At 38.8% G+C, this 112,507-nt stretch overlaps 6 protein-coding genes and 2 long non-coding RNA genes across 10 annotated transcripts; 5 read left to right on the forward strand and 3 right to left on the reverse strand.

The window, feature by feature from the left end:
* The first annotated feature begins 15,573 nt into the window (after positions 1-15,573).
* On the forward strand, positions 15,574-16,791 carry LOC119694659. The gene is made up of 2 exons (XR_007266844.1): positions 15,574-16,111; positions 16,502-16,791. It is a non-coding gene; the product is annotated as an uncharacterized LOC119694659 (long non-coding RNA).
* A 2,238-nt stretch (positions 16,792-19,029) lies between these two features.
* Positions 19,030-20,064, forward strand: LOC125489276. Its single transcript, XR_007266853.1, has 2 exons — positions 19,030-19,384; positions 19,775-20,064. It is a non-coding gene; the product is annotated as an uncharacterized LOC125489276 (long non-coding RNA).
* A 20,891-nt stretch (positions 20,065-40,955) lies between these two features.
* Positions 40,956-64,548, forward strand: LOC105380038 (carboxypeptidase B). Of its 2 annotated transcripts, none has more exons than XM_011549521.3 (8): positions 40,956-41,228; positions 51,477-51,548; positions 51,620-51,753; positions 52,939-53,099; positions 54,141-54,263; positions 54,430-54,535; positions 63,678-63,824; positions 64,147-64,548. In XM_011549521.3, the coding sequence occupies exons 1-8, from the start codon at positions 41,078-41,080 to the stop codon at positions 64,387-64,389; spliced, it is 1,137 nt and encodes a 378-aa protein (XP_011547823.3). In that variant the 5' UTR covers positions 40,956-41,077; the 3' UTR covers positions 64,390-64,548. The 2 variants fall into 2 exon arrangements, with proteins under 2 accessions (XP_011547823.3, XP_048479168.1); XM_048623211.1 differs by having other exon boundaries at positions 40,957-41,238.
* On the reverse strand, positions 41,284-46,861 carry LOC125489001. Its single transcript, XM_048623225.1, has 2 exons — positions 45,970-46,861; positions 41,284-41,915 (listed from the first exon to the last, which is right to left on the reverse strand). Exons 1-2 carry the CDS (start codon positions 46,814-46,816, stop codon positions 41,902-41,904), a joined length of 861 nt encoding a protein of 286 aa, XP_048479182.1. The 5' UTR covers positions 46,817-46,861; the 3' UTR covers positions 41,284-41,901.
* On the reverse strand, positions 64,517-70,244 carry LOC105380039 (carboxypeptidase B). Of its 2 annotated transcripts, XM_011549523.3 has the most exons (8): positions 70,023-70,244; positions 69,681-69,872; positions 69,240-69,373; positions 66,909-67,069; positions 66,347-66,472; positions 65,940-66,042; positions 65,408-65,554; positions 64,517-64,856 (listed from the first exon to the last, which is right to left on the reverse strand). In XM_011549523.3, exons 2-8 carry the CDS (start codon positions 69,808-69,810, stop codon positions 64,599-64,601), a joined length of 1,059 nt encoding a protein of 352 aa, XP_011547825.3. In that variant the 5' UTR covers positions 69,811-69,872; positions 70,023-70,244; the 3' UTR covers positions 64,517-64,598. The 2 variants fall into 2 exon arrangements, with proteins under 2 accessions (XP_011547825.3, XP_037973239.2); XM_038117311.2 differs by lacking the exon at positions 70,023-70,244 and having other exon boundaries at positions 69,240-69,288; positions 69,681-69,815.
* A 304-nt stretch (positions 70,245-70,548) lies between these two features.
* On the forward strand, positions 70,549-74,149 carry LOC105380040 (zinc carboxypeptidase). The gene is made up of 7 exons (XM_038117359.2): positions 70,549-71,459; positions 71,683-71,822; positions 72,102-72,262; positions 72,612-72,737; positions 72,838-72,940; positions 73,095-73,241; positions 73,822-74,149. The coding sequence occupies exons 1-7, from the start codon at positions 70,691-70,693 to the stop codon at positions 74,086-74,088; spliced, it is 1,713 nt and encodes a 570-aa protein (XP_037973287.2). The 5' UTR covers positions 70,549-70,690; the 3' UTR covers positions 74,089-74,149.
* Positions 74,150-76,770: 2,621 nt separating this feature from the next.
* Positions 76,771-86,094, forward strand: LOC105380091. Its single transcript, XM_048625607.1, has 16 exons — positions 76,771-77,386; positions 77,625-77,764; positions 78,084-78,244; positions 78,713-78,841; positions 79,198-79,288; positions 79,425-79,568; positions 79,966-80,136; positions 80,593-80,672; positions 81,189-81,331; positions 81,514-81,711; positions 82,518-82,666; positions 83,043-83,203; positions 83,704-83,826; positions 84,347-84,452; positions 84,838-84,984; positions 85,694-86,094. Exons 1-16 carry the CDS (start codon positions 77,008-77,010, stop codon positions 86,063-86,065), a joined length of 2,694 nt encoding a protein of 897 aa, XP_048481564.1. The 5' UTR covers positions 76,771-77,007; the 3' UTR covers positions 86,066-86,094.
* A 602-nt stretch (positions 86,095-86,696) lies between these two features.
* LOC105380092 (runt-related transcription factor 1) lies at positions 86,697-106,114 on the reverse strand. The gene is made up of 5 exons (XM_038117161.2): positions 105,927-106,114; positions 105,518-105,734; positions 97,182-97,379; positions 87,528-87,686; positions 86,697-87,446 (listed from the first exon to the last, which is right to left on the reverse strand). Exons 1-5 carry the CDS (start codon positions 106,104-106,106, stop codon positions 86,953-86,955), a joined length of 1,248 nt encoding a protein of 415 aa, XP_037973089.2. The 5' UTR covers positions 106,107-106,114; the 3' UTR covers positions 86,697-86,952.
* Positions 106,115-112,507: the final 6,393 nt, after the last annotated feature.

Below are 112,507 nucleotides of genomic sequence, written 5' to 3' on the forward strand. Positions count from 1 at the left end.
GGTACATACTGAAATTATAATTAGCCGAAGCCGCGCCAGGTTTTATCTGGGCGCGTGCAGTTTCGCATTTTGGATTGTAGTTTTCACTCGGCGGAGCGCAAAATTATTGATTGTTGTAATTAATTGCAAACACGCCTCCCGATAAAATGAATATTTATTAAAAATATTAATTAATAAATCTATGTAGTACGTGCTTTTGGCTAAAATATTTATAATAGCTTATTTATAAGTAGGTACCTACCTAGTTTTCTATAAGTAGATGTTTGTAAAAACAACTACTGAACGATTTTAGATAATCACAGCTACTTTTTAACTTTTTTAAAAGCTGGGTGTGTGTCGTGGACTGGATGGTCAACTTAGCTGGATACGAAGGTACCAAGTAGCACAATTTGATGGCCACATCGTGTTTGTATAAAAAAAAACAATACACAAACTAATACTCACATCTTATACTAATGTGTGTTCAACTTTGCAGTGAAAGATGCTAAGATGAATTCTTGACTCTTCGCCTGAGTACACAAAGAACACTTCACAAACAAAAGGAATTTTCCAAAATTTTATTATAAGCTAGGTAGGTACCTACGTTTATCCCAAAAACAAAATGGATTTCCCACCGTAGCGCCCCGAATAATGGATCAACAGATTATTATGAATACCCATTAGCTCATTTCATAAAAACTTTATAGCAAAGTTTTATACTGTGTTGAGGCTTATCACAGCGTCATTTTCGTAATGCAGGGGGGCGAGGGGGGGCACTCTTCCCACCATAATGCATATGCTGAAATGGGCTAATAAGGGAGCTTGCCACTTTATCGATTGGGCGACTATGTGCAGTAGAAAGTTATTGAAGAGTATGAAAGAAGAATTCATTTTGTTTCAGTAATTTTTATGTTTAAGGCGGTTTTTTAAAGAGCGGGCTGATGATAACGATGTAAGAAGTTAAAAAGGATTATGGAGAAGGTTGGTCGCAGTGATTAGCAATGGTGACTCAAGCTCCTATATTCGATTCCCGGCTGAGACAGATAGGTAATTAATATAATTATACAGGGTGTTGCAAAAAGGGTATACTAAGCCGAAACCTACATGTGCAGCATGGTATATCTAAGCCTGAAACTGAAATCAGAATTTGAAAATTCGCGAAAAATTTTTTTTATTTTCCATAGAAACTTTGTTGGTCACGTGACTTTTACTATGGAAAATTAATATTTTTTTTCGCGAATTTCCAAATTCTGATTTCAGTTTCGGGCTTAGATATACCATGCTGCACATGTAGGTTTCGGCTTAGTATACCAATTTTGCAACACCCTGTATTATTATGATCTTCCATCTTAGATTTTATCATAAGGAAATGATACTGATACTCATTGATACTGATAAAACTGGCGAAAAGTGACTGACAGTATTGCAATTTCCCCTAACCCAGGGTAGGTCAATAATTGACTCATGAGAATAAAGCATGACTTTACTGTATGTTGTGTTATTCGCATCAGTGACATGCGCCCTGAAAACAGCCGTTCGCGCGGACACCCGGTATTAATTACATACAGCTCTTAATTATTGATTTTTAGCATTAAAATACACACCCTGTATGTACCTGCGCGTACATAAACTAGTGCAGCAGGCTTATCCCGAGCTTTGCAGCGAAATGTGTTATTACGTAAAATTGCTTGTATGTAAATGAAAAGTAAATGGGTATTCCTGCTATGTATGTACTGAGGGAGATTTACTAGTTTTATGTGCACATAGGTACTTTGCATAAGGAAATATTTTTTTCTTCTTGTAAACTGCACTTTCAATTATAATTTTTACAGTAAGTAAAAAACTCATCTATATTTCATTGAAGTAGGTACAGTAAGGGGCAGATAAACCTGACCCCCGTCAGAAGCATTGTTACTATGAGAGAGGGGTCAGGTTTCTCTGCACCTGACCGTACTATGGCTCTACATAAGTACCTAGACCTACCATGTATTTAGCTGCCACTTCACTTATCAGTCTCTATGAGTGGATGGCACTTTGGTCCTGAAATCAGACCAAAAATTAACTTACACCCAGAGCTTTGACATTTTGCCGACTAATTCGCCCGCAGGGGTAGTTCTGATAAATATTTAGGCAGACCAATGAGCCCCCACTATTTTGCATTAAGCTTAACCAATCGTAGTTATAGCTAAAACAGATGTGTGGTAGCTAATAACTATGATGTGGTATGTAAGATCTTTCAAACTTTTGTACCTATCATGTCAAACGAACGAATGTATGAATCGGATGTTTGTTAGTTTGACAAGGTACAAAATTGTCAAACATAAACTCTCATGCCTTTCACTAAGGTCCCGTTTAGCAGGATAGGCCGAGGAGCATTTCTGCACCCCGTTTTTGCTTGTTTTTTTTGACAATGGAAGTGTGTAAATAAGTTATAAACATTACATAACTTGAATATAGTAATAACCCAATATTGGAACTAAATTAAGGGGATCACATAATTTATAACTGTTCATGCATTTAATTTTTCATATGTTTTTATTCGACCGTATGGCGTAGTGGTTAGTGACCCTGACTACTGAGCCGATGGTCCCGGGTTCGATTCCCGGCTGGGGCAGATATTTGTTTAAACACAGATATTTGTTCTCGGGTCTTGGATGTGCCCGTAAAATGGCAATAGGCCCGCCCCCTATTACATTGGGACTAACATAACACTCTGGCGAAAAGTGGGTGCAGCAATGCACCTCTGCCTACCCCGCAAGGGAGTACATTAGTACAAGGCGTGAGTGCGTGTTTTTTTTTTTTTTTTATTCAATAACTTTTTTTAAAGATACTTACTCATGCGTACAATCTTCTAAACATGAAGTTAATTTAAACTGCAGATCTGCCTTCCTCATATACACCGGTCGATCCAGATAAGCTCTAGACTTTACCCTTTGTACTTCGAACGTATCCTATCTCGTTCATCGCAAGAGTTAAATTTGACTACAAGCAGGGCTATTTTGTGCACCACTAGTCTACCTCCAGTCGCTAGTCGCTATCGAGGGCGTAATTTAAAACCGCACGCTCGCTCGTAGAAATTAAGTGCGAGTCCGATGCGACGTGACAACGGCAAATGCTCTTCCAGGCCGGAGCAGATTCATTTGTACGGTATAGTGGGGTTTGTGGAACCTGACCGAAAATATTCATCTTCATGATGACGGTGGAAGGATGAAGTCGCCAAAGACGTGAAAGAGCTGGAAGTGTCCGACTGGTCAGAATACGCACAGAATACTTAGAGAAGATTGGCGCATTTTAATGTTGGGGGCCGAGATACACTTCCGGTCGCATAGCCAGCAGAGTAAGTAAGTAAGTCGTATGCATGCCGATGGGATATCAGGCTTCGTTGGTATGCTCTTTTGTGGCTAACCATCACCATAGCCATTATATATTCAATCTTTGCGGTAAACGTAGCGAGGTGGTGAAAGAAAGGGATAGAATTGTCATCGTAGTGAAAATGTCAGACTAGTAGGCACTTGGGCTGTCACTGACTGCCCAGCATGCGCTGGACGTATTGAAGCTAGACTTCGTACCTACTCTAGGACACTCGGCAAGGCTACTTTTATGCGTCCCACAAATTGCTACAAAATAATAATACCAGCTCGTGAGATGAAAATTGTACATTTTTTGGTCCAAATTTGCGTTGCACTTTGCATTTATAAATGTGTTTGCTAGTTGTTGAAAGAAACAGCACAACTTCAGCTCTGTTACGCAATACCATGGAAACAGTCATACAGGTAAATTGGTCAAGTTACGTAGTTCGAACTCTACAAAAAAGACTATCTGTTATGTTCACCGGTACCTGATAGTAGCTATACTAATTAGGGTGTACCAGTAAACATTTCCATGTATTTTTTTTTATCTGGTCATTCGGTGTGTCGAGAAAACTGTGAACACTCGATAGGTTTACTATTCAACTCAAAATTACTCCGCAGGAATGGATCAGTAAAGTAAATTCCTTAGTTAAATGCCTAGTTAACTTTGAATTGCGTTGAAGTCAATCTTATATTTTGTATTCTTTTACAACGATTTGAGTCTTTTGTGACCATGTGTATTACCATTCCATCTCGTAAATAATTATTGTGAACATCTTCACCCGTGTGCGTAATTACACCTTTTACTGAATCCCTTTTAATTGCGTTCTCCTTTGTACTTTTGTTTTGAGACAAATGTTCAAAATGCCAATTATTGTGAACAAATGAATCAGTCCCTCAGAACATTCACTCTCTGTGTCTCGTCTTTTATTATTGACGTGTAGGGGAGTCGTGTTTTGTTACAGAAATTTACCTAAATAATTGTTTTAATTATCATACATGGCTGTCTGTTATAATTAACTAAAAGCTCTGATGAGCTTTTTGTCTTTAAGTTGGCATGTGTTTTCAAAGGCAAAATTTTAATGACCTAAAATGCAAGGCTAATAATATTATATTAATTATAATTAGTAGTAAAAGTAACTCGTAACATAACGCACGTAAGTATTAATATTATAAATAATGGAAAAGTAAGAAATACTTAACCCGAAAATTAAAGCAAAAGACGGATTGCATCATAAAAAGACGCCAATGAATACTGATTAGGGTTGTCGTATTTAATTAAGCATCCTCAAGGAGGCCCTAAATGAGAATATTTTAATTATCGCGCAGATTCGCGGCTCTGGAGCGTAAATTCCCACGACTGCTATAAAGAATAAACATCGTTGTCTTAACCCTCGCTAAGACTTACTGCTCGCTAGGGTTGTAACGCAAAACAATGAACAATATAGAAATTGCAAAATACCAAAAATAAAGGATAACATTTTTATAATTATTTTGGTACATTATACCTAATTACTTCATTATTTATTTGGAAGCGCTATCTATACCATCCATTCAACTAAGATATCAGCTAGTAATATGTGCTTTAGTAGCTGTACCTACCGACTTTCATCAAAGCAAACAGACACTCTGTACTCTGTGCGCATTCTTAACAGTCCAGCCGTTCTTAGCTACCTTAACATAGATAGGTACAAACATAGGAGTACATGCACCGAGATTGTTCCTCATAATAAAATATACCTTATCAGTCTTATCAGACCAAGCTTTATCCGATCTGCTGTAAAAAAAAAAACAAATTGTCCGTCTAAAAAGTAAGTACTCGTAGTAAGCTCTTACAGCCTGGTGAAAGTTCAAGAAAAGTGTCGCAGCCCTACTGGGCAACGTCTTGAGTGTAGGGCGGGCGGTATCCTCAGGGCTATTACGCGGTCACCGGCTGATTACCCCTGCCCCCGCCCGGGGCTGATTACCCCACCCCCTTACCCCGCGTTGATTGTCCAAGTTACCCTTTCTTTGTTTATTCGGCGATTCGCCTCGGCTTTACGGGCTTACGTTTACTTTGGCTGTGGGAACTTTTGATTTGATGGTGTCGATGGCTAGTTTGGGAATAAAAATAAAGGGTGATAGAGAATGATGTACGTTACAACATAATATTCAGGTAATCTTTTCATTGTAATTAAGCTCATATATACCTTGGGGTTAGGTCTAATTAGATAATAAGAAAAAAGTTATGATTAAGTATGCTTTAGAAAAACCTTATGTTTCCGCGAAGTTTTAATTTAAACTCTTCATACCTATATACCAACATGTAATTTCATACTGACGTGATGAATGATATTGAAGAACAAAGTCAGGTATGTCAAAAATAAACGTAGCATAAAATAATAACCATTCTCATTACAAAAGCCATATAATTAAAATGGCCGACCAGATCCCCGTTAAGGCTGGCGGCACACTGAGGCAACTAACCTCTTAAATGAGGGTAGAGATAGTAAAACATGAGCATCGCGATTTAATGTGACCAGCGCGAAATAAATAGTCCAGAAAATTACCAGTTTGCGTTGCGTCCCCCGCGCACCCTGCCCGCCCCCGTGTCGCCCTGTGATAGTGAACACAATGTGATAGTGCTATACTTAGTATAGTTGGTTCATTATGTTGAATGTGTTTTATGTTGGTTCGTGGCGTTTTTGTATAGAAATGCGGACTGAGGTTAAAATAAGCTGAATTTGTTTGCAAATTTTGATTATATGGTAAACTGATACTAGATACCATGTAGAGTCTACTTGAGTCTAGACATGATTAGTTTAATATGACGATAATATTACATGGGATTCTAGCGAAGCGTACACCTCCAGCACTGAATGAATAGAATATAGATAGAATATTCTTTATTTGTACACACACACATAAAAGAAACTTACATAACTTAATTACTATAAACTATGTACAAAAATGGCGGTCTTATCGCATAAAGCGATTTTTTCAAGACAACCTTAGGGTGGAAGGATATTTTGATTAAAGAGGGGTCAAGTGTACTAAAGAATAATAAAGGAAAAATTAAAATAATGATTTAGTTATTATATAAGTCCCTACAAACTTACCCCCTTATTCATAGAAAAGTTACAATACGTTTTAACTAATAAACTGTTTTGTCCCTCTCTGTCAAAGAACAAATTGTAAACAGTCTATAAACGTACATGTATTTATACTTATATACCTAAAATAATGATATTATATTTTATAATAGACTACATAGACCTACATAAATATAATAATCAGATTTAATAGGATATCTATATGTAAGTCTGAAATAATATAGGTAATAAGAATAATAATGTTTAATATTTAAGGTAAAAATCGCATAAGATTTTCTATACTTTAATCCATTACAAAAGGTTTTCAAATTGACCCCCTTAGTCACCGCCTATTGGCTTAGTACGCCACTTTTCCCACAACCTGTATATAATGACTCGTGCTTATTATTTGATTATTAGAATGCTACCCTTACCAAAACTGCACAAATATCCAATCCAATATAAAAACATCGCACTGTACATAGTCTTCGCAAAAAATCCGATTCCAGTCTACTTTGAAAAGCTGTTTCAGCTCGTTTTTCAAGCGACACGCTTCAGAATACCGAGAAACATTTACTCTGCGACCGCAAGACCGCTACCGCCATCTGTTGGGCGGATCGCGCACCGCCGGCTCACTAGCGCCCCCGCTTTTTATCCCCTATCAGTACGACAACCCACACAAAGTCACTGAAAAGTCGGCAAAAATGCTTTACCCTACAAGTGACGTAACTTTCCAGAAAATGCTACGCGAGATTCTTCAGTACAACCAATGGCATAGAAGCTGTATTTGATTGGATGAACAATCGTGTTAGAACCTTCTGGAATTAAAGGCTCACCCTACAAGCAAAGTCTACTTGGAAACAAGTCGTGAAATTTGCTCTTTTTGCCACCATCCATTTAGGTTCATATTGGATTGAAATGGAAGCGCTCGACTGTCCAGAACTGAAAAGGCTTAAAAACAACATCATCTGGGGGTTGTTGCGACATTTTGTAGCCGGAACTATGTCCCCCTCGGGCAGAGAGTTCAAGTGTGAGTGCTCTTTTTATGTGTTAGTCGAACTTTCTTAGAGCTCCGTTCGTTTCTTAAGAAGGCGAAGAAAACGAAAAGGTTTCACTTGAGGAGTTTTTGCTAAAAATAAACGACAGAGTTCGTCGCGCCGGCGGTAGAGGGCGCATAGCGCTGTTTTCAAAGGTTTATTTTTTGACTAACTATTACTTCTAGATGTTGTGATACGAACTAAAGAATGAAATAAAAGAAATAAGGTAGATATAATGTAGGTGATAGCATAAAATAAATAATCTCTAACATATAGGACAAAGGCCGTGGAAAAATACAGTAGTAGTTGGAGTGGGTACAATAATTTATTGGCCCGTGAAGATAGAAGGCTGTGGTTGGTCGCGGCCACCGCAGCCCCAGTAGACAGTAAGTTATGAGTCGATTAGTCGAGCCGCCGAATCAAACCCGACGTCCCCAACCGCAGCGTAGTGTGGCGAATAAAACCGAGCCGCAACACCCCGCCAAACCAATACAAAACCTACCAATTGCGTCCACAATCGCGATTATCATCTTAACGAATAGCGATTCGCGGTTAACCGCAAAATTACCACCACCGACCAATCGCAGCCCTCGACGCGCCATATATTTTCCTATCTATTTTTCCGAGGGTGAAAATCTTAGAAACCACACGACTAACCGCAAAGGTCAGGTGATCGGCCAATGGCAGTGCGTAAATAAAACCACAAGCCACGCCCAACTAACCGCAAACCAACCACAACGCGAGACGTTTACCTCGCGCTAACGATCGATGACATAACGCGTTATTTTTTCGAATTACAACTTGCGCGGTTGGCTGTTTACTGCCGGCCTTATTTATTCGCCGACTGGGATTAGATTTATCGTTTCTAGAATGTGCCAAATTAAAATAAATCAGTTTTATTACTATTTATAGAAAATTAAAACTAAAAGTAAAAAAAATAAAAGAGTAACAACAGTAGTAAGAAGTGCCCTCCTCATATTCGCTCTACATTCGTAGTCGGCAAGACAAGGCTGTCCAGCAGCTGAGCTAGTCATCGTCCTTCATAACAAAGATGAAATATTGATTCACCGCCATTTTACTGAGAAAAGCTAACCCACACACGCAAGCCACGCGGCGACGGACACAGCTGCGGCTGCATTATATTCATAATGAATACAGCTATCCCACTCGACGAGCGTCTTTGACTTTGTATAAATATATTTTGTCTCGTTCTTGCGGCTGCGGCGAGGGCGGAGGGAGAGGGACGGGGCGCGGGTTAGGCGTTCGTCTTCGAGGCAATTTCTATTTCATTAAGTGGCGCGCCAGAAACCGCACCGGATCGATGCGACCGGGCCGCCGGGAAAAAACCGGAGCTGAGATACAAACACTACGTGAGCAGATTAGCAATGGGTCGCGGAGTATTTAAATGAGGTCCAAATTATGAGCCACTAATTATGGGTACGAATTGATCAACAGCCAAACGTATCAAAGTAATATGTAGACAAGAAAGGAAAGAGAACAGAGGGACATAAGCACAGACATATTTTTCCTAGCAAAAATTTCAATAGACAAATCATTATGCCAGTAAGTATAAACTAAATTAATATTAACTCCCAGATCTAGTCATCTAGTCTATATTACCTAAGTATACTGTAGGTACCTAAGCAGGTCGTGACCAGACAGTACATATGAGTCCTTGATATAAAAGATTCAGCAACATCGTCTGCAAAAAGCTATGCCGACTTGGTTACCCGCCCTAGCATTCGTATCTCCATTTATTTTTCCATTTTTCCTTTCATCCTATTCCAGATATCGGCGTATGAAATACAATTGCTAGTTGAAAGCGGGTACTTTATTCTGTACATGTTAAATCATGCATTCAGCCAGGGTGCCAAGTCTACTATACAAGTTAGAGTTAGAAAACTTTAAAAACAAACGAAAATAGTTAAGTCGTAGGCAGTTTAGACATTGGGGATATGCACAAAGGTTCAGGTACTTACACCGCTACAGAGAATAGAATAGAGTAGAATAGTTAATTCGTTCGGAAGGTAGGTACGCTACCACAGACAGATACAAAGCCTATACAGACGCTCAGATACGTTTTTTAAACGTATAACACTCCTCTTTTTCGTAATGAATGATATCCTAATGGGGGAGTCTCTGGAATGTCTTAAAGATTCCGGGCAGGTCAGCCCGTGAGCCCCGTGACCTAAATAAGGGATTCTGTATAAACAACAGTACCCCTACTCTTGAAAGGCAATATATTGCGTCTGTCTTGCGTTCCCAAAATTAAAAGTTCTTTATAACTGGTAAAAAAAAACGTTTTTCTAAAAAGTAGAAATTAATGTGTTCTTCAGGAAGGTGATGCCTATTTTGAGAACCTAGAAACAAGAACATAATGCCTACAATTATTTAGAAGTACCTACCTACTTTTGAAAAAAGGGCCAATAATTCATGTTTCTTGCGGAAACTAAAGTAAATTCTACAGGGTGTTGCAAAATTGGTATACTAAGCCGAAACCTACATGTGCAGCATGTTATATCTAAGCCCGACACTGAAATCTGAATTTGGAAATTCGCGAAAAAAAAAAGTTTTTTCCATAGTAAAAAGTCACGTGATCAACAAAGTTTCTATGGAAAATAAATATTATGATTCGGCTAGGTTCTAAAACTGGCGTTGGCTTGACCATTTCTGTATTATAAATTTTTGCACAAACGCTTTTGATGAAAAGTTATTGAATGTTTTAAAGTTGAAAAGGCAAGACAGACCCACTACATTGCCTTTCAAGAGTAGTAATTATAGTATCATACTTAGGTACCTCTAGCTCAACTATGAGCTATACATATAGATCCAATAGTCGCTATGTAACTAGTTTACCTTCTGCGTAAATTCTCTGAAATTCTTTTTCATGCCGTTGCAGTGTCGTGGCATTAACATTAATCAGCAGACTGGGCCCCTGGTCTCGCTCGTCCCATTGAGCCGATAGGTTTGCATACACTCTTATTGTATTTTGAGGAAACATTAACTATTCATAGGAAGAGGAAATGTTTGGACGAGGGGCCTGAAGCTATGGGGCATGTCTGCTATTAATTTTTAAACAGGTACTATTTAGAATTCTAATGATGAAGCTTTTATTTTTTTTACTTTGGTAGGTATTGATGAATAAATCGTAAGCTACTAATATACTAATAAGTAAATAACAACAGACATAAATACTCCTAAATATGGCTCTTTTTGCTATTAGTACTTATGTACATATTTCTACAGGGTGTTGCAAAAAGCGTATAGTAAGCCGAAACCTACATGTGCAGTTATTATCTAAGCCCGAAAAAAATATCCGAATTTCAAAATTCAATCACATACAAAATTACTCACTAACAAATTATATATATTCTTGAAATAACACCCGCCTTTCTAACATGTGTAGGTTTATGCCCTAAACACGTGTAGAAATCCCACTCAAAGGTCGCTGAGAAAAGGCACATTACAATTCATTTCGGGCGGATATCCCGATGTTTCCAGAAGATTCTAAAGTGTTCTCATCCAGTATTCACGAGGGTACACTACTCGTGTTCCACCTGTAATCATACAACAACATTTAGGTGTAGGCAGCTTTATGTAAAACTCAGAGTGCGAAGGGAAAAGGTACGGTTTTGTGTCCAGTACATGGGATTTTAAAGGTTCAAAGAAAAGTTTTAGGTGTGGAAATTGATTAATGTAACACTTTGTACAGTGTTACCGGTTACTGTAACTTACTCATATCATGATCTTGGGGTGAAATCTATCACTTAATAGCGCCAATTAATGTCCACGTTCCACTGTTACCGCCGTTTGGAATCCCATGTAAGTATAGGGTTTTCCACTTTAGCTTTACAAAAACGACGGTTTACAGAGCTGTCATGTAAAGCTACGTACAGACCGAGCAAACGAACGCCCAACGAACGCCAACGGTTATCCCAACGATGGATATTTAACATACATAATACAGGGTAGATTGCAGCAACGAAGGTCAACGAAAACCGTTCGTTGGCGTTCGTTGGGCCGGTCTGTACGCAGCTTAATAATCGGCACGTTTAGTCGGCATGCGTGCGACTGGTAAGTAGACTTAGCAGATACTTAATTATATGTATTTCCTGTAGTATAGTCTTTTCAACTCTTGTCAGCTAAACTGGCATAAGTTTTAGATTATAGTTGTCCAGTTTTAAGCTCACTGAATATCAGCTATTGACCCCATACTCTATCATGACCAATAAGATAAGTCAATTTTCCATGAAAATCTAACCAGATCAAATACCCAATTAAAATGACAATACTCCTAGTACTAAGACCCCAACATCGGCAGACAGAACTAAAGCCATTTAGCACCTTCACCGCTCCTCACTTAGCAAATATTCTGCCAACTTCCAACAAGCCCTTATTAATTAGAGCAAATATTTCAGGGGTTATTATTTACGTAATAAAGCCTAATTTACTGCCCCCCAAATGAAATATGCGTCATTGAGGAGAATAAGTACTTAGCACGGGCATAAATACTACTTAGATTAATGTCGTAAAGGGTTGTGTTGACGGTTTTAAGGTTAAATAAATTTATTCTATTGTATCAGGTGGGAATTTGTGCGGTGCTAATTATTTGACGGCGGTTTAATTATTTTTCCAATTGCGAGTTAAATATAAAAAGTCCTATAGTAACCTAACACAACATCTATACACGAAAGGGCATCCAGACATCACAGGGGCCCAAATCGAGAAACAAAACAAACCTAAATTAAATTCCGCCCAAAAAGTGCACGATTTCGTCAACCTATGCCTTTCTAAACCGGCCAAGTAAAAATCGACACAAGCATTATTTAAATACAATAGTCGTTCGTTAGGCGCTCCGGCGGCAAGCCTCAGGAGTTCGATGAAAGATTTAATTAAATCGGTTCGTATCTTCCCCCGCTGCGTGGCAACCCCCTCCCCGCCCCTCGTCTCAGGCCCCCCTGACCCCCTCTTGATTTATCGTGGCCCGCCGCTACGCGACCTCTGATAGCAGTGAAGGTGTTAACTCATTTTTCCCCAGATCCACAACAGGGGTGTGTTAAGTTTGAACCATGTATGTGTAGATATTATGTGTCTGTCTGTTCCAACGTGAGCTACGTTCACAGTACAGTTTGGTGAGTTTGGATGTTTCAAATGCATGAATGCAATGAATCTTTAGGAGTTTGAAATTCACTACCACCAAACACACGTCATACGTGAAGCTGAACAACTTATTCAGTCAGTGTTTAAAAACAAATGGAAACTAGGTATACAAACCTTTAAATTCCTATAGTATTGGTAGTGTATGTAGGTACCAGGATAGCAACGAGGCCGAGCGGTGATATTAGCGCAATAGCAACGGGTAATGTCGCCGTGGATTACGCCGGCTTATCTAAACAGTTATCGGTGTGCGCAGCGGTAATAGCAATAAGCTCTATGAATTTGCCGTAAGATTTGCTTTGTTTTATACTTATACGATGGAAAAGTTATAATACCGCTAATATATATAGTAGAGCTTTTCCATCTGAAATACAGGAAAAACTCTGTTATTTCCTAGTTCAGATCAGCATTTTAAACTACCTTTAGCATTAAGAGTTGACCTATTATTGTAAATCACATTTAGCATTAAGTATTTTCTGAATAAATATTCTATTCTATTCTATAAAAGTTTGTAGTGCATAAGTTACGAAATAAAAACCAGTAGTAGCTTTTTAGATCTTGCGTCTTTGATCCGATTTGGAGCTGCACAACACTATATTTTTGACAGAAATTTAAAAAACCCAAGCAAAGGGCAACACCCACAGCGCATTATTTTTAGCGCATGTCGAAAACTCTTTTTTAAGTGGACCCTTCTCGCCTTCCTCGTATAAAGTGTGTTTCCTTGTCGGCTCGTCTTGCCGGGACCGTATTAGCCGCGCGGCCCCGGGGCAGGGCGGCTATGATTTATACTGCCCTGTGCACAGATAAGGTCTTTCCGAAATGAGATTGTGAACTGGACACTAGAGTACGGAAATATTGTTGACGTGGAAATTACTACTATAACTAATCAAAGTCAGTCCGGGTAGTTAGAAATAGTTATAATAGTTCTTCTTAGCGTTCGGTATTATTTTCCAAGATAATACAATAATGAAAGCTGATTTGATAGCGAGGAAATGACAAACAATCCATATAATAAGTAATACAGTAATTATTGTTGTTGTACGGTTGATTTATTCTGTAATTCGCGCAACCAGTTCAAAACAAATGTCCTTAATATTCTGTCGTCATCTGAGTAATTTTTTTTATTGATTGTAATTTTTTTTTTATGAATTGTACATTTTTATTATTATTTTTTTTAAACCTATAAGTATTAATATTGCCTTGGTGGTATAATAAGATTGTTATCTATATATTATTATTAATGGTATATGCAATTTGTATTATATAGATTTATTTTGTTTTTGTATACAGTGTTTGCGAGGCTTATAATTTTTGTTATGTATCATAGCCTAAGTCCTTGTAAATAACTAGGGATATTTTATGCATGTTAGTTTAAAATCGCTTTTCTTTCTTTAAAAAGTTTTTGTATTATTTTTAAAATGTTATAGAGTTCATGTTTGTAATAGATTTCTTAGTGAGAATGTCCCAGGAGGTAAATTCGCCTAGATAATTTAATTTAATTTATAGAAATCTTACTATGTGTTTGCCTCTGTTTGTTCTCCAATAAACAAAATAAAATAAATTAATCTGTTTAAAAATCTAAATTACCGATAAATTGTCCGGTCAAACCGTCCCTGACCTGACGTTGAACCAGCGAATTTAATAAAAAGCGTATATAGCAGTAGCCAAACTTTGGTATTTTAGACATGGTGATTTGGGAACTGGCCGTGCCGCCCTAAGCCCTTGGTCAATGCGTCTATGTCCTAATTTCGCTGACGTCACATCTGACACCCAGCCCGTATCTGATCGAAGGTGCGTGAACTATCCACCTTATCTATCCAATTTATCCGCTCTGAAAAAGAAACATATTTTATTTACTATACCTATCAGAACAAGTTTACTTTAAGACTGGAACTCATATCGAAGAAGTGACACCAACTAATAATAAAATCATAGTGAAAGAACTAAATACTCTCCACAAAACCGTTGCTTAAAAATCTACAAGAGAGCGGAATGTTACACAAGAAATATAAAGTAAAATTCAAGTTTCCCTGTTTATTCAAGTTGTTCGGAGTTTGGCCTCTCCTAATCACATCTAAGGGCCGTGGCTCATCAAAGAGGGCCTGCTTACCCAAAAAGACGTTTTGTACAACTTTGCCTATTAAAGCCAACAAACTTTTAAGGTCTTCCTCCAATATAAACATCTGTTAATTAATCAGGGAATCGAACAAGTACCTACTTACAGACATCGAAGGTCAATCGCAATTGCAATCTGATGAAAGAATTAGTTTTGGAAAGTATTTTTTTAGCCAACCGATAGCATTCCCATTTGCTTTGCCATTGTGATTTCTTGTTAGAAAATTAAGTATATAATTACTCACGTTTTTTAAATCATTCATTGAGAATACATGTAACTTTAAAGCTAAGTATGCATAAGCTGCTATGCTAAATCGTTTAGAACGTAAAACTTTCATATCACTTATATTCTACACAATGGTGCATATGCATATACGTACCTATATTAGTAAGTATATATATTTTTTACTTGCAATATAATTCGCGGCTCCCACATTATCTCTTTGGTAATACACTGGTGGGGTGTCGCCAAGTCAATAAATCTGTCAGGAGCCAAAGAAATGATAAATAAGCCGTGTACGAAAATGATTTATGTGTAAGAAAGATTTACAGGTCATTGGGGAAGCTCGGACTCTCAGTTAGCCATTCCGTGGGACACCCCTAGCGAACACGGTATCTCAGGGAAAAAATAAACATGGTCAAGTAATTAAGTTTTATCTCTTATATGATAAAACGGGATCATAGGAAAATCTTGTAAAAATATATGAAGATAGATAATACAACAGAACATTAGAGTGTGCGCTACGACTGAAGTCTTAGGGCAAAATCGGGAACTAATCTAACCTAGGTATATGATACTATGACATAGTCCAATGAGTGCAGCCAAAGAGTACCTAAATAAGACTCCGTTAAAAATAGTGTAACGTTGTAGACGTACATGTCTTTAATTAAACATATTTTTAAACTTAAATTAGCCTATTTTCTTATTTTAACAATTAACTATGTAATAAATAAAATAAAACATTAATTAAATCTAATAACTAAAAAAACATTTTAAAACATAACTTCTTTTAAAGTACATTCGCACTCAAAATACTGAAACGTAATCTGTAGTCATAAACAGTTTATGGTAGAAATTTAGTTTCATAAACCTGCCCACATTTTTATATTGGTAGAAATTTATTGTTCATAACCTGGTATTATTTTTAACATTCCGTGACATCGTGACACTTTCAACGGCTGTCGCCGCTCGCTAGTCATTCATTAGCTTTGCCATCACTGGACTCGAACGTACGCTTGCGCATCTGATTAATAATTGCTTTCGCACATATAACTGCGACTTTAAAGTAAATTTTAAATAGATAGTGCACCTTAAGTGTCCTAACCGTTCCGGGTCCGCTATACAAGGCGCTGCTGGCTCTGTGTACCTGTGTTTTACATAAATCCTCAAACCCCATATTGGGTAAGTTGTGAACAAGATGTTATTTATTTTAATTTGTGTGCTAACATTTCTTCTTAGCTTTTGAATTGCTGTTTGTTGGCGGTTACGGTGTTCAACCGACCGTTGGAATATTCCAGTGGTCGCATTTTGAATACCGTATCCTACCTTCACCTTTTTAATATTTTCATTTTTAAACTTGTAACTTAAATATTTCTTTTTAATTGCCTTCTGCATTCATTATCTTTTGTTAAATTTAAAGCCTACTTAATTCTTCTCATTTGTAAACTCCGTTCTGATTGTTTTCACCACGGCACCGCTTGCTACATAAGTACTTACCTACAATGCGTTGCCGTCGGTGGTAACACGGAACGTTATGGAATCATTCCTAACGTATTTCGTTGGCCATTCCAGGGTTTCAGTACGGGGTTTAAGAAGATTTCAGTACGGGACTTAGAAGACCTAGGCTTCGCTTCGCTACCTACTGCTGCATCACCCTCTGCTTCGCTTCCGCTTCGGACCTACAGCTGAGCACGGCGACCTACAACCCTGCCCGTGGCTGACGACCTGTTCCACCGGCATCTGACCATCCAGGGGAGTGCTTGAACTACGCAGTGAAATCAGATACTAGGCCGACACACCACGACCCGTTCTACCGACTTAGGTGGCCTGCGGCCATCAATAAACTATTTTCGTTGGACCTACCTACCTCTTTCATTTACCTCCCAGTAGGGACGATAGGTAAACAGGTAGGGAACGTCACACTGGCGCCCAACTTCCGTGAGACGGGGGGTCACACTGGCGCCCAAAAACGTGGTTGTGTCTGATTTTGCTGCGCAGTAAGTAGTTAAGTGTTTGTTTGTGTGTGCGTTGTAAAACGTTTTTTTTTTGTTGCTCTGCCGTAACTGAGGTGTATTTTGCATTTTTTAAAGTATAATTTGTACCTATTTGTTTTAATTTAAAACGGATTTTTTAACGTTATTAAATTTTGTTAACGGTTTTTTAACTGGCAACATTTTTTTTAAAGTACCCTAATTAGTTAATTACTCACTAATTACTTCGTGACACATTTTTTTTTCTGTGATACCAGCGTAATACACACCAGTTACATTTATTTTTATTCTTCAACGTTTTTTTTTATTTTTGGTTCTGTGCGTGTTTTTTTTGTGTAATTATTTTAAAAGAGTACAACGTTACCTAATTTTTTTGTAACAGAACGGAGTAATTTTTTCTTCTAACTCTTGTTCACATTTTACCCAAATTGTTGTTCTCCCGTTGTATTTTTTTTTCCACCATGTTCCCCTTAAAATGTTTGTCCCTACAAAAATCGGAACTGGAATACGAGGTGTCCATCAGAGGTTCAGTTCCAGCTACCAGTATTGTGGAGCTGGCTATAAACTTTCCCTCTGACCTTATCCTCGGGTCCGGTTTGGATGCTTACAGGGTGTGTTCGAGGATTTGTCGAAAACACAGGCTAATTTTGAGTGTATTACACCCAATAAAGCACTTTTCCAGCGGACACGGAACTAGAACTAGTCGAAAATAGGTTTTTTTTTTTTGGCAAACTTGACATAATTGACTTTTTTTAAACATCATCGATATGCTTACGTAGGTACGTTTTTACCAGGTGACATAATAATAATAATAAATTGTCAAGATACTAGTCATTTTTTTATATATTTTTTTATTAAAAAAAAAAGAATGACTTATTTTATAAAAGGTTTTGCGTTAATAATCTAATATGATTTTTATTGCTTAGTTTGAATGTGGAAGTATGAAGTTGAAGATTGAATGTTTTTTTTCTGACAGGTATGCATGAAAGTGTAGTATTTTACATTTTATTTTTATTATTTAACCGGATTTTATTTAGGATAAAATCCTTTCCGTGAGACGGGGGGTAATGTAACGTTGTAGACGTACATGTCTTTAATTAAACACCTCGAGGACACATTACTCCTTTTCTAAATAAAGCATCCATGCTAAACATGGAGGCCCGAAGGTACCTGCATACTTGTAGCCTAGTTTTCGACGTGTTAAAGTTTCAAAAACCTGAATACTTGTTTTCTAAACTTTGTTTCTCCCCTTTTCATGACAGGTATGGTACTAGATCTTTCCGCCCAATTTTGTCTGTCCCTAAACATGTTAGCGCCGCGTTTGAAGGAAGTTTCCGTTATCAAGCAACATAATGCTGGAATAATATTCCACCACCTATAAGGCTCTTAAAAAATAAAATTAATTTTAAAAATAAAATAAAATTGTTTCTTCTTATTAAGCAGAAGACTTGATAACAAATTTAGTTATCTACAATAACTATTTATTCATTACATATTTTCTATATTTTTGTTACTTCCGGCGCAGATCGTCTAACAATAAATACATTCATGCAATATTAATACTATGGTGGGTGCTCTGTCATCCACTGAGTACGACCCTGTGTCTCTTGCTGGTTAGCTGCACACCTTTACAACATTATCAAACTAAAATAGGTAATTTTTCTTCAAAACAATATATTTTAAGTAGTTTTTTTTTTTTGCTCACAATTTATGTAATTCGGCACCCTTGGAACAATTAAATGGGAGGTAACTGAAAATCAGCGGTTTGCTCCTGGAGTAAACATCCACGCTGAGTTACTTCACCCTTTTGGTCCGCTTCAACACACAACCTGCTAAGTACAAACCTGTCTTTATCATAGCTACTATTTACCTAGATATAAGTACAAATGTGTATATCTGTAATTGTGATTTGTTGTGTATGTAAGAAAGTGGATCAAATAAACGCTTTATCTATCTATCTATCTATCTATCTAAACATATTTTTAAACTTAAATTAGCCTATTTTCTTATTTTAACAATTAACTATGTAATAAATAAAATAAAACATTAATTAAATCTACAATCTACTTCTTTTAAAGTACATTCGCACTCAAAATACTGAAACGTAATCTGTAGTCATAAACAGTTTATGGTAGAAATTTAGTTTCATAAACCTGCCCACATTTTTATATTGGTAGAAATTTATTGTTCATAACCTGGTATTATTTTTAACATTCCGTGACATCGTGACACTTTCAACGGCTGTCGCCGCTCGCTAGTCATTCATTAGCTTTGCCATCACTGGACTCGAACGTACGCTTGCGCATCTGATTAATAATTGCTTTCGCACATATAACTGCGACTTTAAAGTAAATTTTAAATAGATAGTGCACCTTAAGTGTCCTAACCGTTCCGGGTCCGCTATACAAGGCGCTGCTGGCTCTGTGTACCTGTGTTTTACATAAATCCTCAAACCCCATATTGGGTAAGTTGTGAACAAGATATTATTTATTTTAATTTGTGTGCTAACATTTCTTCTTAGCTTTTGAATTGCTGTTTGTTGGCGGTTACGGTGTTCAACCGACCGTTGGAATATTCCAGTGGTCGCATTTTGAATACCGTATCCTACCTTCACCTTTTTAATATTTTCATTTTTAAACTTGTAACTTAAATATTTCTTTTTAATTGCCTTCTGCATTCATTATCTTTTGTTAAATTTAAAGCCTACTTAATTCTTCTCATTTGTAAACTCCGTTCTGATTGTTTTCACCACGGCACCGCTTGCTACATAAGTACTTACCTACAATGCGTTGCCGTCGGTGGTAACACGGAACGTTATGGAATCATTCCTAACGTATTTCGTTGGCCATTCCAGGGTTTCAGTACGGGGTTTAAGAAGATTTCAGTACGGGACTTAGAAGACCTAGGCTTCGCTTCGCTACCTACTGCTGCATCACCCTCTGCTTCGCTTCCGCTTCGGACCTACAGCTGAGCACGGCGACCTACAACCCTGCCCGTGGCTGACGACCTGTTCCACCGGCATCTGACCATCCAGGGGAGTGCTTGAACTACGCAGTGAAATCAGATACTAGGCCGACACACCACGACCCGTTCTACCGACTTAGGTGGCCTGCGGCCATCAATAAACTATTTTCGTTGGACCTACCTACCTCTTTCATTTACCTCCCAGTAGGGACGATAGGTAAACAGGTAGGGAACGTCACACTGGCGCCCAACGTCCGTAAGACGGGGGGTCACAATAGCGCCGCGGCTATCGGACTTCAGTGGTGGCCGGTGGTGCGGACTCTTCTTCTCTAAGGCAAAATTATTTCAGTTCGATAATGTTATATGTTATACAATCATGTTAAACGTTTCACGTTTAAATAAAATAAATGTAAGGTTTGATAACTCGTTTCTTTATCACTTGACGTGTAACGTATATAATATTATAACACAAATCATTTATTAAATAAAATACAAAATTTATCAAACATTTAACATAAAATTTAATATATTATATATCATAACTAGATCATAACAAAGTTTTCTGCCATTTGGATAAAATTAAATAAATAATATAATAATATTTGCAAGAACCTTTTATACTAATAAGTTATCTCAATCCAGCCGCAAATCATCTCTTAGCAGATTTGCAATAAAAGTAACAAGAGTTTATTTAGATTAACTTGCAATATGTTATTAAAATTTAAGGTGAAGTTAACTTAAAACTCCGTAAAAAAAGTTTACTATCGTAGTTAATAATTTTACCTTAATTTGCGAAGTTTTATTAGCGCTTACTTATGCCTGCATCTAATGAAAGTTTAAGCAAACTATACAGTTTTTTTTAACCTTCATTTCATAAGGTACTTGGATTTTATATTACAGAATGTTTAAAAACTTGCCCTTAAGCCTTTATGATACAATTTTCTTGAGTGTTCCTTTATTACGTTGAAGCTGGTCAGACCACAGCCAGCCTGACCACATCCTCCTTACAATATCCTGCAGGTAAGAATAAAATATTCTACTTTGTTATAATAAGACTTGGTTTGTCTAATAAAGTGCTGTATATTTATTTTATTTTTACAGATTTGTAAATGTGTATTTGTATACTTACTTAGAATTCAGTCTATCCTAAGTAGGTATCCTGATTGTCATGACTGTGTGAAGATTATTATTGATGGATGTAATATTTTGAATGATTGTCAGGGTTACGTTCATGCTTAACGATAATAAGTAATTCAGTAGTTTCAATAAGGCATGGGTACTCCAAATTTTTCATTGTTTTTAAATGGGTTGAAGTTCACAAAAAAATACAATACGTACAAACTCTCAATTTAAACACATGTATATGTTAGAAGGAAACCCGTGTCCCAGCAGTGGGGACGTGATGGGTCGTGATAATGATGATGATATGTATATTATCAATGACCACCGTCATATCTATCGCCTAACACATCACCTAATCTATGCCAATATACACTCATCTCAGTAGCTGTTAAAGGATTAGCCGGGCCGCGCCGGCAAAAAGCATCGTCCGGTCTCCCCCTTAAGACTGTCGGCCATTTGCATAGCGTCACAATGGAGGTTGTAAGCCTTTGTTGTGCCCAGGGGGTCACTCTATATAACGAAAAACGAGCCACGACTCTATCTCGTTGTATCAAACGTGCCCATTGCACGAAAGCTCTCGTTGGTTCGTTTTTTAGTGAGTATAGAGTAACTCACCTAGCTCGCCTCGCCTTGATGAGGTGATGTGTCGCCTCCTTTTCTTTGAACTCGTTGCATTCTTATTAAAAGCGATGTTTTTTTGCTATTTATTTATTTATTTAATCCTTTATTGCACAAATATAAAAATAAGTGTACAAAGGGTGGACTTAATGCTACAAGCATTTTCTACCAGTCAACCCACAGGAGGTGCAAGAAATTTTTATTATTACTATTCTATTCTCGCCACCTAATGCAGGTTTTAATAGCTAGTTCCTATCAATCTATCACAGGCAGTTACTATCATACTTATACATTTAAGGTTTCATTTTGTGAATATTGTATGGAAGTAACAGTCATCCTTAGGCAGTTTAGAGAGGTGCCTGTTCAAGGTAAGTTTTGCCTCGATAACATAACAAAACTACAACGTCATCTAAGCGACTTGATTAGCCTTATTGTCAAGCACTAGACCGCACACTCAATACTATGGTCTCAACTAATGTTGAGAACTATTTATAATACCAACAACGTATAGATAGGTATACGTACCTATAACTAGGCAATTATTTGTCCTCTAACCAATGGCATAGCAGTCGGCGTGTTAATCGCACGGCAAACAAGTCAATCATAGCAAGACAACTGCACACAAGCCAATCTGAAGTCCAGGCGCATTCCAATACAGTCAGCCACAACTCTACATAGAATACAATAGTCGGAACAAATAATCGAGAGAAGACCGCTATACTCGTAGCGTAGTAGAATATAGTTAGAATAGAATTGATATGTAATTTATGTATCTGTCTATGTATTTGTGTAGATATATCAGCTGTCCGATACCCATAACACAGGCTCCGCCTAGCTTGGGGTCGGATGGCCGTGTGTGAGATGTCCCCATATATTTATTTATAGTAGCATATAAAAACTAAAAAAATAATAGATACCAGTAAAATGCAAAACCTAAAACTAATTGTAACTAAACTAAACCATCTGCTAAAAGTAGCTAGTAAAATTGTGACATCCGTTATGTAGCTATTTGCCTTATACCGCTCCCTCATGCCTCGCATATGTTTTTCAGTAATTCATAGCAAAATGTACCAAGGTATATTTTGTCAGTTTTCAGTAATTCATAGCAAAATGTACATATACTTCGTCAGTTTTTAGTAATTCGTAGGAAAATGTACCTATATTTCGTCAGATTTCAGTAATTCATAGCAAAACGTACCTACATTTCTGTACTTTTCAGTATTCCCTTAGCGTGAGTAGTTTGGCACGCGGTACAGTCGGCCCCGCGATGCTATGCGCCGGTCGCCGGTCACTTGCGGCGACGCGATATGTCGGAATTGCCCCGCGACGACTGCGGAGCGGTTTCTGATCATATTCGGTATTACCAGTAGTACGGTTAAATATATTATTTTCCGTTACACAGTTAGTTGGGCTGCATTAGGTAAGTAAAAATACATAAATAACGAAGGTAATCTTAAGTACTAAAAAGTAATTCTATCCCTAATCTGACACTAGTATATATAATTCATTTACCACTTTATCAAAGCTACAAATATCATACAGCATGTCAAAATTATAATAATAAAAAAACGTGAAGTTAAACTGAATATTTCTATATTGAATAAATAAAACACATTTCCCTTTCATCCCCGCGCACTGGGCCATAAATTACCAGCCTATCCAGACGTATGATAAAATCAAACAATGTCCAACGGTAATTAACGGTGCTAAATCAAGCAATTATTTGTATTAATTAATGCCCTGTTTGCTTAGCATTAACGATGTATTACGCTGTCAGTACAGATTACTTCGTGTAAATAGCTACCTACCTGTACTTCGGTATGTATGTGCGTGTGTTTACATGTTTAGCCGCCAATAAAGATATCCGATCTAAATAAAAGTATATAAGTACTTACATAGCATAAAATTTTAAGTCTTCTTCTAACGACAACCTAACGAAGTAGTTCAATAATACTTTCCCTAAAATGGGCTACAAGTTAAAGTTGGCGCAGCTTAGCTTTTATGGTTAAGTATATCAGAAAATCTGTTACACATCTAAAAGCAACTAAATGTAAAAATGCACGCAAAACCCAATAGGCAATATTTTCCCCTTTTCGTATACACAACATGACAGGTGATGAGCAAATATGTCGATGTGTATGCGAACATATCACATGATTCGCATGCCGCGCGCCTCACGCCTCGTGCTAGCACCCCCGTGGCATACCGCGCCTGTCTATGTAGCTAGAGCTAGAAATCTATAGATTTTTAGGACATTTTGTATTTTCAGGTGAAATAAATGATAGTTTTTATATAGAAAGTTTTTCTGGGGGAATTCTGAGATGAAAATCCAATGAGATTTTTAATCCTTATAATATTTATTTATTTATATATACATTAAAAATACTTATTATATTAGTTAGACAAATTTCTAAGGTTACAAATTAAAATGTCTTTATTTTGATAATTATTCTCTTAAGTACATAATAATATCTATTATGTCTGCAGCCAATGTATTACAATTTTATACTTTAGTCTAATTATAGCTGTTTATAATAGCAGAACAGTGAGCAATCGTGCAAAATCTATACCTATACTGTCACAAATACTACCTACATAGGTACACAATATACATTTGTATCAATATTGTAGGAATTCCCGTAATTAATTAACACGTCTTCAGCAAGTATGCGAGGCGCCGGCCCGCTGGCTTTATATGCCTCGCATAGCATTAGCGAGGTACTGACAGCGATTATTATTATATTATAGAGGTCTGTAGAGTGGAGTTTTGTCAGTGGGCCAACCAAATGTATTCGACATATTGAACTAAAACTATGATTACTCAAGTTTTTTATTATTAACAGAGCCTTTTTTATCTCACTTCACATTACAATGTTATACCATTTAAGTTTGTAATAATGAAAAAGCTGCTTAAAAGTCATTTTTTAAAACAGTTGTGAACCGTTATTATTACTAAACTATAATGTTTATTTTAACATATATTGTATTCGCACAGTTTACTAAGTTTTAAATTAGATGTTAGATGTTATTTGTAGGCTTTGGTATAATGGCTAGTTATGTATAAATATTTTTTGTTCTAGAGTGTATCTTCCCCGAGAAACAGTACTGCTGTTTGGGGTATAATGTATGTTTTTATTGTATTATTTGATGAATAAACGTATTTCAAACAAACAAACAAACAATAAATTCGATATGTATTTTTTTACGTTAGCAACGCGCTTTTTCCCACGGTGGGAATCCCACCTAAACATGTTATTTTTTTCAAAACAATCGGACATCATTGAAATCTTATTTAAATAAAACATTTGTTAGATACCTATCTGAACTTGAAACTGCAAATGAAGTGTGAATTTTGTACATCACATGTCTTCTGAAAGTGCAACGACCGGACCAGGGACGTGCACCTTCGACCAGTAACGTGACTCCCAGTGATCATGCCAATATACACATGTTAGCTAAAGTCATATTTGTTACTCCACGCATAAGGTTGGTTTTCGGCAGTGTCTCGTGTGTAACTTAAGATCGGTCTGTTGTTTTTGCCCTGTGATCGAAGTGTTCGAGACTGGTGTCTGTCTTGGGTGGTTATTATGGTATATACCTATGTTTTCTCTGTGTTTCTGTATGTGAAATGATAAATATTGCAGGGGATGCATTTTTTCAGTAAAGTAAATGAAAATCTGCTGACATACATAATTTAAGATTACCGAAGTTAAATAATTGACTTTTTAAGAAACTTTTTTTATGAGTCACCCACTTTTCAGCTTTTTTAAATAATCTTATTTATTTCATAACACCTTTTCAGCTTACTATACTTATTATTTAAAACCCTGTATTACCTATCAGCTCGTTTTATATCAGTCTACATAATATCCAGCTAGATGTTTCTAAGAATCCCTGTCCAACAAATCAAGTGAAATCAATGAGGAATGTAAGTGCTCCCCAGATTCGTCTCGACCGAAGCGGCCGTCCACTCATAACGCTAATTTGACACAAGCAATGGCGGCTCGGGTCATCGGGTCCTCCCCTCCGCGGATTTGGAGGAAAAACTTGTACAATCAGCGTAAGTAGCGATCTGCGACGACAGGGATGTGAGAAGAAATATGTATAAGTATATAAAAAATACACCCGCCAGCAATAAACCAGTTCCAGCAACGGTACGTAAAACAAAATTACTCCTAAACGGATAAGGCTAGCTTAGTTAGTTTTTCTTACGTTTTAAAGTAGGTAATTTGGTGCTTTTCTCACTTGAACTTTTTCATTGTCCGTGTGAAGTATCGCTCTATACTAGGTATAGTTGTAGTCTAATTTGTTCTCGCTTCTCCTAAATCTGGTAAAAAACACGATTTCATAGTTGGAAGCTTCGCATGCAATGCATATCTACGTCAAAGCGAGGTTCCAGCCTTCGTAGCTCCTGGCTACTTATTGAATTAAACGCTTGCACGGACATAAATAGGAAACAGAAAAGAAAAGAAATTAATATCCATCACTTCTGCGCGCAGTCACGCAAGTCGCAACTCGTAATGTAGCAGTGTGTGACAAATTGTGTGATGTAACATACAAATATTTTGTCACAGACTGACAGACAAGATAAAAAAGTGCTACCACAGTTTTTCGTAGCAGTTACTACGAAACCTGCTACGCCGCGCCGCTACGATTATTGTAGCATGTTCAGTAGAAAACTATAAGCAGTTATTTATTTTCTATAAGAACTACTTACATAGAAACTCAACTAAAGCAACCATTTATAATACTAAAATAAAAGTTTGTGTAAATTGATACGTACACGCACACTGTGAATCCATATCTACATACATTACAAACAGTAAAAGTACAAAAGTCGAGGGTCGCTAAGACCAAGGGCCAGGCGCCTGGGAGCCGGCACGTGTTGGGACGAACTCGGAAAAAGGCCAGTTTGCAACATTTACATTACACATTTTACATTTTATCCAAGACTGTCCCCGAGTAGATAGATGTATGGGATAGGTGTTGCGATATTTAAATACTTTAGAGAAATCCTTTGAAGTGTGTTTGTGAACTTTTTTTGTTTATCGTGTCGTTTCCTTTTGTAGCTTTCCTGAAATTATGCACAATCAAGAAATATTCTTACGCACGAAAAAGTTATGATTAACATCATTAAGTATATTGATACATACTCAACTAGGTACTAACAACAGGTACTTAAACCTTAATTGCTACAAGATAGAAACATTAAAATGTGAAGATCTCAACCTTTCAGACGTGTCGTTATCACATCTTACGTGACAAAAAATCTAGTCAAAAGACGCAACGGACCCCCAATACTGTGAATAACGTGCCCTTAACTGAAGATGCATGTTCGTGCCCATTACAGGCACTTACGGGGTACAAAACGGACACAGATCCATGTAGGATATCTTAAGTGGCTGAGAAAGGGCTAGGGCCGGAAATTTATATTCCCAATGTATCCGAGAGACCTTCCGAGTTGGGGCAAGACGGGAAAGTTCCTGTAGGGTTACTCTATACTGACGAAAAACGAACCAACGAGAGCTATCGTACTATCGGCATGTATAATACAACGAGATAGAGTCTCCGAAACTTTGTTTCTTAGAGAGTGACCCCCGTGCGTTGCGTTATTATGACGCGGGGTAAGTTTCTGTTTGAAGGCGAGGGTTTTAGAAGTTTTGAGTTGGCGCGGGCAACGGTGACGTGAATAGTGAGAAGCGGAATTACAGTTTACGTTATTTTTGTAAATTAACCGTAGGTAGGAAGTATAAGAACCAAATAACGGACTCGCGTGGTCATACATATCATAGTCATGATAATATCATGGTACCTATGAATATCTAGTTAACTTACAACTTTCTAGAACTGGTAAATATCTTATAGATAACCTTTAAATATATTACAGGTAGTTACAGGCACATACCACGCCGTTACATTTTATTTTATAAGCATTTAAGTAAAAACGCCACCTCATCCATTCTCATCAGTCTTTCTCCCGCCTTCAGCTAGTTACCGAGTCTCAACAATGAAATTTAATTTCGTCGACAAAGCTGTCGATCGACGCCGATCGACGCAAATCATCTATCTATAACAAAACAAACCCACCAAACAACGCATTTTCAACTCTGAAACCTGCCAACAAAGATCAAAGCCTAAGTATAATCTCGTGACGCGATTCTTGAGCCACCAACTTTTTTCTACAAGCTGAAAATTTGAAAATCGACTGTATGCCTCGGTGTTAGGGTTTGTGTGAATGGTAGTTGTATGCTTGTGCATTATAGAGCGAAGTAAGGGACTTGACTTCGGTGATGGAGCGTCTAATCTCTCGGGTATACACCGCCAATATTGTCAGCCGATTTGAGAAATCGCCCCGAATCTAAAACCTTTTCAAATCTTATCCATGAGTAAGCTGAAAAACACTTTCTTAGCGTATCGTCTATGGATGGATTTTGTACTTAGTAATTATATCATGAGAAGTTATATTTTTTTACTTAGTTAAATATAAATGATCTAAGTGCATATTAAGTGTGCCACACGTGCGTGCCTAATGTAATGAATGGTAGCACGCTACACGTGTAACATAAACTAATACATATTATGAACGCGAAAGTTTTCTGTTTGCAGAAACGGCTGATTACTTATATACCTACCTATAGCTTTAAAACCGAATTTACCATTTACATCTTGCATTCTTACTGCTGTAAAAAAAAACAAAAATTACATGTGGTGTCTTCTTGAAGAATCTCTCTTTGTATCCTCAAAGCAGCTGAAACAAAAGGCTTAATATTGACTACGGCCCCGCAGAGCGTGTATGTACAGGGTGCTCGCACCGGGCGTGTGTATACAGGGTGGTACCGGATCCGGCGGCGTGTTTGCGACCGGTCTTCATATTATTTACTTAGTACTCATCTCATTTACTATGTAGACGTCCGGGCCGGCCGTGGTAAGAAGGAACAGTGTAATTCTGTAATGCCAGCGAAACCTATGTAATCTATGTATAATAAGAAGAATGATTATGTACTTAGGTGGGTTTATTCTCTATTCTATTATGAGGGGGGGCAAAATTCCTGTACGTGGCTCTCTCGAGTGGAACCTTTGTACATATTCCCTTAATTTCAGCTCAGCCAGCCTAGCTCCCGAGTAAACTGGAGTAGCAAGTCTGGGTGTTGCAATGGCTGGAATATAATATGATGATGGGTATGTTTTTAATAGTATTTTTTAACAATTTATCCAGAAATATATATTTTCAAAATTATATACTTATTAATGATGATTACAGTAGGTATTTTATTTTGCAACAATGCCATAAATACAATTTTTTCAGGGTCTCAAAATTCTCAAAATAATTACACGAAACCACAAACAGAAAAGTTTAAACTTCGTTACTGTTCGCTGAGTCCGAAGGCTCTGTCTCATTTAGATAACGCTATTCAAACAATTTGCCGGCGCCCACGTCTCCATATTTGAACATTGTTAGGGACTCTCCGTACAGTCGGACGATTGTTTTAATTCTTAATGAGGTCGGAATTCCACCTTCTACATGTGTTACGAAGCGAATTGAATCAAATATTTTGTCTAAGGGAACATTATTCAAAAGATTATTTTCAATTACTTAAGTAGGTACGTAATAAGTTAGGCATAAATGTATTAAAAATTACAGAATGAAAACCAATGGTTTTTTTTTCAGATAGGTGACCAAAAGAAAGCCTATTTGCTCAATGAATATTTTCTTAAAGATTACACAACCAAATTACAAAGTCACGATCAGGACTTCCCAACATGGTCGGCTGTCGTGGCGCCGCTGGCGGCTTCCGCGACAATAAAATTTCACGCGGCATAAAGCAAAAACACACCCCAACGCATAACCACCGCTGCTCCTTACAACCAGCTTACTTGGACCCGTCAAAAACCACCCTGAGACCCCCCATTCCTTGAAATACGAGCTGAAGCGCGGAGGGGAGGGAGGCTAATATTAGCTGGTGAAAAATATAAGTATCTTGTTATGTTTGTACAAATATCAGCGGACTTTGCCCGGATGTTGTGATAACAACTATGAAAAGTAATGCTGTAACAGCAGTAAAAATTTTACGGGTACTTGGCTAATATGTAGGAGGTAGGTATGTTTGTATTGTATAAGAAGTAATTGACTGGGAGACCTTTTTCCGCCTCACACATCATAATATCTTCTATGAGTATATTTATGTAATTACTATTTTTTTATCCGTAGGATACTAGCGGTTATATTTTAAAGCTAAAAGTTCTATATTTGAAATGTAACATCTTTGGCTGTTAATGAAGGTAAATAAAAATTCGACGAGAATACATTCAATCCTACAATCGATCTTAATACTTTTCTTTTACGAATATTGTTATATTTTTATTATAACATTTCTATGTAACTATATAGGGTGTAGCCGCTAAATTTTGTAAAGTTTGTAAAAGGATTGTAAGTTTTGCTGTGAATTATAAACCCATTGCAAGGTTTGGGAATACGGGGGACCAAAGCCTAAAAAAATACTTTGAACGACTGGACTGAATTTTAAACCTAACGAATATTTATAATCCTAACATCTGCACTCAACTTTTTAGTTTAGGAGTTATTTATTTATCAAATTACTAACTTAATGAAATTATAAAACACGTCATGATCAAGACTGTTCCCTCCCAGTATTTCCAAAGTGGTCGCCGTCGCACCCGGCCGGGGTTGATTGAATCCTCATTATATTCTCGAAAATTTTCCAAAGAAAAAACATCAAACATTTTTGTCTTATTAGCACTGGTGACGACGACGATTTGTATTTATTTTATTCTAATTCTGACGAGCACTTGACTGTATTTTGAATTGGCATCCTGGTAGGTATTGATCTCACTTACTCGACACCATGCTTTTAAGTACTACTTATATTTATCAAAGGATAGTTAAGTAACGTTATATTCTGTACCTTACAAACTAAAAATATAGCTAAAAACTAAATGAGAACCTCCTCTTTTTTTCGAAGTCTGTTAAAAATAAACAGCTGTTAAGAATATTATAGGTACGTAGGTACGTTCTATATTCATCTAAACAAATTGTGATGAAATAGCATAAAAGTATAGTTATTCAATAAATAAACCTATAGGGTTTATCAAAACTATGCATTGTGTCTCTATCAACGACAAAAGTCAACAACCTTGACATTCTACACATTCTAGTCACCCGCTTGCCACCACTAGGTAGACTTGGCGTACATTGCCTAGCATTCTCGGCTATAATTTATAACCAAATTAACACCCATCCATCTTGACAAATCCTTGCTAACAAGCGCACACACAAATCTAACTGAATATAGATATTCAGCCTTAGCCTTACTGTTGAAAAAAAATGGGAAATAGGTTTTAAATCATAATAACAATTAATAAGTACCTACATACGTGCTAACACGTAGTTTAATATTAAGAATTTTTTGAAAAGCTTAATCCTTTGTTTGGAAATTTTCAGGTTCAGCTTGGTCAGTACATTTTATTTACACCGCATTTCTTTTTCATCAATATCACAACTTCGCCACCCGTATTGCAATAAGATAATAATATAGATATTTTGCCTCTTTTATTTCACTAGTAGTCCTGGAGGGTAACTCTAGATACTAACAAAAAACGAATGAACGAGAGCTGCTGTGCAATCGGCACGTTTAATACAATTAATACAAAAAGTAATATACAGAATATTGCAAAAAGGGTATAATAAGCCGAAACCTACATGTGCATCATGTTACGAGTATATGTAAACTCGGAAATGAAATCAGAATGTCAAGCTGTGGCATGTGCTGCACAAGTAGGTATCGCCTTATAAATAGTATACCCTTTTTGCAACACCCTGTAGAGTGACCCCCTGGTGCCATCACCACCCCCGGTTCACGGTTCACGCGCGGCCGCGGCGTCGCCCGGCAACCCGCGCCGCTGATTGCTGGTTACTAGGACGCAGAGGATCCCTTGAACGTCACCTGTCGGTGGCGCGATATAACCATAATAACAGCGACCATTTCGCAATAAGACGAGCGGTTGAGTTTTTAAGTGTCTGACCATACGTCTCTTGAGTAGAGTGTTACAATTTATAGTGGGAAGGATTTATTATGATGTAAATAGATTTTTACTCTATTAGGTACTTAGTTAAAGTCTGTTATAAATACCTAGGGTAACGTAACGTACCTTGGGACGCTTGTACCTCGGGATATTGATTTTATTTTAAAAACCGGCTAAATAAACACATTATAATTCTACCCTATGCGTAGTGTTTTACTCGCTTGGCAAAACTAGTGAGTCTTGTGATCATACCGGCATCGAGTGTGTGGTGAAGACAATATGAAGTTTTTTGGAGTCAAAAGTTGCTTTTGTATAGTTTTTTGAGTTAAGGCATTGAGGCATGCTTAAAATAGAGACATTGATGTCACATATATATTTTCACTAATTTTTATTTTATGACACGGCAATTATTTGAAAGATTCCAAACATAAAAATAAAGATATTGAAATTTTTGTGAAATAATGCTTTTTTATACCTTGGGACACGATAATTTTTGTACCTTGGGACACTGTATCCTATGGTTTTGTACTATGGAGACTATTCACTTCTAAATAACGCCATAGATCTCTGTTCTTATTAGTGACAGAGTAAAACTGGAAAGAAGAGAGTAGCAGTAAGTCTGTATCGTTTGAAACAAGCAGTAGATAAAGTAAAAAAAGGAGAAAATATTCCTACAAAGTGAACTAATATGTCTCCTAACTGAACAAAACAAGTTAAGAAACAAATACAAAAAGTTTAAAAACCCTAGAGACAAATTTGAATATGAATTACTGCGTAGCCGATGTCATAAACTCTTAGATAAATGCTACTCTGACTATAAGTGTAGACTGGAGAATGAAATGCATTCTAATCCCAAAGCTTTTTGGCGTTATGTGAAGGACAAACGTAAAGGAGCTTCGACTATACCTACAGTGATGCATCTCAATAACCTAATTGGTAACAACACAACAGACATATCTAATCTTTTTGCTACTCATTTTTCTAATATCTATAACAAAAAAACTTCCTCTTCAGCCAGAACTAATAACAGTAACTCCACTACCCCTATAACTACCAATATTAACTACGGAATAACTGAAAGAGTAATAATTAAATGTATTAATAAACTAAATGCATCTCAATCAGCAGGTCCGGACGGCATTCATCCGTTACTTGTAAAACGGTGTGTCACAGCCTTAGCCCTCCCATTGTGCATTATATTTAATAAATCTTTACAAGATGGTCATTTTCCTACAGAGTGGAAAAGAGCTAGAATTACCCCGATACATAAAAAAGGTGACATCACCTTAGTAAAAAACTACAGACCTATTTCTATCCTGTCCTGTTTTGCTAAACTATTTGAAGCTATCGTTTGTCCAATTCTTACAAAAAATTTAGATCATGCGTTAAGTAAATCACAACATGGATTTAGGAAGGGTCGCTCAGTCGAAACAAATCTGGTTAGTTATATTAGTGAATTGTCCCATACAGTCGACGCAGGTCTGCAAGTCGACGCAATTTATATCGACTTTACCAGTGCATTTGACAAAGTTTGTCACACCCTTCTCCTCAAAAAACTTGAAATAATCGGCATAAATGTTTCATTAATAAAGTGGCTAACTTCATACTTAGAAAAAAGGGAACAAGTTGTCTCAATCAATGGTTTTCAATCTAAATTCTTCTATGCTGAGTCCGGTGTGCCTCAAGGTTCTCATTTAGGTCCAATTCTTTTCCTTGCTTTTATAAATGATCTGACCCATCACATCCAATATAGTAAATACTCAATGTTTGCCGATGATTTAAAAATTTACCGTACCATAACTTCTACCGACGACAACTGTCTTCTTCAAGACGATCTTAATAATATTTTGAAATGGTGTGATATTAATTGCATGTTGATCAACGCTCAAAAATGTTTTCATATTAAGTTTACACGTAAAAAAGTTCCACATTCCTTTGATTACCTTCTCGACAGTAATGCAGTGACGGAGGTCAGTGAGATTCGTGACCTGGGAATAATAATTGACTCGAAATTACAATTTTCCTCTCATATAGATTCTATTATTAAAAAAGCAGCGCAAATGTTAGGATTTATAAAACGCCAAAGTAAAGGCTTTAGAGCTGACACTAAGATTATCCTGTACAATTCCCTAGTTCGTAGTCATCTCGAATTTGCTTCCTCTGCCTGGAGTCCTTCTTATGCAGCTAACTCACATCGTATCGAATCTATACAGAGAGCCTTTACCCGTCATCTTGCTTTTATTTCCTCTAATGTGTCTCATAAATCTCCGTATGATCACCGCTTAACTTTTTTTAATATGAAATCATTACGCAATAGACGAGAGACCCATGACCTTTTATTTCTTTATAAAATTATTAATAATCTCATAGACTGTCCTGATCTACTTGAGAGTATTTCCTTCCCGATTCCTTTCAAATATCCGAGGTACCCAATTAAAAAACTAATGTGTGGACCTAAACCCCGTACAAATTTAGGCTCACATTCACCAGTAAATAGGCTGTGTGATCTCCATAACATTTATAGCAACAAATTGGATAATGTTAACCTTGACATTTTTCACGATTCGTATAATTGTTTTAAGAAAAAAATCCAATGTATGAAATAATATTCTTATTACTTACCTGTCTAATTGTTTGTTTTAGTTTGAAAGTATAAATATTTGTGTTCATACTGTGATCTCTGTACTTAGTACTTAGAAAAACCTTTTATATATTTTAGTTAAGTTAAAAAATTGTTAATTTTATATAAATTTTTATTTTAAGTTGTCTTAGATAATTTACGAATGTTGTGTACACCTTTAATTGGCTTCTATAACGAAATTTTAATTTTAATATGTGTTTTAAAAATGTTAGTTGTATAAGCTGCTGGTGTTCCAGTTTAAATAAATAAATAAATAAATAAATAAATGTTCCAATTTGTAACATAACATTCATACATAATCGCAAACTAAAATTTCGTTAAAAATTAATGATAATTTGATGTCAACGTACTTATCAAATAACGATGGTTACAAGACTTTTTGTACCAAAAATATAATAGATTAATTTGTCCCAAAGTACACTTAAAAGTGTCCCAAGGTACAAACGTGTAACGTACCTTGGTCAAAACAAGCATTTTTACTTATATCTTAATTTAAAAAAATCTGGCCACACCAAAGCTCCAGCACAAATACTAGTTATAGATTATATATCCTTACCGAATAAAGTAAATTTCACATTAACATCTTAGTTTTTCGCTGCGATATCTTTATTCAAAGTTGGGGTAGTCGAAAGTGTCCCTAGATACGTTTCGTTACCCTATATATGTAAATAGCTATCTACAACTACGAGTGCGTAACTTAAGAATATCCAACGACCTAAGGTACACCTCTAAGTAGAAACTAAAGCCTGAAACCTAACTCAAACCTTTCTTTTACGCTAAGCTCTAGGTTAAAAAGGCTTCAATTAAACGAAGGGTCACCCCTGTAGGACGGTCACATCTGTGCATCAAATACACTCAGTGGAAATCCCAAATATCGTATTTAACAAAAAAGGGGATCGCCCTGACCTAAGGGACGAATAGTTACAGTTTTGGGACTACAAAAGCTCAGCATTATATGTATTAAGGTATAGTATTCTCAGTATTCTGTAGTGTAAATTTGCGTTGCTGGAAAGTTCCTCCCCACTACTGGAGCTTGGAAAGTTATTTAGCATTTATTGTATAGAATTAGTACTCAAGAAAATTGCAGGATAGCTTCCAAACCAGGATTTCTTTTAACAATAAATAATTACGCGATAAAATTAATCTGCGTGATAAAATCTTTCTGAAGTTTTAAACATTATTTATAACTTCTGAGACTGGAAGCAGGATGTTTATCTCACAGCACACATAACCTTTATCCACACGTCAACAGGCTCTACTATTATCTACCCAGTCAATCTATGCACAATAGTTAGGTTAGAAATAATCGAACTAGGTACTACAAAGAACTTCGATAAAATATATTCAATAGCAGAAATTGCAGCCTCGATCTCAATGTACTGGTAGGTAGTTATTTACCGAGCGGCGTCTTGGGCGGCGCGAGGGGCGGGCGGGGGGTAATTTGAACAAATGAGCGACGGCTACGGAACCAAATTAGATTCTAGCCGGTCACCCGCCGGTCGCCGCCGCCGCCGCCGCTATGTCGGATTACCAATATGCGACGACCAATGTTTACTTATAGGGAATGTGGTGGCGCCACTGTGTTTTTACTCTGTACGTCTAGTACAGGTTTAGAGGTAGATCGTCGAAAACTAAAAAAGTTTCGCTTTCTCGCATAAAAAGACAAGAAACTTTCTCGTAGAAAAATAATAAAACTTTTGAAAGAAAATGTATTCAAATTGCAAAACCCGTACTAGAGGATTGGAGCCTGTTGCATTACATGCAGTATTTTACCGTATTTAAAGCAGTTAATTATTACTAATGAGACATACTTCGTAAATTCACCCTGAGTAAAAGATATAAAAAAATACATTTATAAAATACCTGTAAGCAACAAGTATTTTAATCTAGAATGAATCATGCAGGAAATGGTTCCTCTTGCATCCGTGATCCCAGTTAATGTTATCAAAGTACAAGTTGTGTTCGTAACTTGGTAGGACGTATCTAGGCGTCCAAGACGAGATAAGTCGCCGGCCAGTGGCGTAGCGATCTCTCTTGGAACCTGTTATTTAGGGAGGAATTTTATCAGTGCACAACAAGAAGGTATAGACTTGTGTGAATTTTACCATTTATTTTAGAAGATAATGTTCAATTTGTCTGGTGAAAGTGTGTGGCCTACATAATATAAACCTGCGGCACTGTCAAAAATCCTGGAGGCTCAATTGCTCAGGGTTCCTGTATACATGTTTATCCCGAAATTGATTCTTGAATTTAGGCTGTGCAGGAAAGGCCATAGAAGTGCACCTTACCTACTTCTTCTTCCTCTTCACCCGCAAATAATAGGAGTACAAATTTTATAATGAGTATCTATTTCATTTCCATAAGATGAAAAAAAATACTTGTATGGAACAATATTATGTAGGTTTTCTTCCAAATAGGTCTAAAATCTTATGCAGTAAAGCAAACTCACACTCTTATTCAAAATTCCACTTTCTACACCGTGCTCCATTAGGGCACCCGCGGATATCTCAGACCAGCACACAAGATTCTTACCCTAAGGCGAATTAATGATGTTCTTTATTGAAAGTTCAATTTTTTGATTAGCAGCGACCCCGAGGGCCCGGGTTCGATGTTTAAACACCGGATGAGAGGGCATTTATTTCCGTTCTTTGTTGTCTATTGGTTTTATTCATGTTCGAAGGGAATGTTTCGTTAAATTATACATTTGAGAAATTTCTTTTAGTATTTTACTTTATAAAAAAAATATAAAAAAAAAGATCCCGACGAATTGAGAACCTCCTCCTTTTTTTGAAGTCGGTTAAAAAGAAATCCGTATGTAAGGCCAACTAGCAAACCAACCAGTTTTGAGCGAGCCGCGGCTATCTGACTTCAGTGGTACGGACTCTACCTCAAGTGGCAAAAACGGTGTTATTCGAGCCATGAGCACGAATTAAAATCCCGAAAGAATATAATGTAGGTAAGTATAACTAGTGTCGGATTCTTGGCTTCATTAAAACCTTGCTTTTCCCTCCCCCTCATTGCCCGCAGCGGTGCTTCTAACGCGAAAACAAACGAACGACGTAAAAATCCGGATACAAGGAATTATGTGATTAGACTAAGAAGTTTTACTGCGGGTTATCTTTGCACCCCTTTTTCACCTGAGGCGGCTGGAGGGTTACTCTACCTATCTACTATCAAGTATATTCTAGCTTTATAAATATGTATTTAGATTTGAGACCCTGTTTCTCACTGAATTAAATGTATTTATGTAGTTTTTTAGTTAAAAATACCTACTAATATCACAGCAATGATTTCAAAATATATCACAGTCTAAACAATAATTTTAGCTGAGAATTTTACTATTAAAAAAATTTAAAAATTAAAAAGTCTTTATTGACACCATTTAAGTATCAAAAATGTAAGCTGAGAAACTTGAAAACATAAAATTTAATTCAAATTTTCAGCATGTCTTTTAAACCACAGATAAGTTTCATACAGACCCTGTAATACCTGGAGAGGTAGCATACATATCTAGTAAAGCGAGCTAAGTTTTTTCTGTATATTTTTAATACCTGTAACGCCGCGTTACAGTAAAATTATTAGATTAAGCAATATTTTTTAACAAAATATAACCGCTAGCCACTAATCTACAGCCGTCCCGCTCACACTTACCTGCTTTCACGCCATCACACCATGTCTATTTCAGTCTAATCAATCAGTGGCGTAACCTGACAACGGTGGCCCGACAGTTGTTAGCCTTTGATCAAGTGCGTAGATAAATAATTGCTTATTTCAACTATGTTTCAGCTGGACTAAACCACGACTAAACTCTCAGTGTACCTGCGATATTAATTTGTTTTAGTCGGGATTTTGGTTGTTGTAGTAATTACGTACAGTATATCTAGATCATTATAAGTGCCTGCTAGTACTTCATTAGGCCATTACCATAACTATAAAAACGGCTGGTCTAGAGTATCTGCTGGCCAGAGTGCTGACATACTACTACATTTAAGTTTAAATGAGAGTAGTTAGGTATAATATTATTTATATTTTTGTACCAAAATTTATGTTCATTTTATTTTTGCTACAACACAACGTAGCGTAGCGTAGTGCTACGAAATAATTGCTACGAAACGCCTACGCCTCTCGTAGCAATATTTAAAAAACCAAAGCATTAAGATTCGTTTAATTTATTCAACAAAAATATGAGTTTATATTTAGGTTTTGCATATTCCCACAATTGCTATCCCGGTTATCCCCGAAGGGGTAGTCAGAGGTGACTCGCTCGTGACACCCGCTTTTTCCAGTACATTTTTATACTCACGTGATAAGTCGCGTGCCATATAGCCGTTTTCAAAATACCAATTTGTGGTTATTAATCGATCAGAATACTTCATCGCAAGATTTTATGCCAAAAATCGCAACCATCCATCAACAAAGCCCATGGGTCCATTAATAAGCATAGCAAATAACCACCTACATCTTAACTCTGCGAAGTTGGAACAATCCTGTAGATTAGTTTAAGGTGCTCTACATTTCAATTAAGGGGGTGGCAGCATTTCACGCCACTATCCTCACGTAATCACATTAATTAGCGTCGGGAATCGAACCGGGGTCCCCCCACGCCTTTTAGCGCAGATTAGTCTCGCTGCAAAATCTTTATGGGAGAAAGTAAACAAGGTATTGTTGTACACAGTCGTTGTCTTAATTAAATTAGTTGTATTATATTTATTTTTAAGTATTTATAAGATAGGGTTGGACAACAATGAAGGGTTTATCACCTGTCTAATCTAGTTAGTCCAATCGGCTAACCATCAGTCCATATCTATTTTAGAACAAATCGTACTTTTAGGGATAAAAACGGCGTTGAATACTGGACCCGTATTTCACAGTTCACGAATTTGTTAAAGAATATTGTAGAATAAAACTACTTACATTCAGAATGACGACCTCAGTAACCTCTATGATGAGCGTATTGTTTTGAAACCACCTGTATCTGCTTAAAATATTATGTTCATTGACGTGTTAAGCCGATTACACAGTGTAAGTGGAAACCAGCGTTATGGCCTACCATAGCATCAAGCTGACCTAGAACCCGTCTCAGCACCGGGAAGCAACTTTCACGTATTTTTTAAAATCCTTTTGATTTTTTTTCTTTATTCTCATAGGTACGTTTGTGTTACTTCTGTGTGTGTTTGAAATAAAATAAAGTTCTTTCGTTCTTTCTATTGTGTTGCTATTACAAGTATTATATAAAATCAACATCGATTTAAAATACCTGATGCAAAAAAAAAGTGAAATTAAATTTGATTGTTAATTTTATAAGAATGCAGAATTGTTTACATTTTGAAAGTAGAATACGGATAAAAACGGTCCACGCTGCAATCATTGTCATTTATCCACAATTAGTGGAGTCGCGGCCTTTACACAGGCCGAATGAAAGTTATTAAAAGTTTAGTTTGGTATTCTGGTGTACTTTCCCAACATTGCAGCGCTGTTTGATAGAGATAATATTCTTTGTCGTCTACTAAACCTTTTTACGATACCACTTTCACCGTTTATTTAACTAGTAGAAAAGTTAAAATGATTCAAAATGTAATAGAGGACAAAGTTCAAACCACGCTCGTCATATTTCGACCATTACTGGTTTAAGATTCAAATGCCTCCGTACACTGTATCTCTGTAAAAAGACATTAGCTAATACAGTTTTTGATCAGTTGGCTGTTTTCTGGTGGATTTAGGGCAATTCTACCAAGTGAGTGTTATAACAATCATGTTTCTCCCCACCCCCACCATTACCAGCTGTCTAAGGTCACTGGTCCAGCGAGCTACAGGGCCTCCCACGCTCCGTTGTCCAGAATACCGCCGCTTCTGAACTAACAAGCGCCGGCGGCGGACGCCAGCATTTCAACATGTCAGACTTTTTGCCACACGCCGCGGATTTCTAATCCGAATTCAAGTTTCCACTTTCATTAATTATATATATATCTCTATTGTAAGTATCGCGTTACGGGAGTTCTTATCTCGTATATAAAAGTATATTAAAAGCTCAGAATTAGCTTCTTTCAACAATATCGCAATGAGGCGTTTGTTAAAAAAAAAAAAAAGTTCCTTTTTGGAGAAATAGATGGCGTTGTCTGGGGTTGTACCAACTTTCAAACCCTCAGAACACACTCAGATCACAATATGTTATTCTGTGAGGCTAACGAAATGTGAAAGTGACGTAGGTAGGTAGAATTGTAGTATTATTTTCTCTATGATGTCGATGTCACTGTTGCTTCAGCGTTCAGTGCGATTGTACGTACAGCCGTTCTTTTCAAGTTTTCTCAGTTTCCTTGTGTTTCTCCTGTATTAATTGAGTTGTAGTTGAGCTATCTGCTCCTCCTCCCTCCCGCCACATGCAGTCTGAGCCTCGGAAGGATGGCTCGCGCTACCACCCGACATTTAATCACAACTAGTGAGTTCTTATTCTGAGTTTAGTACTCTTTGCTCTCTATGTAATTTTTGACAGTTGGTACACTGCGTTTTCACGCCATCTATCGGCTTACCCAAAAGCTCAACTGACAGCTGTAATATGCAAATAATAATAGTCACCCAAGACTACAATAATATAACATCGTTTAGTAGTTCTATGAATAACGTCACTTTTTGTCATGTCATAATAATAAACAATGAATATTATATTCATTAAAAATTATATTTTTTTGATATTCAAAGTATAAATTACAAGTAGCTTTAAAATAAATTCACGTGAATGTAAATTACACTCCATATTATTTACAAACCAAACGCATGCAAATTATAAAAGAAAAGAGTCATATTAAAATGCAATTTAATTCATCAAAATTCAATGAAGATTTTTTTAATACATCCTACGATGATTTATCAACAATGTCCTTCAGAACCGAGAATAGCACACAGGCCAATATATCACCCAACAAAGGTAAATTAAGGTAACTATGTTATAACTGATGTGAGGTGATAAGAGAAACAACCGATAACGTTTAGCTCGTGTATTCGACTGAGGTTTCGCCGCCAGAGGGACGCAGCCGCTCTGTCTTACTTATCACACTACCTACTTATAGATATAACATCCCTCCCACAATAATTAAAAGAACTGCTTATAATTAATCAAATTACGAGTGCGCTTAGGTCGCTGTTGAGGAGCCACATCGGCAGGTTCATCCTCACAGTCAGCCCAGGGCTCGGCGCCCTCGGCGCGCGTTGGCGCGGCGCTAGGCTCACACGCCGCAGCTGGTACAGCTGATGATGATGATGACTCAGGGTCAGCGCTTGCCGGGCGAATAGGCATAGAACTACTACTAACAACAGAAGATGGCATAACAAATGCCGGAATAGGAACTTCCTCACTATTAATAACATCTTTAGAAGTACAATTATTCTTATCATCTAATTCCTCCCCCTTATATTTTAATAATTGGTTTACATGTTTTTTCTCGGTACACTGAAGATCATTGATATAAACTATGTATAATGACGAACCAATTTTACTTTTAATAACACCTTTGGTCCATTGAGACTTTTTGTTTTTATACACTTTTACAAGCACTGTCTCATTCACATTGAAATTGACGTCACGCATTCCGTTATAGTTCTCACATTGTAAGGACTGGTTTAATTTAACATTTTTGTTAAGTGCTGAGTCAGTTGCTGAAGACGATGTACCCTGTGTAATGAGATCTAATCTACATCTCAAGTTATGTCCGAATAATATTTCAGAAGGAGACAGGTTGGTTGTGGAATGTTTGGAATTTCGGTATATTAGTAAAAACTCTTGTAATTTTAAGTTTAAATCCCGTAAGTTGGATCCAGATAAAATAATTGATTTAATTGCTTTTTTTATAATTTTAACGTAGCTTTCAGCTTGGTCGTTGCTTTGAGGATTGTAAGCTGGAGATGTTAAATGTGTAATTCCATTTCGATAACAAAATTCCCTGAATTCCGAGGAGACAAAGGATGTACCGTTATCCGAACAAATTGTATTTATCAGACCAAACCTAGCCATTACCTCGCAAAGCTTTTCAATAACAACTCGCGATCCGAATCCCGTAGAAACGTCAAAACACTCCACCCACTTCGAATAGGCATCTACTATTACTAAAAATGTTTTGTTATTGATCGGCCCAAGAAAATCAAGATGAACGCGGTGCCACGGATGAGGCGGGAACGGCCAGGGGGTGAGCGGGGCGCGCGGGGGCGCGGGGCGCAGCGACGCGCACACGCCGCATGACGACACACATCGCTCAATATCAGCTGACAGCCCGGGCCACCAAAAACGATCTCGTGCTTCGGCTTTCATCTTAGACATACCTAAGTGACCACGATGTAATTCGCATAAAATATCATTTCGCACGGACTGTGGAATTACAAGTTTATGTCCTCTCATAAGACACCCGTCCTCAACAGCAAGTTCATTACGACACTCATAATAGGGCCTCAGAGTTTTATCTAACACTTTAGTAGGCCAGGAACTTGAGACGTATTGCAATACTCGTGAAAGATCAGAATCCAACAACGTAGCACTATGTATTTGTTGAATAGTTAGAAACTGATTACCCTTACATATAAACTGAATGTAGGTTGCATTGTCGCGAACATCTGTGTGAGTGTTGGCATGTTTACCTGCGTATTGAACCTGTTTGCTACTTTCATGGTCAAGGGCTAATGACACCGAGCGACTTAAATAATCAGCTGAATTACGGGCGCTCGGTACATATTCAATTATGTAATTATAGGCAGACAAAAATATAGCATAGCGCTGAAGCCTGTTAGCCGATACTTCGGGAATGCCTCTGTCGGGATTAAAAATCGACAATAATGGCTTATGATCCGTTCTCAGAGTGAAAGGATCCGCACGACCGAATAAGTATTGGTGAAACTTCCTAACGCCAAAGATTATGGCCGTTGCCTCTTTCTGTATCTGACTGTACGTACGCTCAGCTGTAGTTAGTGAACGAGACATGTACGATATAGGTTTCTCCTCACCATGTTCCACCTGCGACAATATAGCGCCTAGACCTGTCGGAGAAGCATCTACAGTGAGGATTAGTTGTGCGTTAGGATTAAAATGAGCTAGCGTAGACTCTGAGGACAACTCACGCTTGATGGTGGCCACAGCTGACTCATGCTCATTGTACCACTGCCACGGTACATTTTTTTCGAGTAATTTAAACAATGGGCTTAAAATCGATGATGCGTTTTTGACAAAATTACGATAATAATTTATCATGCCTAAAAACGACTTGAGCTCGCTTACATTTTCGGGAGTCTTCGCATCTAATATTGCTTTAACCTTCTCAGGTGACTTATGTATACCATGACGGTCTATTATAAATCCCAAATACGAAATAGATTCCTGTAAAAGAGAACACTTCTCTTTTTGTAAGACCAGTCCCGCCGTTTCAAGTCTGTTCATAACTAAGTGCAACCTATCAAGGTGTTGTTTATTATTGATTCCCGTTATCAAAATGTCGTCTTGGAATAATAATACCCCATCTATGTCTGATAATAGGCTTTCCATGGTTCTCTGAAATATGGCTGGTGCGCTAGACAAGCCAAACACTAACCTTGTGTAATTATATAGTCCCTTGTGCGTATTGATGCACGTTAAGGGTTGAGAAGCCTCTGAGAGAATCAGCTGATTATAGGCTGCAGATAAGTCCAGCTTAGAGAACCGCTGTCCACCATGTAGCTTGGAGAACAGCTCTTCAATTCTAGGCAAAGGGAATTTATCAACTAGTAATTGTTTGTTTATCGTGCTGGAATAGTCAGCACATATTCGGATCTTTTTATCCTCTCTTAACACGGGTACTATAGGGCTAGCGTATTCAGAAAACTGTACCGGGACCAGCACTCCTAGATCCACTAACCGCCTCAGTTCACTCTCGACCAGCTCCCGCAGAGCAAAGGGAACAGGTCGGGACTTACGAAATATTGGTTTCGCGTCGGGCTTTAGATTTAAATTTATAACAATGTCCTTACAACACCCTAGCTTACCTGAAAACAATTGCGGATATTGCGTCGCGAGTTGATCTAACAAATCGGTATTATAATTTACAGTAGAAATTTGTAAGCTAAATTTTGCCAAAAAATCTCTTCCTAGCAAGGGTGGGCCACCATCACGCACGATAAAAACATCAATGTCACGGGTTTTACTCTAATACCCCATCCACACGCTCGGCGAACAATGGCAAACAGCAAACAGCAAACAGCAAACACTGACGTGTGGATGGGTGTTTGTCGTTGTTTGCCTGTTTGTGTTTGTGTTCGCCAGTGTTCGGCATCGGTGTCGGTTTTTCTTGCCAGATCAAAGGATGTTCGGCAAACAGTTCGCTACGTATCTACACGTCTGGCAGCGGTCAGTATGCGCGCTAGCATTGCGGGAGGCGGACGTATCAACTTGCTACACTTGTAGGGATATATTTTTTTTTTAATGTATGTTCACCGATTACTCCGCCGTTTATAAACCGATTTTGAAGATTCTTTTTTTGTTGTATTGGGTTGAGCTCCCAGGTGGTCCCATTTTTTTTCAGAATTTTATCTCACCCCTAAGGGTGGGTAAAGGGGTAAAAACAGGGTATGAATTTACATTTTGGACAGATATTAACCGATTCTAATGAAATTAAGAACATAAATACAGGGTGTTGCAAAATTGGTATACTAAGCCGAAACCTACATGTGCAGCATGGTACCTATATCTAAGCCCGAAACTAAAATCAGAATTTGGAAATTCGCGAAAAAAAAAATTTCTTTTCCATAGTAAAAAGTCACGTGACCAACAAAGTTTCTATGGAAAATGAAAAAAATTTTTCGCGAATTTTTAAATTCTGATTTCAGTTTCAGGCTTAGATATACCATGCTGCACATGTAGGTTTCGGCTTAGTATACCCTTTTTGCAACACCCTGTATAGTTCTTATAACAAAAAAATATGATGGTGACCTTGAGCTGATCTGATGATGGAAACGGAAGGCAGTCAAGGGAACTCCTCAACGGTATATAGCAACTACCTCGTGTTTAGGCTTGAATGATTCGTATTGATTAGTAGGACTTTTTGGTATCATTTGCATCTTACTTTTGATTAAAAATTATTGCAAATAAACTAAAAACTATAAAATAAAATAATAATTAAAAAGAAGAAGTCAGTTTTTAATTTTTTTTTAAATTATTATTATTATCCCACCATCGTCATTGCTTTCTTCTTATTTTTCTTTTTTCTTTCTCTTGCTTTACTTTATATAATAAAAATATGTCAACCCGAAAGTAATAGCTCGTCGTCCGCCGTGTTTGCCGGTTCGGAATGTTATGAGCGTTCGCCGAGCATGTGGATGGCTGTTTGTGTTCGGTGATTGTGGTTGGTGTTTGCGACTTTGTTTGCTGTTTGCCGTGTTTGTGACAAACAGCAAGCGTATGGATGGGGCTTTATATGTAAATGGCAATGTTATTAATCCTAGTGTAACAATATTACTACCATTGTAACTTTGTAAATAAATATTGCTCGGTTTAAGTTGTAAGTGGCCGAAATGTGAATTATATACCTGTTCAGATAAAACCGTTACAGCCGAGCCTGTATCAATCTCGAAACTTAAATTGATTCCATTAACCAACACTGACTCCTTCATAGGTTCTCCTTTACAAGTACGTATGTTATAAATAATTCTCTTACCATCGTCCTCGTTACAACTGGCCGAGCACTCAACAAAATGTTGCCGCACTAGGTTTTTCCCTGTGCACACCCTACGAAGGTGACCCTTAACACCGCACTTTTTACACTTATAACGCGTAAACTTGCATGTAGGAAGCTGATGGCCCTCATAGCCACATGCTGAACAGGTGACAGGGCCTGCCGAGCCGCCACCGCCGTCGCGCGCGGCCTGGGTGCTACCCGGCGCGCGCGCGGCCGCCGTCCTCGGCGCCGCCGCCATCTTGAACACGTGCAGAGGATCTGGAGGCGCCGCCCCTGGAGCCGTCTGCCGCGAGCCCTCGCGCGCACACCTCACGCCTTCAGCCATCGCCAACGCCTTGCTCAGCGTCAGCTCCTCCATCTCCAGCGTGAACAGTTTATCGCGCTCTGGACCAGGTGCCAAGCCCAGTACGAAGCGGTCTCGTATGGCGTCCTCGAACACAGCCTCTCCAAAGGCACAATGAGTCGCTAAGCCACGTACACGCGCCGCCCATTCTGCTAAGGATTCACCCGATGACTGCGTTGCCCCGTGGAATTTTGATCGCTCTGCGAAGCCACACTTCTTCGGTTGAAAGTGGCTATCAAGCAAAGCAATAACACTTGTATATGTAAGTGTTCCAACTTCCTTAGGCAAAGCTAAATCACGGAGAAGTCTGTAGGTTTGCTCCGCCAAACTACTTAGCAAGATGGCGCGTCGCTTATTGCCGGTCTTTTCCTCCAACTCAACATCGTTAGCTAAAAACCACTGTTCTAGCCTATCTTTATAAATTATCCAATCGTGCACTTCATGGTTAAACACAGTTAATGTTCCAACTGATATTTTAGCCATTTTTAACGTTTATTTTGGACCTCGCCGCCACTTGTTATAACTGATGTGAGGGGTTCTACCTTTTTTGGCATAAGATTTTTTTGCCTAATCTCGTATTGCATAGTAACGTTTGGTCAAAGTCTCGTTACGCCGAAAATCGTATGGCATAAATCTCGTTTAGTAAAAAGTTATTTCGCATAACATTGTTTAGCCTAATAATGGTATGGCCAAATCTTGAATAGCCTAATAATGCTATGGCATAGGTTTATACAAAGTAATAATATTCGTTTGGCGTTAACTTTGACGGAGCGTCTCCCTACATAGCGCAAACTGGTGCCTTGTTTGTTTCCGCTGTTTGGAAAACGCTCCGCTCCGCTTCGCTGCGCTCCGCTTTGGTTTTGATGAACATGTGCACCTAACACGCTCCTCCTCGCTTTGCTCGTCGTCGCACCTATTTTTAGGTTTCGATCTCATGGGGTTTGTAATAATTATATTGGTCGTTAACTTTCGATTTTTTGATCATACAATAGGGTGGATTTCAACAAGTCCTAAAAAATCTTCATTTCCGTGGACTTTTTTATCTTTAGGTTTTTTATATTGAAAAAGCGCTTTTATTAAAGTTTTTGTTAATGTTAGTGTTCTTACTTAATGGCTAGCAGATAAGTTAAAAACTTAACGAGATACAGATGATCAAAAATTTCGTGCCACGGCGATGACACATGCGTTCACGGCAATGAAATAAGCGTCCACGGCAATGAAAAAAACATCCACGGCAATGAAACTAACGTCCACGGCAATGAAAGAACTGTGCTATGGATATGAAGGAATCAATCCACTGCAATAAAAAAAATCTGTGAGGGAAATGCAAACTTAGACAGATTATGTATGGTAGAAATATTTGGATAGATATTGGAACGAAAGAAAGAACGACATTATGTATAAAATAATAAAGAATGTAGTATGGACTTCTTTAAGTAGTATTATGGGGTTCGTATTGCGGCTTATAAAAAGATTTTTTTAATTTCACATTAATATCGTTCACAACATATAATTAACCTTACCTATTATAACATCTATATTTTCATAAAGTATAGAATAGAATAGAATAGAATAGAATATTGCTTTATTGAACACCACATAAATCAGACATACAAAAAAAAACATACTTATAGACTAGAACTAATGTACAATAGGCGGCCTTATCGCTGAGGTATAATATTATACATGTTGCCAGTGATGACCTACGGTGCCGAGACGTGGTCTTTAGGCCTCTTAAATAGGCTCGGAGTCACCCAGCGAGCTATGGAAAGGGCTATGCTCAGCGTATCCAAAGAAGAACCAAAGTAACCGATATGGCCTATCGAGTCAGTAATCTGAAATGGCAGTGGGCCGGACACATTGCTCGAAGGACTGATGGTCGGTGGAGCAGAAGAATCCTCGAGTGGAGACCACGTACCGGCAAGCGCAGCGTTGGGCGGCCCCCCGCGAGATGGACGGACGATATAGTCAAGTCCGCGGGGAAGCACTGGATGCGGGCTGCCTCCAATCGGACAAGGTGGAAATCATTGGGGGTGGCCTATGTTCAGTAGTGGACGTCCTATGGCTGAGATGATGATGATGATGATTATAATATTATACAGTATACGAACAGTAAATTTTATGTAAAGTTCATAAAATATTATTATGATATGACATGATCTGTGCTGAATTACATATCACCGAACAAACCACCAAAAGCAAAAAAACCTAAAGAAAGGTGCAGTTAGGTGCACATGTTCGTCAACAGCGAAGTGGGGCGCAGCATGTGCACTTAACCGCTCCTCCTCACTTTCCTCGTCATCGCACCTATCTTAAGGTTTTGGTGCTAGGGGTTTTGATGGTGTTGTGTAATTTTACACAGATTACGTGATATGATAGAATATTTTATGAGCTCTTTGCTAAATAAAAGTATATTTTAATTGATATAATAATATGAAATGTATTTTATCATCATCAGCCTATAATCATCCACTGCTGGACATAGGTCTCTCCCAAGGAGCGCCACAACACTCGGTCTTCGGCCTTCCTAATCCAGCTACTACCGGCTACCTACTTAAGCTTGCACATTTTGACAGTAGCCTTAGTCCTGTGACGGATAACCTCTTGTCTGATACGATCCATTAGAGAAACCCCAATCGTAGCTCTCTCCATATCACGCTGAGTGACTTTAAATTGGTGGACCAGTCCCACTGTCAGTGTCTACGTCTCTGCACCATACGTCATTACTGGCAGGGTGCACTGGTTGTCTTCAGGCTCTGACGAATGGCCGAGGAGCATATAAATGTGACAATAATTCCCGAATGCAGCCCAACCCAGTTGAATGCGCTTTTCAGCCTCCTTGTCGAAATTGCTTCTGCCTAGCCGAATAGTCTGCTTGAGGTAGACATAATTATATACTAACGATCACCGGCTCCCATTTTATGTGCACATTCTACATGACTTTCGTCTTGCCCAAGTTCATACCGAGGCCTACACGTTGGCAAGCAGCATTTAGGCCACTTAGCATCCAGCTGAGTTCCTGCGGAGATGTATATTCTATGCTATTCTATTATCTGCTGGGGCTGTAAATACCTGGCTCTCTCGAATGGAACCTTTGTGCATATACCCAAGGTCTAAACTGCCTTTTTAATCTTGGACCATTTCCGACCGCGCTAATCCACTGCGGATTCACATATGTAGATGTGCTTAATCTAGATATGCAGATTTCCTCACGATGTTTTCCTTCACCGTAAGAGCGATCGTATACATTGTACTTAAATTCAAAGAACTCATTGGTACATGTCAGCGCCGGGATTTGCACCCGCATCACTGGCATGAGAAGCGGGCGCTTGAGCTAAAACAGATCTTATTTAAACAAAACGTAAATTATAATACTTATTTTGTGATTGTTATTAATAATAAATTATGCATTTAGTTTTTATACATCGCGATACGCGCCCGTTTTATCGAACTGCAAAAAGAGGTAATTTGACAAGTCCTGTAGGTAATTTCAGTGATCGGTATTACTTGTATTACAAAAGATGGTAAATATATTTTTATTTGCCTAATCATACATACCATGGCGATGAAAACATATGTCACGGAAATGAATAACGTGGCCACGGAAATTAATAACCAAGCCACGGCAATGAATACACATTATTTTACAAGACATGGCGATGAAATTTTTTTCATTGCCGTGACTTTTTTTTCATTGCCATAGCAAATTTTGGCCACGGAAACCATGGAAATGAAAGCATGGCGATGAAAATCAAGCCATTAAATATAAATAACAAAAAAAGTACTAACTATTCGAAGAAACAAACACTTTATAAGATGAATATTTTTAAAATGCTTGCTTTTGAATGCTTACTCAAGAAGACAAACATAATTTTATAGAAGTTATATCTATCCACGGCGATGAAAGAAAAAATGTCCAGTGACCAAAAACAAATATAACTTTCACTATAGCGCGAAAACGTGGGCACCTGTGTTCCTCTTTCCACGTCGAGTAGTTAGGCAAAACTTGTAAAAAACGATTAGTGCACCAAGGGGGGGACCCAAGTTCATAGATAAAAGAATATCCTTGATCATGTTTAGGTCACGGCGATGAGATGTAGTTCTGGGACACATGTATTTTCACTTACCGTTCGTTATATTCTATATTTATTTTAATAAATGTATTTCGTGACAATACTTTAACTATTAATGTATCAAATGAAACTAAGTTTAAATCTAAACACTCAATATTTTTTCATCAATGAAGAATAATACAAAACGAGATGACCTGGGGACAATCACGGCAATGAAAGATTTGGAGGTTTAATATTTTTTTGTAAAGTATCCATTAATCCTATTGATAAAATATTCAGTGCTTCATATAGATTACTATTCCACATAACCGGAAAAAAATATTAGAAGATTAGAACTTTGTTTTTTAGTACCGATTTCATTGATGCCACGCAAATTTTGGCCGCGGGAAATTCACCCAATATCGTGATTTTTGGGATGTAGGAGAAAAATACCACAACTTGTACATTTACTACATACTTAATATATTATTTATTAAGATAACATTAGGAAAAACAAGATTATACATAGGTATTGACGAACATAAATTTGAGCAAACGAAACTTAGGTGTTAAAAGATTGTGCCTAAAGAGTTTTAGACGAAACGAGCCTTATGCCACATAAGTCTTGGCAAAGTGATGGTTCGGCCAAAAAAGTTTAGACCATACGAGTTATGCGAAATGAGTTTTGGTCAATAAAGATTATGCCAGATGAGCGGAACCCGATGTGAGGTGATAAGAGAAACAACCGATAACGTTTAGCTCGTGTATTCGACTGAGGTTTCGCCGCCAGAGGGACGCAGCCGCTCTGTCTTACTTATCACACTACCTACTTATAGATATAACACTATTACATAAGCGTTTAATTTTAAATGAATAACTTATTAGTCAATGTAATAAGTTGTACTTAGCACCTAGTTGTATGTAGCACTCAATGATGGGACTAAATAGGTATATTTGTTCTCTTCGAGTGGGCAATAAAGAGTTGATCATCTTATCTTTATACTTACTATAAAACACCTACATACAGTTATAGTTAATAGATAAGAATATTAACCATTCAAAATAGATCTAAATTTTATTCTCATTTACAGGAAGGTGCATTCCCAATTACATGAAAGGATTAAGACACATAGAGCCGAGACCTAAACAAAAATCAATACATGGTAAGTACAAATTCATAGTACATCCTATTATTTATTTTACTTTAATAATGTAAATTTAATTGCTTTCACAGTACAGTATATGACCTGGAAAAAGTACCATAGGCTAGCAGTCGTGTATGCATTTTTGGATCAACTCGAAAAAGAATATCCCGCTATCTGCACCGTTGTTGTTATAGGAAAGTCGGTCCACGGGAGAGATATTAAGGTGAGCAAAGCCTAAGTAAATACAGTAGGTCTCCTACAGATAGCATGGACATGATGTTACAAAGTTTATTATGTTTCCCGGTAGTCATATAGAATAGAATACTCTTTATTTTGCACCATTAAAGTAAACATTACAATTTCACAACTTATAATTATATAAAATAGTATAAAAGGCGGTCTTATTGCTTAAAGTTTAAAGCAATCTCTACCAGACAACCTTTGGATGGAAGATGGATATTTAAGTTTCAATATACATGGATTACCGAGTCAGAATAGCGTCATTCGCTGACTGCTAGAGTACATAAAGTATAATAATGTGCAGTTACGTTTCTCGAGAGGCTCATTTTTAACCGACTTCGAAAAAGGAGGAGGTTCTCAATTCGTCTGTATGTATGTTTTTTTTTTTTTTTTATGTATGTTCATCGATTACTCAGCCATTTATGGACCGATTTTGAAAATTCTTTTTTTGATGTATTGGGTTGAGCTCAGGGGTGGTCCCATTTTTTTTTCAGAATTTTATTCCACCCCCAAGGGTGGGTAAAGGGGTAAAAACAGGGGTATAAATTTCCATTTTGGGCACTTATCAACCGATTCTTATGAAATTTATAACGTAAATATTGTTATTATAACAAAAAGATATGATGGTGACCTTGAGCTGATCTGATGATGGAAACGGAAGGCAGTCAAGGGAACTCCTCAACGGTATATAGCAACTACCTCGTGTTTGGGCTCGAATGATTCGTATTAACGAGTAGGACATATTGGTATCATTTGCATCTTACTTTTGATTGATAATTATTGCAAATAAACTAAAAATAACAAAATAAAATAATAATTTAAAAAAAATTAAAAACCGACTTCAAAAAACCACTAAAACGTAAGAAATAATTTAAGGTTTAGACCAATCCTAGGTCACAGTATAAATATACCTAAGCAGGTACTGTTCTTTTTTGAAGTTGGTGCCATATTTCTTCAGATTAACTGCTTTGTCACTGCACCAACATCAAAAAAGAACAGTACCTGCTTAGGTATATTTATACTGTGACCTAGGATTGGTCTAAACCTTAAATTATTTCTTACGTTTTAGTGGTTTTTTGAAGTCGGTTTTTAATTTTTTTTAAATTATGTGCATACCAAGTTGAAGTACAGAACTTTAATACGAGTAATATTTATGTGAAAATTTCAGATGCTGAAGATATCTAACACTGATGCTACGAACAGCGGAGTATGGCTGGACGGGTGCATACACGCGCGGGAGTGGATCACGACATCGGTGGTCACGTACATAGCCAACTGCCTGGTGACACAGTTCCACTGCTTACCGAAATATATCACCAATAAAGACTGGTGAGATTCGTGCTGTCGACAAAGCGACATAGATGCTCCATTGCTGAGCTGCGTGTTCCCGAATTGCGTTGTTTTCCATATACTATAATTATTTTTTATGACACAACCCTGAAAAATATGTGGAAAACACGCACTGCAGCAATGGGGCCTAGCCCTAAGTCAGAGCAACGCTATTGTTTGTACTGTTTGCAAAATAAATTCGATCGAACTTCAACCCCTTTGCTGATTATTTAACTTATGTCTCAAACTGATAAGTAGGTAATAGAGTATTGTAGCGCTTCGAAAGAGACGTATAGTCGTTTGCAATAGAATCCAACAATCATGTAAACAAATATGGCGGACTGACATTGACAGCGTATTGTTTATGCCCATAGTGATGTCATAGTGTTCTAATTAGATTAAATATATAAGCCATAGACTATAAAATAAAACTGATTATATATAAAAAAAGTGTTTATTAAAACAAATTTAAATCTTCGTCTTCGTCATCATCACTATCAGAAGTGTCGCCGGTGACCGTAATTATAAATGGAACCACTGTGTCATCGCTTGCCGTGTCTAAAATGCCGTCGAGCTTTTTCATTTCTTCCTCTTCCTTTTTTCGTTTTGGTTAATTATATTAAGCTCTTGAAAAAAATATATTATTGTATTCAAATAATATTAAATTAAAATAATTTATTAAATTAAAAATAAAAGATAACTTCAGATTACGAACAACACTAACTTTTCAATGACTTATAGAGTTCGATGAGTAAAAAACTAAGATGACAGCTTGTCAAATATTTCGAAATTTTTACGTTGCAAATGTTTTAACAAATTTAACTTATAAATACAAGTTATATCGTGTTGAAGATAATGTGAAAACAATGGTGCGTTCGTTGAAATCAGACTATGTTCATGATTGATCGTCAAATGTATGTGATTACGGAGTAATCGTGACAATTTGGTTTGTTTACATGATTGTTGGATTCTATTGCAAACCACTATAGAGATTATTATTGATTACCTACAGATTTTTTTTCAAATCATTTTTTGTTCTAGGCACATAGTACCAGTTCTCAACCCAGATGGTTACGTATACACCCATACGAAAGACAGACTCTGGAGGAAAAACAGATCAAAGTTTAAAGGCGGCATTGGTGTTGACCTAAACAGAAATTTCAGGTAAGGAGAAATACATTTTAGATATTAATTTTTATACAATTTAGTGCTCTCTTTCCTTAATATGTTCCTGTGAATCTTTTAATTGTCGTATTATTGGAGCACGCATTATGCTGTGTTATTTACCAAAACATATTATTATGATCAATTTATCATCACCACCTTTCAGCTATGGTTGGGGTAACAACGGAGATGAGGGCTCTTCAGATGATCCTTCTAGTAATTTCTACAGAGGACCTGAACCATTTTCAGAACCAGAAAGCGCTTCAGTCAGGGTAAGTTTGTACCATAACTATCTACATAACATCGAAGACATAATTATGAAATTCAGTCAGATTAGGACATGGCCGAGGTTGTAGATAGAATCTTACGGTCTTATTCATAAAAAGTTACGGGAGACCTATAGGCCTGCTATAAGCAAATGTCAAAAAAACTTTATTCATAAACGATCAATAGCGCTAAAGAACTCTCCAACTGATTCGTAAAACCTTGATATGCTAAAGTTGGCTGGACCCTACTATACACCTTCCGTAAGCCTCCTCTTGTACAAAAACATGGCGGCCGGTCAACAGCTGTTCTGCTTTATTGACGATTTGACATTTGTTGTGAGTTAATATTTGCTGAAAATAAGTTGCCATGGTAACGTAAAAATTTAATTATTTTTTTTGTGGGTTTTGGCTTGGCCAACTGCGCCTTTAAGCCAACGTAAACTTTTTTAAGTGCCGCGCCGTGGCTAACATAGATAATAGACGCATTTTTCCTGAAATAAAAATGACATATTATGTATCTAGCCTATCTGAAACCTAGTTAAACATTGTGAGATATGGCGTTTCGACTTTCTCCGTGTTCGGCATCATAAGGGTCACAGTGACAGTTAAATAAAGTCCATTTTTCTCTCCACCTTTAATTTGCAAGGTGCGGGTGCCTATATAAATAGAGTGAGTCGCCCGCGCGCCTCAGTTGTAATATCACCATGCAGAAATGACTAGGTTTCAGATAAGCTAGATACATAATATGTCATTTTTATTTCAGGAAAAATGCGTCTATTATGTAGTCTGAGCCTATCTGAAACCTAGTTAAACATTGTGAGATGTGTTTATTATCGCATGGTGGAGAGAAAACCAACTGTGACCCATAAGCTACTGATGAGTATATCAGTAGATAAATATTTGAATCTATAAATTTATAATGCATAGATTTCTAGGTAATAGGTATACTAAAAAGAAAGGTATAAGTATACATAAGACTTAAGTACTTCCTTATTATTCCTGACTTGTCAGAAAGTTATGGAAGGTATGTACTATGTACCTATACATATAGGTAGGTATTTATACATATGGATACACACAGTGCCTCTTCGAAAGCAATACTTATAAGTAATTATTGATCAAAATCTTGTTATTGTCAAGGCAATATTTTTAACATACACTAGCCGAATGGATGGCAGGCGCGGATCCACCCATATGGGCAAGATGGGCATGCCCATCACCTAAATGACCTGCCATATCACACCACCGGATTTCAATATAATAATTTCGTTATGTTATCACTTTTGTATGGCTGATTTTTATAATTATATTGGTGGTGATGATTTCGGGTTACCTATGGTGAATCATTTTTTTCCAGCCCTCCGGATAGTTGTTAAAGAATTCAAAAACCATAAAATTTTCGGTCAGTCTGAGTTTTGGCTTACAGCAAAGTCTCTATTTACTTACGTATACAACGAAACTAGTTTAATCTTTATAAGCCAAATACACTCACGGGCAATGAAAAGTTCCACTCAATTTTCATTTCATTCACTCAGAAAATGTCGCAAAAATTTTTAAAAAAAATATCAGCGCTCAGTAAAAAATATTTTGCTGAGGCATGTAAAGTTGAGCTGAATACCTTTTTCTGTACCAGTTTGTTGTTTATTTACTTGGAAGTTATGTAATTAGTGTTAAGTTTTTGGTATGGAAATAATTACTTTACTTTAATTTAAAATTTGAACAAAATATTACCGTTTTTAGTTGGTAATATCGGATGATCTGTTAATTGTACTTTAATATTGCAGAAGTCGTCATTACGCTAGCATTTTCCGTTCAGGCGTAATTTGGTGCTTTTCTCAGTGGATTCGTTCATTGCCCGTGAGCTATGATGTAAATATTATGAAAAACGTGAATATTTTTATCAAATTCTAAAATGTAAATGGTGTCGACATTTTATAAGTGTACATTTTTCATTGCTCGTGAGTGTGAATATCTAACAAAATGATACGACTTATGTGTAATATATGAGTACCTAACTTTTGATAGTGTTTTTGGGATTTAGCTGTTTAAGTACGTATGGGTATATATATGATTCTTCACACAGTATAATTCAAATTTTCTGCCTTTTAAATAATCGTGCGCTGAGTTATGGCTAAAAAACAAGCATTTCAAAAATATTTTTTGGTTTTATCTAAAATAGCCATAGTAGGTACTCGTAGAAAGGCATAAGAAAGCTATCCTTCGGGGTTCCCCTCACCTGGCCTAATCTTTATTGTCCTAAACTCATTTCGCATAACTCGTAAGGTCTAAACTTTTTTGGTAGAATCATCACTTTGCCAAGTCTTATGTGGCATAAGACTCGTTTGGTCTAAAACTCTTTTGGCACAAACTTGAAACACCTAAGTCTCGTTTGCTCTAATTGTTCGTATTGGGATAATCTTGTTTCTCCTAATATTATCTTTACAAATACTATATTAAGTATGTATTAAATGTACAAATTGTGGTATTTTTCTCCTACATCCCGAAAATCACGATATTAAATGATCAAAATATCGAAAGTGAATGACCATTTTAATTATTACAAACGCCATTAAACCCCATGGGATCGAAACCTAAAGATAGGTGCGACGACGAGCAAAGCGAGGAGGAGCGTGTTAGGTGCACATTTTCGCCAAAAGCAAAGCGGAGCGCAGCGAAGCGGAGCGGAGCGTTTCCCACTTAGCGGTCACAATACAAGGCACCAGTTTGCGCTATGTAGGGAGACGCTCCATCAAAGTTAAAGCCAATCGAATATTATTACTTTATATAACCTATGCCATAGCATTATTAGGCTATTCAAGATTTGGCTATTCCATTATTAGGCTAAACAAGATTATGCGAAATAACTTTTTACTAAAAGAGATTTATGCCATACGATTTTCGGCGAAACGAGATTTTGACCAAACGTTACTATGCAATACGAGATTGGGCAAATAAATCTTAGGCCAAAAAAGGTAGAACCTATCCTTCGTTATATGGCTATTAAAAAAAAGTAAATAAAGGACAGTGTATCAGTTAACTAGGTACATTCTCTAGGTTTTCTCGTGAAAGATTAACAAACATCCTTCGAAACTTATAAACTTCTACCTTTATAATACATATTTTGGTCCAAATTGAGGAAATCTGAAACATTGTTTTGTCAAAAAAGGCTTAATTTTAAACTAGCTTTCAACCACGGTTATATGCTCGCGTCAAATTCAGGGTCAAGGGAAGGTATTTTAAGGATATCTTAAGATCATTAACGGCATTATGCCAATCCATTGAGTTACAGGATTCCGTTAGCGACTTCGTCCTCGTAGACTCTGGCTTCCCAGTAAGAATAAAATAATCAAATTTAGATAATATCATCCTCTATTTTATCCCTTTAGAGGTGGAATTTCCAAAAATCCTTTCTTAGTGAATGCCTACACAGTATAGGGTATAAGGTATCTAAATTTTAAGTCATGAAAGTTAAGAATTTTATATTCCTTATTTTTAACCCATAAGGGGTATAATTTAAAAAAATGAATTCTTATTGGATACCGACACTGTGTCAGGTATCTATAATTTCTTATCTTCTAATTTCAAGTCTCTAGGTTCAACGGTTCACCCAGTTAGTGGAATTTTTTCCCACGTCTTCAGCCCCATTTTCATCCTTATGGGCCTAAACCCAAAATTTGAAGATTCTAATTTTAAAACTAAGGGACTTTCATATAAACTTTCATCCACGTTTTTACCCCTTAAGACAATTTGGCCTATTAAGATAAAATTAGTCTCAATTAAATGAGAATGTAGTCCTTCAGTTGTATTTATTAACTTTTGCCGTTTGGTAAAAAAAACATAAAGTTTTATTTTCTGTTTTGAATTAAGTATTAAACCATGGTTGAACAAGAGGGCTTTTGAGGAGCAAAGAAATCATTTAGCATATAACCAATCACTACCAACATACAAAAAAATCTGCTAACAGTACCTCAAGGCGAGGCAAAACCACCTCTTTTTGACTTGCCCATCACCTATTTTAAGGTCTGGATCCGCGCCTGTTAAAAGCTGTAAAGTGTAGAATATCGATCCAGGCCGCTGGGGCTCAGGTCAGCACATGCTGACTAGGGTATGTAATTCTGGACTCACCTCAGAAATGCAGCAGCCGACCCTGGAGCCTCGAGGACCTGCTCAGTCAGCCCCGTACGACGACACGGCCTGCAACACCTGGCGTGGCATCTAGTCCTTGGAACGAGGAGTGGTGCTTGAAGGGAAGATAATTTTACTAAATATCTCAGCCTCATCAGCGACTGGAAAAGATTAGATGAAGGCTGTGACACTGGCGGATAACTTAGTATTCAGTTTTTCAAAACATGATGCAGGTAACTATATTCATATTCTAGATTGAAAAGTAACACACAGTCTAATTTTGTATTCTAACTAACTCGGCGGTTAACGAGTTCCTGTGCAGTCCTACTAGGAAGGAAAGTTATTTTATAAGCCTCTGCACCGATTTTGTGGGCTACTATCATTCTGTATCATCATGTGTGAATATTATGAGCTCTGGCAGCATTCCTTGGTAGATGACATTAATTAATAAAGATTGATTAACACAACAATAACAATCATAATAGTTGATAAATGAAACCCGGCTAACATGTCTTAACTGGGTAAGTAAATGATCAGTCATGCCACCAGGATAAGTAAAATGTTCAGTACTTCATATGAAAAACATTAACAAGGTCACCTTTAGGTATGTTCGTCAACACTAAGGGCAGGTCTCGGCCAAAACCTTAAGGCTTCGCCTTGTTGCAACTTCAAAGGTACGTAGGTAGGTACCTACTTACATTGTTGTAGGTTCGATTTTGAAACCATTAAGTCAACCTAGATAAAACAAAATAAAATAGCTCGATTAAATAAAGATGGTACGTAAAGATGTTAGTTGTACGATCAGACTTGATGCAAGCCAACATAGTCTATGTCTCTAATCTGTGGAAGCAACAATCATGGTGGCGGGAACATGGACAGTTGGACGAGCCACCTCGAGCCTGACTTATCAATCAGAACTGACAGTTCACCAACAGCAGATAGCCTGCGGCTATCTATAGGTAAACTTAGGTAGTTAGCTATACCCAAGAAAAAGTCCTTGGACATCGATATGACAGTGGAACGGCGAATAACTGTGACACTCTTTAAAACAAAAAGGCTTGTTGTTGTTGTCCAGCTAAGGAAGGTTACCTACTTCAGCGACCTGGTATTGCATTCTGAAAGAACTGCGAAGAGTTAATATTATGACTAATAATTATTACTTATTTAGAAAGTTTTCCGCAAACTCTAATAAATCAAGCAGCTACCACACGTCACCGCTGCCCGGTTATAACTCTGTACTAGCTTAGAAGATATATATAAGTACCAGTTCTAGCCTTCAGCTAGAGGCCAGAGAGCTCCTAAATGAGATGCGAGTATGAGCATGACACAAGTATTTTTTTACTTGGTAAGTAACTAGTTAGGTACGTAACTAACTGAAAGATCCATAAAACAGATTACTCAAAATGGAATTGTGAAAACGGCACGTCTGCATCTTAACCAGTCAGTCTAAGTAGTTTCAGCAGATACAGTGTTGAAAAATAGTTATGAAACGTTTGCGCCAGAATCGAATTAAAAATACATTTTCATTAGAGAAGTCGTTTAGGCATGAATAGGTACTTTCACCCTTTGAATTGTGCTCCAAATGATGACCTTCGAAATTCATAGAAATTTAATGACGACTGCCATTGTTTATTATCTAGCCCAGTAAATTGTGTTGGGCTACGGCTACACGTGATGTGATACACAGTACACAGTAGGTATATGCATGTTCCCAGAATAGTGAGTTATAATTTTACCAAAAGGTAGTCGTCTCGTGCAAGAGCACCGTTACTCGATTTATTCGATACACAACTAGTAAACAGCTGCTGCGTAGGAGGTTCACGCATTTTTCAACAAAGAGCTCGGACACACACTCACAATCCACTGAGACATAAGGAAGACAGCTTATATGGTCACTCAGAAACCGCGATGACACTCTGATCATGATCACCCGACAGTAGGATCATAATAAATTCGGATAAACTGCCTCTGTGGTCTAGTGGTAGAAGCTTCGCTTCATGACCCAGAGGTCCTGGGTTCGATTCCCGGGTGGGACCATCAATTTGTGTTTCTAAATTGTGGTTCTAAGTTTGGTTAGGACATAGAAGGCTGATCACCTGATGTCCGAAACAGTGTAACGATCCATGCTGTCGGATGGGCATGTAAAGCAGTCGGTCCTGCGCCTAGCTCTCTCCAGTCGTGTCGGTCAATCCGTCCCATTGGGTTATGAGAGTGATGGAACAGAGAGTGCTCCTGTGTACTGCGCACACACTTGGGCACTATAATCTACTCCTGCGTAGTTGGCTGATCTCAATTGAGATTGGCCGCCGTGGTCGAAATTCGGCTAGGAGGACATTAATAAATTCGGTAACTTGTGAAGCGGTATGGTATAGCAACAGCGACTTTCACGAAATCAGGAATTAGCTCAGTGCTTTCAGGTTGAACACTCGCCGGTGGGATTCACTTTGCTCACAGCCGAGAAAAGAAAAGACTCAAAGCTGGAATCTGCCGATGTGTCATGACACTTAAGATAGTGTCTGGGGGGTCACTTTATATGACGAAAAACGAACTTTCAGTCCACTGCGGCGCGAGCCGCTCTATCTGTTTGTATGTATTAAACGTGCCGATTGCACGACAGCTCTCGTTCGTTCGTTTCTCATCAGTATAGAGTAACGCTCCTGTACTTACCGTGCGTCACCATTCCCATGAGCAGTCCAATGATCTTTAGGCAGTTTAGAACAAAAGCTGCATTAGACAGTTTCTTCAGCAGAGACATCGAAATAAAAAATTTATTGCACAACTATCCCCAGGAGCAGTCTACGGGTCACTTTGGGCAGTTCAGAAGAAAGCTGCTTTAATAGAATACCCTACCTCAGCGGAGGCATCAAATTGAAGTGCTATAACACTTTTAGAAGCGGTGCACGTTACCCGATTTGTCGTCATCCATGCCGATGCGGCTACGGCGACTGCAGGTGTTTACTCAGGCTTCGTTGGTCTGCCCTTGTATGGCTATCATGACCAACCTTGACAGTAAACGTTCGTCTGCATATGCCAAAATCACTGATGAATAGCGCACGTTACTCGATACCTTCTAAATAAGTCACTCATAATGATGGCTGATGATGATGATGACCGTGCTAGCAATAGTGCAGGCGGTTCCGCTGAGCATAAAATCTCTTCCCAGACAGGGGGCGTTTGGATCTAGCAACCAGAACAGGAGTGCCAGGTGTGCGCAGCGATGCAGGTGGGACAACACAGCCGCCAGGGCAGGAGTACATGGCTGGGTCTATGCAGCGATGCAGGTAGCACAAACCGGTGGTCAGGGCCAGGACCGGGTGTACGCTGCGATGCAGGTGGCACAAAACGGTGGCCAGGGCCAGGACCGGGTGTACAGCCGTCAGGGCAGGAGTGCATGGCTGGGTCTATTCAGCGATGCAGGTACCACAAACCGGTGGCCAGGGCCAGGACCGGGTGTACGCTGCGATGCAGGTGGCACGAGACGGCGGCCAGCGCAGGAGCACAGGGCCGGGTGTATGCTGCGATGTAGGTGGCACGAACCGGTGGCCAGGGCAGGAGCGCAGGGCCGGGTGTACGCTGCGATGCAGGTGCCACGAGACGGCGGCCAGCGCGTGAGCACAGGGCCGGTTGCAGGTTACACGAAACTTCAATTTCACCGAATCGGCCTGCCTACCCTCAGCGGGTAGGTACCGGCGGATCACATTACTCGCCGCACATGCCACAATGTCCCAACATACTGAAACTCGGAGCCACGTGCTTCCTGTAAAAAATCCTATGACGGTCCTGGAAAGCTCCTGTTTGTAAAGCCTTACATAAGCTATAATCAAGTGCATTATTGTAATAGCAAAGTTTTTATCAACTGTTTTCTAAAAATATTAGAAATTGAGGGTAGAAAAATATATTTTTATTATTTTTTCCTGTATAAAATTAACATATGCTTTACTTAAAGCGGTCATTAATGTAAGTATCTAGCTCAAGCGCCACTAGTAGGACCGGAATATGTGATGAATCATCACCACGACTATTGAATCGGACCCTACTGCGTGGGATAAAAACCCCAAGCGCCGGAGCATTATGACCAGTGGCTGAGCTTTTAAAAGCAGTAAATAATAGCATTTTACTCACGGCTTATCAACTCAAACCTTCGTTGCGAAATCCTCAGCAATGGCTGCGTGAGCAGCAGCCGGCAGGCCCCGCGCCGCCTGGTCCGCATCACGCTACAGCTCCCGGCAGCGAGGACTCCGCAAATTCAATATTATATTTTTCCCCGTCGGAGCGAAGCCGACGAGAACCGTGGCTATATTGAGCCATTTTGCCGAAGTGTTCACTTCAAAAATCAAAAACCAACTGAGGCGCGCGGGCGACTCACTCTATTTATATAGGCACCCGCACCTTGCAAATTAAAGGTGGAGAGAAAAATGGACTTTATTTAACTGTCACTGTGACCCTTATGATGCCGAACATGGAGAAAGTCGAAACGCCATATCTCACAATGTTTAACTAGGTTTCAGATAGGCTCAGACTACATACAGTTCCACAAACTTATCTGTTCCGGTGAGAGCGATCTAAATTGATCCATATCTCATTACTTACTAATGAATTATATATTGTTAAGGATTAGATGGGTTTATTAATACCGCAAGGACGAATTACTACTATGGGCAATCTTAAAATCTTATAGAATGAAGAAATATTACACATTTACGTGAGCTGTCACCGGAACAGATAAGTTTGTGGCACTATAATAGAGATTGATAAATGAATGAAAGTTTTCGCTATTTTTGTTTATGGTTTCGTCGGACCGGCAACTTAATAGGGTAAATGTCAAAATGTTTGGTCTGTGAAATCTATTAGATTAGCATCACTATAATTACTGAAGGTTTACGGAACTATTATGAATAGAGATTTTTACGAAACCTCAAATAGGCTTAATGTGTTCCGTAACTATTGAGCTCAGTAAACCTACTTTAAGGTTTTTTTATGAATAAGACCGCTAATCTATAGTCAAAACTATTGAAATTTTCAGGACGCAATATTGGGTTCACACTCTACTTTCAAAGTGTTTTTATCTTTCCATAGCTACTTTGAATGTATAATATTTCCGTGGGGATACAAAGTTGAGCCTTGTCCGGATTATATCAAACTTTTAGAGGGTGGCATCGCGATGTCCAGGGTAAGATAAAAGAGTTCTATGTTATAAAACAGACAAAAACTACACCCACTTCCGGCTTACTGTAACACTTTTGCCTGTAAATACAATGTATCAAGGCAAATACATAATAAGCAAATATGTTTTGGTAAATGAATTTAAATCTATCAGGAAATAATTTCTTTTAGATTGCATTTCATATCTTTTAAATTCTTTATTTCTTAGGAATTAATTGGTACATGGCAGGTTTCGATACCACGGCCTCGCGAATGAGATCCTATCCGTTACGCCAACACGCTCTACTATTACTTAATATACATAACCTAAATGAAAAGCATTTCAACAGGCAATCCACCAGTCCACTGGCAAAACCTACAAGGTCGGGAGCACAAAAGACCTCACCTACTTCGCGTGCGGCACCAGTACTGACTGGAGCTACGGGGTCGCCAACATTCCCTACTGCTACATGGTCGAGCTACGGGGGAGGAAACACAAGTTCAAACTGCCCAGGGAGGAGATACTGGACACCTGCGTGGAGAACTGGCAAGGTGTTTGCAAATTGATGGAGTATGTGGATAAGACAAGCTGATATTTAGTTTGCGGCCTGTAATTTTCTTGTGGAGAGTATTGTTGTGTTACATAGACCAGCAAAGATGCAGTTTTGGCCGCATATTTTAGACTTGTGAGCGTCATTGTGGGGTAATAAAATAGCCTTATTTCAAAAATAAAGTTTATTCACAAAATAATATCACATGATTTTTATTCACCAGCAGTACCACACGGTATCACATAACTGACTTACTTTAAATTAACACAGGTTTGTTTATCAACATGTTCGGCTAAAGCTAGGACTCCACTCAAAATTTCTTTGCAAGTTTCTTCTATCTCGTCGTTTGGCAATAAGAACTTATGTTGCTTGCTTCTCAGCTCGATGAGGTAGGAGAATGGTATGAACGCCGTGCCATAGCTCCAGTCGATACTCGTCCCTTCTGCACGATACATTATATCCTTGAAGGCCCCTACTTTGTACAGTCGCCCTGATGTTTGTTCTATAGCCTGAAATAATAATAATTACCTATAAGAAATTTAATTATGTATTTATACTAAATTTGGGAGGTGCAAAAGAAACGTGGGAATCCCATCAGCCTACTTACTTGACTGATGATGAACAATAACTGGTTGTGGGTAGATAAGAAAGATTGAGGGGAGAGATTTCTGGCGGAACCAACGTGGCCTTATTCGCACTTGTCTGATGATGAAGTCATCACGACCCATCACGTCCCCACTGCTGGGGCACGAGTCTCCATTTCCAATGAAGGATTTTTTAGGCCTAGTCCACCACGTTGTCCTAGTGCGGGTTCATAGACTAGAATATTATGTGCGGGTTGATGGACCCCAACACAAGCAAGCTTGTGCTGAGATAATGTAGTAAATATTCTCAATCTTGCCTATTTCCTATATAGCTGCTGTTGGAGACCTTCGTCCTTAGGCGCTCCGCACGCTGCTAGAGTCAAGGCAGCGGCGTTGAGATAAGCGCTATTTCAGTAAGCGTCTTCCGGCGGGCTCGCATACAGAAAATATAATATAAAACAATAGAGTATAGTGACCTTAGCCATGACGGTGGCCCCCTCCAGCAGAGGCACGTAGTCGGGGCAGGGCTCGTGCGTGGCGCCCCACGGGAACGCGATCGCCTCGCTGAACGCGTGGAACGTCAGGAACAGCTTGAACGGAACTACCGAGTTCAGGATCGTGTCCTAAAGGAGGAAACAGTGATAGATTCGAAAGCGAACGTTACATTAGTTTATATTTTTTCATATAAGGGTTTTTGGAAAATGAAAGGGCTACTGCTGCGTTACAGTAGAAAACAGCTCTTCAACGGACATTCGCTACGGGGGTGAAGTCTGCTCATCGCAGCGGAGGCCCTCTAGGCCTGGGGTGTCACTCTATATGACGAAAAACTAAGTTTCAGAGTGCTGCTGCGTAAGCCACGGCTCTATCTTGTTGTATTAAACGTGCCAATGTCACGAAATCTCTCGTTCGCTTGTTTTTCGTCAGTATAGAGTAGCCCTCCTGAAACGTGGCGGTAACAAACACTAGAGTGGCACTAGGGTTTGTCACCTGGTGGAAATGGTATGTTACCCTCAAAGCTGCTGTTTCTGGCTCGGAGAACGGCGCGGGCCCGCGGTAGTTCAGGTGGTTGGGGTCCACCGACGCCCCTTCACCGCGGCTGTTGATTGATGGCCTGTTGACGCAATTATCATAGCTTACAATTTACAATATAATCACATGCATACTATAATACTTTCCTTTACTTGGACTGGCTGGTTATGGTATAAGCTGGATTAGGAACTCTGAGAACAGCCGTAGCGTCTTACCACCGCCGACGAACATCTGGCAGATCCACGCTGCTAATTGCTAATGACCAGTGGTGGTAGCCCCATATATTGCATTTGTCATCAGCGCTAGCTTTACTGATTTCGACGACCCAGTAGTCGCTGATTCTAGTAATAACCGTAATGTAGTAATGCTGAGCATAAACGTCTTACCCGAAATTTCTATTAAGATCCACTCCAACTATTTTATTATCGTGTCGAGCTCGGTTCTTCCGCCACATCCGATCATTCACGTGCGTGTGGACGTAGCCATCCGGATTCAGGACAGGGACTAAGTACCTAAAAACCCAGCACAAATTAGTAAAAAGATAAAGTTAAACATGACTAGATACGGTCATGTGCAGAGAAACCTGACCCCCCTCTCATGGTAACAATGTTTTTGAGAGGGGTCAGGTTTCTCTGCCATATGTACTCGCTGTACATAGGTGTGTAACGAGTGATTACTATTTTTCGACATAGATTTAAATACCTCCCCTTTTTTACAATACAGACGAATCGACAATTTTACGTGGTTATTAGGCGCTCCGCGAGTGATGTTCGACTTCTTCAGTAAGCATCAACATGGGGTCGGGTCGCATATAGAAATAGAAAATAAAGAGATGGCGCGCCCCTTTGTCACCGCCGCAGATACGCCGCGTCACCGCCTCGACTCTCTCGCAGTAAGCGGAGCGGAGTGCCTTCCATTCCACCTTAAACCAAACTGCAACATCCTTACCAATCCTTATTAGTCACCGACTCCGGCAGTCCATCGAAGTGGGTGGCGAGGTGATGAGCGATGTACGTGACGACCGCGGCACTGATCCACTCGCGCGCGTGTATGGCACCGTCCAGCCACGCGCCCGAGTTGCCGGCGTGGCTGGAGGATATCTTCAGCATCTGGTTTGTAAACACGTAAAGGGATGAAGCGCCACATGTTGGTAAGTGCACAGGAAGAGAAACGGCAAACATATATAAGTATTATATCAGTGCAAGATATTTTAAAACGAGGTGCGACTGTTCTATTAATACGCTACCTACGCGTATAAGTAATTAGGCTACTCCGGAAATTCAACGGAAAACCCTCAAGCAAGTTATCCTGCGTTTCAGTAATAACTTTACACTATCGATAAATAATAAATAAAATAAATAAATAAAAAAGCCTTTATTTCTACTACTTATAACTTTAAAGGTGTACATGCATAGAATATTATAATGTACTTAAAATTAATTAAGTCAAACATTTTCACAATAATCACATGAAATATTTAAAATAATGTACATTCTAATTAATTCACGTAAAATTTGCATGCATATTACATAATATAAATAAAATTCTAAATAAAAACATTACTAATTAGTGTATTGAATTCATTTAAAGTAATTTCATTTTTAATTTATTATTAAGTATTATAATTATAAATACAACATTTGTAATTAAATGAAATCAAATTTAAATATAAGCGTTCATAATATTAATAAAATTCTAAATAAAAACATAACTAAATAATTGATTGATTTCATATAAATAGATTAATTTTGAATTGATTATAATTATGTTTGATTTTATTTAAAAACATTCTTGTGTAGTAGTCGCCTCCACGGCGTAGGCCTCCCCCAATGATCTCCACAAGCTTCTGTCTCTAGCTTTGGTCATCCAGTTCGGTCCACATGTTTGTAGGAAAATGTCTGCCCACCTCTTTCTTTGGCGTCCTTTACTTCTTTTTCCTTCTCGTGGTATCCATTCGGTGACACGCTTTGTCCATCTGGAGTTTTCCATTCGGCAGATATGTCCCGCCCATTGCCATTTCAATTTCTTAATTCTACTTAGTATGTCGCAGATCTTTGTTTTTCTTCTTATATCAATGTTCTTTATTCTGTCTTGTAGTTTGATGTTCAGCATACTTCTTTCCATTTTTCTTTGACATATTGCCAGTCTATCCTCGTCTTCTTTCCTTAAGGACCAGCTCTGACATCCATACATTAAACTTGGCATAATAGCAGTTTCGTATAATTTCTTTTTTGTTTTAATGTTTATCTGTTTGTTTTTCATGATTTCTTTGAAACTCCAGTACTTACTCCATGCAATGGCTATGCGTCTCTTAATTTCATTTTCAGTTCGGTTTTTGAAAGATACCCGCTGCCCCAGGTAGATGTATTCATCCACGAACTCTATATTTCTGCCTTCCACTATAACATCTTCTCTACTGCCATTAGTCATTATTTTGGTTTTAGTCGGGTTTAGAGACAGACCTACCTTTTTACTATTTCTTGCCAAATCGTTCAGCATCTGTTGGATGTCTTGTGGATTTTCCGAGAAAACGACAATGTCGTCTGCAAAGCGTAGGTGACTCAAGTATTCGCCATCAATTTTTATTCCTCTTTTATCCCATTTCAAGTTACGAAAAATAGACTCCAATACCGCTGAGAATATTTTTGGTGATATCGGGTCGCCTTGACGGACTCCTTTCCTAATTGGGAACTCTCTACCTTCTCTTTCTAGTTTAACCTTTGCTGAATTATTGCTGTATATGTTATAAAGTAGAGCTATGTATCTTTCTTCAACACCTTGTTGCCTTAGAGATTGCCAGATTTCCCTATAGTTCAGTGAGTCAAAGGCTTTAGTGAAATCGATGAAACACATGTATAGAGTTCTATTGTATTCGTTTGTTTTCTCTATTATTTGTGATACAACATGAATGTGATCCATTGTGGAGAAACTTTTGCGGAAACCGGCTTGCTCGCGCGGCTGGTTTTCGTCCAAAATTTTTGTCACTCTATTCAGTAGTATTTTTGAAAATATTTTATATATGTTTGACATGATGCTTATAGGCCGATACTTGTCCAAGTCACTTCGATCGCCTGTTTTGTGGATCAGTATAATTGTAGATTTTGACCACTGCTTAGGTGTTTTTCCCGATTGAAGGATGTTATTAAACAATAATTGAAGTGGACCTTGCAATGTTTCTGACAATGATTTCAGCAGTTCGTTAGTAACGTGGTCTTCCCCCGGTGCTTTGTCGTTTTTTACACTATCGATAACCTAGTACTTAATAAATTAGTTGCTCACCTTGATTTCTCTACCTTCCACTGTATAACCGATACAGTGTACTGTGCACCTGGAAGGATACTGCTGTTCTAGACTCGACAAGAAACTGTATATCACATGGAGGGGATAAAAGTTGTGCCAGTCCATAACTTGATCTGAAAGATACGGTATATCAATATCATTTGACGACCGAAAAGTGTACTGGTTTGTGACCCTGGCTGCTATGATGAAGATCCCGGGGTCGATCAGGTATTTGTTTTAAGTGTGCGTAGATATATCAGCTGTCTGATACGCATATTACAGACTCTGCTTAGCTTTAGGTCCGATGAACGTTCAATTCTCAAATTTTGGATGATAATTATGCACAAATGTTCAATCTGAATTCACACATGAAACAGTCGAGGTCACCTTTCGGCATCGAATAGTCAGTAAAGTATTCAAAGTATTTTTGTATCACCCAACCTTTATTCATCTGCTTAATACTCCGAGTGACCAAGTTCTTGCCCAGCCTGGGTGCGCCCATAGATCCCGTGTCAGCGGTCGTCACCACGAAGGCTATGTCTCGATCTCTCAACAGTTTTTCCAGCTGCATCCTTCTCGTTCCCTCCACGAGGATGCTTATCACGCTGTCATTTTCATTGCATATGTTTATTGCTATATGAAAAGGATATTAGTTTAAGTAAATTTTGCTACTCTATACCATACAAAATAGGGAATAGTTTAGTTTTTAACCCGGAATTCCCCTGGGAAACCCAACAAAGGCGAAGCAAATCGTGAGGGAAGCTATTATTTATAGGTACGTACAGCCTTTATTATCCAAATTCTTTATAAAAGTTTTTTGTCCATCTTTTGAACACTTCACGTCCCATACTTGATATCGTACGTCCCTGCGACTCACTTTGAATTTATTAATATTTAATATGATCAAAAGTCTACTTTTTAGTATGCATTTAGTTTATTAATGGTTTAAATTTTGTTGCTTTCGTATAAATAAATTGGCATTGAAAAAATTGCATATTCTGTCAGACTTTTGACATTGAGATATTTTTAATCTTATAGGTAATCAGTGTGGCAATGGAATTGCAATGTAAAAAGTACTTTCATCATCATCATAATAATATTATATGTGCCAGAGTTGGAGTAGAGGCCTAGAGTAACGGCAAAATTTTAGACCATTACACACTTGAATAAACATTAATTTCTGCCTATTTCTGCCCAATACACGTTTCGGTTGTCGTCATACTTTCCCGATGTGCGACTTCCTGGTTTTCTAATGTAAAAAGAGTTTTATGAAGCAAAGACCAGTCTGTGAAAATGACGTTTTTTATGATGTACCTAATGTCACATAGTTATCCAAAATAAACACAAAATTTTCAAGGAAAAAAATACCGAACCATGATTTTTAGCACTTCCACATGACCTAACAAACAGACCCTTCACATTTTATCTCCACAACCCATCTAAACATCAATATGGACTTCATCCAGCCAAACGAGAAGACCATCCGTGACCTGCTGCAGCAGTTCGGGTACTCCTCCGCCACGCTGCCGGACCCCGACGCGACGGACTCGCAGGCCAGCGGCAGCTCCTCGGCGGATGAGGACCAGCTGTCGGGCACCGGCTCCGCGTCCAGCAGCTCCAGATCCTCAGGATCCTGGTCAGAAAGCGACGGGGGCGTCAGCGAGCGGAGTAGCCAGGACTCGTTTGGAGCAGCCTTTGCGTCGGACCATGAGGCAGAGATATTGGCTTACGCTGCCGATGCGGCTCCGGCCCCCGCACCCGCCGCCGCAGCCCCTGCCGCTGCAGCTCCCGCCGCCGCAGCCCCCGCCGCCGCCGCCCCCGCCGCCCCCGCACCCGCTGCTGCCGCGCCCCCGCCCGCAGCACCAGCCCCTGAAGCCGCACCTCCACCTCCGCTCCCAGCCCCGGCCACCCCTGGCGCACTCAAGTCCAAAGTCCGTGGAGCCCCCAAATCAAAATCCCAAACCAGAAGCAGAACTAGAAGCAGAGCTCAAAGCCGGCAGAAATCCAGAAAATCTAAATCCAGAATGAAGTCCGTCGCTGGAAGAAAGAAAAAACCTCAGTTGCCGAAAAAGAAGGTTAAAGAGTCTGATGCTGATCGGCTGGCGAGAGAACGCTGGGAGAAGTTCAGGAAGATGGAGCTGAAAGCCGGAGCTCACGAGGCGAGGAAGATGGCGGGGATGAAGAAGCTGATGGTCAATGGGTCGTGGGTACCGGTTAAAGGTATGTTGAAGTCATAATATATATATAAAAAATACATAATAAAAAATAAATAAAATAAATCGTCTTGCACTAGATACATACATACCGACATACATAGATACTAGTGTGTACTCACGCGGTATGGGGTAGGCGTACTGATTGGGGTGTCTCGCTATGAGCGTGTTCTTGATGTGGTAAAGAAATAATTTTAGTGAAGTACTTACCCAATTATTTAATTTTACAGATCCAACTGCTGTCTTCGACTTCAAGGATTACTACAGACTGGCTCCCATTTACACATATTTGGGCAGTTTAGAGTTAAAAGTGCCAGAAGTACTGCAAGTTTTTACTATTGCTGACTCTGCAGATGGCCGACCAATCCAGGTATTACTTCCCTTCCAGATCTTCTGTTAGGATCTAGCTCTTTCCCTACACACCGCAAAAATGTTTGGAAGCAATATCACTGGTTCAGGGAGTCACTCTACCATCTACGAAATTCGTTTTTCGTTATGTTATGACGAAAAACGAAGTTTTGTAACGTTAACGTGTTACGTGCCGATTGCACAACAACTCTCGTTTTTTTAGTTTTTCGTCATTAAAGAGTAACCCTCCAGACATAGGTAATCTTATATTTTAGGCTTAACCCTATTTTAATTTGTCCAGTGCTGCAAGATATCCAATGGTGACCCGTCGAACGGAGCCGTGTGGATCGACGCCGGCATGAGCCCGTGCGAGTGGGTGGGGCCCCCCACGGCCATATACATGATCAACGAGCTGGCCAACGACTTCACTAATCAGCCGTATTACATCACGAATAAGGACTGGTATGAGTTTCGAAGTGTTTCTCTGGGTGTCTTTCAATTTTCGTCTGTATTGGTAAAGTCAATCTTGTTGCTTACTGTCCTACCAGATATCCGTAAAGTATGAAAAACATTCTACACTAGTAGTTTCTATCCCATAAAGATTGTAACTCAATTTAAAAAAAGATAGCAGATACCCTGTACACTGTACTGTTCTAATTAGCTGGATATAATATACGTTTACCAACGTCCACCAACCCACACTAGGCCAGCGTGGTGGACTAGGCCTAAACCCTCCCTTCCCTGGAAGGAGACCCGTGCCCCAGCAGTGGGGATGTGATGGGTGGTGAAGATAATGAATATACGTTTGCAGGTACATAGTCCCAATGATAAACCCTGACGGCTACGAGTACTCGCACACCATCGACCGCATGTACACTAAAAATAGATCCCTGCAAAAGGGGAAAAAAGTTGGAGTTGATCTCAACAGAAACTTTCAGTAAGTTAATGGAATACGACAATAACAATATAGATAGGGATATATGTATATCGTAACTTTATATTAATAACTTTATCATTATTATCGGTATTTATTTTAGACCAGGATTCAACAGCAAGGACTCCGGAACATCACAGAACCCCGTCGAATGGAATTTCCCTGGCTACGAACCCGTCTCGGAGTATGAAACAATTGTTATAAAGGTAAGTATAAAGAAACATTATGTAACTGAGAGTCATTGCATCTTTGTACTAACCCTGCAGCTTTTATATTGTTTCAGCCGTCACTCGCCATATTTTATTCGTATTTGCTACAAATCAGTTAGGTATTTTCCATAAATTAAGTATTTTTTTCCAGAACATACTGACATCGGCAATACCATTCAACGTTTACATCACACTTCGCGCCTACCACCAGTCGATTGTGTTTCCGTACTCGGGACACCAGGATGAGGCGTGCCAGAAGTTCCATATGCTCATGGAAGGCGCTAATGTGATGGCTCAGGTAACTAAATCTAGAACAACATAAATATTATACCATTTACAAGCCGAAGAGGTTCGATCAACCAGGTAACCTGGGTAATCCGAATTATTTAATGTTAGCTATCTATAGACTCTATGCAACCAGTTCTCCCTAGAATCCTATTCTTTAGAAAAGTCCAGTCCAACCTGACCGTTACTTGTTCAAAATTTCTCTAGCTCTGTTGCTCAAACCAAACTCAATCATAAGAAATCTAAATTCAGAAACAGAAATTCACTAAGTTTGAACTTAAGTAGGCTTTGAGAACGACTCAACCTCAAAAACTTAGTTGCGAAACCGGGGGCATTACATTAGCATACTATAAGAACTCTCAACTTAGGCCAACACTGGAAATGTCCATGTCCAGCCTGTCCAAAGGGGCAAACGGGACCTAGAAACTAGAAATATCCGTTTATAAAATTTAATTACATTGAAATACCTTCTCAAAAATGATTGAAATAATTAATATTACATACCTACATCAAAATACATTTGTGTTTTTGATAGACGGCCTCCCCGTACCATAATAATGCAGGGATTTATTCTTCAATAATTCATTCCCCAGGCCATCTACGACTGTACCGGGCAGAACTTCCAGACCGGAGAAGCTCGTGATCTCCTCAAGAACCCTGTAGGAGCCAGCATAGACTACGCGCACGGATACGCCTGCATCCCTCACTGCTACCAGCTGAACCTCAGGAGCAAGCAACACAAGTACCTGCTGCCTGCAGACGAGATCAAGGAGTCGGGGATGGAGGCGCTGGCCGCCTGCTCAGAGCTCATGAAGTATCTGGATAACTGGGGCTGTAGCTTGATACGGCGTGCGGTTTGAGATGATGAGGGGTTTTGGAAAGAATTTTTGATACCAATATAGTAGTTTTTTTTACCGCTTTTGGGATGGTTTTATTTGTTAGTTTTTTCTACCAGTTTCGTACATCTACTTATGTGAACAATAACGGCTACCTGACTCTATTAGACCAGATTAGCCCTACGAAGGCTCCACGCGTTGAGCAACGGCCTAACCCGCCCAGCCTAACCAGTTATAATATTCTAGTCTATGGGCCTAAGAAGCAGGAAACTATGGCCCTGGGATATACTCAAAATAATAATTTCGCGCTACGACTAGAAATCTGTGTAAAATATGTCATGGATGTCGTCACAGAGGAAAAAAAACACTAGTCGTCATAGAGAAAAAATTAATAATTGTGAAAAGAGTGCCATCTCGAGGAGTTTTTTGTCATACTCTATACGTCATACTGAACAGCACCATCTCTTTTTATTTCTCAGCCTCATTGTACATACATACAGGGTGACCTTGGGACACCCTGTATATATATAGATATAGACGACCGAATGGCGTAGTGGTTAGTGACCCTGACTACTGAGCCGAAGGTCCCGGGTTCGATTCCCGGCTGGGACAGATATTTGTTTAAAGACAGATATTTGTACTCGGGTCTTGGGTGTTGATATTTATATTTAGTATCTATCTATCTATGTATTTGTGTAGATATATCAGCTGTCCGACACCCATAACACAGGTTCTGCCTAGCTTGGGGTCGGATGGCCGTGTGTGAGATGTCCCCACATATTTATTTTATTTATTTATTTATATAGCTGTTCCCGCGCGCTTCGCTTCGCCCTAAATAGTTTTCCCGTGGGAATTCCGGGATAAAAAGTAATCTATGTTTTTTCCCAGGGTCTAGAAGTCTAGACCGTATGTATACCAAATTTCATTCAAATCCGTTCAGTAGTTTTGGCGTGAAAGAGTAACAGACAGACGGACACAGTTACTTTCGCATTTATAATATTAGTAAGGAGTAAAGCCTCGTATTCACTAGGCGACAAATTGTCGCAGAACCTGTCTAGGCACATGTCGTCTACGTGTCGCCGCGACGTCGCGCTCTGTTCTGCGACGTCGCACGCGACTATACAGCGACATCTACGTGTCGCAGAACAGGTTCCGTGTTCTGGCTCGCGAGACCGAACTTCCTGCGACATCAGTCTAGCGCATAGAGTATATTTTTTTTCACTAAGTCTAGCGACCGCTGTTGCAGAGTGTGGACGCGTGCGCGACTTCTAGCACGCAGCACTAACTGCCACGACTTCCTCGGGCGACATCTCGGCGGAGACTGCTGGTGTGTCACGTCCACACTCTGCAACAGCGGTCGCTAGACAGATGTCGCAGGAAGTTCTGTCTCGCGAGCCAAAACACGGAACCTGTTCTGCGACACGTAGATGTCGCTGTATAGTCGCGTGCGACGTCGCAGAACAGAGAGCGACGTCGCGGCGACACGTAGACGACATGTGCCTAGACAGGTTCTGCGACAATTTGTCGCCTAGTGAATACGAGGCTTTAGGATTGTTATCACAAGTTATTAACTTCAATCTATAATGATATCCTAATCCTAACTATCCTTACTAATATTATAAATGCGAAAGTAACTGTGTCTATCTGTCTGTTACTCTTTCACGCCAAAACTACTGAACGGATTTGAATGAAATTTGGTATACATACGGTCTAGACCCTGAGAAAGAACATAGGCTACATTTTTTCCTGGAATTCCCACCGGAAAACTTTTTAAGGCGGAGCGAAGCGCGCGGGAACAGCTAGTAAGACATATTTGCTTTAACGTAGTTACACCACACAACAGTTATTACATTTATTAGATAAATGTAAGTTCAATCAATTTATGTACCTACCTACATGCAACAATAAATAAAAAACAAATTATTGTATAATTATTTATTACCTCGCATATAACAATGTTTCAGTTCAGTTTTGTTCATGTCACTTGTAAAATAATATTCGAGTGGGTGTGTGTATTCCTTTTTTATTCCTTTCACCATGAAAACCAATTCATGTTTTGCTAGTTTAATGTTTCCCAAGAGAAGCAAATCCTTTCAATTGATCCCTAGCGGCATCATAATGCACTTGTAGTGATAAAGTCATTTCGTCCAAGATAATAGTGCATCATTTATCCTCGCGAGGCAAATCTTTGACGACATTTATCAGTTTGGTACACATAGTATTTTAATCTTCAGCGGATATGAAGATGTCGAATGCTTTTTGCCAGTGCCGCCATTTCAGCTCGGTTCCCGTGGAACCACGTGGAACCTGGATCCATATGGAATCTGTTAGGTCGCAAGAATTTCATAAAAACACTTTTAGCGGATAGAGATGCTTTTTCTTGACACATCATTTTTATTTGTATATAAAATTTATAAATAACGATATACCGATAATATAGGCTTTTATGTACAAAAATTAAACATGTTATTTGCGAGACATTGTAAGACAACTGAACTGACACTGACACGCAATTTCTTCATAATAGCCATAGATCATGACAATGTTGACATTCAAATACTACTTATCTATGTGTCTTGTTATTGTTCTATGGTCTTGTTCATAACGCCATCTTACATCTTTTTTGGTAATAAGAGTAATATAAATAGATGGCGCTACCTTCTACTAAAAGTTCAGCCATTAAGGCACTGACCCCCCCTGCTAGTCGTGTAAAATCCTAAATTATTGCAAGAACTGCTTCATAAAAAACATGGTAAAATTATAGTTAAAAATATAAAAACATGGTAAAGTTTCAAAATTAAATTACTACATTTCGAAATTAAATTAATTATTTTGATTCCCGTAACATCAATTAAAATTATCTTTGCAAAACAAAATTCTAACCTACAACCTAAACAAATTAATTAATTCAAATTCTAAAAAACCCAAACAATTCAATCCAAAATGATTCGCAAGAAACCCAAAAAGCGCCCAGTCAAATTAAGATCAGACATCAACCAACTAGGCTTCACGACTGACTGCTCAGCTAAGAGCTCGACCAGCATAGAACATGTCCAGTTTATGGAGACCCCCACCACCAGCAGCGACTGGTGCAGAGGGGGGTCAGACGAGGACCGGTACCTCTTCAAGTCCAGACTGACTCCCAACCGCAAGTTCGACTCATACGTGTCGTTTAAACTTCATGACGAGAAGAGAGCCAGAAAGAGAACGTCAGTGAGAAGACATTCTAGTGTGAAAGTAAAACCACCCCCTTCGCCCCCGCCACAGCAGTTGCCCAATTTCCCGTTGCTGAATATTTATGGACGATGGGAACCGGTGAAAGGTTCGTATTGTTCCCTGCAGTGGACACTCAGACTGAGCACGCTCCAGACTCTCGATAAAATACGAGATCGTAGAGACTCTATTCGGCAGAGCTCACCAGTAGTTTTAATAGTGAATAGTTTTGTCGAGACTCAAGACAAAACATCTCGTAGAGAGCATGGAACGGGCTAAAGTAATACAATATTGAGTCAATACGTTTACCTACTGGTGGTAGATATATTAAGAGTGTAATTTTTCAGACCCCAACGCGACCATGAACTGGAAAACCTTCCATCGTTTGGATGTGATAAACAAATTCCTTAATACTTTGGAATACGAGTATCCGTCTACTTGTAGTGTGTACAATATCGCCACCACGGCTGAAGGCAGACAGGTCAAAGTAAGGCAACATTGATAAGTATTGTAGACATTGTGACTTGTCTTGACGATCGAATGGAGCAGTGGTTAGTTCTGACTGACTACTTTACCGAGGATCACGGGCTCAATCCTCGGCCAGGGCAAATATAAACAGAATTCGTATATAATTATTATTTTGGTGTGGTGTGACTGTGTGATAGATATCTCTTACCCAAACGGGTTAGAGATATCTATCGGTTAGTTTACCAAGCGTGGTCGTTATTGCTATAATCTCAAAGCTCCAACTGCTGTCAACAAATGAATAAATTAGTACGTAGATAAATGGCTTATTTATTTTCCAGCTGATAAAAATATCTAACGGCATAGTAGGTAACTACGGTGTGTGGCTGGACGCCGGGATACATGCGCGGGAGTGGATCGGGCCCGCTGTGTGCACCTACGTCATCGACCAAATTGTACGGAACTACCAGACCTTGCCGTCCTATTTTAAGAACAAAGATTGGTTAGTCATACATACCTACTTGACTTTACATTTGTTTTTAGGTAGGTAACTATTTGATATGCTTACTTACTGTATGAGAGGTGGTAGCCCGTTTGGATAAACACCGACACCGCTTCAAACGACACAGATCGAACTCAAATCCCTCCCGAAAAACATCTTTCTTAATCGGGAACGGTTGTCAGTTTATAAGGAGGCCAAACAGGCTAGCCCTATTATGGTGAGGTAAATACCCCGTCAGGAACATGCATATCTGGATATATGAACTCACCTACAGCGGCAGCGTTCTACTTAAGCTGAGAAAGGCACTTCAGAACTTGTATAAGCAACATACACCATGAACATGCACAGGTAGGTTCCGTTCTAGTGAGCCAGGTGCTGTGAAATGCCGTAAATACATTTCCGCAGCTAATAGAACCTTATCCCTACTATGTAATGTAGGTATGTTTCGTCAATTTTATTATGTGCCAGGTACATAGTCCCGGTGCTGAACCCGGACGGGTACGAGTACTCGCACACGACGGACCGCATGTGGAGGAAGAACCGCTCCACGCACTTCGGCGTGCCCGGCTGCGGCGTCGACCTCAACAGGAACTTCAGGTACACGATTAACAAACACGCCTTTAGGGCCTCTGCTCAACTCTGCTGTGTTAAGTGAACCCCCGAAGCGGATGCCCATAATAAAACTGTTGTCTTTTGTTTTTTTTTATTATACGTACTATTCATACTAAGTACTCTGAACAACCGTGTATAATTATACTACTAAACAACCGTGCGTCTGCACCGAAACCGTTCCGTCCCGAAAACAGGGCTCCGATTCTCATCCAATACAACGCCTAGATTTGGTGGTGAGCGGCGTTGTTATCATCAGGTAGTCATTGGCCATAGCTAGTGACCGATGTCAGTTACTTTGGTTCTCTGCTATAACGGGCTGATGATATGAATGTTGTTTCCAGTCTCGGGTGGGCCCCAGACAAGAACCAGCCAACTCACGCCAACTACCGCGGCCCGCATCCCTTCTCAGAAGCAGAGTCTATCGCTGTTCGAGTCAGTATGCCAATACATAATTATTAATAAACTATACTATAACTTGAGTTGCTTGCATATTTGCGATGGCTACCCGAAATGCTACTTTTTCAGATGTAAAAACACATATTTTTTCTAATCTTGTACCCATTTTCAGGATATGCTATCGTCTGGTATACCATTTTCCGTGTACATATCGATGCATAGTTTTGGGCAGTTGATTATGTTCCCGTACTCCCACACTCGGCAGATTTGTAAAAACTATGTCTATCTGCTCGAAGGATCCACGTATATGTCTAAGGTAATGTGACTCATAGCAATCTATCAGTAACTAATACTTACCAATCATTAGAACCTATCAATATGTTTGAATTCTACAGTGGCTAATTATAATGTACAACTTACTACTATTCTGCATAATTAAGGTTTTATCACTGTAATAATCAGAAGCTCATCATCATAATCATTAACGTCCCGAACCTCATTAAAAACTCTAACACCGGCAAAACCACCCATGGAAGTGTACTTAATATTATCTTTGCGACTGACATAGGCTACTTTTCATCCTGTAATTCCCACGCCAAAAAAGTTGCCGTAAAGACTATCATTAAACCTTTGCGTGCCATGGTACCTCGTATCACTGGTACATACCTACGCAATAGTGCGTAGTTGGCATTTAATAATGTTTGAATCTTCAGGCAATTTACGAGGCAACCGGCATGCAGTACAAGGTGGGCATCTCCAAGGACGTGCTGTACGGCGCGGCCGGCACCAGCGCCGACTGGGCGCACGGCCGCGGCCGCGTCCCCTACTGCTACACCATCGAGCTCAGGAGCTACGAGCACAAGTTCGATCTGCCTGAAGACCAGGTCAAGATTTGATTGATATAGGATTGAACTGTATATTTTGGTATCAGCCAACTTTGATTAGTTCGATCTAGCAGAAGAACGCTGAACGCTGAAAATTTAAAATTGTAAAGTGCCTTTCTGCAATTCGGCATAATCTATCAGTCAAATGCACATTAGGTACTGATTCCAAAAAAAATATTAATACGGCAAAAGTTTTGTGCGAATAGTGCATTTCTCATTTGCAAATGAGATAAGTTATTCGTCAGAACACCAAGGTACTTTTACTAAGCTCTAGATGAAATACTTAATATAACATGCGGGTACATCTCGCACACGGCCATCCGACCAAAAGCTATACAGAGCCTTCTCTCGCAGCGTTAGTGCAGTGATTACCCGACTTCGAATAAAGGAGGAGGTTTAAATTCGTCTGTTGTTATGTATGTTTGTTTTTTTTTAATAACAAAATTTTGGCTGCAGATCGAGGAGTGCGCGCACGAGGTGTTCATGTGCCTGCACGCGTTCATGTCGTACTTCGACGCTATTGGCTGGCAGACGAAGTACATGGAGGAGGAAGCCGAGGAAGATGAATCTTGATCAATTGACAATAATATACTTACATGGGTGATGGGTAATTCGATATATTCCTTTAAGTTTACTGGAAATACCTTCCTCTAACACCAATTTAAAGGAATACATCGACTTAGCATTAGCAATCCCCTGTAAAAGTCTTATGAACTCTGGCAGCCATTTTCATGTTATTTAAAAAAGGTTTTTTGTTACATATTTACTCATTTTATTCGTATTATGCAGTTATAACATAAACAATATTGTATGGTAAATCATTTTATTTAAATGTGTAAATAAATCCTTTGAGTATTGAATTTATTTAGCTTTACTTCCTTTCGTGACCTCAGAACAAAATCTTGCAAAAGCTATAAAATCTATCCCATTATCTCTTATCTATGAACCATATAATATGAACTTCTGACTTCTAGAGAATTTTCCTTGTCTATGAGCATGTACCACAAAATGCCATCCATCATCCGCATCATGCCGCAAAATACAAAATAAACATTAATTCCATTAAAATTAACAAGTAAATGTTTAATTGAAAATAAAAAAGTGGCCCCACGACGGCGAAAAACTCAAGTATGGGAGGCGAAGCTTACCAAGCTAGGCCAGCGCCGCTTCCTGAGAGTACTCGACACCGAAGGAGGTTAGATTACTCTTCTATTATCTATACTCTTGAAGTAATCTTCAATTTATTGAAAGATTTTTAAAAATTCCAACAAAATTCCCAGTGATTTTTTCCCAAAATGAATTTCTTGCAAATTCTCCTAACTACGAGGTACAGAAGTCCAGGAATATTCCTAAGTCATAAAGCGGCGATATTTCCAGCTATCAACATATGGAAGGAAGAGAGCAGCAGTGTGGACATCATGGTGGATGGCAAGAGGGCTGCCTCCGTGGCCGGTCTGCTGCATGAGAGGGAGATCGCCTACTCGGTCGCCATCACTGATGTCGGCAACCGTCTCGACAGAGAAAAGAACAAGGAGTTAGCAACGCAAACTGAGAATAATAGCACTGCTTCTATGGGTACTAAATTTTACATGCATTAATCTATGTAATTGTTAAACCCTGAGTACACCTACTGAGTAGAGTGGCCGAGACAGTATCCTCCGCCGAGCACTCGGTGAATTGTAATCCGTTCATTGGTCGTGGATCGGCCGAGGACACTGTCTCGCCACTCTACCGGGTAGTTAGATGTAAACATGGGTATAGCCACGTTATCACTAGGTCTTCCTGACTACAACACATTAGATGTGCCGTAGTCTGGAGACTTCCGCAATCGCCGTGAGCCTTTAAATTAACCTACTTACTGAAACATCTAGTTGACTCGCCACATCCAAATTCGTGTAAATAATTAATTTCATTACAAAACAAAAATAAGTACCTATTGATTTTTTATTTTACTAAAATTCATTTATGTGATGATAAATCATCACTACAACAATGATTACCAAATTATCCTTAATAATTTAAGTAACACAACCCAAACATTACCTAATTTATGTCTCCAATCTTTCACGTAATTAGTTAATTACTCAACGTTAGGTTTATAAAAGCAATCATTATTACTATCACTTTCTTCCTCGTGTGACGAAGAGACCATCATATCATAGTTAGTATTTTAATATTTCTTATCGAAAACACAAATATTCTAAAGTCCCCTTATCACCTCCTAACTAATTTTAAACTCTCTTTTCCATCCTAAGGTTACCTAATAGAGATCGCTATAAGCAATATGCTCCCTTTTTGGTCTGTTTTTCTTATTAAGTGTACTTTCTTGTATCTCAATGTTTTTGGTACATATAAACAGTATTGTATTGTATTCCCGACAGTGCAACAAGTGCCTACACAGAAGATGGACTGGACCAACTACCACAGGTTGGATGTGATCTACGACTTCATGCACGGTCTGGCACAGGAGTACCCGGACCTGTGCAGTGTCTGTGACATCGGCATGACCAGCGAGGGACGACCGATCAAGGTATGGGACCATTTCTGGATAGGCCGAGTAGGCCCTGACTCCTGACATACAGGTGCTCCTATAGTTTAAGAGTCAAGGCGTCACCTTTTAAGTTAGGTTTTTTATTGCACAATAAATGTTATGATGTTGATAGAAAAAATGTGCCAAGTATCCTGCATTTTGTTATTGATCTTTGTTTCCTTCTTCTTTTTGTATTTTTGTTTTCATACCTTACCCATTTTCGTAACTTTATTTTTCTTATCTGTGTTGTCTGGGAAAAAATACTTTAAGTAATTATGGCCGCCGATCGTGCTATTTATTTCTGTTCTACGAGTATGTATGTGAATCCAGTTTGAAAGAGATAAATATATATCTTTTATTATGGTTCTCACATCAGCTGCTGAAGATCTCCAACGGCGAGCCGACCAACACCGGCGTCTGGCTCGACGGCTGCATCCACGCGCGCGAGTGGATCAGCCCCGCCGTCGTCACCTACATAGCCAATGAAATAGCTCGAGGGTTTGATGAACATCCCTGCCACTTGGCCACCAAGGATTGGTAAGTTTTTTAAGCACCGATATAGTCATGGTTTTTTTATGTTTGTGGCTTCGAAACAGAAATCTGTTAGTTACAAAAGATGTTGAAGTGACTTGTGTTTCTGTTTCTGTTCCTTCTTTCCTAATATTATGTTCTTAGTAATTCTTACATAACTAGTAGCTCTACCGGTTTGTAGTATTTTCTTCTATCACAACCCTTTACCCTGTTTATTTCTTGTGGCTTCTTCTGTCTTTAGTAGTTTTCCCTGCCTCTAGTAGTTCTCTCAGCCTTGCAACCTCTAGCAACCCCCTCTACCTCTGCCCCCCTCCCTCTTCCTCCACCCCTCTCCCCCGTCTCACCACCCCCCTACCCGCAGGTACTTTTTACCAGTGGTGAACCCGGACGGGTACGAGTACTCGCACACTGACTGAACCTTAGAACAACAACAATCCCCTCTATTTGATCTGGCAGTTTCCTCCTTCCCACCACTCTCCTTATCTCCACCACCCCCCTCTCCTCAGGTACTTCCTGCCGGTGGTGAACCCGGACGGGTACGAGTACTCGCACACGACGGACCGCATGTGGAGGAAGAATCGCGCGCGCTTCGGCGAGTGCGTCGGCGTTGACCTTAACAGGAACTTCAGGTATTATTATTATTTAACTCTTTATTGTACAAATATTACAAATAAAAGCACAAAGGGTGGACTTAATGCTAAAAGCATTTTCTGCCGGTTATCATTCATATTACATTCTATTCTCTTTCGGGGTGTAAGGACCTTCACCTGGCTCGCTCGAGTAGAACCATTGTGCATATTCCCAAGGTCTAAACTGCCTTCCTAAGCTTGGACCACATTATGGTTCACATATCTAGATATGATTATTATTATTATTATAAATCTAGATATATGCAATAAGTTTCCTAAGGATGTTTTTCTTCACCGTATATATATTTTGATATAAATAACTCATTTCAACTCACAAAGAACTGATTGGTACATGTCAGCGCCGGGATTCGAACCCTCATCTCAGGCGTGAGAAGCGTGGTGGTGGTGCTTGACTGAGCTACTGCCGCTCTATCAAGTAATCATTCATATTCTTTACATATTTATAGTAAAACTCTAGGTCACTGTAGAATTTGTTCCTTATCTGTTTGTGTTTTTACAGTAAAGGGTGGGGAGAGAAAGACGAAGAAGGCTCATCTACTGATCCGGGAAACATTTTCTTTAGAGGTCCTGCACCATTTTCTGAAAGTGAAAGTGCTGCTATTAGAGTAAGTAATACTGTCGTGGTAAATAATATCTTATACAAACAAATACAGGGTAAAGATTTATCAGTCTTTTTTCGGTGTGCAGTTCAATGTACTGAAAAACAGAGCTGGTGCAGGATGATGAAAGTATTTCGTTAACAATGACCAGCCATCGAGAAGTAAACTGTTAAAATTATACTTTCGGACTAGAATTTTTAACCCAAAAACCCCTCTATGCTGACGAAAAACGAACCAACGAGAGCTGTCGTGCAATCGGCCCGTTTAATTCAACGGGACAGAATCATTGCTTGAGCAGCAGGGCACCGACTCTTCGTTTTTCGCCATATAGAGTGACCCCTAGCCAGTCGGCAGTCATACCATGTCTGAACCGAATCCTAATCCTTTCCAGGACACAATACTGAGTGCAGAAAAGCCGTTCTGCATCTACCTGTCGTTCCACAGCTACGGGGAGGTGATCATCTTCCCGTGGGGCTACACGGCGGAGCCCTGCCCCGACTACGTGGAGCTGCTGCAGGGCGGCAGCATCATGGCTAAGGTGAGGCATATGTCCTTATTTATTGATGTAACATTGTGCTTCATTAAAAACTTAGTCAAAATACCAATATCCTATGAATTTATGCAAAATCGAGGTACAAGACGTGTACAGTCAACTGCAAAAGTAGCTATAAACTTTTGTACCTAGTCAAACTCATAAGCTTCCTATTCATTCATTCAAACATTGACGTTATATTTAGTAGGTAGTTTGACAAGGTGCAAAAGTGTATAGCTACTTATGCAGCTGATTGTACTCGTAATCGCAGAACACTATCTTTTATAAACGAACGTTCTGCTCTATAACAAACTTAGTCAAAGCCCCTTTAATACTGTGTGTCGAATATCACATCTTATCTATTTATGCAATATGTATGTAAGTACAAGTTTAAGACGCGTATGTTTTAATTTTTATTGTAATTTTGTATTTGGTATGATACCTATGCCGTGTTCCGTATCAAAATCAAATTTAACTAGCTCTACTCTCTCTAGTATCTACTTCAATATCAGTACAAACACACAAACTTTATCTTACACAATGACATGTTAAAATTGCCTGAGAAGTAGAAAGTAAATATGCGACGGTAAATTTCTTTTGGTTCGGAACACTCACAGTTTACATCAAAACGTTGTAGAACCAACAAACATCGCCGCAGCGCCGCCGCCGCTAGCCGCTTCAAATATTAACAGCATTTTAAATTTCTTCTCCTCAGGCGATTTTAGGCGCACACGGTAACACATACAAAGTGGGGAGCACAAAAGACCTTATGTACTTCGCCTCAGGGACCAGTGTTGATTGGAGCTACGCCGTCGCCGGCATTCCCTATTCCTACATGATAGAGCTACGGGACAAGCATAACAGGTTTCTTCTGCCGAAGAACGAAATACTTTTGACGTGCTCAGAGATATGGCATGGCATAGACAAACTGCTGGAATACGTGGATAATAGAATAGAGAATGGTGAGCTACACATTTGTAGCTGCAAGGCTCCTCCGGACCCCAATAAGCCAAAAGAGCCAGTGACGCCCAGTAATGGACGCATCACCTTGGGTGAACTCCACTGCTCCAAATGTAGAAAAAGATAAACAATAAACCAAATGATTAATTCACAGTAAAGTTATTTTTTTCATTTTACGTTTTAAGTAATAGTACTCAATACTCAATCATACTTAATCATTTATTGCATCCATAAGTTTTACAGGTGTTCAATAGGTACATTAAATAAGGAACTTTATGGACCCTGTCGGGAACAGCAAATAAAAAATAAGTCGAGCTGTTGTAAGTAGAGCATTATTTCATTTTGATACGGAACACTTTTAGAAACAGCATAAATGGACAGCAAACGATGAATACCTACTATTCACTATTCTCAGGCTATACATGACATAATGGGTCGAACATACAAAGTGGGAAGCATCAAAGACCTGATGTACTACTCTTCGGGCACCAGCGTGGACTGGGGCTACGCCGTGGGGAAGATCCCCTTCTGCTACTTGGTGGAACTCCAGGGTAAGAAGTACATGTTCCTACTCCCGAGGGAAAAGATCCAGATAACTTGCAAGTCAGTGTACCAGGGCGTCAGCAAACTACTGGAGTATACCGACGCTAGAGTCATGCACACCGGCCAAGACTGCAAGTGTGACGGAGGTCACGCAAACTGTGATAAGTATGACTTCAAAATCGTCAGTCAAGATGCCAGTCGCACTTCGCTCCGATAAGCTCTCTTCAGCAAATAAAAATACATGTGAAAATTTGATAACTTTATTTACACCTGCATTATCTTATAATACATTTAACAACGTTAAAACCTTAAACTATTTGAGATCCACATTCATTCGACTAATTGCGTCACAGCTATTTACATCATCATTAATCAGAGTTCCAAGATTTGCTGCCACAGTCTCGCGGACGGTCACCACAGTTGTCTTTACAAGTTAACACTAATAGAACTATACACATCATATTACGACAGCTAATAGGGGCGCCACACATCTACCGGTCGCTTCTCCGCAGAGATGAGAGATTTGCTCCTGGTCCGGACCTGGTCAGTCCACTCGGGCGACGCGGGCCTTTTCTTGCCTACTTCGGACACTGTGGACCCTGCTTCCTCTTCTCTGTCGGGGCTAGAATGGTTGGAGTCTTCCTGGGGTGGCGGCGGCCGGAGCCACCAGTCGTAGCCTCCGTAGAGTTGTGAGTAGAGCCAGGCGGGTGGCGTGGGCAGTAGCGGTGAGTTGAGGAACAGTTGGGCGGCGAGTGCGCTGTGGAAGAGGCTGGAGGGGGCGGGGAGGGGCGCGGGGGGCTTGCGCGCGCGCGTCACGGAGGTGAAGGCGCCGGGCCGCTCGTCCGGCGGCGGGCTCATGGACGCCGTCACGGAGATGTCGTCGTCCTGCGGCGAGCTGGGACGTGACGTCACGGGACTCGTGGTGCTGTGCGGGTGCACGGCTAGCGGGTTGTCTGACTTCACGTCTGTGGACAAACAAATCTATAAGATGACGTCCTAGTAGATTTGGAGTGCATCTCAACAAAGAAGAAGGTTGAAGGTCTTACCAGCATCAGTGAGCGGCGGCGGCGGCGCGTGCGGCGGGCCGGGGGAGGGCAGCACGTGCGGGGAGAAGTGCGCGTGCGCCGGCATGAGGGGCGGGGGGTAGTGCCGCGCCAGCGCGCCCCACTCGCCGCCCGGGAGCCCCGCCAGCTGGTGGGCTATGCCTGCGGAAAGAAGGCTAGGAGTTAGGGAAGGTCACTTTGAGAGTAGTCTGGGGGTAGGTTTGAGATATCCGTACTTATCCCCTTATTCATAAAAAAGTTACTGGACGGATTAGCTATTGAACTGTTTTGTCACTCTCTGTCAAAGAACAAATTGTTCTCTGTCAGAGAGGGACAGAACAGTTCAATAGTTAATTCGTTCAGTAACTTTTTTATGAATAAGGGGGTTAGTCTATTGCCATAAATAAAAATAATAAATAAATAATAAAAAGAAATTTTATTGCACAAAAAACAGTTTAGGTACATACATATTCCGTTAGGTACACTAATATTACACTATAATTTGCACATGTCTTATTTAAGTTATAATCTTAGTTAACAAAGTGGTCCCCAAACTAGGCTTTGCCCGTATCTTGGGGTACCGTAATGTAATCAAAAACAGTTTAAAATAAGAAATTTCAAATAAAAATGAACAGTTTAAACTAAAAAAAAAAAAAAAAAATTTTTTTTTTTAACAAAAATTAAAAATAAATTATGTCTCTTTTGCTCAAACAACAACATAACAATATCTTAATCTAAAATACTTTCTGTGGTGAAGTAATCTAACTGTAGAAGACAATCTTTTAATTTAATTTTAGCCTCACGAACAGACATATCTTTCATATTGCAGTAGTGTAACATACCATTATATATATGTGATCTTATATAAGCTCCAAACCTTTGACCAAAGGAAGTGTTAACGTAAAGAGATGGCATTTTGAACACACGTTTTTTGCATAATTGATCGTAGAGATCAGAAGTTAGTACTTTTTTGTGGGTGGAGAGACAGAGCCTAAGAATGAATAGTTGACGGATGGTTAGGACTTTAGCTTCTTTGTAAAGAGTTTGGGTAGGGAATCTGAAATTTTTCTTGTGCATAACTTTTAAAACACATCTTTGAGCTCTTTCTGGAATAATTAGGGTAGTTTTTGCTGCACTGCCCCAAACTGGAATACAGTACGAGGCAATGGATTGGCATATGGCAAGGTAGACCCTTGTAAGAAGAAATGGTTCGGCTGAATTACGGATTTTTTTTAGTATAGCTGCAGTTTTTCTTATTCGATTTGCCAGACTGAGCGTATGCTCTTTGAAATTAAGATTTTGATCTAATATCACGCCGAGGTACTTAATAGAATTAGTTCTATCAATAGACTGACAGTTACAATCTAGGATTTGTGTGAGTTTGCACGTATGAATTTTTATATGATTAGGAATATTAGGTTGTGATGCGGCAGTTTTATGGAAGCATAAGTATTTGGTTTTTTTGTGGTTTATAGTTAGTAAGTTGTTTGCTAGCCAATCGTTAATAGCCACCATTCCCATTTCGGTACTGTTATATGTATCTTCCCAATTTCGGCCCTTGAAAATGATAGCGGTATCGTCGGCATAACATATTATCTCTGCATTAATCATATTATTATTAAGGTCATGGATGTCATTCATATACAAGAGAAAGAGAGTGGGGCCAAGTATACTTCCCTGAGGGACGCCGTAATTGACAGGCAGGGTTGCACTTTTTACTGATTCAATTTTTATAAGTTGTTCTCTATTAGTGAGGTAACTTTTGAACCAATCATGTGAAAGGCCTCTGATACCAAAGTACTGGAGCTTCTTAAGTAGTATTTTTGTTGACACGGTATCAAAGGCCTTTGCCAGATCGAGGAACACACCAATACAAGAGTTTCCACTGTCCAGATACGTTGCAACAAGTTCAGAAAGAAGTATGACTGCGTCTTCGGTGGATTTATTATGTCGAAATCCGAACTGCCGTGGGGATAAAAGCCCATGGGATTCCACGAACTTCACCAGGCGTTTATTAACCACTTTTTCCAGTAATTTAGAGATTACGCTAAGTAAAGAGATTGGTCGATAATTTTCGGGTGCATTTCTCGTGCCATCTTTAAATATTGGGGTAATCGCCGATATTTTCCATGCTGTAGGGAAAACACCGTTCATGGCTTATGACTGATTCATCACGACTCATCACACTGCTGGGACACGGGTCTCCTTCCAATGAAGGAAGGAAGGGATTTGTTGGTTGGATGACTGATTGTTAAGGGTAATTAAATTAAGAGTGGTAGAGGTCTAGAGAATATTCTACTAGGCTATCGACTTGAAAAAAGAATCCAATCAACCCTTAATATATTTATTTTAGCCAATATAATTTTTCGCATAGGTATAAGAAAAAACATGTGATCTCTGTCTCTAACACATTATTTCCCGCGTCATAATTTCCAGTTGACGTTTTTCAACGCATAAATTAACGAACTTTGTCGTCGTCTGGCCATCGTATATTCTACTTAACCGCTTACAGCCCGAGTCGGTCACTATGGCCCGTGTACTTTCTAACAAAATATCACTAAGTGTAGAAACGAGTCTAAAGGATTAAAGGAAGTTACAAATCCATATCTGCCACCAGCGCACAGATATTTCGGATCAGAAAGGGGTGGTCCTGATGAAATGCAAAGACTAACCAGCTTAACCCTTTAGCACCCACCTTGGGTAATTCCCACCCGCCAAGCCCAACCCTTTCAGCAATAGAATAAATTACAGGCCATTTTATGTCGCAAATACCGACGCGGCGCTACTAAAATGCTAAAATGCATTATTTCGAATTTGGTCTTAACGTTTATAGGTGTAGTGCTTTGTTTAGCAATTGAATTAAGAGTAAGATAAGCCGTTTTAATGGATATTAAAAGCTTTTTATGGTGATAATTTGGATTATTGAATCTGTGCAGAGTAATAATGTTTGGATTAAATAAATTAATGTCTTAAATACTTTAAATCTTATACCTAGGTACTTATGTTAACTTAACCGAATAACAACATAATTAAGTGGCAGCACTATACACTTGATTTTAGCTCCAGCAGACTGTAAACAATATCCACATAGCTTTTTCGCAAGAAGTTAAAACAATAGCACTTGAGAATGCTGGCTGAAGGCTTTGTTTTTTGAGAAACCTTCACAACTAAGCTTCACAACGACGTCATAGACAACTCTTGGGAAACAAATGAGGAATAAAAACGCGTTGTAATGTTTATTTCAGTTTTTGGCATCGGAGTGTGAATAACAATATATTTTTTGCTCGCAAAATCACATTTTCAAAACATACGAGTAGTTTGTACATAATAATATTCTTCTAGCAGGCTTTGCCCTGGGCTTCTGGAGTAGCGGCAATCCCAGAAATACCATCACGAAGATCTATGAATGAATGAAATCAATTTAAAATTGAATCTTCAACGTATTAGTAACTAAGTAACTTTTATAAATTTAGGTTTACATCGTAATAGTATACTCAGTTATTTATTTCCACCCACGTACACTTTTTTCATTGCTATGGCTACAACATGCTGTGTAAAAAATACCGCAAAAGAAAACAAACCATTTGGATATTGTGTGCATCGACTCAAAGAACACACAAATCGATTTGTTTATCGTTGTTTTCTCGGAGCATAAAGAAAGGGTCTTGGCCTCGCCAAACGATTTGCATTCGTTAAAAAATACGGATTTCTGAGCGCATCGCGTAAACTCTACCAACTGAAAACAGAGCGTATGATCTTGATACTTATAATTATGTGCAACGCGAAAAAAGCCATCAGCGCTAAGTCAGTTTTATCCGCATTAACCTGAAACAACTGTCCAAATCTTTCACCAATAAAGTAGTTGATACTACTACCGCCTGGTTTTTAATTCCCTGATACAGGATAACTATTATTAATACATACAAGTATGTATATTTTATGCGCTATATGGAATTTTTAAGACGCATTAATTTGTGTTAATTAACATGCACAACATAAGGGCGCAGGTATACAACTATACACGTATAACGCTACCAGACCTAATGTGAGAGCGCTATTAAGTTGGTTCCACATAAAATTATTGTCACCCTGGCTGGGTTTCGTGACAATGTATATAGTGTAAAGTATCAAGATGGCTCGGTCGCGCTGCGCCGCGTTCTTACAGCCGCGTCACGCCGCCGTCCGCGCCACTGCGCCCGACAACTCCGCCGTCTTCGGAAAAAAAACGAAAGGGGTGAAGCCGAAACATTTTAATGCCATTTGCTAGATTACACCCTGCATTTTTCCCAACACTGCTAATCCGCCAAGACGATTCGGGATTACCGGGATAAAAATTTACGTTTTTTCCAATGACTCGGGATTAGACGGGGATTTTTAAGACCCTCCGGTGATTAGGAAAGGGTTGGCAAGAGCACTTTGCAGTAATTATTTTACATTTCTTCACAATTCGCAGGAAAAGGTATTTTGAGAACTTGTTCTTTTTGGGTCTACCCACTTCATTCTAATGGGAATGTAAATACTGTAAATAGGAAGATCTTATAATAATTTTTATAGTAAAATGTTACGTTACGAATAAAATTTTACTATCACGTAAAATCACGTCATCCATTAGTGCTGACATAAACCAAGCAATACTTTAAAAACATCCGAAGAGCTCATGAAGTTTTATTAAAAACGTGACTGCATGTAGTGCTGTATTTGGCTATAGATCAGTGTTTTATCGTGATTCAATCGTGTGTCAATAAATGCAATAGCCATATTATGCACTTTATCAAAGTAAGTAGGTACCTAATTCATCTGTAACGGTATGATATGATGTGCGCCATGTATTTCTGTGCATTATTTTTATGGCAATTAATACCTTTTTATTAGTTACTTTAGGTTTACTGCGATAAACTTTGGAACACTACTCTGACTTCTTATAATGCCATACAGATAAGTACATGCTTCAAACTGATCCACGTTTAGTCCTGCAACCCTTCAAGATGTGATTTTCGCAGCTCATGTCCTGTACCGTTGCTAAACCAAGGAGTTACCAAGATGGATGTGCCCCGTACATCATAAGGTTAATAAGAGGGCTTGAACTAACGACGCCGCTTTGTCACTAGCCGACCCGCCTGCGCCATCTTGGTTCAATCTGCTTAGCGCTTAATGAATTTGCCTCTATCGATTTTGCTTAACCCCTTTTTGTTTTCCTTAATTAACCTTTCGATGTCGAAAAGTAGCGCAACTTGAGACGTTGCTTGTCAATAAACAAAAGACTAATGGAATTGACGGCGAAATGCGGAGGCGGGCTCTATTATGAAGAGCATTTAGCTGTGAACCAGCGCGTCATCATTATAGAAGCACATTTGAAAACGTTTAAGGGTTGTCGTAAAAGCGCGAATCACGCGATACAATGGCCCGTACGAGGTGGGTGGGACATTTAAAATTTACAAATGCGTAATTATGCACCCGTATTGTCGCGCGGCGTCGGAAGGGTTAACCCCCCCCCTCCCTGCCCCCGCGCGGCTCCCCCCTGAATCCCCGGCTTCCGGGCCTAATGCAATATTTAATTTTCTCTAAGGCTCTCTCATTAATAATGCGAAGGCAGCGACTTAAAGTGGCGCTCACATGGGCACGGAAATGTAAAGACTTTGGATGTGCCGCTCAACCCGTATTTTATTAATGGCTTAGATGTTTGTCATTTGTCTATATAAAGGTAAGCTAGTAAATAGATTATCTATCTTGATTACTTTAATCAATTAACGCCACATTATATTTGATGTACTTTACAAAATACTTTATCTGCTACAAATATTTTTAGGTATTTACTTATGTCATTACCGTACCTAGTTTTTTTTCGTAACTATATAAAAATTATTGAGCAATGAAGAGATTACCTTATCCATTGTTTAGATAGTCTAGGCGCCAAGTCATTTCTATCTGAGAGGACGTGAGTGTGGATAATTTATCATGACTGCGCGGGGGTCTTGCGTAATCCCATGTTAAAGGCATAATATTTAACTTTTATCTCATATTTGTCTTTAAGGTAATCGACGAAAAGGTTCATTCGTTATGTAATACAGTAAGATAGACCAGAATAATATAAAGTAAAACTTGTATAAAAAAATACTCTTCATGTTTGTAAGCGCTTGTGATATAACTTTCAACTCGGTGTGGTAGAATATTCAACTTTTTGGATAACTCGAAACGCGAGTCAACTGAATACCATTGTACCTACACATCAAACAGACAAACTTTAAACAGTTGAAGTGTTATAAAGCCGACAATCGTCCACACAACCGACACGATCGCAAAACACCGCACGTCTCGACTCAAACACAACACGGCACGTTGCCGTAACGTAACGTAACCTCGTTAAAGTTAAGAGTTAGTGGAATTCCGCCACTCAAAAGGTGAGGAATTTATATATTGAGGAGAGCGAATTGTTTCAAATGCTAAACGAACAAAGCGGAAAGCTCGAGAACCCTTCTTGTTGAGAATTCAGCTCCGAGTAGGCCGGGTATATAGTTACGTACCCTTTAAGTAATTAATTTGAATTTCAGTATACTGTTTCACGCTTTTTCGCATGGGCTGATGCATCGTTAGAGGATCGTATTTAAATTTGGATGGGTAAAATATGTGTTAAGTAAAGTCAAGGTATATTCTGAAAGCGGCTCTCTGGTGCTTGATAGTGTAAAAAACGATACTTGTGCCTGTTTTCTTCCTTGTAATTCAACGCATGAAAATTTGCGAATGTGTGAAATTCTAGTTAGTAAAGTAAGTAGTCTACACTAATATTTTTATGATAAAATATTTACTATTTGTTTGAATTGAATGGGCTCCGTTTCGGATATAATACTGGTCAGATTTAAAAAGTTACTGATGCTGAATCGATTGTGATATAACAAATCTAAGAACAGTCTCAATCAAGTTAACTTTTACTCATGATAATAAAAATCATTAGCTCTTATTTTAAATTTTCTCGTACTTTCTCATTAACTGTACAAGTTCGCCATAATGTCATGAACTCATGACACCCGAAGTGTCTCCAGTGCGAAGTAATTGTAAGTAAAACTCAATAAGACCCCCCAGGTCTCAACTAGACGAAGTGTGTAATCCAGTTACAGCCCTTTGAGTCGGCCGCCCGCCCGCGCCGCCCGCCCACCGCCACATGCCACGCCGGAGCACTGCCTACAGAGCAGAGAGTAAGGGTTGTCTGGTAGAGATTGCTATAGGCAATGAGGCCGCCTTTTCGTACTTATTTCTTTTTAAGTATGCTTTTTGTATTAATATGTTTGTTGTGCAAATAAAGAGAGTGCAAGTAAAGAGTGCAATAATCCATTGCATTGTAAAGCTGTTCATGGTTTTAAAGTCCTATTCACATACCACAACACTGGTGTTTAAGTAAGGTGTTATTTCAGTTATTTGTCTATACCAGCATCAGTTGTTATTTTTGTATTTAAATTAAAATGATTAATTATTATAGTACTAACACAAGAGCTCCATTCCCACTACTCTCATAGCAGTCATAACTTCATGACTCACTGAAACGACTGGAGTCCTTTTCCAGTTAATTTTTCCCTTGTAAGCATCGGACAACATCATTATATTTATAGGTACCTATATCTCTATGGCAGCGTTCCCACTACGCCGGACCGGCAGATCTGCCGCGCCGGTAAATCTGCCGGAAGAGCTAGTGGCTGTACAATTTATATGAAGCTATTCACATTATCCCGGGTCCGGCATTTTTGCCGAGCCCGGCATTTCTACCGAACGTTTTGTCACTAGGAATTGCCGGTAGAACGACCGGGCCCGGAGTAATGTGAACGAGTTTGTGCCGGTATCTGTCCCCCGCTCGCCCCGCTCGTGCTCCCCTCGCCCCTGGATGTAAAATGAAAAGAATGTAAAATCTTTCCCGTAAAATAGGGTGTACCCAATGTTTTCTTTTATTTTGCCTTCTATTAAGATACCACCACAACACAACAATTTCGTCGTCCATTGTGCGCGCAGGTCCAAATTCAACTGAGGACTGTCTGCATTTCTTCCGGGATCCGATGTAATGTGAACACTCTGTCCGGTGTCCGGTTTTCGGCAGATCTGCCGGTCCGGCGTAGTGGGAACGCTGCCTATCAGAACAGAATGTGTCAAAGACTGTCGCCGTGCCAGTTACCAGTTCCACGTGACCTCTCATGTCTTGAATTAGGGTAGCGTTTTATAATATAGCATTTTTCATTTAGTATAACTGAAGAAAAAAAATATAATACATTTTGTACAATAAAAACATAAAACGTAACAAAGTATTAGAAAATATTAAGATAGGTACATAGAATATTCTTTATTTGTACACAAATATGTATTTATTAGATAAAAGTTCGTTCAAAATACACAAGACAAGCAGCAAAATAAACAGATTACTCAAGTCAGGGCAGAGTTTCGTCTAATCTTCAAGAATATCGATTAATCCCGAACTTAAAATGGCACCTGAAATCTCTGTGGGTGACAAAATACGGCTTGAAATTAATAATTAATTGTTTCGCGAAACTTGTCGACCAAATTAATTCCCCTTTTGAACTGCTCACACCTTGGCACAACCAATTAATGAGAAATGACTTGTTTAAAATATTTCCACCTACATTTTTTTGTATTTCAAAAATAAGGATTTCACAAGCAAGAGTTTAGTGTGCTCTTGTATGAATTGGATAGCATGCAAACTATAAAAGATTACGTTATGCCGCATACAAAGTGGTGGCACCTCTAGCGGAAAATATCATGGAACTCTTTAAGACGGTACGGGGGCAGTTCTCCCTAGCCCGCTGTCCCAGGTTCGACATGACAACGGTCAGAGCACGCGGCGTTGACAATTTAATATCAAGTTGATAGAAACGTCGCCCCGACTCAACGCCTTGGCAACCCCGCGACCCCCGCTGTTGCCGGGTCTAGAAGTACTACTTCGTTATATACAGGGTGTCGCGTAAGTTAACGTCAAGTTGGCTGGATGTGATATAACTCGCCATTTTAAAACAGCTTTTATTTTTTATTTATTTATATATTTCGTATTTTTTGGGTTACATTTTAGTATAGGGGACTTAATACTTAATTTTTTATAGAATTATGAATTTTTTTCTAGACAAAAGTAAGCAACTTAGATTTTTATCACCTCCTACCAGCTTGACGTTAAACGGGACATCCTGTATAATGTTATATAACGTAGGTATATACTGACGTCACAGTTATTGGCTCTCGTTATTTCGTGAAATTCTGATAGCCTTCAGAACACAGGGATGTTATAAGCGTTCTAGTTCTTAGTAGAAAAATATACCTAAATGTGGTTTACGCATTTGTATGAGTGTGACTGTGTGATCGGTTTAATCTACGCAAAATGAGTTTTCGTCATCTCTGCGTGATGTTACATTACTATATTTATTTATTTGATACTTTATTGCACAAATATGAAATATAAGTGTACAAAAGGTGGACTTAATGCTAAAAGCATTTTCTACCAGCCAACCTACAGGAGGTACAGAAAAACTAGTAGAAAGATATTTAATGTACAAAATAAAAGAAAATTCGATTTAAAAAAAAACATCTAAAATGCATGTGTATAAATATGGCACCGCTCCTTGGAACACTACACCACCACCACAAAAATCCCAAGAAAACATCAAAACTCACCCGACAGTTTAAAGGGCAGTGACCCCATCAGCGGGTCGGGCACGAAGCGCGGGCCGAAGTGGAACGGGTGGAAGCCGTGGTGGCGAGTCTTGGAGCGCGGCTCGCGGGGGCCGTCCACCGTCACCTTGATTGCCTTCTGGTAGGTCGCCACTTGCGGGGGCGAGGTCGCCAGCATTATTGTTAGAGTGAAGGATTTGCCTGGTGGAAGAGAGTTGGTGGGGTTAGATTGTGATGCGACGGTTAAAAGGTGGTAATTATAGTCGATAAAGGCATAGTTTCACCATAGTCTGTTAGATTATTAAAACCCCTGTTACATTTTAAGTGACATCTGAAACAAAATTTATATGTTAAATTCTTGACAGATGTGTCAAAAGTCAGCAACTAATCCTTTGTTATGATATAACAGCGGTGTTCATGATCTAACAGAGTATGGTGAAACCAGGCCTAAGCGTTGTCAGTATGAGGTGGAGCAATCAAAGAATCACACGAGGTTTCTCAGTAAACTTATCAGAAAAGAGGCTAACAAAACACTATCCTCAATAGCTTTACAAATATTCTTCATTCAAAAACGCTTTAAACACAGCAAAGAGGTTGATAAACTGAAGGAAACATTCTAAGAAAAGAGGTTTTGGTCCGTGCAGGCACGCGGCCTGCTTGCGGCGCGCCTGCACGCGCCCACAAATCAACCGCCGCGCCGCGCCGCGCTGGCTGATTTCACGCCGCATTCCGAGATGGAAAAGAAACGTTTCTTTTTTTGAAATAAATCATTGTGTGCGTAAAGGGTGCTGAAACAGTTGACGGTTTTTGTTTTTTTTTTGTCTATTTTAAATTTAATTTTGAGGTGGTTACAAAACGTACTCATAACTGTTTTTTTTGTATATTTTATACAGTAAATGCACAACAAAATAACCATTGCCACCGTCCCCGCCGTGACTTTCAATGCAACATTATTGCCACAGATTTCGATTCATCTATCATCAAGCAAGGCCAACATTAGTATTTCCCCTTTGCCCCCAGCACGCGTATGTATCGCATATCGTATAGAGCAGCTGCCTCAAGACTGATGGCTGTGAAATATGTCTGCGCAGTGAGGCGCGCGCCAGATGCGGCGTCTCCAGCCATGCATGCGCCGTAAGGAGGTTGATTAAAAAAGTTTCTAAGGAGTATAGTGCTGGCAGGAAAACTTTTTAGGGAATGAAAAAGGCGTTGGCGTTGATGTACCCAATGTCTTGAAAGATTTAATTTAAAATTTTAACACAATATTTAGGTTTTTAATTCGTGATATTCTGATCTGCAGTTATATTTACTACAATAGAAGTGGTTTTTTCCTCAGTGCTACAATATTGCTGACAGCGTCATTAAGCTAGCCTTTTCTGTTTAGGAGTAATTTGGTGATATTGTCACTGGAACTTTGTCACTGCTCGTGAGTGTATTTTGTTCAGTATGTACATAGAAAAATACTAACACTGTATTTTTTCTGTTTTGCATATAGTATCACGAATGCAATACGAATGACATCTCTCAATTTTTTATTCCCTTCAACGTTTCAATGAACCGTTTTCAGGGACATCCGAGAGACACGGCTCGGAGCCAACAAATCATCGGCTGTCAGGGCGCAACCCTTGCCGCCTCCTCACTGAATTCATAACACCGCCGACCCCCGGCTTCCGACCGACATATTTCACAATTGAGACGCGGCGAAGATTTTTACGCTCAAAAACGGGGGCTGTGAAGGTCAAATGGCTTATATTTCCGGGGTGACTTTTGTTTTAAAATATTCGACGTTTTGCTACGACATTTCGTAGCGCTACAAAACTGCTACGCCGTTTGCTACGAAACCGATACAAACAGGCAGTAGAATTGTTCGCCTCGTTATCGAATTCCCCTTTAATCACCGCTAGACGGCTTGCCACCAAATTAAAAACTGGGAAAAAGGCAGACATTCCAAAACAATCCGGCGTCCTTTAAGAGCGGTATCGCCGCGCCAAAATGCCTTGCCGCGATAACATTCCGCTTTGCAAAACAAAAGATACAAACATTTCTCGCTGGCTGCGGGCCAAGCCTGCCCGCGGACTTTAGCCCATGAAAACGGCATAAACACCCCCCCTCGCCCCCGCCCCCGCTCCCCCAGACCCGAAATGAGCGGGCTCCCGCTCATTTTCATAAAACCCACATAACACGGCCCGACTTATGAGACCGACTACGCCAAGATATTGCAGCGCGGAGGATTGCCGACCTGCAACGTTAACGTTACGTATTGTTTCTTGGAATGCACGTTATTTAGTTTAATAATATCTATCGCAACCTAGCTATGGTGCTTACGATTTCAACACGGCACTAATCGCTAGTCTAGATCTAGTATTTCTCACCGATATCAATACTTAACCATTTCCGAACGACTTTATTGTTTATAAACCTGCAGATTCGCGGACCCTAGAAGTGAAGACATTTTACGTTGTTCATAAATCATAAAAAAACTCATTCATAAAAAAGATCCCCAAATCACATACAGGAGCCGCGTATGTATGCACGTGCGACACACTTCACGACCCCGAGTTATTGGTTCTTAACGCCAGGGGCGCCACTGCTGATGATTAAATAAATATGTTTTTATGAAATCTCATACTTTTACGTAGGTGATTGATTGCAAAAATTTGATTATGTTTAAATGTTACAACAAAATCATCGTTATCTTGAATTTAAAATATATGCAAATCAATTATATAGGTAAATCAATTATTAAAATATTAAAACAATAATAAAAAAATAAAGAGTTACATAATTACTTGTAGTTGAAATAGCTTATCCTACTCATAATATTAGAAGGATCTTGTGCTGCCATCTAGTTCGAAGCTACTGAACTATTATATGTATTTAATATTTATTCAGGAGATATACATACATTACACTCAGTATCCTACAGTCAACTAATACGTGTACTGTGATGTGAAACCTTAATCCTGAAAAAACAATATCCTGTTTACGAAATTTCACGAATTTTCACGCACACCAACAATCAATTTTTACCAAACACCATTAATAATAAATCTTTAAAAAGCCAATTCTTAAAGCACGGAATGGAATCGAAACGGAATAGGACTCCTCGTGGCAATTTCCGTCAGATTAAAAATCAGCTTTATAACGTCATAAAGTACGTTGGGGGCGTAAAGATAAGAGTTCTCTTTTTAAATAAAAAATGAGCCACAATCGTAATGGACGCCCTTTGATCTCGGTTTGCGGGGCTCGTTCCAAATCCGGCTTAAACCGGCAATATATCTGCTTATGGAGCCGCTAAACGTATTAAAAACATTAACAAATTAACTACTTACTAACGAAATAGTTGACTTTAATTAAACAAATGAATGTAGCGTGACACAGAAGGTCGCTTAACATGACAGTAAAAATTGCAAATTATATCCGACCTCCTTGAAAGAAATTCGGAAAGCTTTGAGCAATTAAAACCATCCCCTAGGTACCTGAAGCCAAGCGGTCAATATTCCAAGACCCTCAATTTCCGCCACTCACCCCAATGCTAATAACAATAATTAGGAATGAGTGGTTCAATAATTAAAAACGGAAAAGAGAACAACCCGAAAAATACGGTCGAGAATTGTGAACAAAGTCATCTTCCTTCCCCTTCTCTCGTTATAATATAAATTCGCTATCTTATTCACTCACCATCTTAATTTTGCTTATGAATTTTTTGCGCTTTCATAGTTAGGTGCTCCTTAAATTAATATAATTTTTGTGAGATGCATTACTCAAGCTAACAATTACTTTAAGGGTCGTAGAGAATTGGCTGTATAAAATAAGTGTTTATGCGTAGATTACATTTTATGGAATGGTTAAGCTGATAGACTATTAGATGGATCTCGCAAAATTACAAAGAATAAAAATCACGTCAGTAAAGAGGAATATATCCACGAAAACCTCGCTAACAACATACCAAACACACTCATGCAAGTAAGTTGTGAGCAAAAAGGGAGTTTCTAAAGGAGCTAATTTTAAATCATTAGTTCGAACTTCACTGCATCAAAGGGCTCCAGTTAATAACGAAAGGTGAGGTGGAGATATCTTCCCGCTTTTATACAAAAATAATTTTCCCTTTTTTGTGAGGGGAGGTCCGGGCAGGATGGAGCCGGAAGCGGCGTAAAGACGCGCGTCCGCAACAGGAAAGGTGTGTAAAAAACACGGGTTCAAGTAGTTACCTACGTGGGTGTCTATTTACTTGCTTTATATTTTATTTTGTTAAGTATATTATTTTATGTTGGTATCAAATTGGTTGTAAGAATTATTATGATTTGCAAAAGTTAAGGCTCAATTTATATGAAATTCATCAAACACTGTGCACGAACTTTACGCGTTTACGTTTTGATTTTTGTGCTTAGAAAAAAGCTCTGATATAATATAACATAAGGTAGGCAAAGTATCCACCTATATGAACTGTAATTTGTATTAAATTTTATTTACTTACCTAAGTATTCACAGATGTTGGTAAGTTTAAGTCGGTCATCGTAAATATTTAACTAGCTAGATTCATAATATATTAATAAATTATTAAAAGGTTCCAACCTACAAATGTATTAAAATACAAATAACTCTCTTGAAACCAGACAGCAAATACTAACTAAGCAAGTCACACAATGTGACACAATTAAAGAGGGGAAGTCAGGGCACTTTTTACCGTCTCTAAGGTGGGGTCAATCAATCGATTAGCAGATGTCGCCTCTGACTACTGATGCGGTAAATTGCCCCTTACTGCAGCTTTAAAGGAATATAATGACCGGAAAATAAAGTAGGTTTTAAAGACCTTGCTTTTGGTTTTGAAATTGAAATAGGTATACTTTTGTTTTATATGTATGTAATCTATGTACATATAAATGTATTCAACAAAAATAAAATTATAATAGATATGTTGTTAAATTCTAATATGTTATTTAATTTCACAATATTTCGACCATTAAGAATGATTTTTTACTCAAAAAAATGTGCATGCGTAAATCCATCCTAGCCCCAATGCCGTAGCTAAGAGCATAATAAAACATTTAGTTGCATTAAAGAATTCTTACAAAATTAAAAGTGAAAGCTGTCCGTTCCAGGAGCCGCTGACACGGCACTGGAGAAAAAAGGTCCGAGCTCTCATTAAATTTTTCGCTTATTAAAAATTCCCCGCACCCTCCCCGACATCAGATAGGCAACTTTTTATTCTCGAGCGAAACAAAAGTTATGTTCCGTGGGGCACCGATCTCCCCTTTGTCCTCTTGCTCGATAATTTGAGTGAGATTTTCTCGCAATTTAAGATAAACAAAGAGAGCGCTTACCCTTAATTGGAAAGCAGCGCGTCATTCCGGAAGGAACGTGACAAATAGACACCTCTTAACTTCTTTTCCACTTTCCCGACCCGAGGCTGCTGGCTATATTGGTTTTGTACGATGCCGCGGCCGTCCCGGCCTTTTGTTTGTTTAGAATAAAGTTAATGAGCTTTTTAGGCGCTGCTTCGATTTAAGTAGCCTTTCCGGGATGCAATCAAGCTTTGTCTTGCAGGGAAAGGCCATACAGCGACATATTAAAGTGCCCGGCGTCACTTGAACTTGTCCAATATCTTTAACGACATAAACTTGATAACAATGTAGTGAATTACACATAATTAAGAGGGATCGAGGTTGGGCGTGCGTTCAGAAGATGGGAATAGCTGAACTAATGCCTCTATTAGTTGCGATCACTAAATTCGGAGACGTTGAACTTGTTCATATCGTTAGCGAGACGGCGGAAAGTTCTCGAGCTGAGGGATCGAACTCGCTGTCTGCTCCGGGATTTATTAATTGTACAGTTGTTCGAACGTTGGATTGTGAATTTTGTCCTGCTAGTCTACGATAATAATAAGAGATGTAGAAATGCCTATCTACTTATTTCCGTAGTTTTTGTTTTGGTGATAAATTAGGGCAATGAATTTTAAAAAGGTGCATAGCAACTTTTACACGATGGATCGAACAATGCATGGGTAATGTTTGTCAGTAAATGATAATGTATCTGTTGTAGGGTGGTGTTCATTTACACCCTGTATATTTAAGAAGATACAATCTGTATATACTTCGTCCACCATTAGACGTCATTTGACTGCCATAAATAAATGCCCAAAGAGAATAATTCAAACAGATGTTTCAACTCAACACAGGCCTCCGTTTGCCCGGCCTCCCCTCTGATCTCGCTTCGTTACATCGAGCACTATTTGAATATGAGACGTTCACAGTTGAACTACCCCCGATCTCCCCTTTTAGCCCTAAACTTTGTTGCTCTTCCTTACTTTGATCTTAGCCGTAGGGCTACCTAGCCATTTGGTAACCTTAGTCACAGATCAATAATTATTGGCAAGCAGTGTTCTATTGTTCTGGTTTTCAATATTTTACAGTTGTAGTATTTTTTACAATAGGAATATCGATATCATTTTGATTTTATTGTTAACAAATTGATTTAAGAGCAAAATCATTCCTTTATTCTGCCTGCAGTATTTCCCACTTGGCCTTATAAATAACGAATAATTTGCTCGCTGATTCCTTATAACATTTAGGGTGTCGAACAAACTACATCGATCACCGAATCTCTACACGGGGTGTATCATCTGTTCGCGTGTCACCAAAGAAAGGGGTATCGGTTACTGAACTTAATGATGCCTAGAAGTAGTACAAGTGCGTCTACCGACTGACTTATAAATTAATATATCCATTGATTATTGTAAATATCCCACATTGTAAGATATTATTGTTGGTTAGGAATATACCTAATGCTAATGGCCCGAGCAACATAAGCGTAGTTTCTCATAATAAAATACTTACACAGCCTATAACGATAATCGGTCATTGAAAGAAAGCGGTAAAGTTAAGCCGCCACTAATCGTCGCTACACAGAAACACAGTATTACTGAACAACAGAAATTAAACTAAGTAGGTACTTCCCTACTTTTGCATAAAATACATTATAATATGCATTATTGTGAGTCATATTTTTTATGTTAATGTAAGTAATAATTACTATGGCTAGTATACGAAAACTGATTCTTAAACAAGTAATCTTCTCTACTACAATAAGAATGATAGAATGAATGCACTGTGACAGAAGCCTGCTAAGTGTGCGTTGCCACTACAGGCGCTTGACCATACGCCCTTTGTGTTATAATTAAGTGGATACTTAGTAATAATCGACACCAAATGCAAAGCTCGGTGCCACTTAAATAAGACAAAAATTGGGTAAGTATGGGTAGGTAGTATGTACCTTCCTAAAGTTTGTATCTAAAAAACAGATTGGAAGTAAGTACCTACTTATTTCATTGTTCTTCATAAGTTCCACCTGATGGGATGGAAAAAAGGTAAAGCCAATTAATTTATACTTTACTTTCAATCTACTAAGCATCCTCGTTGAGTGATTGATTCTGTAGAACACATTAACTTTAACAAAAGTCTGTGTATAAAAATTTTCTTTGCATTTAATTATACTACAGAAGGTACTGCTAAATTATATCTAGAGCATCATTCATCAGCCGGCAACCTATATAACAGAAATCCATAGAGAGGCAAATCTATACATTTCTACTATACTCATAAAAGCGGCGCAAAAACAAAGCCCTGTAGGACCCCATCATGAATACATCAAGGGTCCTTACCTTGTTGAATATTAACTCAATGAGGGTAATTGATCTGCTGGTACTGAGGATCGTCTTTAGTACATTATTGCAGAGTAGAGGGAATAATAGTGGATAGTGGTATAGTAAGCGGTTTGGTAACCGTAACACTTTGAATTTGAGCGGTTAAGGACGGTCCTTTTAACTCCAAATGGCAAGTCGTACGTCGCCATTAAATGTATAAAAAATAGAAATGCTCCTATCAGACTACAAACGGTACAAACGATACAAATCCAACACATAGTTACATCAGTTGTGATTAGTAGATTAAATAAATCTCAAAATTAAGGTATCTCACGTACATTTTGATACTCTATAACCTTTGCAATAAGTCCGCTAAGAAGCTTACCTAAGATCGGCCTTAAATTCCGGATGTTTACGTCGGGAGAGGCGAATTTCACTGATAAATACGCCGAAAATGGAAGACGGTTCTGAATTTTCTATTAGTTAATTAGGTCAATCGAAGAGCTACGTAGCTCTAAATTTAAGTGTTACGTTTCAATAGTGATTACGACGTTTATTTTGATGTTAACCTGCGTTAGTTTCATACTAGTGTACAAGTGAAAGAAAAATCTTCATCATCCCTCAACACTTACACGGAAAACATGTACTTACCTATCTACCACATCTTTAAAAAGACTAAATTCCCTAAAGTACTAACCTCTGCCGCTTCTGCCGACGAACCTCAGGTCGTTGAACTTGGCGACCTGGTTCTTCATCACCGCCGTGCAGTTCCGCAGCTCAGCGGAGCAGTTCTCGTCGTTGCCGGCGCGCACCGTGACCAGCGTGCCGTCGCCCACGTCCCCCAGGGCTACCACCTTGAAGGCCACTGGTAGCGTCTTGTTCGACCGCCAGTGGGGGGGCAGCACTGTGCATACCTGACAAGTATAGGATTGAGCATGAGTGTTTATAGATTAACTATTAGGAATACAGAGGAAGCCACAGAAGAGGAGTCCACAAAAGGTGGAAAGGGCCAGTGTTATGGAATAAGGAGTTCCACTGAAATAAGCTAGGTACAGGGGCCAACACAGATAACATAAGACCATAAACAGACACAAAATTATACTCACAACATGAGGGCACCCAGTCTTGACCAGCTCGCCGGGGTGATCCGCCAGCAAACCCTCAATGGTCCGTTCAGCCAGCAGCTCAGCCGTCAGTGGCTGGCTCAGCCCCTGGCAGTAGCTCGACGATGGAGCCTCGTGGCCCAGCCCGTTTGTCGTCGAACTCACTTCACTTGACAAATGCATCGTTGGCCAGTCTTTTCGCCACACTTAGTACATCACTGCCATCAGTTCACAGTTCACTTGGTTCTGCTGGATCACAATATCCGTCACATAAGTTTGGTGATGCAGCTCAGGGTTCGGTGGGGAGACTGGATGAGTGTTGAAATGGGAGGCTCTTGTCTTTGCGTCATTGTGGTGGATTGCCTGAAAAAAAACAGCTGTTATACTTTGTTTTTGTAGTCTTTGTCAAGGTGGACCAAATTGTCTTGTACGCTGATGCCTATAAAACTTGTATTAGAATAATATATTTTGTCCACCCAACAGTCCCATGTATTATTATTAATTTTATTAAGAGCTTCATCAGAATGAGTCCCATGTACATTTTATACCCCTTTGAACCCGCCATAAACGTAGCAAACATAAAACTCCGTAACAACCGAAGCATTGCCGAAAAATCAAATATGTACCCGTCGATCAGACAAATAACTTTTGAAGTTGACTTCCGACAATAGAATTGTCATCATCAAAGAAGTTTCGCCGCGATGTACGCACGCACAGAAATGTGGAGGGAAGCGAGCTGTGATAAATTATGTGAATGAAGCTAGCATAGTATTGACTATTAGATATACATGTACAAAATATTATATCATAGTTATCATGAACTACAACTGATGTGTTGTACTTATTTTGATTACTTATTTCATAATTTACCCACGAAAGTCACAATCCTTGTAGGTCTTAAAGATGTAAGAAGGTCAACTGATAAACCTTTAGAATCTTGATTTTCAACCTCATGACCTAAAACTAGAATGTACAGTCAACAATACACAACTCGTCCTTGTATTTGCTATTGTAATACGAGTATGTGTGTAATATTCCTCGAAACGCTCGTTTGGTTACACGGAGCATACTCCACGCCTTGCGCTTTGATCTCCGATACCGGAACGTGACTTTTGTCAACACATCCTCAATCTACAAATTATAGGAACCGATATTAGGTAGATGAGCTTTCACATGTTTTAGACAATCTTAAAAATTCATATTATTCATAATCTACAATATTTGTATGAGTACTTGTTGGTATAGTCCATACGAGTTTTGGGGCGGTAGATGGGTTTTTAGTCTAGATTACATATCTCAATGTCTGGCATTTATATATATTGACCCAGAAAGGTAGCTTCTACTATTAGCCATACCCATTAAACTCATTTTTATCACATGTACAAAAAGCGTGTTTAGATATAAGTAAATTGTAGAATGGTGAATTTATTTTGGCCCAAAAACATTCATCAAAAGTAAGAGCAACAGTCTCACAAAACAATTGACTGCCGCCCGAAGGCGTTGCCACATCCATCCTAATTTCCGATTCCACCAGCATCCCCATGACACATTGCCAATAATACTTACTGGAGCTCCCCCACGGCAGAATAGCCCTTTCTACACACGAAACGCGATATGTCGATTGGGATGTTAAACTTAATTTGAACAAGGGGTGTCTACACGCCTTTTACGGGCTTCTTGTAATCTTTGATTGCGTAAGACGGCTCCGGTTTATTGGTAATGTTTTATTGGTTAGGGATCAGAGACGGAATGTTTAGATTGTAGATTAGATTCCAAAATAGAAGCGTCCTTGAAACGAAATGCGTTGTTTTGCCTGCATGATCAAAAAGGCAACGAAAATCAGCATTATCACTGCACTCAAAAGCCGAAGAAAGCTCATAACAGATTCATTACTCATTACCCAAATAGAGAGTGAGGGAGTGCACAAAACCATACCTCTCGCAGCACAGATTTAAAAGTGGATTTCGCTCATGAATAACTCGGCAATAAAATCTTAGCGTAAAAACATGCATAAAGGGAGTAAGTTCGTAAATTATGAAGCATGTAGGTGGGGTCGGACACGGTTAATGGTCGTAACTGAACCCTTCTGCACAAAGGACCGGCAAATAGGGCAAAGATACATTATGCCCACCGGCCGTCCTCGCGCCGGCGGATCATTTACACATTTGCAAAATGTTATTGCGAATTTCACATACGGGAAAAAGCTAAATAAAACGACTATGCCTTAGTTTTGCCCTTTTGCCCTAGCTGAACATGATGGCGCTTTGAATGATTTCTCAAACTGGTCCTATTAACAAATATTTAGGTTGTCATACTTTACATAAATTAATATGTACTATATATAGATATAATAAAAAATAACTAGTCTACTAATATCTGGTATAAAGCTGAAACCATTACATTTCAACATAGCGCAATACCTAAAGATATACAGATTTCAAACTCTTTGAAATGCACATTCCAAGAGCCCCCTCTTAGACCCAATAACATAAATTACCGTCCCAATTTTATTTAGAATGTGATCGGAATCGGTCACAAAAGGACACAAATTCTTGGGCTGTCCCCGGACAAGTATAATGATCGTCCTTCAGTTGGTGACTATTACAAATGGATTACTATTCGTTCAATTTAGCGTGACCCGTTCAACGGAAAGCTTGCGAGCGAATATCGCCTTTCCAATGACGTAATACGACATCGAATATGAAAAGCGGGAAGGTGGTAAAGGACAAGTAACCTGGGACGGGAGGTAGCGAACGTAATATCCGAATGTGCCTGAGACCGGACGCCGGAAGATGGAGAATGGTTGGAGACGGCTACGGAGAGAGCTGAGGAAAGGATCTTAGGTAGAGATGTGTTGTACCGACTAACGTATTTTACATACGAAACTACTTTGTTATGAAAATGACGTTGGCAGAGACAGAAAGGAAATACATATACAAGGATACAAGAAAGAGGTGTATATTGTCAGGTTGGGTCTAATTTACCAATAGGGTTTCTATTTGGTACTATTATTATCTCCATTTTACTTGCTAAAGCGTTTATATCGCAAAGAAGAAACTTTTCGCATCTCTACTATTTAAAAAAAAACATATAAAACTTCGTTCAGTGTCGTTAACTGTCGTTCAAGAGGGGGTGAGCTGAATCCCCAACAATATTGGAGACATAAACAACAGAGAACGCAATCAGCCGCCTAAATACAATCTCGAAGAATGTTGGCGTGTCGAGTGACGTCATTTATTGCGATACCGCTCTTTGGCCCTCAGAATAACAACTTCCTCCGCTTTTTTGCCGAAAGGACTGGCTGGTTTTTTGCGTAATTAAAAAGTCACATATTTAATTATTTGAATAAATCGCACTTGATTTGAACCTATTTTCAGTAATAGAACAACTGAAAATAGGTTCAAATCAAGTGCGATTTATTCATATTATTAAATTCTTTTAGATCCGGTACCGGATAAAATATTCCAAGATATCATTTAATATGAAGGTATTTGTGTCCGTATATTTAACATCCCTTATAGATTCATTTTGGTATCAACTACAACTTTCATACATAATAAGGCCTGTAAAAGTAACAAAATTTGTATACATAAGTAAGTATGAAATGATGCGTATTACGATCATACACCACGTTTTAAACCTCTGAACTCGGATACTCTCTTTGTAACGGCACTGAATAAATGATTCTCATTTTAAGGTGAAAAGCTGCTAATATCACGCACGCACTCTGAAAGTGAATAATTAATGGAAGTACGCATTAGTACGCGTGAAGTTACCGCCAGAATAACTGTCAAGATGTTTCCTCCGATGATTACCTATTCCCTCCCCCCCTCGCGTGGCGCGAAATAAATGAATATTTAAATGAATATCATTGAAGCAATTAAAAACACGGAGGTGTGGTTGCATTAACACTCAAGTTTGTCTACCTGGGTAGTAGACTAAGATGTAGCTGGTAATATTTCAAATTCATAGAGCTTTTTGACACTTTACAATAGGTTTAAAATTGACGTTGTGAAATACGAAAATTTCAACTTTTTCACTGAAGTAAATAGTCGAAACTCGTGTGATTCAAAGTCCATTGTAACCTTGTTGTAAATGTACAATACGTACTATGAATCTTAGGGTAAATTTTTAACCAGATTTTAAGCAATAATAATATCACCTGTCATAATATTATTCATTCGAGATTCTACTTCGATGTTCGATACTATAAAATTAGATATAATTTTGCAATTAAAATAGAATGGCAAATTGGCAGGCATACTTCTGTAAGTTTTTCACAATATTGTTTAATTGCCTTTTAAACGTTTATCATTTCTTAAGTATTAGCTGAGATTATACTACAATAGGTAAGATAATAAATCACCTTTTTTTCTTTTAAAAATGCGACTTGGCGGGAATGTGTGAAACTCAAAACAGATTATTCTAAATTCGGAATTCAAAGGTCGCACAGACAGGAGTCCGGAGCTCGCGAACAATGCTGCCAACCCCACCGATGTGAAAACAAAGGAGTTATCTGTACAGACTCCCCCAAGGAGTATTATGACTGGAGTTTATCAGGCCGTGTCACTCATTCGTCACTTATTTTTGTTCTTATTTACTTCCTTACAAAAGTTTAGTAAGATTAAATGTTTCAATCATGCAACGGTGGCGATTCGGGTAACACAAAATTTCAAATTTACTAATGTAAAATTATATTCATATATATTTTTTTTTTTTTATGTAAACAACTTTTTGTTTTATAATAATCATTAGCGTAGTTCATCGTATTAGGTTGGGCAAAGTGGAACCCTTAAAAGTTGTGTCACGCACGTGGGGGTAACAATTACAGGTAAAAGTTTCGCGGTAACAAGACGCGACCGTAATGGGACTTCCATTTCCCTTTTGAACTTTGCATTTCGAACTTATATTGTGTGAAGAAGAAGAAATCGTAACGAATAGATTTTTTTCTTTGAATTTATTTAAACCTGCCAGGATAAAAAAAAACTAAATTTAGCATTTAAGCAAACATCATATTATTATATTGAAGTACGGTCAGGTGCAAAGAAACCTGACCCCCCTCTCATACTAACAATGCTTCTGAGGGGGGTCAGGTTTATCTGCACCTTACTGTACCTACAAGTTTAGTAACTGTGGCAAAATATATTTTAAAAATGCGCTAAATAGTTAAAAAATATACCTACTTTTAAATCATATATGTATGAAAGCTCTACTTTTTATTTACTTAAGTGAACAAAATAAGTAATAAATGACTTACTTTCTTCTTCTTTCTTAATAAACATATTTAAGGTAGGTAAGTATATAAGGAATTTTTTTTTTTTATTTAATATTTCATAGATTGCGACCATTGCGATTACCTAAGAAACAAGTAATATTTTAGATATTAACATACTTCCATGGCTATAACATCAAACATAACTATAAAACCATGTATAATTTTATACCTATCTACAATCTGCGCCTAAAACTTAAATTAGTTTCAGCAAACAAAACTGTATTTGACGTAAGGCGATGTTTACACTCATCACAGTTGGTGTTATCTGTGAATTTCTCATCGCTGGCAGTGTGCGCGCGGGCTAACGAGCCTGCGGTTTCCGACGCGACTGGCGAGAACTCCGCTTTGAACACTTGCGAAACTTTCCTTATAATTAATTTTAACTTCTTCCCTTGTTCCAACTTCGAAATAGTTTAAAGTGAGAATCAACTTTTTTTTCTAAAACACACACATCATACCTGTCGAAAACGATCACACGTCAAAACCACAAAGCACAAAGTCCAAGACAAAAGAGGTGAGTCCAAAAGAAGAAAAAAGAAAACTCGCGGGCCACCGCGGTGAGGCGCGCGATCGCGACCGAAACGTGCCCGACATTAAAACCTCCGAGGGAAAGAAAGCGTCCCCTTATTACGTCTCGAAAGAAATTCTCGCACACAGGGGAACGACGAAAGAAGTCCACCCACACATAGGAGCAGGCGCCTGTCGGACACACGGGGGAGGGGTGCGCCTGTGTGCGTGCGGGGGTCGGAAAGTATTAAAAGAGATAGTTAGACGAAATGTCGGCAAGATATGTGCTGCCGCCACATAAGGAGCGGGATCGGGTAGCCGAAAGCAGGTCAGGTATTTCACAGATAAAGACGTTGGAAAAGAGGCAGGATTCTGCGAAGAAACTGGCCATTGATGACCTAGTTTTGAGACAGCCTTTTCAGTGTATATTAATGAAAAAATACTGTAGTAAAAATAAATTGTATCGCTGTTCAAAAATACTGAATAAAGGTAAAGTATAAAGCATGGACAAGTACCTATGTCAAGTATAATAATGGGCAACATGGGCATATATGTTGTGTAGGGTGGTGACGTCGCCAAAGCAAAGTTTAATTAAAGCTAGTACATTATCTCCGCTGATCAAACTCCAGCCAAGTTGAAGTGCGGAATATGTAATTTGTTACGCGAGGCCTGAAACTAAAACTAATATAAGTTTTCAGCTTTCAGGCCTTTTCGAATTTCGCTGATGGGATAAACTTGGGTTAGGTAATTATGTTTCATGACACGTGAGATGACATTTCATACCTACAGGGTGTGAAATTTT

The sequence above is a fragment of the Plutella xylostella genome, chromosome 3 (assembly GCF_932276165.1).
Source record: "Plutella xylostella chromosome 3, ilPluXylo3.1, whole genome shotgun sequence".
Lineage (NCBI taxonomy): Eukaryota > Metazoa > Arthropoda > Insecta > Lepidoptera > Plutellidae > Plutella > Plutella xylostella.

Bases quoted from the DNA above. Each gene is read 5' to 3' on its own strand.
- LOC105380039 (XM_011549523.3), bottom strand. From the start codon at position 69,810: ATGCAGCTGGAAAAACTGTTGAGAGATCGAGACATAGCCTTCGTGGTG. The intron at 69,374-69,680 runs GTTGGGTGATAC...CGTATCTTTCAG, and splicing joins TATTAAGCAGATGAATAAAG to ATCAAGTTATGGACTGGCAC. The intron at 66,043-66,346 runs GTAAGACGTTTA...TTGCGTCAACAG, and splicing joins GATCTTAATAGAAATTTCGG to GCCATCAATCAACAGCCGCG.
- LOC105380038 (XM_011549521.3), top strand. From the start codon at position 41,078: ATGCAAATTATAAAAGAAAAGAGTCATATTAAAATGCAATTTAATTCA. The intron at 41,229-51,476 runs GTAAATTAAGGT...TCTCATTTACAG, and splicing joins CAATATATCACCCAACAAAG to GAAGGTGCATTCCCAATTAC. The intron at 53,100-54,140 runs GTGAGATTCGTG...TTTTTGTTCTAG, and splicing joins TATATCACCAATAAAGACTG to GCACATAGTACCAGTTCTCA.
- LOC125489001 (XM_048623225.1), bottom strand. From the start codon at position 46,816: ATGGCTAAAATATCAGTTGGAACATTAACTGTGTTTAACCATGAAGTG.
- LOC105380091 (XM_048625607.1), top strand. From the start codon at position 77,008: ATGATTCGCAAGAAACCCAAAAAGCGCCCAGTCAAATTAAGATCAGAC. The intron at 77,387-77,624 runs GTTCGTATTGTT...GTAATTTTTCAG, and splicing joins ACGATGGGAACCGGTGAAAG to ACCCCAACGCGACCATGAAC. The intron at 79,289-79,424 runs GTCAGTATGCCA...ACCCATTTTCAG, and splicing joins CAGAGTCTATCGCTGTTCGA to GATATGCTATCGTCTGGTAT.
- LOC105380092 (XM_038117161.2), bottom strand. From the start codon at position 106,106: ATGCATTTGTCAAGTGAAGTGAGTTCGACGACAAACGGGCTGGGCCAC. The intron at 105,735-105,926 runs GTGAGTATAATT...TATACTTGTCAG, and splicing joins AGACTGGGTGCCCTCATGTT to GTATGCACAGTGCTGCCCCC. The intron at 97,380-105,517 runs GTTAGTACTTTA...CTCTTCCACCAG, and splicing joins CGTCGGCAGAAGCGGCAGAG to GCAAATCCTTCACTCTAACA.
- LOC105380040 (XM_038117359.2), top strand. From the start codon at position 70,691: ATGGACTTCATCCAGCCAAACGAGAAGACCATCCGTGACCTGCTGCAG. The intron at 71,823-72,101 runs GTATTACTTCCC...TAATTTGTCCAG, and splicing joins CAGATGGCCGACCAATCCAG to TGCTGCAAGATATCCAATGG. The intron at 72,941-73,094 runs GTAAGTATAAAG...ATTTTTTTCCAG, and splicing joins ATGAAACAATTGTTATAAAG to AACATACTGACATCGGCAAT.